Source organism: Hesperophylax consimilis, chromosome 18 (assembly GCF_061612785.1).
Source record: "Hesperophylax consimilis isolate HC1 chromosome 18, BYU_Hcon_1.0, whole genome shotgun sequence".
In the NCBI taxonomy this organism is placed as follows: domain Eukaryota; kingdom Metazoa; phylum Arthropoda; class Insecta; order Trichoptera; family Limnephilidae; genus Hesperophylax; species Hesperophylax consimilis.
The window spans coordinates 17,397,311-17,541,489 of record NC_142853.1 but is presented as its reverse complement, the minus strand read 5'-3'; the positions used below and the strand labels follow the sequence as shown (position 1 = coordinate 17,541,489).

At 32.5% G+C, this 144,179-nt stretch overlaps 1 protein-coding gene and 1 long non-coding RNA gene across 2 annotated transcripts; both read left to right on the top strand.

The window, feature by feature from the left end:
- The first annotated feature begins 32,128 nt into the window (after positions 1–32,128).
- Positions 32,129–143,808, top strand: fs(1)M3 (female sterile (1) M3). Its single transcript, XM_089642217.1, has 23 exons — positions 32,129–32,234; positions 35,259–35,424; positions 48,627–48,838; positions 51,515–51,750; positions 52,912–53,047; positions 54,617–54,791; positions 79,062–79,165; positions 82,649–82,859; positions 85,212–85,309; positions 87,975–88,202; positions 89,201–89,414; positions 97,162–97,334; positions 100,101–100,275; positions 101,212–101,433; positions 104,219–104,472; positions 105,211–105,443; positions 111,317–111,444; positions 112,062–112,232; positions 113,641–113,994; positions 126,045–126,352; positions 129,795–129,911; positions 142,455–142,646; positions 143,704–143,808. The coding sequence occupies exons 1-23, from the start codon at positions 32,184–32,186 to the stop codon at positions 143,806–143,808; spliced, it is 4,263 nt and encodes a 1,420-aa protein (XP_089498343.1). The 5' UTR covers positions 32,129–32,183.
- LOC149415453 (uncharacterized) lies at positions 94,514–96,127 on the top strand. The gene is made up of 3 exons (XR_016303783.1): positions 94,514–94,745; positions 95,606–95,675; positions 95,777–96,127. It is a non-coding gene; the product is annotated as an uncharacterized LOC149415453 (long non-coding RNA).
- Positions 143,809–144,179: the final 371 nt, after the last annotated feature.

Here is a 144,179-nt window from a genome sequence, read left to right as displayed (position 1 = left end):
TAATAACTGCATGGCCTCGATTTATACGTGACTGCTAAAAGAAATAGCCCAGATTAAAGCCAACAACCAATGTGTGAGGGCACCAAATAAATTTTTTTTTTAAATTTCTAATAGGGTGTTAAGGGACGTACCTGATTTAAGTCAGAAATGAGTGATACAATCAGGAATCAAGACTATATAATATTTTCCGTTTCAAAACTGAAAAAATGAGATAAAAAATATTTTCACTTTTCAAACATTTATTTTTATTTCTATTCTCATAAATACAATTTACAGATGATTACAGTTTAGATTAGGTAATAAGTTGCTTTAATAAAAAAAATGCTAATCATCAGTAAATGTATCTAAATATGTTAATATTAAAATTTTATTAGTCTTAAGTAAAAACATTGTATCCTTCTTGAGAATCTCAAGTAGAACGCTGTGGTTTCGCCAATGGCGGCATTATTGTATATTGGATTAGTAGCAGTTAAGTGTTATTCTGCCGTCTTAAGCAAAAACACCGTATCCGTCTTGAGACTCTCAAGTAGGACACTGTTTGTATTTTAAATTATTAGCAGTTAAGAACTTAAATATCATAATCTTATACAGCAAAATGTAGTACAGTGGAAAAGAAAAGATTATTTGTAACATTATATTTAAATTTAGACTTTCACAAATTTAAACCCAGGTTCTTCTACCTGGATTGCGTTTACGTGAAATTAATGTAGAAAAACCCGTCAAAAAAGCAGTTAAAATTGAGTCAATGGCTGCATATTCCTGCGTAAAATTATTCAAGTTCAATATAATTTTACTTTTCAAAATTTGAACGGATAAGTAATAAATAATAAAATCAGATAAGCGATAAATTAGGTACCAAAATTATGTTGGTAATTAACGTTTTTTATTTTATTTATAATGTGTATATTTTTTGTTTAAATGATTGAGAGATGTCGAAATTTTTCAAGTTTACTTCCATTCGAAAAATATATCTTATTTTTTTGAAGGGCAATGATCCTTAATCCCTTCACACATCATACGACAGTAATATTTCATGATTTTTCAAGGGTTTGCGCTAATCTATAATAAAAAATAAATTAATAATTACTTAAAGGAAGAAGAAAGAATATTCACAAACAAAATTTAAATAAAAAATATATTTTCATTGACACATGGATGTATATCACGCATTATTAGTACCTACGCCATTATATTTTAGAATCATTGCAAAGTTCCTTTGTTTCTGAAACTGATAGCCTCCATTCTGTTTCAATAAAATATAATTTCATATACTACCCCGTTGAAAAGTTTCCATAGCGTACGAAGCAGAGCGTACTAAAATAATTTACCAACACAAAAGCTGTAGGGGTAGCGACCCTTAACACAACGTAGCATTTTGCAACGAAACCTTAGTTGGCATTTTCAAACAACCTTGCAAAATGTTAAACCACAGGGAAATAAATTGAGATTTGATTTGAATAAATACATAATACATGCGAAATGATGTTTTCAAATTTAAGTTATTTTAGTAGGTGTCGGCCAGTCCGACAACATATTTCATATTTGATGGTGATTTATTTTTGCAGTATTATGCCGTGTTGCGCTACCTCCTTCTATAGCCAACGTTTCGGACAGCATTACAGTGTCGCCAACTTCAACACAGTATCACATCTGCATATACTTTCGGACAGCATTACAGTGTCGCCAACTTCAACACAGTATCACATCTGCATATACTTTCGGACAGCATTACAGTGTCGCCAACTTCAACACAGTATCACATCTGCATATACTTTCGGACAGCATTACAGTGTCGCCAACTTCAACACAGTATCACATCTGCATATACTTTCGGACAGCATTACAGTGTCGCCAACTTCAACACAGTATCACATCTGCATATACTTTCGGACAGCATTACAGTGTCGCCAACTTCAACACAGTATCACATCTGCATATACTTTCGGACAGCATTACAGTGTCGCCAACTTCAACACAGTATCACATCTGCATATACTTTCGGACAGCATTACAGTGTCGCCAACTTCAACACAGTATCACATCTGCATATACTTTCGGACAGCATTACAGTGTCGCCAACTTCAACACGGTATCACATCTGCATATACTTTCGGACAGCATTACAGCGTCGCCAACTTCAACACAGTATCACATCTGCATATACTTTCGGACAGCATTACAGTGTCGCCAACTTCAACACAGTATCACATCTGCATATACTTTCGGACAGCATTACAGTGTCGCCAACTTCAACACAGTATCACATCTGCATATACTTTCGGACAGCATTACAGTGTCGCCAACTTCAACACGGTATCACATCTGCATATACTTTCGGACAGCATTACAGCGTCGCCAACTTCAACACGGTATCACATCTGCATATACTTTCGGGCATCATTACAGCGTCGCCAACTCCAACACGGTATCACATCTGCATATACTTTCGGACAGCATTACAGTGTCGCCAACTTCAACACAGTATCACATCTGCATATACTTTCGGACAGCATTACAGTGTCGCCAACTTCAACACGGTATCACATCTGCATATACTTTCGGACAGCATTACAGCGTCGCCAACTTCAACACGGTATCACATCTGCATATACTTTCGGGCATCATTACAGCGTCGCCAACTCCAACACGGTATCACATCTGCATATACTTTCGGACAGCATTACAGTGTCGCCAACTTCAACACGGTATCACATCTGCATATACTTTCGGACAGCATTACAGCGTCGCCAACTTCAACACGGTATCACATCTGCATATACTTTCGGGCATCATTACAGCGTCGCCAACTCCAACACGGTATCACATCTGCATATACTTTCGGACAGCATTACAGTGTCGCCAACTTCAACACGGTATCACATCTGCATATACTTTCGGACAGCATTACAGCGTCGCCAACTTCAACACGGTATCACATCTGCATATACTTTCGGGCATCATTACAGCGTCGCCAACTCCAACACGGTATCACATCTGCATATACTTTCGGACAGCATTACAGTGTCGCCAACTTCAACACGGTATCACATCTGCATATACTTTCGGACAGCATTACAGCGTCGCCAACTTCAACACGGTATCACATCTGCATATACTTTCGGGCATCATTACAGCGTCGCCAACTCCAACACGGTATCACATCTGCATATACTTTCGGACAGCATTACAGCGTCGCCAACTTCAACACGGTATCACATCTGCATATACTTTCGGACAGCATTACAGCGTCGCCAACTTCAACACGGTATCACATCTGCATATACTTTCGGGCATCATTACAGCGTCGCCAACTCCAACACGGTATCACATCTGCATATACTTTCGGGCATCATTACAGCGTCGCCAACTCCAACACGGTATCACATCTGCATATACTTTCGGGCATCATTACAGCGTCGCCAACTCCAACACGGTATCACATCTGCATATACTTTCGGGCATCATTACAGCGTCGCCAACTCCAACACGGTATCACATCTGCATATACTTTCGGACAGCATTACAGTGTCGTCAACTCCAACACGGTATCACATCTGCATACACTTCACCACATTCTTTATACATCTGCATGCACTTCACCACATTCTTTACACATCTGCATACACTTCACCACATTCTTTATACATCTACATACACTTCACCACATTCTTTATACATCTGCATACACTTCACCACATTCTTTATACATCTGCATACACTTTACCACAATCTTTATACATCTGCCCTAATGATGGACACTTTAATACTGTCTGACACGTTTGCTAAAAAAGGAGGTAGCGCAAAACGCCATAACACCCCAAAAAGAAATCACTTCAATACTTTTAGCCGTGAAAATCTCAAATCATATAAGATCTGTTAAATGTTTTTACTGGAATAACTGTATTTAATTAATTTTGAAGGTTAGACCCATCAATATTATAGGTATATTATTAAAGAAAAATATAATACCAATAAATTTAAAGGAAACAGAACAAAATACAAAAAAATATAAAGGATACGGTGTCAAATGGGAATCAAACCCAGGATTTCCGTCTTACCGGAACAACGTCTAAACCAATTCGGTAATTGGACCTAATTATTTTACGTTATTTTAGTTGATCTAATATTTTGAATTTTATTTATGCTATTCCACAATGTACTCATTTAAAAAAATATATATATATTTAGTATATATAGAACGTTCCAGAGTATTACATATTATAGTATACTCTCAGTATCGTCATTCAGAATTGGAAAGTTGCTTAAAATGGCTTTAGCCATGTTTGGTGACGAGATGTGAATAGCCAGGCACTTTCCCACCTACCTCTTCCCATCTTCTTCCTCACTACTTCAGACTCACAACATACCCCAATTGTCTCACTGGCCAGACTGGAGCACTTGGAACTCTTGTACGGGTATTTGCATTAAAAAATGGTGGAAATAATATTATTTGAATACCTAATAATAAAATAATTTTCTTTTCAGAAAACTTAAAATATTTAAACGGGAATTGGAGTAGGTACGATTTTTTATATTCATTTCAACAATTAGGCAGGAACAATTATTATGATGGTGATACAAAAAATAACAAACTTTTCAGCAAAGAATTAAATTTCAATACAAATAAATTGGAGTAAAACCAGAATAATTTAATCACGGGTAGAGTAGCAACCTGTTTAATTAATGTAAAACACAAAACAGTTTGTGTCATTCCGACAGATGGCGCTGTTCTGTGTTCACGTTAAAACAACAAACAAAAAAACTCTCACAAACCGGTCTATGACGACGCTAATTCATTTATAACCTTATGTAAAAAATAATAAAGGATTTAAAGAAACAAAAATCAAAAAAGAAATTTCATTTGATTAATTTTAAAGTGCCTGTTTTCAGGAAAGATTTCGATTTCTTTAAATTATTAAAACTTTGAAGGTTTTTTTAAAGATGCTCAAATTAGAACAGTTTAAATGCGGCGTAAACTATTACTGATCATGTTTCATTCAAAGCTACTTCAATGTAGAAAACTAAGGACATTTTTGAAGATCAGCCAAGTGTAGTTATTTTAACGCTTTTTAGAGGCTTTAACATCCAAGGCATTGTCGGTAGGTATATGGTTAAGATACTACTGTCATGCATAGATCTATTTATTATTTTTGAACACAATTCCGTTATTTGGTCGCCTCACCATAAAATTAACATTGAAAATATTGAAAGACTTCAGCGAAGGTTTTACGATTTATTACACACGTAAATTAACCACACTTTTTTTTATTAAATATCTTAAAATTACATACACTTGACAATCGGCATAGAATAAGCGACCTATGATTCTTTTCAAAATTGTAAATTCTAAGCACGCTCTTGCGAACTTCTGAGTCTGGTTTTAGCATAGTGTCATCATTCACCAAAAAATATGTAGCAAACTTGCTGATTCCTCACCTACTTAACTTAAGCAAACGAATATACCAATGATATTGACATTTTGAATGTAACAAATTCGATGTTTAAAACATACTTATATAACTTTTACATCAAGATATCATTTCGGATAATTTCAGCTCATTACTATTTCTTTTTTAAAATTTTATCCACTCTAATTTTTCGTACGTAACTATAAATTTCGTACGTAAATGTACTCCACGATCACTGATCTCAGAAAAATTGACTGATTTGCCTTAGTCTGTAGGTAAATACATAAATATCAACTCTCTGTCCACACTTGTGATCTCCACAATCACTGAACTCAGAAAAAGGGTCTCATTTCCCTCAGTCTATAGGTACGTAACCACCGTTCAATACTAAAACCACAACTGCTGTGATCTCCACGATCAATAAACTCAGAAAAAGATCAGGTACTTAACTTCCTTTCAACTCTAGCCAAACTACTCAAGATATAAAAAATATCTCATTATTTAACATACAAATAACAAATAAAACCATTATATTAAAAACGTTTATATTACTAGGAACATAATACATAGTAGAAATGTACTTATAATGGACTTTATGACTGAATATTAGCGCTGTGGTATTTGATGAAAAGCAACCTTGCAATTATGGAATTATATTCCAGTTGGGCCATCAAATTAGCCAGCAAGCATTTATTGTTGTAAACAGAGCACTTCTTGCTATAAATATTGGGAGATTTATTGTTTTCCCAACTTCAAAAAGACAATAGCTAAAGGTCTTCAGAAAGTAGGTAGGTACATATATGGAACACAAGGTTGTTTCAGTGGGTGCAAACGTCACATATAATTGGCACAGAAACATAACGAAATAAACAAAACAAAAACAGTTTAATTCAGAATTGTGCAATAGAGGTAGAACATTGTGTTTATGAAATACGAGGCTAGTTTATTATATTAGAAATCAGATCTTATTTGTGCAAGTGTGAAAAACATAAGACTTTTATGCCAACCTTAAGAAAAGAAATGGTGAGAAAACATAAAAATTATGACTAAATGGTTTGGAATAGGTAATATCGCATAGGTACAGAAATTGAGAATTTTTTTTGCAACAATTTTTTATAACTCTAACTTTTATATATAAAATTATAAACATTTCAAGGTACCTAATGTTAAATCCCCGTGAGCGTACAAAAACAATAAATAAAAAACATAATATTTTTATGCCTTATAACATTCACGATTAAATTAACAAGTAATTTGAATTAATAAATTGTATTCCTGTACATCGTCTGCCAGTAACTTTGCAACTACAGAAAGCGCGATGTATGTCATGTGTACGCCTTACTAACGACCGATGTATCAAAAGATAAACATTATCGATTGAACCGCAAAATATTTTACACAACAACATAATATTATCTGAGTTAAGTGAAGCCCTAACTTTTTGAAAATGTTTTGAAAAGCTTTTCTGTCCGTATACCGTACACGTTTACCATGCAAATGAGATGACCCAACTCGTTGATTTATTCCCACTGTAAAGTGATCAACATTCGTAGGGCACGACTGATGCTGTATTTTTTGCAAATTACCCTCCAGGACCCGGAATGGTGAACGCTGTCGAAAATAAATGTTTTATTTCAATTTCCAGAGACAAATGCGCAAAAGTTCTCTTGTTTTAAGAGTTTTACAAGTGAATTTCTAACAAATTTCTTTCACGTTTTACGAATTACGTAAGCCGACTTTTTGTACGACAGACTGTGTCGGCTCAGGGTATATTCTTTTGTACGTAGAAAATTGTTCAGTACTTTGCAGTATTAGAGAATTGTTAAGCAACTTATCTCCTTACATTTTCACTAGCTACATTAAATTTCAATTTCAATCACATTAGTTCGATGATCACTTTTAGAAAGATTGTATGATGATAAATTGAATCTGCTTTTCTATGAATCCTACAGAAAATAATTAAATTTTTTAGTTTATGTTATGTTTACAGATAAATTGAATTTTTTACGATGTTAGGTACATTTTGAACATTTACACAAAGAGTTTTCGATTTGTAGGTAAAAATTCAGATAAAATAGACTGCATTACAACTTAACATAATAATTCAATACTAGAGACTAAGGACGGGTTGTTTCGGAGAACTTGAACAATTCTTAAAATTTCAAAGTTAATTTTCAAGTTCTGTGAAAGATATTTTTAAGTTCTGTTTTTATTTCAGTTCTATCAAGCAACTAGCCTATAATGATATAATAACAGAATTCGAATAGGACTTTTACAAAACCCGTAAATGAACGTTGAAATTTGATGAATTGTTCAAATTCTCCGAAACAACACGTCTTTAAATTACACGACTCACAACCTGTGACAGCTCGTGACTCTTGGGTGTGCTAGAGTTCTAAAATTAAAAATTCATTATTGATAATGTTGTAGCTGAAAACGATTTTGTTTTTTTTTTCGAAATTCGTATTTTTCTTTCAAGATTTTCAGGAAATCAGTGCAGCGAAACATCAATAATGCCATTTTTTGTTATATTGGCACTCTAGTTCACCCAAAAGACACGAGCCGTCACTGCTCACAACAAAATTATGCTTGTTTTTCCACAGCCTAATTTTTAAATTATGTAATTATTATGACGTAATGGCGTATTACGTCGCTTACTTGATTAGAGCGAATCAATCAAAAATACTATGTGTATTATCTTATAAGTACTGAGTACCGTATAACCTAAAATACAACACAAAAAACCTGTATTGGACCTAATTTCCACAGCAGTATTAATATGTTTCTTTTCACTTACAAAAACTTGAACTGAAAAAAATCCTTTATTCCATTATTTTGAATAAATAAAAAAGAAAGTATTACTGCCATCGTTAGTGAACTGAGCCGAACTTTTTTTGATTTTAACAACAACACGTTAAGTATGAAAGATTTTGGTAGATTTTCTTAACGTGTTCTGTATAAATATTTCGGCATTTAAATGGAGTATTTCTATTCATTTAGATAACTCAATTATACCGCAGTGTGAATAATTGCATTTCAATGCAAAATATATTGCAGAACTTTACTTAGAAACGTTCAAATTCCATACCCGAAACCACTCCGCTCTTAGCAATTTTCGTATTTTCAAATATTTGTAAAGCCTCCTTCGAGATGCGGTGAAATTCAGTAGAGCTGCTGAAGACGTCTTAAGTCTAGAGCCTTCTAGGAGCCCCCACAACCTCCATAGCCCGAGGACCTCTACACCCCGACCCGCCACCGCTGCGTTACTTCATTTAAAACCATGCGCTGAAAGCTCAACTGAAAACTTTGCTGAAAACTACTCTTGAATGTTGGTTTATGTGAGTATTCGGAGAACAATTTTATTTGAATAAGCTAAAAACTATTTCGTACGAAATTTTGCGTAATGAGTTTTGAGACAAAGGATGAATTTCTGAATTCATCGTAAAACAGTGAATAATATTTGATTTCAAAAAAATTCTAATAAAATATTTAAATAAAACACACGTATTATTGTTTTTTACTACAAAAAGTAGGCACTATGCAAAAAGGATTCATCGCGAATCCACAACAAGCTATTCAACAGTTATATTTTGTGCGCGAGTTAGAATAATACCATTGTTAAAGATTAAATAATTTTAAGAGACATTTTCATTGTTTTTAAATTTTTTGTCAAAGAGGAAATGATTAAATGAGAAATGATTATTTATACGATTTAAAATGATGAATTTATATCCAAACGGTTCTATGATATGTTTAAACAGTTATATAAAAAATACAAAATGTTTCATTTTAGTTTAGCGGAAAAAATGTTTTGTATCATAACTGGGAAATTACAAAAAAAACTAGAATAGAGGCCCAACGCGCGTAGTTTGTGTAGATACTAGGGATTTTTAAACTAAATGCATTGAGTAAAATGAAATTCATTCCATCATAATACATGAATTTGAGAAAAATGAAATTCATTCCACCAAAATGGTTATTGGATTTAAAAAAATTAAATTCATTCCACCGTAATTGTAATTGCATTTGAGAAAAATGAACTTCATACCACCATAATACATGCATTTGAGTAACATGAAATTTATTCCACCATAATGGTGATTGCATTTCAGAAAAATTAAATTCATTCCACCAAAATCGTTATTGCATTTAAAAAAATGAAATTCATTCCACCGTAATTGTAATTGCATTTGAGAAAAATGAACTTCATACCACCATAATACATGCATTTGAGTAAAATGAAATTCATTCCACCATAATGGTATGAATTGCCTTTGAGAAACATGAAATTCATTCCACCATAATGGTATGAATTGCATTTGAAAAAAATGAAATTCATTCCACCATAATGTTATGAATTGCATTTGAGAAAAATGAAATTATGTCCACCATAACGGTGTGAATTGCATTTGAGAAAAATGAAATTCATTCCACCATAATGGTGATTGCATTTAAAAAAATGAAATTCATTCCACCATAATGGTAATTGAATTTGAGAAAAATGAACTTTATACCACCATAATGGCAATTACATTTGAGAAAAATGAAATTCATACGACTATAACGACAAGGTGTAGATAATGAGCGAAAAATCAATTTATCTGTAAAAAAATGAATATGTAAACGCTCCTGTTATGTTACATGTCTACGTCGAGAATATAACATATACATTTGCCAATACATCTATTTGAATTTCAATTTTATTTTCGGTAATCAATGAACTCAAACCTTGGAAGAAGAAATTAACGCACTTTCCGACATCCGACCGAGTTGAGACTCGTTGTCGACGACAGTCAATTTTATCAACTTTTAGAGGTAATCATGTAAAACACACACGCGGAAATATACGCATTTCTCAGAAATCGGATGGCAATAATGCATTTAATATACGAAATATATGTCTGTCCTGCCCGATCGCCATTTGGCGAGGTTTGTAGAGTTTTTGACTCCATCACGTTATTGACTGTAGGAAGGTTCAGTCAAACCAAAAAAAATGTTATAATTTATTAAAAGACATATAATAATAAATGTATTATAATAAAATAAAATATTTTTTGTTTTAAAACCACGAGTATTTAATAATTTTTAGAACCGACCGGTTTCGCTTTACTCAAGCATCTTCAGGGTACAAATTATTACTGTAATAATTTGTACCCTGAAGATGCTTGAGTAAAACGAAACCGGTTGGTTCTAAAAATTATTAAAACTCGTAGTTTTAAAATAAAAACTATTTTATTTTATTAAATATGTCAAACAACAAAGGGTTTGCTTTCTACAATAGATGTATTTTATTTAAAAAAAAATTGATTGATTCTTTTTCGAACCATTTTTCAAATAGTTTTATCGGCGATTTTCTTAGATAAAAACATCTTAAAGGTACTCACCTTCTTTAATAAATATCTTACATTATTCATCATTCAAAATAATCTTTTTCCGAGACATTTTGTTCATCGAAATGTCGCCGTGTAAAGGCCTATACATTTCACGAGGCACGTCGAGCAAATTTATGTATCGAGTGATATATGTATTGTGTAAAGCCTGTGACAGACCACGCTATAAGCGCGCTATGTTCTCATGGCTTGGCTTATTTTAGCACATCGCTTAACATATATTGCAATTGGGATTGTATGGCAAGCGATATGCTGAAATAGGCCAAGCCATGACATGATGCGTATAGCGTAATCTGTCAGCCCCATTATGCGAAATGTCGTTGGTCCGGAGCCGAGGCGCGTTTCATTAGTCTCCGGTGATTAAATCGTGACCTCCACTGCCATCTGTCGGCGTTCTAATTAAACAATGGGTACGGCCGAGTTCATCATTAAATTATTCAACCGATCAATGACGTATGTGCACACTTAATATGCTAAATATTCAAAAATATTTTCACGTTGACCTGTAAGTTTTATTTGGAAGATTATAAATCATTACACCTTGTTCTTCTGATGGCCTTCATAGTGAAGAATGGTATTATATTATGATAAAAAAAGAGTAATGTTTGACCAGTCGATGAGGAATGTCTATCAACAGTCACATTACCTGTCCAGGAAATTATGTAAATTATGGTAATTAGGTAAATTATGTGCGCCTATGTCTGCAATACTTCAGGTATTGCGGTCTTCTGTCCAGGACTCTATGTTGTCAACAGAACAAGAAAACATACTGAAAATAATAATAGGCCAAAATAAATATTTGGCAAAAAAACATCAGATGCTTCTTTTCACGGTGATCATAATAAACAATCCAATCTATTTCGATGATCAGTATATACAATCCAATCTAATTCGGTGATCAGAATAAACAGTGTAATCTATTTCGGTAATCAGAATAAACAATCCAATCCAATTTGAACCAATCTCTGTGCATAAATACATTCTATATATGCTACATTGGTTTGCTTGTACTTGTGAGTAAATATCTATATGAATTTTTATTTTATTTCTAGTATTAAATTTCTTTTTCAAGAAATACGCAATTTTTAACATCGAAGATTTTTTTCCATTATTTTCGTTGAAAATTTTTGGAAATTTTTATTTTTCTTGTTCTGATGGTCGCACTAAAAAATTTAATTTTCATTAATAAATGTTTTAAAAATTATATTAAATAGCAAATCTGTAAGCGGTTTTATTTTGGCTATGTCGTAAGTAGCGCTACGGGCAGCTGGTCTCCGGGACCCGGGACTGCCCCTACAAACAATTTCCGGTGTGACGTCACGAACGCCCTTCACATGAACCTATCGTTTTGGCGGAAAATCAAAAAAAATGCACTATTGAAATCATAAAAATGAAATTTTTAAGGAAAATTTAAAAAAAAAATTACTTCGAAAAAATTTTAAAATACTCCATTTCACAAAAATGTTTCTCCGCCTTTGTACAATCTTCCAAGAAGATGGTATAACTTTCTTCTGTTATTGTTAAAGTTCGTCTGTTCCTCAAATTTACACCTCCAGTGTTGCCAAATCTCTCCGTCCGGTTGGAAATATTTAGGACGGCATAAATCCCTCGGCTTTTAATTACCTACCCACTGCCGACACGAAAAGGCTGTTTTATAGGCCAGTTTTCAAAGACATTACAGTCATTCACGCGGTGCGTTTCCTTGCCGGGATTTCCCCTTTGTTAATGGTGCAAGAGAAACAGTTCCGTACAAAATGTTGGAAGTTGTAGAAAGGATTTATTTCGACAGCGACTGAGGTTCGTAACGATTTTCTTGGGTTCTATTTATTTTTACAACAGATAATGCAAAATAAAAGCGAATTTCCATTATCTTTTATGATACTTTTTTGTTTCATAAAAAAATTATGTAAATCAAATTTAATAATGTTGTTTATTAAGTTCTACGAGTATTTTTAGTTTTTATTATTGTGACATCTGTTTCGGCTTTTAAGGCCATTTTTCAAATTGTCACAATAATAAAAACTAAAAATACTTGCAGAACTTAATAATAACCACAATATTAAATTCCATTAACATTATTTTTTTATAATAATTAAACGAATACGAATTAAACACAAAAATAATTATTATTTTTAATGATAAACTAATGTTTACGAGACAAGGGTTTTATACATTGCACAAAGGATAACATTATATTTTTAAACAATAATTATCAGCCTGAAACACGTAGGTATATGGCGGGTTTTGAATAATCCAACGTAACGCAATTAGTAGAGCACCTGACCGGAATCAGAAGGCTGAGGGTTCAATTCTCGTCAGCGGCATGTATTTTTTATCGGAAGATTTGTTCGACTTATTTAGGTATTACAGGCTAATAATTATTACTTAAAAATGACAAAAAACAATTTATTAATTAATTATGGTACCTGTTAAAGTGACTAGTGGTTAGCACTTCTTGCAGAGAGTGGTAGGTACTCCAAGCAACGCACGGATAAAATACCCTCATTTAGAATCAAAACGTTGCTTGAAATGACTTTAGACGAGTTTGGTGACCATATTTATTTTGAATAGCCAGATACTTTCCATCTTTCCTTTCCCTAACTCCTTCCCTTCCCAATCTCTTCAGCCTCACAACATAACAAAATGATTGTGTTTGTTGCAAGGTTATGTTGTGAATGATGTTGTTGGGTGTTGTGTATGTTTTTGTTTCACCAATTATTATTCTCACCCACTCCCGTTCTTCATATCCTTATCCTACTCCTGTATTCCCATCCATCCCCTCAAACATATTTTGTTTACTTATATTGTCACTTTCTATCGTTTATTATACATTGGAGAGTTTTTGGCCACATTTTTGCCAGTTGGCCATGATGTCTCGCATCTCTTAATGAATTATTTGTTATTGACATTCGGCGAACGGAAATAATTGTAATATTTTTTTCTTACAAATCATTGATTTGTGTTTAAATATTACAAAATTCATGTCTGTGATTATCAACTAGGCCATAGACAACGTACAGAAGTCATAATATTTAATGAAGCTCCAAATAGGTAATTAAAATTGCAATTAAAAAAGTAAATAATAAGCAGAGCTTACGCGTTTATTAATTTAACCACAAGCAATTTATATGTCTCGATATTAAAATTCGCAAAATTTTATTTTTTTAACAAAGGTGGGAAATTTCCAACCGAACGCTTAAAAATTTCCTACAGCTCTTAGCTGAAATTATTCCATCATAACGCTTCAGTGGCTCAGCAATAACTTTCATAAGTTTCTATTTTTATTATTATGCATACTCACTTAATAATTTAAAGATTTGCTGTTAATTTTCCTTAAAAAAATATAAAATCGCCACAGTCCAAATGGGTCCGGGCAATCGGGAAGTTGGAACTCTTATACGGAATTTGCCTAAAGACGTTTTGCGTTAGGGAGCACTAACAAAATATTCAGATAAACGTAAGAAGTAGGCACATTGTTTACGTTGCAATAAAAAATGAGTACGCACTTTATAGGACTTCTTTCCATATTTATATTCATTCCCGTGCCGCATTATAAGGATAGCATCAAAAATACGAACAGTCGTTGAAACCTGTTTATTTCCCATTGAAATCTTCGAACACATAAATAATTCATACAAATACTAAACATAACGACTGTTTTATTTAAAGTTTTTTTCGGATGGATGATTTAGAATCATGCGCTGCTTTAAATATTCCCTTTCCCAATACTTGAGATAAAGGAGCTTTACGCGGGTTATCCTGTCCCGAATCATTTTATCTGACTTTTATTTATAGCCAGGTACGAAAAGTGTCACGGGCATTCTCCTTTTATTGCCGTCATCACATTTACATTCCAATAGTGAACGAATACAAGAAATGTTATTCCCAGCCTAATGTGACAGACGTAATAAAATTATGATATAATTTAGTTATGTTGATAGCACTTTCCCCAGACCAAAGGAAATAAATTTTCTTTCTTTTATTCCTCATTTTAGTTATTTTTGTACATTGTTAAAAAATGAGGCCGTCTCGTAAATTGATCATGATTTTTTATATTTATTATTGTTTACTTTTAGGCTATTGGCACCAGATTCAAAATAAATAAAGCCAAACATTTCAAATTTTTTTATTATTTTTTTTAGTTGAGCCATGTTACGTTTCTTCCCCTTTTTGAGATAAAGATTCGCACAAATTAGCATTATCCATCATCAAGGCACTCTGACTTGATAATGATTGTGACATCCGAAACGTTAGCTCAGGTTGGAGAATGAAGCGCAATACGACACAACTCTCCAAAAGTCGAACAACGCAGTACCGTAAACCATGAAAATAAAAATTGAATTCTAGTACTTAATATCCTTAATAAGTTGACAATTGTGTATTTATTGCTTATTTATAACTGCTCACTTAAAATTATAAATATGTTAACATTAAACATCATAACAAAACATTAAAATGTTTTAAAAATTCTTAAAAGAAACAACTAAAAGTTTTAGAAAGATCTGTTCATATTTTCTTTTACGTCATCTTCAGACTTCTTAGACTGCTTCAGTTTCAGGAGAGTAGATGTATTAGACGATTGGCACATAGGAAGGCAAACTTCCCCCTTAGCATCCGGTCCAGTGGTCTCCGGCCATGGATCCTTCAGGCGTACCTGTATCTTTTGGAGACTGGATTATCACAAATACTGAAATCGAAATTAGACGGTTGATACTTTATCTTGGCCGAAAGCGTCATCGTTTCGGTACCTAATTGACAATATTTTAAGGTATATATATAGGTACAATACAATAAGAAATTATATTTTTGATTGGTTGATAACGTTCTGTTAAGCGATAGTAATTTCGCTTTATTATCGCATTAACATAACATTAACAGCGTGTAAAGTTTATTTTTGTGTTTAATATTCAAACAAATGTATGGGTAACCGGGTAACTCAGCACAGTGACAATTAAACAAACTTTTGAAAAGTGATAAAAAACTATTTTAATTTTTTTGTTAATTTAATTTAATAATATAATTATTAAGGACTGCAAGTTTTTTTGCAAGAATTATTTTAATTAAATACAAACAAATAAAAAAATGTAGTTCTACGAATTAGACACAAAAACAATAAATTAACTAGCTTAAATTTGTTATGTTTATAGGCCAGTTTTTCAAGTCGTCGTGGAACCAAACAATATTGAAAGTTATTTATTATTTAACTTAAAAATATGCCTTATAATACCCACTGTTTTATAATACAAAATATAGTGTTTTTTATTTGTTAAATCTTGTAATTTAATTTCAAATGTTTAGAATTTAAATCTTAAAAGAGTTGATGATTCAAAATGTCAAAACACTTTGACTTGTGTTAGTAAAGGTAATTCGCAACTCAGGACAGTTGAAATTCAACAAACACTCTTTTGAAGTGCGAAACGTGATATCACTTTATATCACATTTCAAGGGTGTGTTAAATTGCCACTGTTCTGAGTTGCCATGGGACCGTTGGTAATGCATGTATGTATACAACGATATTATGTTCGTGCACCTAGTTAAAAGTTACTTTCACAGTTTCCCGTATGGAAACATAAATCGTTTTGAATAAAAAATTTGACATTTTAAAGTTTAGTTCTGTAAAATATTATGTGAGTCTGATGTAATGTTATTGAATAGATAAGAGATTTGTTTGAAAGTTAAATTTACGGATGAGAGATAATTGCCATGCTGCTGCAGATGATGCCTGCAAAAGTTTTGTCATCCTCTCGGAAGCGCGATATCATTTTAGCAGTATTTTTTGCGTAAGCAAATTATTGAATCTATTATTACATTAATAAAAACCCATGGCAAAGGAGGATAAAAAAGATGTTCGGCCAGAACAATTTTTCACGAGAAAAAAAATTACGCTTTTTCTTTGAAGAAAGTTTCCTTATAAAGAGATTGCAAAATAAAGTATAGCTTGATTTATTGTACCTCCTGCCTCGGCGGTCCCCTCGGGAGAACCATTCCGTCTTTCTCTGTCTCCCCAAACGACCCATTTGAGCCCACTAACGAGCCTCGTCCAAATTGTGGTAGACTAGTTCTCTACCTGGCCTTTCTGCTGACCATCATTATCCTCTATTGACCTAGGGTCCACCTTCCTAGACTCTCTAATGGATACTGTCCTCTTCGTTATCTTAATGCCCAGTTGTATTTCAGTGGAGACTTCAGGCACGTTAAAAGCCGAGCTTAAAGTTTCTTGGATCGATTTAGCTATTAGCTGTGAGAGGTCTTTTCCCCTGCTCAAAAGACTTGGAATAATAGGCAAATCGGTATTCTACTATACATGTCTTGTAGTGTTTTGCGTTAGATATCTCTTGCTCGGTCGGCGATGAGACTGAAGATGAATGAGATCGTATATTTTCTTTCATAAGGCCCTCTTTTACGGATGATAATGGTGATACCCTAATATCCTCGTAAGTTGGACTATCGTTCGGTTTTAAATTGATGGTTCTTGCCGTAATGACATTATTCGGTTCGGCAGTGGTTGGTGAAATTTCATCAGGATTGTTGAAGCGGTTTTGTTTCGGGGTCGTATAACATTTAACGGCTCTGGACTCGAAGTTATTGATCGTTGCCTGGAACCTTGGATTCCTGGTGTTCATGTGCTTTTCGATCATAAGAATTCTAAAAATGTTAAAAAAAATACATTACAATATCAAATCACTGTTATTCAAGTTCTTTTTGATAGTAGCCGTTTTCAGAGATGTAAATAATTTAACGTCAGCTTCAATAAAGCTTGACGACTTTTACGTTAAATTCCTCGCTTATTTTCATATTCTTCACATCGTTGGCGTTGCTTGCCTTATAATCATAATTTTAAATTTAAAGTTCTGCTACCACAAAAAATTTCGGCCTGCGTAAATTTTGTTATAATTACATTATTTTAATAAAAGGGACAGTGACGCGAGGAAAATACCCTAGCTGGTTTTTTTTTATTGAAAAAAATATGTTTTCCCGTCTCGGTTGGAGTGTTAAAATTATCCTCACGCGCGTCTGAGCGTCAAAGGAGATTTCGATTTGGGACATGAAGCAATTTCCTAAAGAAAATTATCGAGTAGCCTCAAGCAAATTAGAAGCGAAGAAAGTATGTCTATACCAAACGTCACAATACACCTCGCAGGCACGGAATAAAAAGATTTACGTTCTTTATTCGGTAAAAATATGTTTTTTCAAGAATGTTATAATAAAACCAAAACCCCATGGTTTAGGTAAATTTCGTTTTTTATTGATAATAGTAATGCAATATTTAAATAGTTTTGCAACTGAGGTCTCCGTTGTTCTCTCGCTTTTGGTTGCATGTGTCGTATACGAGGAAACATTTTGGTTTCAACAGAAGTCGGCGGCAAGATTAATAATCAAATCACGAAATTATACCTACGTAATAGAAAAAACAAAAGATAAAACCAGGCAAAAGAGATAATTTCCGAGAGTATTCTATAACCACTGAGCTAACATGACTCACTTTCAGACCCGCCGCTCTTATTTCATTGATGCGGTAACCAGATAAATCATCACAATCATAATTCATCACATCTTTAAAAAGTTATATAAAGTCATTGAAAGTGATGAAACAAAAACTTTATTACCTGAGTTATGTAGGTTAGGTTAATCGTTTCTAATGACATCGTTTCTAATGACTTTATATCATTTTTTAAAAGTGTGTTGAATTGTCACTGTGTTGATTTATCATGGAACCCTTTAATACAAGTGTCTGTTGTAGCTAAATATTTACGTTATTTAATTCAATCTGCACATTACTAAATAAAATAAAATACAATTTGCGTTAGGAACGATATTATTTTTTTTTTATTAAAGCTATTTCTGAAATAAAAGTGATAGTATTTTTTTATTTTTAAGCTATTACTGAAATAAAAATTGATATTATGTTTTTATTATTCAAGCTATTTCAGAAATAAAAAGTGATATTATGTTTTTATTATTCAAGCTATTTCTGAAATAAAAAGTGAAAGAATTCTTTTATTATTCAAGCCATTTCTGAAATAACACCTATCTAACGCTGTTAACTTCTTCTTTCTCATAAACGCCGCTTGCAGTATAAAAACAGTATACAACGGGAACTATCAAGAGCAGATCTCTATTAAACACCCAAAGATATATATGTCAACCATTAAAATTAAGCTTTTTATTACTTACCAATAAATGAATTCATGAAATTTTTAAGCACATTTATTATTCATTTCTTCACCACAAAAAAAAAAGTTTCATCGGGAAAGAAGAAGGCGGACTTTGCCGGATTTGTGGGCAAACTGTCGCCACTTGTGGAAACATTGGTCCCAAGGGATAAATATATTTTTAAGTGACACGCAGAAGTCTACGTCATATATCCTAGGGATATAATTTAGAGGAACTTCTCGGTGAATTCAGGTGGGACTATAATTATTTTATTAAAATCACCTGAGAACTATCGGAAGCTAATATCTCACCAAGAAAAATAATATTGAACTGAAATCTTGAGAGATTTTTTCTTAACATGGGTATGTGGTAATAGTAGAGATATTTTATTTTATTTGCGGGAGAGCGTTTTGTTTTTCATTGTAGAGGCTTCAGTTTTGTTTTAATTGTAATTCTATCAATCTTCTCAGTTAGCTCAACTAAAGTTTCTTGTACTTTTTACTACTCTTTTACTCGTATAATATCTAACACACTTCCATAAACTGTACTGTACAATGTCTAAAGAGGCTTCCAAATTACAGTTTTGAGACGTAGAAAAATATATTGACTTATACAGGGCAACGCAAGTGATAAATATTAGTTGCAGTTAGTGGCGTTGGTTTCCGAAAATTATACTCTATTTTGTTAATACTTTGTATTCTTCAAAGGTTTTTTTATTGTTAATTTTAGTAAACAAGGGATATGTGAAAAAATGTGCAAAATTCCATGATTTTATGGCCAATATTATTAGAACAAAGGTAAACAGAAAATTATTTCTTGAAACTATTTAACACTGTATTTAAAATGGTAAAAAACTGGGTAAGCTTAAAGTGTATGAATACATGTTACTAATGTACTAAAATATTTTTAGTTCTAATTCGATTTTTTCACGATTTAACATTTCGACAATTTATAAAAAATTATTGACCTTGGAAATATCATAACTTTTTTTAATCACAAAAAACTCTTTAATTCTAACTTACATCGCTCAGTTTATACATAAATATGTTTTGATTTCTAGATTTAAAATATTAGAATTTTATTTGATATTGGCAAATAAAAAAAAAATAAAAATAAACTTCACCAAAAGTTTTCTTCGTAGATGTGTTCACGTCGTCACGCATTTATTTTTGAACTGTTATTAATTGAGAGGCGCGGGCGTCCTGTCACTATTGGAACTGGAACTGTTATTTTCGCAGCTTCGCTATGGCACTGTCACTCCCCTGGCCACCGGAGCCATCCTAGCCACTGGAACCAGTTTCGCCATTCTTTGCCGCGATGCTCTTTGCAGTTGCTATCTATTGTGTTTGTGGACTTTCAGTGGAGGAGAGCTTTTGAGAGGATATATATAATGTTCAAACGAGGTATTAGAATAACTACAAATCTCTTTTTATTAAATCTTCATATAATATTACCTAATTTATAGAGTGAGAGGTCAAGTTTACAAGAGGTTTTAATTTAATGTTTATTGTTAACTGGATTTTGTAAAAAAAATTGAATAACAAAAATAGTAAAATTGGTTTTTCTCTATGCAAATTTTTTTGAAATGAGCGATATAGCGTAATGTTTTAATGTACATGGGAAAATAATTATTTGTCTATTTTTTTATACATTAACTCCACATCGGAGGCCTCGGCGAAATAATTTGCCTAGGACCTATGTCATCTTGGGGTATATTATGTGGAGGGTCTTTTTAAGGGGGAGAAACAGCAAATATGGGTCTTGAAGAGACTCATGTTGAAGGTAGGAGGAAACACAGAGACCGTAAAACCGCTCCACAGCCGAGCTGTTGAACTCAAGCACGAGTGGTAGAAATGTTGGGCGTGCGTTTGCTTTTCCCGGCTACGTACCGATGCCGAAGCAATCAATAACGCCAGTTCCTCGGAGCATCTTCCATTAAAATACCACTAGGACAAGGATAGTACTTTCATCTGACGCCTGCACTCTAAAGATTGCTAGCAATTTATCAATAAATCTATATTATGAATATCTTGTTCTATTTACATCGAATTGTGAAATTGAAATATTATTAAAATTTTAGTAAAAAAATCGATTTTCTACTGTACGCTGAGTTGTTTGTATGAGGTATATTATTTATATTATGAACCATTCACACCCACCTCACTATATAAACTAAAGGACAACGCCGCGCCGGAGCCACTGCGCTGGGAATTTTTTACCCTGGCTTTTCATAGTTTTCTGGTATTTACTCCCAACAAGGCATGTCTTTGACATAGCGAGTAAAAAATTCCAGTAAACAAACTATATTATGAAAAGTATGAAACCAGAGTTAAATATAAAAATCAGCCTTACTAATGATAAAACCCCTCCCCTTCACAAAATCACTTGACAGCCGTTAAATGGTGTTATGTCGCACGCTGTACAATTCTAATTACTACTAATAAAAAATGTATGTGACTGGATGCGTAAGATCTGACAACCTTTGGCAGACTTTTAAACATGCTCATGTTTTTCACGGGAAAATGACAGTTGTGATTTGTTATGTTTGGTTTAAAACATGTTTTCGTAAATAATTTCTATTCTAATGACAATTCACTGTTGTGATTTGTAATGTGTGGTTTAAAACATGTTTTCGTAAATAATCTCTATTCTAATGACCAATTCACTGTTATATTAGAATAATTCAATATAAAAATTCTTGTGTGTGTTATTTCTTGTATTAGTTTTAATACATTGATAATGTCACAATATATCATGTACCCGGAAAAGAGAAGTGATTTCGTACATATTATTTTTTTAATTGACTTTTACTGCGTGCATTTAATAAAACTTTCATGACACCAATGTTTTTTTAAAAACATTCTTCAAATTTATGTAAAAATACAAATTCAAAAAAATCAACGTTTTTACTGTTGTCTGATTTTTCATCTTAAAAATGAAGAAAAATATAGAATATTTAAAATACCTTAAATAAATCCTAAATTATATGAGAAATTATTATTATTTCAAGTTTATACAACAAATAAGCAACCCCCTTTGACCGGATAAGCAATATATGTGTGTATAAAAGCATAAGCAATATATGCAAATAAGCAATATGTATCTTTCCAGAACTATTTTTTATCAGTTTCTATTTTACATTTCAATTAGTAAGGTTGTCACGTACACGGTCAGTCGTTTATCAAATAGATAAAATTTTAACAACGTTTTTTAGTAAGATCGATAACTTACTACTTTGGGAGTGGGTGAATAAATTAATTATAATAAAAACAAAATAAAGGACAAAAATATTATAAGCTTTTCAAAAAAACAAATAATGGAAAGCGAATGACTTTCTGTGACGAAATAAACAAATTAAAATTTAAAAAAAATGTTTTTATCAACCTGCTTACAATGAATTTGAAAAGGTAATATTTCTTTCTTTCTGCCCATTGATGTGGTATTGTACATCAATGTTTCTGCCCATAATTCTTTAATATTTGCGATAATTTACTTCCTATTGCATCTTTGTATATTACCGCATTACAACTATTTTTGTAAGAAAATATTTTTAACTGAATATTGAATAAACGCCGATACTATCGGCAGTTGAATTTTTTTTTTTCTTATAATATTATACACCAGATCTCGCCTACAGTAGTCCCAGAGATTGTACGTCATGTAATTGTTCTAGAATCTTCTATCTTTTTTGTTTTTGTATAAGACATATGAAAAGGAAGAGGACGATCGTTGATAACGTAAATACGATCTCTCTCTGGAACTACTACATACTTAAGCATTAGTGAAAATATAAAGACTCGATGGAGCTTGGGATGTTCATTGTTTATTTTAAACATTGCTACTCTGCACCTTCATAGGCATAAAAAGCATTCACATTTTTTCCGATAATTATAATAAAAAGAACATCACAATGTGATTTTTTTTTAGCTAGTTATCTATTCGCAAAGTTTTTGCTGCCTTTTAGCCAATTACTGCAGTATTATTTTCCCGATATAAACTCTAGAAAATACGGTGACATATTTATCATCGTGTGAATAATAAAAATATATTTTTTTTATTAAAAAATAAAAAGAAATAACTTTTTCCCATTGTACGGCGGGCTCTCAGTGGCATCTGAATCCGGATTGTGAATTCTAGAAAGAGTTGAAGGACTAAAGGACTTTTTCGTGGTGTTTGGATGGGTAGGCGTGCTTATCACTAGAATTAAATTCATTTTACATTCGACAATTTTTATAAAGTTACAAATTAATTAATAATTATTTTTTATGGAAACTTTTATGGATCATGTAAACAACTATGATATTATATATACTCCCTGCCTAAACAAAATTTAATCTTAATTAGGGAGGTATTATTTACCCGAATGCCACAAATATCATTTAGAATTTAGTCTTAAAACAATTTTGATAGGGCCTCCTCTTTCTAGATAAATCTCTAATATATAATGTTATTATTAAGGTGCTTTCCTTCTAAAAAAACGGAGTTTTCTCCAACAAAGAATAATTATTATTGTTGAAAGTAGCTGAAATAAATGATACGCATAAATCAAAATTTTGTGATTAAAAAACGAATAGTTTATTTTTCCTTTTCTAAAAATATACTTATATTATTAACCTATAAATTTTAATGGGTGGTTTAAATGTCAATTACCACCTACGTATTTCGATATAACATCATTACACAGATATCAATAACGTAGTTAAGTGTTATATTGACAAGCTCCACATGCAAGCGAGACTAAGTTGAGCACGTAGCACGGCTAATGGATGACCATTGGAATTCCAATCTCACCGGCGTTCTCGGTTAGGAAAAATAGACATCGTTCAAATGACATGAGCTGGGCTGAGGATCTAAAGTAATCTGCCGTCTTTTAATGAGAGACGAGAAGACCTAACAAGTGTCGGCAAACCGACCACAGAGAAGGAAAATGATGATATAAGAATACAATCTAATATTTTTTTCAGAAAACAACGAAATCGTAAGATTATGTTGGTTAGTGACTTTTGCCCGCTAACAATGAAACAGTATATTAAATATTTTTAATAAGACTTACAGGAATAAATTAACGATTAAAAATATTTATAACATAGTTTCTCTGATGGTCGCAATAGATGAGCAGTTTTTAGCAGTCCAAGTGTTTAAAAGTGAGAAATATTTGGATACACGAGAAAAATGAAATGATAATAATAATTAAGAAATATACCGACAGAAATATGTTGTGAGAGACGAATCTGTCAGTATGCCCGGCAGTATATACAGGCCCGAACTAAGCTTGTGAAAAAAAGCAATGCAAAATATTAAAATTATTTCTTATACATTTATATCTTATAGATATTCATTGACCTGTCCTTACATGGAATTAACCGAAATATATAATATTTCTTTCAAAGTAGTAAAGATTACAGTTCTAAGGGGAGTCTGTTCTAAAGGTTTTTCAATCATAAAATCAAAATACAAATTAATTCAGTTTACGTGTATAAGTAATTATGTAGTGCCGCTCCTTATCTAGAATATTCCTTGGTGGGAGATAGCATCTCTGTTTCTACCCGATTTCAGCTTCTCTTCTCCTCTTAGCTTTTTTACTGTTAAAATTTTGCGCCATTTGTCACGCGATTCGTCCCTCTGTGAAATCAACCACTGATTCCAAAAGCTAGGCGTATACGCATGCGATGATGCGATGCCGTTTTCCTCAATTGTAGTCTCACCAGACAGGAGATGTGGAATATTCTGGATAAGGAAGGCAAATAATAAGAGTTTTAATGGAAGGTAAAACTTCAATATGATGTAGTGCCGTTCCTTAACCAGAATGAGAATATTCCTTGGTGAGAATTGTCTGTTATCGTCTGGTGGCATTGTTGATGTCAATTGTGATCACCTTCGTTTAGAAGCGTTTCCTGGATGTCTGCCCTTACACTGATCGCTTCTCTTTCTGATTCCAAAAACGGAGAACCTTGGGGAGTATGCCACCCTCGCGCGGATGATAGGTCTGGCCAGGTTGTCAAGGATGACGTCCCCGGCTCCTAACTTACTTAAAAGTCATTCATTGAAAGGTTGACTCCCACGTCACCTCACGCACCTCGCATCATGAATTTTTCCCCTAACCGTTAGGTTACTGTCTTTCACTAAAACGATTTTTTTTAATACTTCGCTTTGTGAAAACTTTTGTTCCTAAAAAATGAAAATGTTTCTCTTTTGTCAAAAATTCACAATTTTCGACGAATTTTGAAATGATGGTGGCTTTTCACAAATTTATTGAGTTTTCTTATTGTCTGTCTGTCAGTTAGGACGGGTTGTTTCGGAGAATTTGAACAATTCATCAAATTTCAACGTTCATTTCCGGGTTTTGTGAAAGTCCTATTCAAGTTCTGTTATTATATCATTATAGGCTAGTTGCTGGACAAAACTAAAATTAAAACAGAACTTGAAAAAATCTCTCACAGAACTGGAAAATGAACGTTGAAATTTGATGAATTGTTCAAATTCTCCGAAACAACCCGTCCTTAATTAAACCTATATTTAAAGATTATCATCAAATATTGATATCAAGTGATTATTGAATTAAAACTGTCCCACGTAAAAAAAGGTTTTTATGGATATTTATTTTTTTGTGACAACACTCCTCAATTACGCTGCCGTATATCAAAATACGCCACTACTATGTGTAACAATAATACCCCCCATGTCATCAGTACAGAGCCCCTTCCAAGGAATTGATGGCACACATATGCTGCAACCACCCCCCCCCCCCCTCTCGCGTGGTAAGGGCGGGAGACGTTCTGCAAAGATTACATTTTATACCTATGTAGTTATTTCACTTTTATATAAATAACTAGCGTTACCCCATCACTCGTTGTTGTTGCTCAGTCTGTGCAGATAGAGGAACATAGCGCGTGTTGATTTTACGTCCAACAGATGGGCTGTTCAAAAAACATGTTTTTTACTATCACAGGTGACATCTATATAGGTATTTAAAAACACACGCGTAATCGGATGCAAAGTTACGTCAAAGTTTCAAAGCAATCAGTGAAAAACTTTCTTAGATTTAAGACTTTGAACAAACGAACATACATATACAATACATAAAGCAAGTAATCGTATTGATTTTTGAAAATCTAAAGTACACCTATAGAGAGAAGGAGAAATTAAAACAAAAGAAAAACAGATTGTGGCACACATTTCTTTGTGAAAACACTCAATTTCAGATTTACTCACTTAATAATACGTGTTTTGATGACGTGAACAATAGTTAATATAATTAATTTTAATTGGAAATTTTAAGAATATTCAGAATTACTAGACACGGTAAATATGCACATATTATTTTTTAAGCTCTTTGTATCATTGTAATAACTATGAGAAACAACGATTATCAGTCACCGGAAATGATCAAGAAAACTATTTTATTTTCATAACTTCAGACCATTTTAGAGAGCTAATAATGAACACCAATTTCATTTATTTTAACGTTTTTGAATGGCTACAGATCACACGCAACTTTTGAGACCTCGTGCGTTTAAACATAAGGCACTTTTTTATCTCTACGAAGAGTGACACACCCTAATGGAGGAGACGATATTATCACGAATACATCAAGCTGAAGTTTCATTATACTCGTAGGTTGTGAACCAATAACAAGAAACCATATTTCATTATGATCTTTTCTGGTATTCAGAATCATTATTATTATTGTTGCGTACCGAACAATTGGTACTGGACGAATAAACTGTAATTTTAACGAGGTAAAAATAATCAAACGATCGAGCTTATTTATCAAGGAAAATTAGGAGTGGAAAAGGGACGCATTTACTTTATGAATAATGTTCGCTTCTTTGGGAAGTTCTGGTGTTTTCAGTAGGTAATAATAGTTACATTTAAGTACTTCTAAGCACCGTTCCACAACACAAATTGTTTATTGATCACACACAGCATTTAATATTTAATTTATATTTACTTGGGGCTGAAAATTTGTACTGTTTTGCAAACTTTTCATGAGATTATTTATATTAATTACTTTGATTATGACATTTATATAATCAAAGATTAATTATTACGACCGGCAAAAATATGCAACTCCATGCGACGACGACGAAATTCCAACACAAACAAATGACACTTGCTGTCGGCTTCTTTTTTCAAAAATCTTCTACTCGTTTTCTTCGAAAGTAAGACCTTTGGGAAATGGAACAAAACAAGAGAAAATGGAATTTAGGTAGGAACTTAATATTAGGATAGTCATAAAAGTGTTTCAATACTAAACAATTATATTATATTATTACAATTATCACTCACAGATCTCAAAACTCAAACTTAGCAAACTCTTGAATACCACACACCACAAATATTACTCACCCAAATTAATATTTTTTCGAAAGAAATACACTCAGAACTCGTAAAAATAGCGTATTATTGCAACAAACAATAAAATATTGTGTTTTTGCAAAATATCATGGACCTAAAGAGCCCTGGACGGAACTTTTTGTGAAAATTTTGAAGCAGCGGATGAAGATGTATGAAACAAGCTAAAACATACATTTTTAATGGCATATCCCATTCCTTATCTCATCAAATATCCAAAAAATCATAAACCATTGTAATTGCATTAACAATACACAAATAAAAATGATAATGGTTTATTATATACCACTTTGCATACAAATCAATTCAAAGGGTTGTCATACAAAATGGCTGCCAGGCAATTTCCTCTCACCCTAGATTTGGCTTCAATGCTATTCGTACAAAATGCTCTGTTCAGGACTTTTTAGGTTCATACAAAACATTGACTATTTACCATAGACATTTTTAAATGACTGTAAACAAAACTAATTTTATGATTTCAGTTACATACGAGTAGAAAGCAGAAATACAAACAGAAATATTTACACATTCTGTGTACAAAACTTATTGTGCAGAATAATGCAGATATATATTTTTTTTATTTATCAATCTACATAAAGTTTTTTACATTTTTCACAGGGTTCACCTGTGTCGAGACAGACGTATTCAGATACTTGAAGAATATTTTTAATTTAAAGTATATTTTATAAATTTAATATACATACTATTTTAAAACTCCATTAAAAAAAAAAAAAGAAAAACAAACATTCCCGGGTTACGAATAACCTGACAATATTTGAAAATCTCCTACTACCACCACAGTAAGCTGAAAATGTTGCTTGTGTTGTGATGGAGGACTTAGCCAGCCGAGGAATTGAACACACTACGCCTGGGTGGGACCCAAACGCGGTGTCAACTCGGCCACCGACCATTGTCTTATTCCTTTTGATTTGACCTCAAATACTTGCATAAATTGTTGCATGCGTGTTAATTTTCGAGATATTTTTTGGTGTATTATTAATTAATGACTAAGCGTAGAGAAGTCCTGTTTCAACTCAACCAATTTGCGTTTCGTATGTTTGTAAATTTGTTTGTGTGTTCCGGGTCTGGTTAAGCATGTCAAGATGGTAGACATGTTACCTTTTTATTCCGCCAGAGCCCTCTCATTTGTTCCGGCGCACGAGCTGTAAAATTGGAATAATTAACCATACCCGAAGCCTAAATATTAGTTGTTAATAATAATGAATTATAAATAATGAATTATTATAAATAAAATTTAATATAATAAATAACACGTTTTATGTAATAATTCTTCTATGGTTTCTACTAGATCCTGCAGGATGAAGGGGTATACGGAGGCCTAAGCTAAGGTAGCTGGATGCTGTAATGGCATCGGGTAAAATAAACTAAGGTGAAAAAGCAAGATACCGACAACTTTGAAGGTTCTTCACTGAAGGTTGTAGCGCCGATGATGCATGAACAACTGTATTGTATTATGCTTAGCAAAAAACTAATTATAACAAACAACGGTTATTTCTACAGATTTAATCTACCAAATATTGGCATTTTTCAATACATCTAGATACCATTTATTCCTTTGACCATAAACCAAAATATTTTTGCTGTTCTGAAAATATAGGCCAGTGTTGGAGCAATTATACGGCCCTCTGCACATTTAGAATTTTTCAAACCGAACGAGAAACGGGTAATGGTATTTTTCCACTGGTGCTATTCGACGAACACGAAACGGTCGAATATAGTTTGGAAGATATATCATAGAACTATGATATATCTTCCAAACTATATACTATATTATCAATATGTATTATTATTAATATATCTGTGATTCTCAAGATGAGTACAAAATAGAAAAAAATCGAATTGGAATATTAATAACGCAAACGCTACGATTTTTGTAGAATTTGTATGGTATTCTATGTATGGTGTTACACTCAAAGTCCCCATAATAACAAGCACTTTAGAATATACAACAAATGTAAGTACAAGATTTTTATTTTAAATACACCCATATGACAGATTTACAGAAGAAAACATATGGTTCCTAAAACTAATTACAATAAAATGTTTTCTTTTTAACGTAACTACCCAATTCAATAGAGAAAAAAATGTTTCTCGTGTTTGAGTTGGGGAGTAGTGCCATTAGAGTATACATAAGGTAAAGAAAAGAAGGAAAGTTTTTATTTTTAAAGTAAGAAAAAAACAAATTTATATAGCATGAAAACAAAAGTATAGACAATAAAGCAGTTACTAAATTAGATGCACAGTAAATGTAAATAAATTATGAATATGGATGTAGTAAAATAAAAATAATATTATTAACTAACTAACTAACCATCACGCCGTTTCCCCGCAGGGGTAGGCAGAGAGGACGGACCGCCAAACAACTCGGTCTTGGCACACACTCCTTGCCGCATTCACATTCATACATCGTCTCATACATACTCTTATATTGTTCTGACTCTTGACATGGCCCGACTCAAATATCTGATTCACTTGGTCGTGCCATGTCTTCCTCGGGCGTCCCCGACTTCTGCTACCACATTATTACAATTAGATTAATGAGTAGACGGTAAGTGGTAAGTACATGGAGTTATATATATGTATCTATTCAGTTAGAATAAAGCAGAGCTGATAATATTGCAAGAGTAGGTACATAATAAATTGCCACAATAAGCTATTAGTTAGTTTGAATGATCATATAATATTTCAAGAGGATATTTAAAAAAAAGGAAAGTATTTTTTTTTGTTAGTTAATGATGAAATTAAACAATAAATTATATACTAAGTATGTAATATTAAAATTTGCATTTGATCAATTACTCTACTTACTCTAGATCTGTTTAAAACAAAACAAGTAAATTATACTTACATATCCAAAACACGCGGCTAAAAACCAATTAACTCTTACAAAATACCTAAAATAAATACTGTTTAATATTAAACACACTTAAATGATTATTCCAACAATCCGGTTACTACGTAAATTGCCCTCCCCCTTGTTTTTGTTCCATTACCTTCGAAAAAAGCAACCAAGAAGATTTGAAAAGTAGACGCCGAAAGCAAGTGTCATTTTGGTTTTTTTATTATTTTTATTATGTTAGTTTCGTTGTTGTTGCATATATTTGCATATTTGTCGCCGATGAGACAGGCGAAATAAAATTTAATGTGTTAACCTTATTTATACGAGTAAAGATGTATTTGCTATCAATTTTTTTAAAATTTTTCTGGCTTTCACCTTTCAAGGATTCAGAGGGATGCTATCAAGTTGATAAAACTTATTTTTATGCCGCATTTTCACTGTCAACTACTGAAAATCATGTAAATATAGAACAGGAAAAAACCTGTTGCAACTGGTTCATTTCTTCCCCTTTGTACAGCGGGAAAAAACGTTTAAATCAATGGACGTGAAATTTCACAGCTCGCTTTGAAAAATGATTTTCATAAAATGTGATCGTCAAAGGGATGGATTTTTTTAACGTTAATGTGTTGCGCACCACCAATCACAAAAAAATGCATTTGAAGTAAATTGTTTAAAAAACGCAAAGCGTCATTTTTTAAAATTATATTGCTGAATTTCTGTAAACATATTTTGTTAACAATAATTTGTTGTAAATTTTTTAAGGTTTAATAATTTTTATTTTTTTTTTCAAGTTACTGTATTTTTATTCTTCCTTAGTAAAATAATTTATTTAATTTCAATTTTCTTCTTAATTTTTTTCAGTGTACAGCTTTCATTCCAACGTTTATGAGCAGTCCCTTTCTAAACAAAAGTACTATCTTATATTTAAAACGTATTCATAAACATTGTGCAAAATTGTAAACTGCATAATCTGTTGATCGTGTAAAATTATGTTTTAAAAAATACTACCTGACAAAGAAAACAAAAAAGTTACAAATTGGATATCAAAATAATTGTACTAAAATTTCAAAGATCCATTAATCATTAAGGACGGGTTGTTTCGGAAAATTTGAACAATTCATCAAATTTCAACGTTAATTTGCGAGTTCTGTGAAAGATATTTTCCATATTTTTAATTCTGTTATTTTCTAGTTCTGTTGTTATTTCAGTTCTGTCAAGCAACTAGCCCATAATGATATAATATCAGAACTTGAATAGAACTTTCACAGAACTCGCAAATTAACGTTGAAATTTGATGAATTGTTCAAATTCTCCGAAACAACCGGTCCTTAGTATATAAAATAATGTGAGCTAAAAATAATTGCATTAAAATGTACATAAATCTCAAACCGAAAACAGTGCCAATTTCATTACGATGTTTAAAAAATTTCACAGATTTAGAGTTTGCATTGATTTGGTTTATTATTGATAATAGTAAGATATATGTGTAATAATCTTGTTTAAATATGTTAATATTCCTTTTTTTAAAGCTCTTCTTATTCCCTCCACTTCTCTTCTTGTCACTGAAGAAATAAACCTTTAAAAAAATGTTGTAAGTGGGTCTGTACGTCCGAAGTAAGGCAAAATAAAAAGGCAGGTTGGTAAAATTAATGAAAACAATTTGAAATAGCAAAATTCTCTCTTAAATTGATTAGGAATTTTACCGACTTGTCTGGAGCCTAGGAGTCGAAAGGTCAAAATATAAAGTTTCTTTAAAACCGATATAAATCATACTTCCGTTGATTTTCTGCTCAGTGTAAATCGACTGTGGTAATGTTTTCGTATTTAAAACTTATAATATTCCTACCGACCCAACGAGTGGGTGTGATATTGACCACATGTTATAACATGCATTTGGTTGTACGGTAGCAACAATAATACATTATTTGAAACAATGATTCAACATTTTAATAACGGTGGCGGTTGAGTCGACTTCTTATTATTTAATACCGTAATAATACATTAATTAATGTGAAATGTTTTCATTTGTAATTGTGTTGTGTTTTATCTTGAATCCGAAATCCTATGTGAGTATGAATAATTGTATAATCCACTTATTATTATAATATTTTGTACGTGATATTAAAATATTGAAATACTGTTTTCGTGAAGATAGTCTCTTTGTGGCAATACCTATTTTGAATAATTATTATATTTACTGGCTTTTTTAATCTAACTTTAAGTTATTCCCAAGCCTTGGAAACACCGGTAGAATATATTATGGATTCGCATGTTAATAGAAATAACCTCAGAGCCATCTTCTGGCAGGGATAAGCAGGGATTCTGTTTTTGATCACATCCTTCTACATCTGACGTAATTATTCATCTTGCTTCTTTCGCTTCCCTGGAATTGTTAAGGTTTAAATACACTCCTTCTACACGTTATTTTGCTCTGATGCGAAATAAATCCATTACCTAAGTAATAGAGATGGTGCGGCTCTACGTACCTACCTCTGTCTTGGGATATGTTTTTTGCATCATGCACGTTCGTAAATACATCATGCCGAGTTTTGTGCCTTACAAACTACCGTACATGTAAAATAATCGTCAATACAGCAATAAACGAGTCATTTTGTGATTTTTTTACATAACCTAACCTAATATTACAATAGAGCTTTGATCCGATAATTAATGACCTCGGCAATAAGAGGTATACGCACTTAACTTGTAGTCAAGAGATTACGAATTTGATTCCTTCTTAAGGCAATTATATATTTCAATCCAGTCTGTGAAAACTATGTCTATTTCCAGACTAAGATCCTGTTGAATTCGCTCAATCGTTCTGTAATGTTCACAACGCGAGGACGTCAACGACTTTTTCCTATATATTCTTGTATTAAATTTTCACTTTATTCTTTTGTATGTCATTATTTGTGATTCTAAAATATAATAGGAACTGATAAATCCAAACGAAACATGAAACAGAACAAGACACAGAAGTTAATAAATTAACGGTCGCAACTGGGGATCGAACCACGGATGTCTTTCTAACCGGGACAACGCTTTTAACGACTAAGCCTTTGAGATCTTAAGAGTTCTCAATAGAAATCATTTATCATATCGGTAAGACAGAGATTCTGAGTTCGATCCCAAGTGGCGACTGTTACCTTTTTTCTGTGCGTGTTTGTTTAGATTAATTAGAATTATCTATTTCTTCAATCTTAAATATACATTTGACCGCGTAGGTAGGAATCCAAATAATATGAATTATTATATGTGATAAAGTCTAATCTACTGTTTTGATATTTTAGTGAATCTTAAAAGGTACAAAACCACCAAGCCAATTCCTAACCAAATTACTAATATAAATGTAAATATTCCAAAACCTTCTGTTTAGGTTTGAGTTAATATCATGGAGGTCTACCCTTATTCTATTTTATCAATTTTATAAAGAATCTGTAATAACCTATTAAGTAGTATTACCTCTTCATAACAACTTTTGACCATTATTTGCATGAATCACACGTAAATATGAAATAACTTTGTCGCTTTTGGCAAGTGGCCGTTATCTTTTACAGCGCCATTTCGCCGTAAGTGTGGGTTATTTAAAACCATACTGTATTGATGAGATGCCTTCGATGCTTGGAGTTAAAATTGATGTAGCTAGTAGAAAGTTCCTAAACATCACATGAACATTTAAAACCTTAAGAACGTGACTTGAAACTTTTCAACAAAGTTCCTCGAATTAATATCGTCAACGCTTGCTAATTTAACTAAATAAGTCAAAAGGCACGAAGTATAAAACTCATTTCGTATTTTCAGTGTATTTTTTAAAGCGTGAAAACTATTTTCTTATTTTTTGCAAAGTAATTTCAAATTTCTTGTTTTGTACATTATTTAAAACAGTTGCTTGAATTTTGAGGATCATAAACAATTTCTAGTAAAATGTCACTTTGCTTACAAATGTAATTCCTTCATTTGAATAATGGATGCTTTTGCCTGATCTTCATAGCTTTGGTACGTTATGCCTTCATAGTGAATTTTCACCTTCAAATTTTACCTTTCGAACAATTTTCTGCGTAGCTCAGTTCGCCAAACAAAGGGGATAACGAAATGCCCTCGTAAATAATATAACGTGTTTTTTGGTAGATTTTAACGGTTAAATCTTATATGTTTATGAATTTCTTAGTAGCTCGACGAATTTCCTTTCAACGTTTCCCTCAAACGAATAAGAAATTATTATGTTGGATTTTCATCGTGGATTTTATTATTTTTTATGAGGTGTCAAAAAAAATTTTACTTACGATTATAAGGAATTTTATTATGCAATTCAAAACGACTTCTTTAAAATATTCAGTAACCGGCAAAACAGGTTTTTTAAAGGTACCTACGTACTTCTACAAAAAATGTTTAAATATATAATGCTGCCCACGAGTTTTAACTGAACGAGGTCAGCGAGACCATAATATCTTCGATTGGGGTGTGTTGTAAAAAGGAGATATGTAAGAAAATGGTTAGGTTAGGCTAAATCCTGGCTGTTCTGATTTGGTACAAGACAAATACAAATATGATAAAGCCATTTCAAGGAATATTTCGAATCTAAAATGTGGTCATAGCAGGGCGATACTTAGTTTAACACCATGGAACGTGCAACAAATATACCTAATTCCTGATCTATTTGGAGTAAAAAATTAAGTTGTCACTTTGCAATTATTTTTTTCGTCAAAAAACATGTTTTTCCATCTTATGTCGCCCCTGCGTACAGCCTAGCTGGTCATGTAATATGCAATCCATCTCGTTCCAGCTGCACTGTATAGACGATACAAAGTGCATATCACATGGTTTATTGCGAAGCCGACGTGTGGGAATGTGATCAGTGGCGAAGTGTGATAGAAAACATTTTTTAAGATATAAAATATCATCGGACAGCAAAATAACATCTAAATTTTTAACCACACATATCTGTGTCGAACTGACACATCCTGAATAAATCACTATCCGTCCTGCTGCTAGGCGAGAGTCCTGCATACAGGGTTATCAACCAACATATAATCGTAAAATCACATCACATCATCAGCACAGATATTTAATTTGTGATTTTTTTAATGCAGATCGAATGCCGAAGTTCTTCTTCGATTCAACCCGGTCTCTGGAAAACCTGGAGCGAAAACCCTTGGAATTGGGGATCATTTCTGGAAGAACACTACTATGATACTGTCAAGTACCTGGCGGAATTATCTGATGATGGATTTAGTCATAATCGACATAAAAGAGAAGGTACTTTTTATTTAAAGCATATGTAAGATATGTTATTCATATACAAGTTCTGTGTTATTCATATACAATTTATCTGATATTCATATACAAGTTCTATATTATTCATATATAAGATCTATGTCATTTATTTCCAAGTTCTGTGTTATATTTTATTTATATACAAGGCAAGGCTGAGTAATTTCACCATGTTTTTTTTATATTTATACATGGATAATTATTGTATGCAAGAATTGAAAGTGGTGGTATTGGGCGTGAATTTAAGTAATCTGAAAGTATTTTTGTTGTTTGTTTTTGGGGTGTTATGCCGTGTTGCGCTAACTGCTTCTTTAGCCGACGTTTTGGACAGCGTTGCAGTGTCCATCATCAAGGCAGATCCGGTAGATCCGAAGATATGGATCTACCGGATCTGCCCTGATGATGGACACTGCAACGCTGTCCGAAACGTCGGCTAAAGAAGGAGTTAGCGCAACACGGCATAACACCCCAAAAACAAACAACAAAAATGCTTTTGGCCGTGAGAATCTAAAAACTAATCTGAAAGTATGTTTCCTATTGATTGCTGATGATACGATGCTGATTGCTAACAATATGGAAAATCTACAGTCTCTGGTGTCTATTATGAACGAATTGTGTATGAGGAATCAGTTAATGATTAATGTAACCAAGTCTAAAGTAATGGTGTTTGAAAGACGAAAACAATGCGCAATATAGTTGAGAATGATGAATACTTAAAAGAGATTTATGAATTTGTGTATTTGGGAAGGACGTTTCCGAGATATGGGAAGGCTGACAAAGATATTGAAAGAAGTGTGAATGCAGCTAATTCCATTATTGAAGGGTTGGCGCCAACAAAAAACTGTCCAAAGAATCAAAACTAGCAGTCCACAATAGAGTGCTGGTACCTACACTGATGTACGGCAGTGAGGAATGAAACTGGCAGAGTAAGGATGAAAGTAGATTTGTAAGTAGTGCTGTAGAAATGAGATCCCTGAGACGTATATGTGGTAAAACCACGAAAAATCGTTTGAGAAATGTGAAATCCGCAAAAAATGGAATGGCTGATCTAAGCATAGTGAGTAAAGGTAAGAAAGAGACGCTTAGAAGGTTTAGACATGCAGAGCGAATGAACGAGGAAAGTAGTAAAAGGAGAATATATGACGCAAATGCGAATGATAGAAGATGTCGGGGACGCCCGAAGAAGACATGGCACGATCAAGTTAATCAGATACTTGAGTCGGGCCATGTCAAGAGTCAGAATAATATAAGAGTATGTATGAGACGATGTATGAATGTAAATGAGGCAAGGAGTGTGTGCCAATACCGAGTTGTTTAGCGGTCCGTCCTCTCTGCCTACCCCTGTGGGGAAACGGTGTGATGGTCAGTAAGTTAATTACAAGTTCTGTTGTGCAATTATAGTTATGCTTTTTTTTATTTCCGCCTTCTGAATGCATTAGCAAACTATTGCGATGTCGGATATTTAAGATTTTCACAGCCAAAATAATAATAATGATTTATCTTTGGAGAATTATGCCGTGTTTCTCTACCTCCTTCTGTCAATATTTCGGACAACATTACAGTGTCAATCATCAAGGCAGATGTGTGATGATGATGATCTGGACACTGTAATGCTGTCCAAAACGTTAGCTAACGAAGTTATACAATGCGTGTTTTTACAATTCCTTTTTAGGTGAGTAAATCAAATTGCTTTTATTTGTATACCTACGCCCTTATTGATTTCCGAATAAAATCCTCGTAACTTATTAATGGTTACTCACATCATTGAAAGTTTCCCCACTCATTGTATTGTTAAAATTTGACTAAAGGTCGTTAAACTATAGTATTCAAATTAATTTTTAATTATTTATAGTTTTACAACAATAAATAATTTGCCTTTTGTAAATTCGATGTTTAATTAAAATTGTTTCGTAGAGTTTTATAATTGATATATTTTAACTTGCCGAAAATTGCTTTAATTTTATGTTATTTATTTTCTGAAACTTGGCAATTATTACAACAATGTATACATTTCTGAAACTTCAGTCCTAAACACAAAACACGTGATCCATTTATACGGTTTAGTTTCCAATGATATCGTTGTGTGTTAGGGTATATTATGTAGTAAATACGCTACTTTTACATAAATATAGTTATTTCACCCATAATTCCGCACAATAATAATTCATTTCAATAATTAATTATTTGAATTATAATTTTGACATTATTTCTATTACGAATCTATTAGCCATTATTATATCTAGGTTTACCCGTGATTTCAAAATACATACGCTTTTCTTTCTATTTTTCTATCCCGACTACCCCTCTCAACCTTCCCTCCCAATTTACCCTTTATTTTTTTTTAATTTTTATCATTCCTTCCTAACTTTTCCTTACAGCATTCCCTTTACCACTTTCTATCCCAACAACACCCATTCCCTCCTAACCTTCCCTTCTAACTTGATTTAATGTTTGGTTTTTTTATTTTTTTTTTGTTATTAGATCAGCATACTTTTTTAAAACATTACTTGACACTATGGGCCTCATTGGTAGCTTTACTCGTGCTGATGACCCCCTTTCTCTGACAATTTTTCCTCCTAACTTATCCTCCTATCTATTCCTTCCCAACCATTGCTCTCAACATTACCCTCCTAACTTTCGCTTTAATCTTTCTAAGCCAAAATTTCAATTAACTAAATTGTTTTACTTCACACAAAAACGGAACACATAAATCTATATTTTCTAAATAATTAGAAGAAAGTACCTAGTTATGCCGCTTATTATAAGTAATAATAATAATGATATAATGTACCGCTTATTCGCTTATAAGTACAAAATTGTAAATTTAACTAAAGCTTATAACAGAAATTCAATTTTAACACTTTTTCCTTCTATAAAATAAAATGTTCTCTAATTAAACAATGTAATGTGAAATTATGATTTGAAATAAATTTTTCAATTTGACTGGCTTAAAACAGGATCCATTCCTAGTTGGCTAGTCAAAGTTTCCGTATATGTTTTATTGTATAATTTCACGTGAAATATATTATTATTATTATTATACCACTTTCCTACCAATTTTCTAGATTCGAAAATAATTAATGTTACCTATAAATGAATGTAAGCCACAACCCGTCAACTGCCGATTATTGAATAACCCATGATAACGGCTGTCAAGCGTTAGTGTTGTTACTGAAAGGGTTGCCCTTTGGCAACGTTAGCATATTGCCGAATTGTTGCCTTGGATAAATTTTCCCTTACAGGGTGAATAATTTAGAATGATAATTCGAGTCAGCTAACGGAGAATTTTGAATATCCCGAATGGAATTATTTCGTTTTTGGGGAACTTAAACGAAATGTATTTATTTTGTTTACTTTGCGTTATACCGAATTATTTAAGTGTCGGTTGCTGATCGTTAATCTGTAAATTGGATCTGTTTTGCGGTTAGCGAAGTTTAATGAGAATATAGTGCTGATAATTATTTTTTTAATAAAGAAAAACCAACATTCCCAGTTTACGAACAACCTGATAATATTTAAAAATCTTCTACTACCATCACAGAGAGCGGAAAATGTTACTTGCGTTGTGATGGAGGATTTGAACGCTATATTACCTATATAGATAGAGCTATTTGGTGACTAGGTACTTCACCTTAGAGGCACTACTAATCAATCAACGTACCCAACAATTTTTTTTTTACTCTTTCATCAATGTATAGATAGCACCAAACGTAGAAATGTATTAGTTAACATGGTTCTTTGGAGATTTTGCGTAGGTTGGTACTTGACCATTGTTAAGTTGTCCTCCACACTAGCGACTATTTTTTTCTCAATTTATTGCATAATCTAAGGTTCTTAGCTATAATAATCGCCAAAAATTCAAATTGCACCACTGCGTTTCTAACGTACATACATTTTTCTATAGACGTCCGTGAAATCATTTCTAATTTAAATTCGCCAAATTCCTTATACCTACTTAATTCCGCTATTTCACTAAAAGGCAACTTTATAGCGAATGTACTAGTTGTTCTGTGAATAGTGAAAAAAAAATGTTTCCAATTTTCTCTTATTTAATAAACCAAAACCAAAATTTCCTCTAAAATATTTGTAAGTTGGTAGGTACTACGTTAAGTCTACACAATTATAAAATAATAGACGTATTGTATTTAACTTGTTTTATTTCAAATAAGACTATAATTTCTCAACAAAACATCACTAATAACTAACGATTTTAACTGTGACATGTTACCATTGTTTATGGTATATTTATACCGTTGATATTAAATTAAATTAAACTAAGTCAAAGACCAATTTTTTAGAACTTTCTTCAGGCAGATAAGTCCTACAATATTAAAAAATGCGAATGAGAAAGTCCAAATTAACAAGACGATTTCACATAAAAAAATCTTTTATGAATTCCTCAACCGTTAAATTGGCCAACATCTTGAACCGGAAACGGAACGTACAAACAAAATTTAAAGAGACGAAATGCAAAACGATCGATTAAAACGAAACTTCGCTACGCTCAGTCAATAATGAAAAACAATAGACAAAATGTGTTTTCGTTAGGGTAACTCAAACTTCGTAGAAAATCGTATAACCTTTCAGCGAATGCACACAAAACAAATACAACGTTCTTATATTTCAAACTTGCAGAAAATCTTTACAATAACCTTTCAACAAATGAATAGAAAATAATGACAACGTTTTATATTTCAAACTTGCAGAAAATCGTAATAATAACCTTTCAGCGAATGCACATAAAATAATGACAACGTTCTTAAATTTCTAACTTGCAGAAAATCGTTATAATAACCTTTCAGCGAATGCACACAAAATAATGACAACGTTCTTATATTTCAAACTTGCAGAAAATCGTTATAATAACCTTTCAGCAAATGCACACAAAATGACAACGTTCTTATATTTCAATTTTTCAACGACACATTTTCCTGATTCAAATCAATGACGGCAGATTATACGCTATAAAATATGCTAATGGCACAAATGACAAAACTTCGCGGCGCAATATCGAACGTATTTCCTAGCGGGAGACTAGAAGTTTTCAAGCTGTGACTTGTACGGGAAAATTTCCAGGCCCAAATTCTCCATCATTTATTTCGCGAGAAATTATCACTTTTTTAACTCATAAGAGCGCCCTTTTCTGTACCGTGTAAAGACAGGGAAACTATATTCCGCCACCCGGTTGGTCAGTATTATGAAGAGGGGTAAGGTAGGGGCTGTAGGAAAGGATTTTCATGCGGGTTTTGAAAAGGTCCTGATCATGTAATGGAAGAAAGAAAGATGCCGGTAGTTCGTTTTACATAATAGTCGACTTACACAAAAACAAGTGGAAAAAATGGCATGGCTTCATTCTCATGAAGTCAACATCAACTGTGAACGGGTGTCCCGCCCGTGCCAGTCGAGTTTCAGGGCCTCGATTTTCAAGTCATTCCACAACGAGTGATTCGACCCACTCGTTGTTCGAGTGTAATGTGCAAGTATGTACCTTCGAAGAGGGTCAAGAATAAGATACCACAGAGTGCACAGAGGATCAATGCTGCTAGCTCTTCAGAGCAGGCTTTATTGAAACTAAATTGGCTCAATCTGTGAGGCGGGTTTGGGTACCACCGCCCGGGCAACCATTTATTGGATAACCAACACCTCCGCCATATGTCACCCCAAGTGGTTCGCTACGGCTTAAGGATTTAGCAGGGGGGCCTGGATTCGTTAATGTCATGCTAGGATTTTGTGAACGAACAAAGTATAATCAATATATTTTAAACACATGATTCTGTTTTTTTATTATTGAATTGCCAGCAACTTGCTGTATAAAGTCAAGAATTGTCCCTGGCTAACAAGATATTTTGTATGAAGCCACGGCACGCCAATGTATTGGGTCACACGACAAAATAGATTATTATCTTCTGCCGCTCGGCTAACGAAATGGTACTTGCTAAATTGCCATGTCTGTACTAGTACTCGTGCTGCTAGCAATACTACTCGACTGTGAGACAACAGAAGTTTCTGACAAGAATCGTGAAAAGCAATTTGATACCGTACGAGAGTAATCTGTTGTGATTATAAATGTCACCTCTTGCGCGCCGCCGATGTCGACAGGCAGAATCAAAAATATAATTTCTCTGAATTAAAGCAGCTATTCTGTGTAAACTACTTACGGTGGATTATCTGTGCCAATTATTTAATCGCTCAGGAATGTCGATTATTGTTTATAGATATCTTGGCGTTAAAAAGGCTGAATCAATCACTCGACTTCTAGGCCTCAATTTCACCAATTCATAGCACCTGCTGTAGATATTCACAGCATTCAAAGACAGGACGTTTAAGAAAACCTACAATACCTAAATCAAATTACCAAAACTGAGGCTAGGCACTTCTAGCATTTATGCCTAGTATTACTATTTTTATAAATATATAAACATATTATCGGGTAGGACGGTATAGTTAACAAAAACATTATTTTTAAAAAAATAAGTAGGGAAATAAGGTAGAATCAGATGGCGCACAGCGAAAAATTAACGTCGAGGCACGGTGAGGCCAAAAAGGCATTATCATTCCTACCTACTGCTGTGATAAATTATAGTATGGTTTTACAATATCTCTGAAGTTGACAGTATATAAAATTCATTTGAAATATTATTTATTTATTCAAATATGAACAATATTCACACATGTTTTAATACTTAGAGATTATCAGTTCTTCATACAAGTCCCTGATAGTGCTGACACGGTGACCGGATAAATCATCAAAATGATAATTCATCACATCTTTAAAAAGTTATATAAAGTCATGGAAAGTGATGAAACAAAAACTTTATTAACTGGGTTAAGTTGGTTAGGTTAGGTTTAATTTTTTTTTTCATCGTTTCTAATGACTTTATATCACTTTTTAAAAGTGTATTGAATTGTCATTGTGTTGAGTTATCATGTATTTACAAATCTCAATAAAATAGAAAAGGACTCGTTATTATAAAACCTTTATACCTTTACACAATTTTTTTGGAAATAGAATATAGACAGCGATCTTCCTCTTGTTTAAAAGGACAAGTGTGCAAAATTTCATCAGTGTCGGAATGAAACTTTAACTTTGAATACAAATCATATACACGCCTCCCGCCCTTCGGCCCGCCCGCTAGCCCGCCAACCGACCACAAACAGACACTCTCCTTTATATATTAGATTAGATTAAGACAAACCTGCCATCAATAAACGGGAAAATTAAAATTTTAACTGTAATCGTCTCATACTTAATAAATCAGTTTTAACCGAAAATATTAAAATAATAAATCATTTTAAACATCATCCAAATAAAAATAAGGCAGGGGTAAAGAAAGTCGTCTTAATGTGGCTTAGCAACAGTTTGATAATATTAATTAAAGAACGCCATCACAACAATGAAAAGTAAAATTAAAATTACTGAATAATAAAATAATTTCTTTATAAGATAATATTAACTAACTCAACAAAACTAAGAAAAAAATATTTTTCGGTATCTTTTATGTATTGTGATTAAATATTATTGTATTTTTCATTTGCTTTACATCGTTTAACCCTTGATAGGGCAATCTCTAAATGCGGGTACACATGACCACGACCCTTATATTGTGTTAAAACTTACCCTAGGAATGCGTGAACATCATAAACGTGACCAACGTGAGTGAAGTTGGAGCGGACAGCAGCGGAGTACGTTTTACAAGAAACATGTCTGTGTGGGTGGACGTTTATGCCATTTTCAGGTTAAGAGGAAAAGTCAAGCCAAAAATGTGTATATTCTTGGTATACCTTATATTTTAGGTAATAGGCATTTAAATCGTTTGACAAACGGAGTCAAATAATTTTATAAGTAAGCAAAAAAGTTTATCAACTGAAACTTTCACAGATAATCTTAGCTCTAATACTATATTTTTTAAAGTTGTTTCCTTTATGCGTTCATATTTCTATTTTAAAAAAATTTTAGAGAACATTCATATTTTGTATTGAGTAATTTATATTTTTATTTGTATTCTACTCAAGCGAAACGATAGGAAAACCTTCAATTTATCTAAAGCATATTTTTGGTATTCATAATGTACGTATTTATGTAGTGATTTGATATTAAGCTTCGCCTTAAGCATAATGACATTCGACTTTTCAGTGCGTGCCCTGTTATGTTAATTTATTCAAAAATCTATGAACAATCAAGTTATAAAAAATTATTCATTAAGTTATTATTTACATGCAATGTTTTTACCAGTATCTTTTTGACACAATTGTGAAACCAGCGGTCATTTCCACATAGAAAAATAAATGTCCCCATCTAAAAATATGAATTTTAAAAAAATATATAAGCCCTTTATGGGATTTCAAGCACCGGTTTAATTTTTCGAATTATTTTATGATTCAAAAATATGAACAATGTATTTACAACATGAAACAATAAGCCAAAGCAGCATTAAATATGGGCAAAAAAAAAATTACAATGGCAAACGCATACACCTACGTAATAAACACGACTATGCCCTTTCACAAGAATATAAACATAGTTTTTTTGCCATAATGTTGCATACTGCGACAACATTTCAAGCATACTTAAATGTAAGACGTTGTATTTGGTAAATGTTTTCAATTGTATTAACATTTTTCATCAGATTAGCAATACTTGCTGACCATAAAATTTTTTATTATTATTTCCCACGAACCGTAAATCATGTTTTACTAATAATTTATTTGGCTAGAAAACCGGTAGTAAAAGGGTCAACCACATATAAATAGAAATTGTTCAAAAGAAACAAAATATATTTCCATCAGTACTGTTATCAAATTTTATGGCAAGAATACGATTCAAACTAAAAGTAGGTAGTTTAAGTTGAGCGTTTGTCTCTCCATAACTTCTTCTTTATTCTAATTCGGTTCTATCACAAATATAACTTCCCTACCGATTTATTTGCATCGAACAGATCACCATAAATGACATCCATTCAAAAAAGGCCAAAATTGTTCCATAAATTTTCGTTATTTTTCATAATAAAAACTTCAAAGGCCATTCAGATTCTTATTATCTGGACCATATTTTTTTGCGACCGATCTGCTTTCATCTTTTCTTTTGTCACTTTGATCTGTTAAGACATAGGAAGATTTCCATAACGACTGTGAATGTTGAAGACATCTATAAAATCCAATAAAATAGATAAAACTGCATTTTTTAGAAGAAGAAGATGGGAGGAAAAATAAATAAAATTTTCTCCTTGATGTTTTTTCATTTTATATTTGTATTTTTTTTAATTATTATTTCAAAGACAGGGGTCAACACGTTACTTTTAAACACCTACCTTTAATACTAAGGAATACATTAGTTATTTTTTGTCCTTGTATTATTCAAAACATTCATATAAATTAAATTAAATCTTTTGAAAGTCTATTTGATTATAATTTTTAAAAGAATCCCTCTTGATACGTTAGTAACGAAAAAAAAATATTTCTCGCATTCGATTATTTTAATATTCTTTACTGACATTGGAAGATCATTCTCAACAATGTGTACTTTTTCGACAGCATTTTTGTTTGTTTTTTTACGTGAATACCGCACAAAAGTCCCAACCGCTCCTAACCGCACGGAATTAGTGAATCTATGGCATCCCCAATTAGTGTATTTTGTGAAGCCGTAGGTAGTGTAGAGTGAAAGGAGATGGAAAAATGGAAGATGGGTAAGTACCTGGCTATTCAGATCTAGTCACCAAACACGACTTAAGCCATTTCAAGCAAAATTTCACTTCTGAATGGTAGTCTTACACCAGACCGATACTGAGAGCATCTTCCACTCTGGAAGGTACCGCAAATATATCTATCTCATTTTATCTTAAATAATACATTTGTGAAAAAATACAAATCTATCAATAAAATTTACTTGAGCAATCCGACCGCCAGATTGCTAGTCTAACCTTACCCTCGACCATGGAGGCCGTCAAAAATACAATTTATTTGAGCAATCCGACCGCCAGATTGCTAGTCTAACCTTACCCTCGACCATGGAGGCCGTCAAAAATACAATTTACTTGAGCAATCCGACCGCCAGATTGCTAGTCTAACCTTACCCTCGACCATGGAGGCCGTCAAAAATACAATTTACTTGAGCAATACGACCGCCAGATTGCTAGTCTAGCCTTACCCTCGACCATGGAGGCCGTCAAAAATACAATTTTCTTGAGCAATCCGACCGCCAGATTGCTAGTCTAACCTTACCCTCGACCATGGAGGCCGTCAAAAATACAATTTTCTTGAGCAATCCGACCGCCAGATTGCTAGTCTAGCCTTACCCTCGACCATGGAGGCCGTCAAAAATACAAAAACACGGTGAAAACATCACAAAACATCATACCGATTCAATGTGATATACCTTCTAGCTGGTTGTAATTTTATTTAACGCCCAGAGGGCTTTTACATGGTTGGTAGTATAATTTTAATTTGACAGATACTTTGAAACATAAAAAATAAGAATAAAATTACATTTGATAAAAGCTATGCAACAAGTCATACAAACACAAGAAACAAAAACAGAAATTTACAGCTATTTGTAGGTTTACATGATGTGTTTAGGAGTATTGTTGAAATAAATGTTTTAAATGATCCACAAAACTTGCCAAGTTGGTATTGAATATGTCAACATGTAATATGTTATGTTGCTAAGGCGTTTTAAAAATAAAAAATCAGCATTAGGCGTTTTAAAAATGATTATTTAACAGAAAGTAGGTATTTTCAAATCATTTTAAGGAGGACACGTTTCAGCACACTGATAATTTTTTAGTAAGTTTCGAAAAATATTCGCATAGTTTGGAATATTCGCCCGCAGTCCCCCCCTTACCTGGCAAACGAAAAAAAGAAAGGCAAACATTTCCGGGTTACGAATAACCCGATAATATTTAAAAATCTCCAACTACCATCACAGTAAGCGGAAAATATTACTTGTGTTGTGATGGAAGACTTAGCCAGCCGAGGAATTAAACACACTACGCAGCTTTTACGGTCTTTGCAATGCATAATAAAAGTATTCAAACCAATTTTCTCCCTTATTGTATTTAATTTATACAAAACATTTAATTTCGTAAATGTGAAAGTGGCGGCAGATATTTTTTGCGTAATGCCAGCGAGAAACACTTGGAATCAACTATGCAAATATTATTTGAGAGAGTCAAGTTTAGCGATTCCCAGCTAGAGACTTGAGAAATACCACACATACTACGCGGCCGGATCGGGATACACTTGTTGAAGGAGGCTCATTGGCCTCTCCAACAGGACTCTATCGACCCTTCGTCTTGCACCGCAGTGGGAAAAATGAATCCATACGTCCGTCACTCCTGGACACACTGACCCCCCATATTCTTACCCTCCCCTCACACCTGTTTCCTGCCCAGAATTTTTTCTCACCTTTATTTCCTTAAAAAGACCTTCTACACAGCATCCCGAAAGATCACACATGCCATTATTTTCTTTAGGGCCTCCTGTGTGGTGCTTATGTAAAAAAATGCGTTCCCCAACATGGAACTAAGGGAACTAACTTCTCGAGGGAAGTAAATGATGTAACATGTGTCAAGCCAAAGGCAAAACATGTTAACATACTAGTTCTTCCCATCCAAACACAGCCTACTTACGTGATTACAACAAATTCTAAGAAAAAATATTTTATGGCGTGAGTTTCATTCTGGTATTTTTTAATCAGGGAATATTTGAGATTTTCTGGAGGTTTTTGAGGTTCTTATTAAATACCTTAGGTTGGCATTTGAATGCTTTTTATACGACCCAGAATGCTCAAAGACAATATAAATTTGGAAAGAATGCCTCTTATCATTCTTTATCACTTCGCTAATTTGAATATTTGTTTGATAAATCAAAGTTATATTTTCAGCGCGTAAAAAAAATATTCACTTCAATTTCGAGATAATAATTCTTTGACAATTTGTAGCTTTTACTTTTTTCCTGAAAATATATTATCTTACAAATTTTTTTATTGGAAATAATCAAGAAAGCTGCCTTGCGGCATAGTATTCATTTTATCAGAAAAATAACGTAGATAAATGTTTATGTCACTGTGCGTAATCGTACGTTCATATTAGTAGTTCAATATAATAGAGAAAAAAACGTTTTTATGTAATTGTAGGCTTTAAATGCTTACTTGTATGTGTGGGTTGTGTCTTGCGTCTTTCAGTAGAAGAGTGGTTACGGACTCAAATCCAGATGAAAAATAAAATAAAATATACATAAATATATTCAGGGTTGGTTATCTGTTGTGTAGGGTTTGAAGCACGTTTATTAGTAAGGCCCAAAATCTTACATTATATTCTTTACCCTTTATACAAAATAACGATGTATTGGTAACAAAAGAAACAGGCAGTCAATGTATCAATGTCTTGTAAATTTCAATTAAATACCACGTATTTTAAAATAATTGAAATAAAAAATTTGCCGTGAGTGATGATATTATTTATTTTAGATAGATTCTGACGATATATCAAAAAATCGTTTTTTGGGTATTCATTGGATTAGACAATAACTTCACTTACAATCGAGAATCACACCAAGGTCGTGCTTATCAGAGCTGGTTAAAAGTGTTGTTTTCATTACAGATACAGATGTACCGCCACATCTTGTGAATATGACATGTGTCACTTTGAAACATTTGAAAATAATTGGTTATTCTGACAATTAATATAGCTAGTAGTTACGCTATTGAAGTCATTCTGTAATTTGATGCAATAATTTAGGTTATTTATAGGTTATTTATGGGATTATGTTGGTTAAAAGTATTTTATTGCTATAGTATTATCATCTGCAAGCAGTATTAATAATTAATACTTCTTTTTTTTTAAATAAACATTTTTGTCTATTCTATACTTTGTACTTTTTTGCACTTTATACTTGTAACTTTATGTATATGTTAATGGGACATGTTATACCTACCGTTTGCATTAAAATAAAAAAAAATACAAGTAAATTTACCATAAGTCCCAAAAACGTCACTAAAATTATTTGATTTATGCTGCACTTTGCTAGTTCTTAAAAACACACAACATCTGTTTGACTAGTGGGTATACACCAAAACATACAAGCTAGTCAACGTAATTCATTATTCACCCACATCGATTTAATTATCGACTCAAAAATATGAAAGTTTAAATTTAATATAATTTTATCGTTTTATTTTTTTTGTCTTACAGATAGAGAACAAACAAGCATAGCAGTAAATTCCGTATACGGAGAAGTGATATCTGAAGAGGCTGTAAGTCTTCCTTGCATCTTCGAAGTTTCGGGAGAAAAAGAATTTGTGGTTGAAGACAATGTCTTTCTTCTCCACAAACACGAAAAAGGAAAACTGTACTTTGAGCTCATCCACATTCTGGATATTGTGGATCCTGTTATATTTGTCGAGGTAGGTGATAACTTACTTCCCTACTAGTCAAGTGTGTAAACAAAGTGAGTTAGGAATATGAAAATTTGAATACATTGCTTTATTTATATAATTAGAGGTTGATAGATGTTTTATTTTGTGTTAAAATCTAGTAACCACTACGTAAATAGAGCTGTTAATTTTCTTATAGCCACATATCTCAAATTTGTTGGGATATGAGATGAATTAAATTCCCGATATTAATTTATGTGTTAACCCTTTTAGTATTAAGTAAATATATCTCTTATTTTATTACTATTATTGTTTTAGTAAGTTTGGCAATCAAACATTAGCTCTTTAGTTTATAATCTATTTTAATTTTTTCTTTCCTTTTCTTTCTTTTCTTTTCTTTATATTATATAAAATATGTATGTTGTTTTTTTTTTAAATTGTCCCTGTTCTAAAACGGAATTTTCTCGTAGTTAGACAGACAAAACATTTTTCAAATGTATATAGTAACTAAACTACTCGCAAATAAAAAAAAATCAGATGATCAATTTTCAACCCTGTGTAAGAATTATTGAATAATTTTGTAAAACAATTTTTTTTCCATGAAAGGTATTGTGGATTTTCAACTGATTATTATTATTACAACAATTTGAAAGCAAATACTTTACGTACCCGTTTGATATCAAAGCAACATAAGTAATATAAAGCTAATGTTTTGTGGAAATCTAACTATATACTAGAATTTATAGAATCTGAAATTTATTTGCTCGTTTTAAATGGTCTTGGTACTTAACGGTTTATAAACAATAAGCAATTTGATTGGTACTATGTTCATATAAACATCATTTCCCAATCAGACTAAACGAATATCTGCACAACATTTCAATCAGTTTGTGAGTGTTTTAAGGTCGACAGGAACCACATTAATATCATAAAGGATTCCGAAACTCCCGAAGCTTTGGGTAGTATTATTGCAAATGGCAAGGCCCGCTGACATGAATAAATTAGGTGTTTTGGTAAACAAGTGAATATTACAATTTGATGCAAATCAATTTATATTGGAAATCCTCTGAATAATACTGAATTTAATGTAATGTATTATGTTTTTAACGCGAATCACTTGTCACCACAGAAGAAATATACGCATTTTTGAAGATTCTAAACTATGCTGTTAGCAGTCTGCTTTCTGAACTGAGTACCTACATAATTTACTCAATATCATATAAAAACTATTTCTTCTTTTTGGCAATACGGGGGAAATGAATATGGCGCCAAAGTAATTGTTGTCATGTGTTCCAGTTGTATTAAAACTTGTTTGAACTTTTACTGAACTCAAATTTTGTAAATAATTATAATTATTATTTTTGTGTAGTGTCATGATTATATTTCTTCGAAAATTTTGTTAGTTTTTCGTAGATTTTGATTCAAAATTTGCTTTCCAGTATTGTTACAGTCCCATAAGTTATTCTGGAGAACTACGAAATATATTAATTAGTGTTGTTGTTTGAATAATTAAATATATTTATTTTTAGTAAGGTGGCTTTAGGTATTAAGATGTATTTTTTTATATAATGTTGTGATCGTAAATTGGGAAAATCGACAGACATGAATAGATTTGATGTCGTTGATCCCCCCACCACCTCCCCCCGTCTTACTCACTCTCTCTCTCTCTCTCTCTCTCTCTCTCTCTTATCCTTTCCTTCAAAGTTGATCTTACCGTATTATTATGTTTCCGTACTTAATTTACAGAAAATTAAGTGAGGCATTTTATTTTATTTACTTTATTTACTGTGATTCAAATTAGGAATACTCTTTAATTTACTGTCATTCAAGTTTTATTTAATTTACTCTAATTCAAATTAGGTATTTTACACAATTTTCCGTACCTAATTCAAATTAGATACGTTACTTAATTTACTGTAATTCAAGTAAGGAATACTATTTAATTTTCTGTAATTCTAGGTAGGTATTTAAATTAATGTACTATAATTCAAGTTAGGTATTTAATTTCATTTACTGTAATTCAAGTTGGGAATGTTATTTAACGTACTGTAATTCAAGTGATGTATTGATTTTAGTCTGTATATATATATATATATACAGCCCTGGGGAATGTTCAGGATAAAATGTAAATATATATTTTATATTCTCATTAAAATGGTGTTCAAACAAAGCTTTTTTATCGTTAGATAAATAAGTTGACTATTTCAATCGTTTTATAATGGAGTAAAAGAGAATGTATCTACTACAGTAAAGTTGAGGTTATGTTACTGAGCAAACAATGAAAAAAAATGTATAAAAATGTTATTCATTTGCCCTGGAGTCAGTATTGAACACCTAACGTTTTTACTTGGCTTCGATGTTTAAAACACGTTTAAAAAAAATGATGATAAATGTTACTTATACCAATATATTTAGAATAAACAATCTACGTGGAACGATCTCGAAAGGACGATGATATTATAATAAACAGAAAAAAATACGAGGTGTGTTGAAAATATAAATACTAGAACGTATGTAATATACATTTACTGTAGCAACACCGACTGACATGAATAAATTAGAATTTGTGCAAAAAATTGTTATGTAAACAAAAACCATTATTTGGTTCGGTAGAAAATCCCTATTCCCGCATATGGTTTGGATTTTTTTTATTGTTTAGGTTATTTTGTAATATTGTGACTAAGGTGTGATTCCTTTTATTTCCAGAGCACCACATACATGAATGAAACTTTAGTCTTATTAGCTCATCGCGAGTATGGGCAACTCTTTTCTCTGCCACTGGATTACTCTGACGCAAGTACAAGGTGGAAAAATTCACGTAGAAGACAAAAGATCTCCAGCGATGGGAACAAGCTGGTAAAAGCAGAGTTTCTCCACCACAGGAATGATCTGTACCTTGTTGTATTGTACCGTCGCAAAAAGGGATTGACGGTTAATTCAATGTAAGATCACACAAGTTGAAGTTTCTGTTTCAAATATTTCATATTTTTCTCTCGCTTTCACATTAACCCAGGAAGCCTTTAAGAAGAGAATGCCGTAGGTCACCCAAGTGGTTCGCTACGTTTGGTGACTACAACAAAGGTGTCCGGGTTCATGGAGTTAGGTTTGTCTAGGTCTTGGTGGCGGATGCGTTTGACCACCCATTTCATGGCAGGCTGGATCGGGATAGAATGGTAAAGGGATACTTTTTAACTTCTCCAGCCAAACTCTCGACCCATCGTCTTGCACTGCAGTGGGAGGGATGGATTCATTCGTCCGTCTCTCCCGGACACATTGACCCCCAGACTCCTACCCTCCCGTTAAACCTTTTTCCTTCCCAGAACTTTCTTTCTTTCCTTTCCCTATAAATAGTCTCTACACAGGATCTCCGAAGATGACAAAGACCCTGAGATAAATTGTTTTTCTCATGGCCTCCTGTGTGGACATGGTGTAAAAAAAATCTCTCAGTTCCTATGTAATCTTTGGTGATGATGTGTGTAGGGTATTTTTAAGAAAGGAAGGAAAGGAAGTTCTGGGAAAAAAGGGTATGAGGGGTGGGTAGGAACCCGAGAGTCAATGTGTTCAGGAGTGATGGATATATGAGTCATCCCTTTCACTGCGTTGCAAAAGACTTTGGATGGAGAGGTCAAAGAATCACTCAACCGGCTTCTCCCGATCCGACCCGCTACGCAGTTGATGGGTTGATACATCCGCAAGGATGTCTTGTCAGAGGTATTGGGTATCCAATGAATGGTTCCCGGGGCTGCGGTAGCCACACCCGTCTCCCAAATTAAAAATCGGTGATTTCCCCATTTATTGGATAATGATAGTACTAGGTTGTTCTTTATAAATTTTAATGAATTACATACCGTGGACCACATCTGTTAGTATCCACGTGAATTTACAAGTTAATATTTCGTGATATTAATACTTGTAAAGAAATTATTGTATTTGAATAAAAAAAAATTAATAATATGTAAAAATGCGTTTCACGTAATAATATTGATTCAATACATCATGAACAACCACACCGCAATGTTGGTGATTAGACAACATTACAGTTTTTTTAAATTTAATTTCCCCACAATATTATTAACTTAATTCGTATATTTATTTATTTTCAGAGTTTATCAATGGAAACAAAAATATTTCGATGAAAAATATTCACTGAAGACAAACGGGGCTGTTGGTTTATCTGTCATCAAAGAAGAGGGATATTTTATTATGAATATCATACAGAACCCATTTGGAAAAAAACAGGTGAGACAGTTGTTATGACATAAATTAATAGATTGTATTGAATTGATAAGAGGAATAAGCATACAGTTTTATTAAAAAAATGTTCTCTTATCTCAAGTTTATTTAAAACCACGTACCATTTGACATTTGCAATAGGTTTTATTGAGAAGCCTGTTTAAGCTGTTATTTATTACTCGTAGCTAAGCGTGGTGTAAGAAAATTTCATTTATTTAATTTACTACTGTAAAGCATCATGCAGTTATTTGATATTTAATTGTTCCTACAGTTAGAATTTATAATATATCTGCTTTTTCGACAGTCTAGGAATGCATCGTTTTGTTTGTCTACAGTTTTAAATTTAATAAACGAAGCGAGATATTTCAAAATCATTACTATTAACTATTTTGTATAGAAATATTTTTACAAACCCATTTAACGAATACCCCTTTTTACTTCGATCACATCATAAGGTGAGTATATTTGCAGAAAAAAGACAACAATCTTCACTTGATTTACATGTTGAGGACTATCTGTTTCTTACATACATACTCCCAGTAATTCTAAGATTCAAAGTCTTGTCAAAATCTTGTATTACTTTGATTTTTTCGTTGGATAATGTAGATAAAAGTAATACCGTAGATTATAACAATGCCAACCATTCAAAGTTTATCAGAATGGTGAGTTTTTTATAGTTAACCAATTATTAAACTAGATAACATATTATTAAAATAAAAATTCAGAACTATGTAAAAAACATATTTCTTTATACTATTTAAAAATAAGTTCTAATAAAGCGGAAGTAATTATCAATAGTTAATCAATTGACCATTCACAAATCGACCGAAAAATTAATAATAGACAAATCGTTCATGAAATTGTGTTTAATTCGTAGAACTCAGTTTATTGCTTACTTACTTCCCTTATTGTTAAACTTATTTAATAACCTAAACATTACCTTGAATATTTGTTTTGACTTACTTAGTTTTAGACACTTTAGGTTTTAAAAGTCCTAGTAAAAAAATTTTTTTTTTTTTTCGTTTAGAATCTCAACTCGTATGTGATTGAATTATTGGCATAGGTAATAAAAGAATTTATTTGGTTTCGTAATAAAATACTATTCGGAAAAAATATATATATAGTCTGTATGTAGCTTCACCACAGTTTGATAATTCGTACAGACCAAATAATTCTTAGAAGAATTTCTTTTTATGAGTTTAAAAATAAAAATTTTGGATACATAAAAGAAAAACTTGGTAAATATAAATTTTTTAAACTCTACGTATCGCGGGCTTAATGTCAAACAACCTTACGTACAAAAGATATGCAAAGAATTTTAATCAAATATCTATATATAGACGTTATCTATAAAAAATATACCAAAAAATCGAAGACTCAAATTCAAACTACGCTATCGACAAAAAGACTAATCAATAATTATTACTATTGGCACGTTTTTCTTTAGATATCGTTGTTTGACTTTAAGCCCTCGATTATTTTGTTGTTGTAGATAAATTTTTTTGACATTTAACTCTCGATCGTTTAAAAAATAAGTTTTATACTGTTGTGCATAGTTACGTTATGTTTTTTCAGCAGGAATCGCTAGTTTACAAGTTGGAGCCCGGCACGGAACCACAAAAGCTTCACAGCCTACGTACTTTCGGAGCTAAGCTGGTGTTTAATTACAGGGGAGTTGCTCCCGCGCATGACTCTCACGTTTTAATCATCAACGGAAAAGGACACAGCGATATATACAGAATGAAAAAAGGTAGGCTTTATGGGCTTTGACTATAAAAATAATTACTTCTTTCTAAAAATACATTTATTAAACGTAGATGGAAAGAAACTGCCTACAAAGAGAAGTCCTCTGTTTTTAATCACAAATTCAAATAAGTACAAAAAAACATTATTGTTTAATAACTTTTGAAGGTTGTACCCATCAATGTAGATATATATACCTACATTGATATATTTAGGAAGATAAAACTAATAAATCCAAACGAAACATGAATAAGAATATTGATCAGTAACCGAGTTGGTTTCGCGTCTAGATCTCACCCAAGGCGTCGTGAGTTTAATTCTTCAGCTGGCAAAGTCCTCCATCACGACACAAGCAGTATTTTCCGCTTACTGAAGAACAAGGAGATTTTATAATATGTTCATGTTATTCATAACCCGGTAAGGTTTGTCTTCGTTTAAACAGAAGAAAAGAACAAGAAACAATAAAAAGGTAACGATTTGTTCCCGTTTCATGTTCTATTTCATGTTTTGCTTGGATTTATTGGTATTATCTTCTTCTTCGATGATGATTTATTTTAATTTGTTATATTTATAACTCGGATATCTTTTAAAATACTTTAATAGGCTTTGAAAAAAAACTATAAATTTTTACGAGTTCCTACTAATTTTCATAACGCAATTTGTGTATTAAATCACGCGGAGGGCAATAATTTTTTTTAAACATAACTTGAAACTCAAATTAACTATATGAAAATATATTTATAAGTTTTATTTTATTTTTTTATGGAGTTCTACAAATTAAACTTAATAACAATAAATAAATTCTGTGTATTATTTCCCCCGCCATGCTAGGGAAGTCCCTTTGTTATGGCGGGTGAAGTCATATTATAATTAATGAAACGTTGAAAATACGGAAACTGGGACATTGTTTACAGATTTCGAGGGCTTTTAAAGGATTAAGATTCGTATTCTAAATTTAAAAGATTAAGATTCTTAAATTTAAAAGACAAAAGATATCAAGTCTACAATAGCACCTACTTATAAACAGACTTTCTTGAAATAAATCTTTTATGGACACAATTTACTAAAAACATGATTTTCGATATAGACTCTAAATTCTGTTAATCCAAATCAATTATTCAGATTCCTGTTAAAAACGGGACTTTAGGCCTTTAACGAATTAATGAATAGATTTCCTAACAAAGTATCAGTAAAACGCGAGAAGTGTTATGAGGAAAAATACTGATATTGTCGCATTTCTTCATTATATTTATCAGGAAAAGAATACCTGCATGAAAACATTTTACGATATATTCGGAATGCATTAATATTTTATCAGGAAATAAATTGACATCATGTTTTTAAAGAATTTCAATAAATGAGCCATACCTACTCATTTTTCTCTGTGAAACTTAAAAACGAAAATACCAAGGTGATGCAATACGTAGTAATGCAAAATCATGTGTTCTTAGTTTGAAAATTTTGTCGTCTAGAAATGTTTCAGATGCTTTAATTAAATACTGCGAGTAGAATACATTCTGGCCTTGAGAATAATCGAGTATTTTTTAGATAAGTTTTTTTATAAGCCCAGAAAAAAATAATGTATAAAGCCTATGAAAACTGCTTTAAAGTCAATATCTCCTACTTACAAACCCATTTTCGGTTATGGTTTTATTGTATAATGTGGCAAATTAAGTTATTTATCGAAAAACATTTAAATATTTGTGCCTGAACATCCAAAAAAAAAATAAAATGCACTTTTTGGCCATGTTTTTTTCTTGCATAAATCAAAACAGGTGTGTTATTGATAGCGTCTGGATTCAAAATATTACACGACGTAGTGCATCGCCTTACATAAAATAACTTAGGGCTTAATACGTTGACTTTAAAAAATACCTTATTACTTATAAATTGAACTATCATTGGTTCCGCCCACAACTCGCTACTCTGTGAGAGTTATCAAGTAAGTTTTAAAATTATTAAACTTTGATGGGAAGCACGTACACTTTATTTTGCCCTTTTGCCAGTTGGTAGCGGCTCAGCAAGTTGTGTTGACTTCGTTTGGACGGAACCATTCAAATCTTGGAGTGAAGAATGTTATATGATTCTTTTAAGGGTACTCAGTAAGCGTTCAAAAAGAAGACGAAGATTACTGAAGATGGTTCGAAGGGAGTAGTTCTGGAAGTATGAATGTTAGAGGGAGCGCGCTAATATAAAAAACCCATTTTAATTAAAAGACGTAAAAGCTAGACATATTAAAATTGATCAATTAGAACAAAGTGGCATTTAAAGAAACACTGTGATTGTTTTCATACGTGTAACATCTTAAATAATTTTTGTAGTTTTATAATAATGGAGTACAGTAGATTTCATTTAATTACTTTGTTAACTCGGCTAATAAATAAAATAATGTAAAAAAAGCATATATTTGTTAAGAGCTTATACAGATAAAGTGTCCAAGAGAAGTATATTATTATATGTCGGGTAGAAATTCAAAATGCACGGTCTTAAGCAATACATTTTGAGTAGTTAATTCTTAATATTTGATAAATCATAAAAATGTATGCTTTTTAGTTAGAATTTAGGTTACATTGAATACGGACCTATCGATGATTATTACTTAACTGATAAGAAGAAACCATCAATTATCTAAGGCACATAATATATTCATCAATGAGTAATCCCTTCACGTAAAAATATATATCATCATTTATACTCAAGTTTTCCAAAATTCTTACCGTCCTAAGCCGCATACTCATCTGAACCGAACCGCGAAATGTCTGCAACGGTTACGTGGTTGAAAGTCTTACATTGCTATGCATCGGTTCAGCGTTGGTATAGTTAAACCAGCCTTACTACCAGCTTAATATTTACACTGTGGTTAAAAGTAAGATAGTTAATCTTTCTTCAGGTGATAATGAACACTTCATGACACTATAAAACGCTGACTCAAGAAGTTTACGACTCACGGGATTACTGATACTTCAATCAACACATCAACTCTGGAGTAATCAAGCAACTGTTTTGATGTTAAATACTCCATGGCATTTCCAAATATTGACATAACGATGAGGAAAAGCAACACGGCTCAACAACAACAAAAAACAACAAACACCTTTATTATTGCTAAACAACACCTCCAAAGTCAACTGAATTAATATTTGGTTTATTCACGAATAAAGTGGGAGTTTCGGGTATGGGAATTACGGGCAATATAGGCATTCCTGAAACGTGGGTTACATCAGTCGCTCCTCCGAAATACCTTTCAATGTCAGGGTACCAAGAATCAACGAAAGCTGGAAAATTCTCGGATTCCGCCCGTTTCATACTAAAATACTGGGAAGGTCTGAAACCTATCGAATAACCCACTTAATTATAGAGGTAATTGAAATTTATTACCAGCCAATTTGCATTAACAGACACGACGCGACGGACTAATATTCAGCGCGACCTCTGCCAATAGGTCGCGGGTTCATAACCTAATGAAATTCGAATAAAAATTTATCGTTTGTAAATGCGTAATATTTGCGCTCCGTTCTAAAGCGGTAGTTACCTTTTAGAACGCCCGGTGGAAAATCACCATTCAGAATTGAAAAGTGTTTTTTTTTAATGGTATGAGATATGCAAAGCCAGATAGATACAAAAATAATCAGATACAAAAAATTCCCCTTTCCCACGCCTTTCCACATTTCTATCTACAAATACTCCCCTGTCGATAGTGTTATAGTCCCGCTGGCTCTGAATAATTGATTTCTCTAGTTTTTTCATAATAATATACAATAATCTTTGATTTGAAAGCAGTCGATAGCCCGGTGGGCAGGACGCACAGTGAAATCAAATGAATCATCAACATAAAAAAGCTTTTTTTTCAACTTTGATGATTTAAAAAAAAAAATTCAAGTTGCGCCACAATACGAAGTATGTCAAAAAAAATACAAATAAATAGTAGTATATCTGTGCGTAAGGATAGAATGGCCAACCTTATGATTCCAGAGATAGCCTCATTTTTAATGTCAGTGCCATACAATTTTTTCTTAAAAAAATGATAACTCCTTCATTTGTACACGCAATTGCTTCATACGAAATTTTATAGCATAGTAATGATCAGCAGAATCCATTTCTAGCCAAAAAAAAATACCCTTGAAAATTCAAGTCTCTATGTCTATGAAAGGCGATTTTCAGCCCACTGTGGGACGTTCCGCTAGCCGTTAGACTGATCGAGTTCCATACTCAGAGCAAATACCAACATTTTCCTTTTCCAGAAAAAGTTGTTTTTCATAAAAACGTATTTTATTTACCTATTATGTAAGATCTTTACATTTCTGGATGGAATTGTCAAGACGCGACCGGTCTCATCACTTCAATACAAGAATTGATGATTACACGGTATTACTGATACTTCTACCAACACATAACTCTGGAGTAATAATAAAGCAACTGCTTTGATTTTATATACTCCATGGCTTTTAGAAATATTGACATAATGACGAGGAAAAGCAATACGACTCAACAACAACAAAAACACTTTGTTATTGCCAAACAAAAGTGGTAGTTACCTATTCCAATTATGTTTAATGTAGCTACTATGCTTTAAATAAAGTATTTCTTTGAAGCTAAATTACTGGTATAATGTGTAATTAGAAATAGCATAGGCAAGAGTGCCTATAATAATTATAATTCTCTGTTTAATCGTCTTTAGGTATATGATGAATTAAGTGTTTGGCAGCCTTAAAGAGAATGACATAACGTCGATTCATCATCCCAAACTGACGTTCTAATGCCAGAAACAATATTTAGTTTGGCTCTCTCGTTGACAGCCATGGTAACAACACGCATTTCAGGCACGCGAAGCGTAAGAGAATTTGATGTATTTTGTGAAGTGAAATGTGGTTCTTTCAAAAGACTACATTAATTACTATGTTATTAATATATTAAGAACGGGTTGTATCAAAATTTTTTAAAATTTGAACAATTCATTAAATTTGAGAGTAGAAATTAAAGTTCCGTGAAAGATATATTCAAGTTCTGTTCTATAATCTTAAGTGGAAATATCACATCGAAAACTCAATAAGGGTACGAAAATTGATACACATATTCTTATTAAAAAATATAATTAAACTACAAGATCTAAGAAAAATATATTTCGGATTGTGCAAACCCCATCTTAACGTATGGTTGCATTGGTTAAGGAGCGTCAGGTAGAACAATTTTAGATTTTGAGTAAACCCTAAAAGTACTCTAGCGATCAGCTCTACATAAAATTTAATGTTCTTGATGTTCGTCAAATTGCATAAAAAAGGTTATTATTCAGGTGCACAAAAATCTAGAAAATCTTGATAAAATAGATAATAAATGTATTACAAGAAGTCACACACAAAAGGATCTCGTGGTCCAAGGGAACAACACGAAGTATTAAAAGTCGTGTACATATCTGGGACCGAAATTATATAATAAAATCCCCCAAGAATTAAATATTAAAACATGCAAAATGGCCTTCATCGGTTCAATAATAACTAAATGGTTGATTGGATTGGGGAGGGTGGAGTCTGAAAAACTAATAAATATGTCACTTAAAATTTTACATGGTTACCTATTAATGGCTCATTTATTAAATACCTAATTTTCAATTTTGATAAAAAAAACTTTAAAAAACAAACAAAAAAAAACAAAATTAATTTTACAGAATAAATTTTTAGCAATTTTAACAGCATTAGGTTCCTTAGAACGGACAATCTGCCTAGCTAGAAAATAATATCGACCTACAATTTATAACAATACTTCTACATATTTTTAATATATTTTTTATGTTTATAACAGAACTTGAATAGAACTCTAACAGAACAATATGAATTGTTCAAAGTCTGTGAAAAAACCCTTCTTTATATTAGCTGTCGGTTGAGTAGTAAATACATTTTTAGTAAGATTGTTTTACAAAGGGGTGAGGGAATACCAGCCTACATGTCTTTCTCTGTTGATGCCTTGGTTAGTATAAAAATGAATCCCAAAGTCTGTTCCCGTACATTTATATTGTAATAAAAGTGTTTGCTGTTCGAAATTGAAATATCCTAGATAATAAAAAATCTCGTCTTCAACAATATTGCACGAATTATTCGACGTTATTTTCTTATTCGGGAAGACATTCCAATCCAATATGGTTTTATTAAGTAATACTTTTTAAACAGACAACAGATAAATTCTCAGAAATTTCACCACGTCGTGATATTTTTTTTTATTACGGACCCTCATAACAGGGTACGGACACAGGGTATTGATTGCAAAAAAATTTAAAATGCACATCGGTTAACCTAACATGAATGCATTTATCTACCAGTTTCCGTTTTTAATTTTTTATTTGTATTCCTTAAATATCACTCAACGACACAAAATCCTTAAATTTAGTCGGAATCTTAATTACTTAGGTAAGTGAAGAAAGCGTGTACAAAAATATGCGACAAATATGGCTACCGTGGCCTACTAGGCCTAGAAAATTGATCTTTCGGCTGGATTTATTAATTTAATTTAATAATTCAATATAATTTAAATAAATTAATTATAAATATATAATTTAATTCAATTAATCATTAATATATATTTAAATTTAATTATTTATTAATATTTAATTCAATAATTTATTAACATTTAATTTAATAATTTATTAATATTTAATTTAATTAATAAATAATATTTAATTTAATGAATTATTAATATTTAATTTAATTCATTATTAATATTTAATTTTTTCATTATATTTTTTAATTATATGTCAAGTACTGTTTTTATTAATTTTAAATATAAATTACTAACACGTATGTACCGTATATATCGGTCTGATATTAGGCTATTATAGTTATAAAATGTGAGCCTCGTGCAAACCCCCGTTATTACAGTTGTATGTCGCCTTTACTTATAGCCGTGAAATGTTCACGTTCAATAAATATTTAGTGAATGTAATATTTAGATAATAAAACAATGAAATTAATAGAAAAATTTATTCAAGTTAAGATAGCCGAGATATGATTTCGATTTGTTGGCGATTGATAACTTTTTAGACCTTCGATTAAATCTGAGAGATTATGGTATGATTTATGATTTTCACGGCCAAAAGTATTATAGTACATCTGCCCTGATGATGGACACTGCAATGCTGTCCAAAACGTTGGCTAAAGAACGAGGTAGCGCAACACGGCATAATACCCCAAAAACAAATCACTATAATCTGAGAGATCATTTCACGTTTACATAAATTAGGTCGCTAATGAGAAGGCCGCTAAAACTGAGAACAATGAAGATTAGTACCTAGAAAGCGCGTGTTTTTTTTTTCTTTTCAAAGTGTGTTTATGAACATTTTATAAATACAAAAAAAAAATATATATATAAGCATGTTTAACAGATTACACTGTTTTTCAAAAAAGCATGTTTTTACCTGTTACAGGTGATATCTATTTAAACACATACGTTTATTCGAATGTACCGTAAAGAACTTTCGGAGATTTAATATTTTGAACAAACGAACATTTTTATTAAATATTGAAGACAATATTAGTGATTTCTAAACGAAAATCTGAAACAGAAAAATCAGAAAAGGAAACGGTCACATCTGGGACACGAACCCAGGACCCTTGTCTTTCCGGGACAGTGCTCTACCAACTGCGCTAATGGGACCCTATTCCCCTCGGTCACTTTTAACTGTATCATACTTCGAATAAAAACTACTAACATTGTCTTCATATTTTTTTTTTCCACCGCACATTTTTATTGGCAACTATCTTTATGTATGATCGCAAGATTCAACCCGAACTAAATGCAATCCAGACAGCGTCTTTTAGATAAACCTATCTTATTTTTTTATTTTAAATTGCGATTTCTGTAGACTTTTCTGCAAGTCTAGAATGAATATTTATTTTTCGGAATAACTTTATTGAGTAAAACCTCAAATTGTACCAGATGTGACCGTTTCCTTTTCTGATTTTTCTGTTTCAGATTTTCGTTTGGAAATCACTAATATTGTCTTCAATATTTAAATATTACAATTTGAGGTTTTACTCAATAAAGTTATTCCGAAAAAAAAAAATAAAAATAAAGAACATTTTTATTTTCATAGAAGGTTTGCATTTAAGTTGAAGTTCGCCGGTTGGTCTACTGAATAAAGCCACGTTAAGGCGAAGTAGGTATATATATAAAGCCTCATTCCACTTGAGTAATCCTCATTTAGTAGATTGCAAGCAATCTAGTAAATGCTTTCACGTGTCAACACGTGCATACAACGTTAAGATGATTCCGTATCACGTAGTATAATCCACACCCTTGGAATTCTCTAGTGTTTGTTAATACATTAGGAGCAGTTCCTCTTTGCCTAATTACGTACTTCTCTGAAGGAAGTACCTACCCAGGTACTCCAGGGTAATTTCAGGCCGGCAATCAGACATTAGAATTTAATTGTGTTTGAACTGATCCAAAATAATTACTCATTTAATTACGGTTAGTAGAAAAAAATGGGTCTTTAATGTTACTTTTGTATTATTAATTGGGCAGAATTCAGAATGGATGCCAATTAGAATTGCCGGTACTTTATTTTAGAGAACAAATAGATTATTTAATAAAATGTTACATTAAATTCATGTCGGCCGGCATAGTCCAGTGGTAACGCATTGGACTGCCATTCCGAAGGTCGCGGGTTCGAACCCGGCGTGCGCAAATAAATTTTATTTGATTAATTTGTGTTATTTCACAATTAATTAATTAAAATAATATATAGTATATTTGCGGCACGTTCCAGAGTGGAAGATACTACCAGTATCGCCCTGGTGTAAGACCACCATTCAGAATTGAAACGTTGCTCCAAATGGCTTTAGCCGTGTTTAGTGACTAGATCTGAATAGCCAGGTACTTCCCCACCTTCCTCTTTCCCTTCCCCACTTACCTTCAGCATCACAACATCCCCCAATTGGGGATGCCATAGTCTCACTGGCTCCAGACGGGAGCAGTTGGGACTCTTGTGAGGTATTCACTATAAAAAAAAAATAATAAAAAAAAATGTCACAAAGTATAGAAAAATATCAAACAAGTATTTTTCGTCATCATTAATTTCTTTATCTATTGCAGTGGGTGGGTAACTAATATACCTAATAATTAATTCATCAACTTATATACCCAATAATTATTTCGTCAACTTATATACCTATTAATTAATTCATCAACTTATACACCTAATAATTAATTCTTCAACTTATATACCTAATAATTAGAATAAAATTGCATTTCTCATATGATCGTTATAAGTAGAAACAAAAGTCGAAATTATGATGAAACCGAAAAAACCAAAATGTACTTCATAATGTCGATGTGGAGATACATTTCTTGAGTACTCACTCTTTTAACCAAATGCTACTAAGTAAGTTAAGAATATTTATAATGCTGCGAAATACGCGAAATTACATATCTGCTGGTTCTGGTACATCCACAAAAAGTGCTTGAAGTAATTTGAAAAAAAAATACATATATTAGTATGGCAAAGTTGTTAATTTATTATTCGTCATATATTTTTTCAATTTCACACTGTACAAAAAATATGACGTGTGGGATTGCACTAACCTCCCCACATCCTGGAATAAAAATTATTATTATAAATATTTTAAATTATTATTTTTATATTTAGCATCAGATATGTTTTTATTCAAATTGCTACAAAATAGTTTTTTCTTGACATCTACAGATTTCCGAAAAATTCTCGATTTAAAAATTTTAAGTAACAAATTTTTCTTAAGTTCTTAAAAACAACAAAATATTATGATAGGAACAATTATTATAGCCTTGTTATCTTCTTGGTAAAAACATTATTCTAAAGGTAAGTTATTAATCAGACGGTACAATTTTTTTTTATTTAGAATTATATTTTTTTTACGACATTTCATTATGAATTAATAATTGAGAGACTATATATGATTCACAGAATATCTTAGTGAGGACTAAAAATATATTCTGATATTTTTATTTCATGTATCTTAAAATATCATATGTAAACCTTCAATTCAGCCACCTTTAATAGTGCCAATCGTTCATTTTTACGATCAAATAATATTTTTTGTTTAGACAAAGTTTGCGGGGGTAAAGTGCACTATCTTCTGGAGATTATTCAATATGATAGTACAGGTAGATAAATCAACCCGTAAAGAACAAAGTTTTTTCTACTGTAATAAATCTATTTTCAAATGTAATACATCTATTTTAACTGTAATACATCTATTTTAACTGTAATACATCTATTTTTAAATGTTTTTTAAAACTTAAAAAAAAAGTTGACTTAGATTCAAGCTTCCTACCCAGAAAATGCAGTTAACAACTCCACCAACTGAACCAAATCCCGATTGAATAAGACCGACATTTACATCGTATATTAACTGCCCTAAAGTCATCCGATTTCAGAAAAATGTATATATGTCCACGTGTGTGTGCTTGGTTGTTAGAATACGTTATTATCGATGACGAGACTCTCTGCTGAGGTTCAGCTCGATTTACTTACATTCATTCACAAAAACATAATGTGAAATTCAAATAAATTAATTTAAAAAAGACGTACAACTTTTTTCTAAATTTCAACGTTAGTGTAGTTTTTACATAAAATAATTGAATTGTACGTATGGAAAATTCTTCTATGAAAAAAAAAATTCTGTAAAATACATCCTGTAGAATACGGGCGTATACTAAAACCAACTCAGGCGTAGATAAATTGAAACCCAAATTCGAAATACTAGAGTCTATGTACCTCTCGGTACCTTTTAACATATTCCATAATTACTTATAGAATTACAGCTAAGGGTTAAAGGGAAACATCCCTTGTTAATTGCACTTCCACCAATGTCCCGATACACCCCGCACCCACACTCCCACACACACGCAGTAGGCACCGAGATCAACCCTTAAGATAAGAGGTCCTGGCATACACGATTGTTTCAAGTTATCACTTGACAATGGGGGGTCATGTTAATTAATATCTGATGGAAATGAAGCTTTATCAAAATTCTATGCAAATTGTGTATTATTCATATTCACTTTGGGATGAATAAATTTAAACCTTCTGGAGACGAAAACTATACGGCACAAGCATAATATATTGCAAGTCGAGTGGTTTCTTTGAATTATCTTCTGGAGATGAAAACTATACCACACCAGCAATAATATATAATGCAAGTCGAGTGGTTTCTTTGAATTATCTTCTAGAGTTGAGTACTATACCACACAAGCATAGTATAATGCAAGTTGGGTGGTTTCTTTGAATTATCTTCTAGAGATGAGTACTATACCACACAAGCATAATATATTGCAAGTCGAGTGGTTTCTTTGAATTATCTTCTCGAGATGAAAACTATACCACACCAGCAATAATATATTGCAAGTCGAGTGGTTTCTTTGAATTATCTTCTAGAGATGAGTACTATACCACACAAGCATAGTATAATGCAAGTCGAGTGGTTTCTTTGAATTATCTTCTGGAAATGAAAACTATACCGCACAATCAATAATATATTGCAAGTCGAGTGGTTTCATTAAATAATCTTCTAGAGATGAGTACTATACCACACAAGCATAATATATTGCAAGTCGAGTGATTTCTTTGGATTATCTTCTGAAGATAAAAATATACCGCACAAGCATAATATATTGCAAGTAGAGTGGTATTTTTGAAATGTTTATTGATAAATTCTTTCTACCGGTAAATCGAATCATTTAAAGATTGTAAATTTAGCACACCATTAGCAATACTTAATACTAAAACGACACTCTTACCTACATTAAATAATTTCTCATTCATCCCACGCAGGAATCTCTTAGGAAAATTATTTTGCTCAGTGTCATAGGTATGTCATCATGAGGGTATTTTAAAGAAAGGAAGGAGAGTAAGATCTGAAAATTAAAAGGTTACGAGGTGTGGGTGGGTTCATCACTCCCACTGCGGTGCAAGGAGATGATGGGTCAAGAGAGTCCTGCTGGAGAGGTAAAAAGGTTTCCCTCAAACAGTCTCTCCAAATCCAGCCCACCACACAGTAGGTGGGTAGACGCACCCGTCACCAAGACCTAGACAATCCTCACCCCACGAACCCGGGTACCCCTGATAAGTCACCAAACGTAGTGAACCGCTCGGGTTGATCTATGGCAGATGTGTTGTTTATCCAATTAATGGTTTTCGGGGTGGTGGTACCCAAACCCTATGGGTATGGGAACCCTTTCATTCATCCCTTTCTTATATTACTTCTCTAACCCACCTCATAAAGTAGCCCAATTGAATGCCGATATGGTTATCTTGGATAACGCAGAACAGTCAGTCTTTTTGTGAAATAAACGTTTTTAAAATGTTTTTTACATCAACCCTACACAGGAGGCCCTGAGAAAAATAATTTCCCTCAGTGCCTTGTGTTATGTCATCTTTGGTGATGCTGTGTGGATGGGTCTTTTAAGAAAATTAACGCGAGGAAGTTAATAATAAGAAGTGAATCTAAGAGTCAGTGTACCCCGAAGTGACGTATAAATATATCCCTCCCACTACGTCGCAAGGCAACGTGTCGAGAGACCAGTGAGAGAGGACAAAGGGTCTCCCCAAACCAACCTCCTTCGATCTGGTACGCCACGCAGCTTGTGAGCAGGCGTATTCTGACCAGAGATGTGCTTTATTTCAAATAAATCCATTTCAAATGGAAATGCAAAATGCAAAATGGATATTTTCCATTTTGCATTTTAAATGCTTTTCTAAAAACCTTTTTGCATTTTGCATTTTAAATGTTTTTTTCAATGCATTTTCCATTTGAAATGCTTTTTTGCAATATTCTTCCTATTATCTCCACTCATCTTTTTTTCATAAGCCCCAAATATCAGTCGGTCCTCAACCTCGCTATGAGAGATAATTTACATTTGTTAAGTTGCTCCCTGGTGGAGGAGCCCTGACAATTGAGTGATACCATTACAAAAAATACTGAACATGGGGCCATGACGCTGTAATATTAAATGTTAGATGGCAGTTTCTATGTTTTTACGTTGGCAACATTAGTCCTGCGCAATTTTTTTGTGGTTTCATAATCCGTAGTCGTGGTGTTTTTGGATTTACCATCATGTAATATGTTTGTTCTACATTGATGTCCATTATTAAATGACAAAATTGTTTAAAAATTCTATAATTATTTTGATTGTTTAACCTGAGAAACCATTTTGCATTTTTAAATAGGTATTTTGCATTTTGCATTTGAAATGCTTTTCTAAAAACCATTTTGCATTTCCAAATGGAAAAGTTTTGATCCATTTCCATTTTGCATTTCAAATGGTTTTGGGTACCCATTTTGCACATCTCTGATTCTGACACACTTCACCCGATGAACCCGGTCACTCCTACTAAATCATCAAAGTGCTACATGGCGGCGGTCCCCAAACCACCTCCCAAATTGTAAATGTAATTTCATCATTCGATCAAATATTATTAGAACAAATTTTGTCTTGCCAATCAGGATCAATAAAGATTTGCAAGGTTTTCATTATTTATGATCAAAATTTACACTTAGATATTTTTCAGTTAAACCTTCGTCTAGATTTAATCCTCATCAAACGGGTTGATACTGTATTATCTTTGTAACAAGGTTAATTTAAAATCATGATATTTGACTTTTGTTACAAAACTCCTTTAATAATTATTCTGGATTTAATTATGATTTTAGACGCCGGAAATGAAGAAGAAGAGTAAGGAGAAGGGTGGTTTGAAACTTTGTGGAAACCCTTATTAAATATTTATTGTTTTGTATTATTCCTAAGGAAAACTTGTTACAAACAATAATTGGTTTGTAATTTATAATTCTTAGACGCCTACAGGTTGATTACGGGTCCCGGTGGGTAGGATATGAAATTTGAGCCTTTTACAACTTTAATTTAATATAATTTCGTAATGATTCCTTAATAAATTGTGTGAACCAGGTCCAAATATGAAGTAAAAACGATATGATAAGATAAAATTTTTATATACCACCCTTTAGAGAAAAAATTACATTTATAACTAGCAACTGATCTAACGTTACTGCGAAAAGTTTTCGTTTGAAAAATATAATCTTACTAAAAACATTACAAAAACTGATGTAAAAATAATAACTTTACTTCTTAATCAGCCAGTCTTGTTTTATTTCTTATTACGCGAATAAAATACATTGTCAAAAAAATTTCGCAACTTCACTTATTTTTAATCCTATGGAAAATTAAAAGCTTTTATCTCAAAAAGAAGCAACAAATCAATATATTGTTGTTTCAGATAACACACAAACATATTGCTACTTTATAATTAAGATTATAAGTTTCAATAAAGTATTCAAATAACATTTACATTTAAATGCCAGTCGTGACTGCTGCTTCATACAATCAGATTTTTGATTTTTAGTGGATTATTTAAGTATTTAAGCAATTTAAGACCGATCATTAAAAGCTCCGAAAAGTAGTTAGTAAGCAATACACGTGACCAGGAGTACATGAACAAACAGGGTAAGGCAACCGGGCCAGCCAGTTAAGTAAAGTTTGGGTTAAACACCAATACAGGGCCTCTTAGTTAAGCGACTGAACCGTAAACCTTGTATCAACGTAGGCCATGTTGACTTAGGTTCAACAATCGTTATGACGTATCAACTTACGTTTATGGCAAACAGCGAGACGACTGAGTTACTTGACTACGGTAACTAGAAAAATTTCACCCGTCATTATACAAGCTTGAATACAAAGGAATTAATAATGTCTCATAGGGCGTTTTAGAAATGTGAAAGAGAATTTTTTTTTTTTTTATCTTATAAATTTTAAGATATTTCAATTTTTGTGATTTTCTCAACTATCATACTAGGCTCATGCTCGTATTATGGTGGTCGTACATGATTTATTCAAGAATAACAAAATGATATCTTGAATAAAAAATAACAAATCATAAGTTAAAAGGGACAATAAACATAAAATAAAATTTAAAAAATAAATATTATTATAGAAATCATATTAGAAATAAAAATACAGATCAAACTGATGGGATAAAGAGATATTTTAAAAAATTATAAAAAGTAAGACATGCAAAATTGTACCAAATTATTTTATCTTTATTTTTTTCTTTAACACAAGTTAATCGTGGTATCTTATCTAGAAATGTAACTATTTACGGTCACATTTAAATTATGCAACTTTTTTTTAAACAGTGTTAGGAACTCATTTAAAGAAAACTCGTCCCCTTTCCAATAGCCAATTTTGAACACGGATAGTAAAAAGGGATATAGAATTATTTGACTTTATATCATCTTCATTAGTGGCTAAATAATAATTTCTGCCCTAGTCGCTACCCCAAAGCAACAGTGAGATATCTATTAAAAAATAGCTTTTGAGTATGTTCGATGTAAAATAATTAACTTCTACATAGTGCATCACACATTGCATTTCAATTAAAATTTAAATAAAATTCCATTGCTTTGATAGATAGAATTTGCTATTGATAATATATTATCTAAGAAAGGTATTTTTTAAGATATACCCTATTGCTTAGAGGTAGCAATGCGCAAACTTTTTTTTGGTCAGGTACAAATTTGTAAATATATTAAGGGGTATTGTTGCACATACTAACATAATATTACGGATATTCATCATTATTTTTTCTTTCGATGATAATTTGTTTTACTGAGTTAGGCAGATTTTTGTTCTTAAAAAAAAGTAGGTAAAGCTATTGTGGTTAGGGTAGGTTTAAAGGTTATATTAGGTTAAAAGGTAAGGTTGGGTTTAAAGGTTAGATTAAGTTTAAAGGTTAGGCTAGGTTTAAATGTTAGGTTAGCTTAAAAGGTTAGGTTAGGTTAAAAGGCTATTTTAGGTTTTATGGTTAATTTAGGTTTAAAAGTTAAGTGCTTGTGTTATTTTTTGCGATTATTTTTAGTGACAATAATCTAACCTACATAAAAGATTTATTTTATACTCAATAATGTGCGTGATAAGAACAACAAAAACTTATTTTTTTAATATTTAAAATATAAAATTCACTTAATGTTGAAAAATATTTACTTGGACTATTTCTAAATATTATTTTTTTTATTGCATTCTTCTCTAAAACAGCATTTTGACTTTTATCGTGAAAATCTTTACGTACAATTGATTTCAAAGTAAATATAAATAATTTCACGAATCTCCAAGATGCTTTTTATAATCTTAATAGTTCATAATTAAATTTGAAAGGAAAAGTTGTATTTTATTGTTAAACTTTCAGCATTGTTTTAATCTCCGTCTCAAAGGAAGGCTTACCATTTAAAGAAAAGTGCTTAACCTTTCGCCGAAGCTTTTTACTTTAAAATTAATGTTCTTTTTGACTTTCGGAGACACGGAAGAAATAAATTTGGAAATAAGGCACATCAAGAGACAGGAGTTTATTAATTTTCGTAGCTACACCACTTTCGCAATAAATCAAATGTGATGGAAAAATTCATTCTGTATATTTAAAGTTTGCTTTTCCAGGAGTGGTATTTATTTGAAAGCTTTGCATTGTTTCATGATTTTTTTTTTTCAATTTGTAATTTGGGAGCCGGGAACCGCCTCCCCGGGAACTCATTCACTTGATAATCATCACCTTTGCCATAGCTCACCCCGAGTAGTTCACGTTTGGTGACTTATCAGATGGATTTATGGGGTAAGGATTGTCCAGGTCTTATTTGCGGATGCGTCTGCCGGGTCGGATCAAGATAAGTATCTTCCACTTAAGAACGTTCAACAAATATATTCCTGTATTATTTTTTATGAACTAATTGCGAAACAACATAAATTGATTAATAAAAGTTACTTGCGCACGCCGGGATTTAAACCCGTGACATCCGGATTCGTAATCGAGAGCTTTACCCCAAATTACATTAAAAATATTAAATAGTTACACTATGATCATAATTTATGAATATTGTCTAATCCACATACTAATATACAAATTTCACGCTTAATAATGATGCGAATCAATCAAAAAGAGGCATTTTGTAAAAATTTGTACTCGCTTTACAAATAAAACTTCTTAGGGGAAAAATACGACTGCAGGCCCTCCCGTTGAAGATAATTATTATATAAATGCTTTGATTTCCTTAAATGGAATTTTACCACATTAATTCTTCTTCTTTCATTTGGTGGAGGGGTCAGAGGGGAACGTGTAGATCTGTGAGCCCGTCTAGGGCCTCAGGCGTCGCCCTGTGGACCAATCCCGATGGGGATTGAATGCAGCGGACATTCTTTGGCCACATATTCGGTGCTCTGCATTGCACCACATTCACACATCGCTGACTCTTTAAGGCCCCACCTGTACTTCATGTGGACACAGCACAGAATTATAACAGCACGATAATACACATTCATAGTCGACTTTTTGATGACACGACAGTATGTGCTCGTAGATAGAAGAGGTAGGAAATTCTATTAAGCCAACGAGATTAGGGTAAGAGCATGTATGACCTGAAAAACTCTGTGAAATATAGTTTATTCAAAGATTTTTTTATTTAAAAAATTTATTCAAAGATTTTTTTATTTGAAAAATTTATTCAATTTTTTTTTTAACAGTATTATCACCTTACTGATACATAATTAATCTTCTGATTATTACTATGGTTTATTTTTATTTTTTTTTTTTTTATTTATGCTTTAATATATTTGTTAAACAATGGTATAGTATATTGTCCTCCACGCTAGGAGTTCACCTGTGTTGTGGAGGACTTAAGCATCGGTTAAATAGTACCGCACGAGATTTTTTTATTTCGTAATCACACTGGTTACAAACATTTGGCATCGAAACGTAGGTTGCTTGAAAGTGACTTGAGCCTTGTTTAGTGGACAAATATGATATGTTATGCATTATATCGAAATATGCATTTCCTTTTTACCCACATATTCCGTCAATTTTCCATACACGATTCTGTAACATACATCACTTCGTCATCCATCACCTGTCCCTTTCTGACAATGCGCCGGAACTAAGCTGACCTTGTAAAAAGTGTTCGAGTCAATCGCTTTAACCAAGACTTGTAGCGTGCAGCCAATAAATTAAGGTTGGTAAGATTTCTTCTAAATTCCTTTTTTTACCACGCCATTCCATAGTCATGTCAACTTAAACCATTTCGATTACAGTTCACCATACTCGTAAGTTTAAAAAAAAAAATAATACGAAGACAAATATGTTACGATTTCATGCTCAGTCAGATAGATACTTCCCGACCTTAGACTTTTCCAACTCTCTGTCTATCCTCTCCTCACTCTTTTCAGCCCCAAAACAAACCACAGTCCCACCAGGTCTGGATTGCAGGAATCAGTTGGGGCTCCTGAAACTGCATCTAATAGGTACTGCAGTATATCGACGAAAATTTCTCCGCTTTGTAAAATAACCTAGTGATAATATGAAAAACAAAAAGTTTCATGTTTTGAACCGGTAAACTCGTGACCTTGAGACACTCCTTTGTGTATCTCTAAAATATTATATATTATCATATAAATAGAGAAATTCTTGGTATAACATAAAACGAGGACGTGACATTTGAATGTGTGTTATAGGTACAAATGTTTTGGACACTTCCAAACCCTTTTGTAAGATAATAACGGTTTTATCTCTTGCTTTAAATAATACATAATAATATGATATTATTTATCTTGATTCTAGGAATATGTTATTCGTGCTTACCTGTTCGTGTACCTATCTGAACCATTCTCCTAATATCAATTTTCATAATTAATTCTCTTTGGATCGGCTTTGAAATCTTATACAAACATTATTACAACGTATTCATATTGTGTACCAATTATTATTAACATATGAGGTAGGTATTATCCAAAGACTGAGTTCTTCTATCTTCTGGAATCAGAGGTATTAAACCTTAGGAAGCACGCGGCTCATTACGCTCTATGTACCTTAAATAAAAAGGTATCGCCATTAACTCCTAAAGCCTCTAATATTTTGCAATGTGTTTTTCCTAAGCGAACTGTCAACATGCTGTTTGCGCGGGAAATATTTTCGCATTAGATTCGATTCCAGAAAAATATGCTATTTTGAATGTAGGCTTAAAGAAATATTTATTTTTATGACACTTTAAGATTTTATCAGATACCGACATTTGCAGACAAAAATATTCAAATTTTGAACTCTACCAAGTCGGTTTATCGATTTACATCGTGTAAACCGTAATTATCACTTTACACAAAACGAATAAGTCAAACGCAATATAAAAGTAGTTATTATCACGTAGCTTGTTTCGATTTACACTAAAAAATATATTTATTTAAAAATTTGCAAAACTTGACGAATATTTTTTAAATACTAAATGTTATTTCATAAAATTATTTCAATTTTTTCGGGAGCGTCCGTTGTAAACTTTTGTATGTAAACTGGAAGCTTTGTGTTCTCTCTTTCTAACATAATAAAACCATATATCTAACCGTAACAAAAAATGAGATGGCTTTGCATTTTATGAGTCCGTATTAGGTTAGGAGAAATATCTCGCAAAAAGACACTAGGGATGTTCGACGTCTGAGATTTTTCCCAGATTTTATCACTCAAAATTGCTCTATGGTTATCAAATTTTTGTAGTTATGTGCCAACCATATACGTTTTAGAAAAAAATTTGAAAAATAGCAAAAATGAATTGAGTTCTTGATTTGGATTACCAAACCGTAATCTATTAAGATGTCTATACTGAAATATCAACGGTTGCCAAACGTGTCATTTGTTTGAAACTTTAAGCAGGTTAGGGTAAGTTTGTTAATTCTTTCAATACCAGAGTTCAGTAACAGCAAGAAAAAAAAATCCTTATTTAGTAGTTCCGTATTTTGCGTATCGTTTGTGAAGGATTGAAATGTTAGCATAAATTTAATAATAGATCCCATTTCGACAGTTTTGTTTGGACCGGGATCCATTATTGTTTTTATATGTTTTAATGTTATCATTATATCTACGCGTGTTACACTAAAAATCATTTTTTTAAACTATACAGTTGTTCGTGTGATAGGTTTTTTCCCCTTGCTAATATAAAATAACCCTCTCAGGCCTAAAAATATTTTTTTTTTAAATCTAATTTGGCAAACAAAAAAAATATATACTATCGAAGAAATCAAACACTTTGTGGCTTGACATTTATTAAATGAAAAAAAAATATTTTAGTTTGTTTTAAACCACTTTATTCAGTTATACAGGTCGACCGGTTTTGGTGGAACTCAACCTTCTTCAGGATAATGAAAAAGTAAAGTTAATTAAATACAGAGGACAATTACGAGTAAAACAAAAGGAAAATACAAAGTATGTGCAGAAGGAGAGAGCATCAAAGACTAGCTGGTGGAGGGGTAGGTAGAGGGGTAGGGGAAGGGTGGGGGTTTCGTAGGGTCAAAGGGGATAACTTTGAAATTGGACTGTCGGCTAATTCTAACTGTTTATATAAAAGTGGGCAATTATTTTTTTTATTATTCGATTTGGATATTTCTAATGCTTCTAAATTATTAAGACATATTCCTTTTTTTATTATGAATTATTTGAACTCCCGTATTTTAATTACATGTATGGTTAGTATCTATTAAGCGTTCAGCAAAAAAAAAACCGTACTTGAACACCTGATGTATTCTTTTATTCGAATATTTACGTTACGCGTTATATTACCTGTATTGATTGATAGCGTTTTACAGTACCAAAATTTATACCAAAGATATTTTTAATCTCGCCATTGGTGTTGTCGTTGTTATGTGATAATTTTTATTATAATAATACATAGTGCAGAACTATATATATTTAAAAAAAAACTTTATTTGGTACTTTTTCAAATAGTTAATTTTGCACTAGACCACCAAATTGTAAATGCATTTAAGTTTCTAAAAAGATATTATTGAGATTCGCACTGTTTTATGTAGAGCCTTCAATGTGTTTACCACAGTTTAAAATCGTGACCTCAGAGACGTTCATAAGACAAAAGTTAATATAAGGCATGGAAGTATAGAAATATTTTGTTTAGTATTGAAACTGTTTTGGATAATATCTACAATTTTTCCCATCATAAACCTACTATCCATTTTTATCCTTAAAAACAGCCTTACCCACACTTGAAAAAAAGAAGATGATTTGTTGCCTTGTAAATTGTCGCAAGTACAACATTCGAATTCGTGTCGTGTAGCAAGAAGGTTCAATCGTAGTGTCCTCGTTGTATTATTCACATGTTTTGTGCTCTGTTTGCAAATATCAAAATCATATTAAAGATTATCTCGTTTTGGAGGAAATTTCACCCCGTGAACAGCGCAAGTTCGTCGAGAGCCTTATTGCCGGGATTCTGGGGAATTTAAGGTAGGCCGGGTTCCCACTACGCCGGACCGGCAGATCTGCCGGAAACCGGACACCGGACTAGAGTGTTCACATTACACCGGAGCCGGAGAGATAATGGGAGGACATCACTTCAGGATTCGAAAGAAAAGCCAACTTTCCTCACTGTGTTGGAGCAGTAGATGGCAAACATATTAAAAATTTTAAACCAGCCGAGAGTGGTTCTATGTTCTTTAATTACAAGGAATATTATTCTTTTGTATTAATGGAAGTTGTTGATTCAGAGTACCGATTTATTTTTATTAGTGTGGGATCATATGGAAAGGAATGCGATTCTACTATATTAAAGGATAGTAAATTTTGGCAAAAGATCAATGATGGTACTTTAAATGTACCAAAGCCTAGACCGCTTCATGAAAACTTGCACGTGGAATTACCGTTTATACTAGTTGGCGATGAAGGCTTTGCTTTAACACCTAATCTCCTACGTCCGTATGGAGGTACACATTTGAATACTGATAAAAAGATTTAAACGAGCAGGGCGAACACGTCTACTTTCTTCAAAAAATGCGAATCGATGACGAGAGGGGAGCCCGGAGCACGGGCGCGGCGAGCGGGGACAGCCGGATACCGGCACAAACTCGTTCACATTACTCCGGTCCGGTGGTTCTACCGGCACTTTCGCAGTGACAAAACGCTCGGTAAAAATGCCGGACCCGGGATAGTGTGAATAGCTACATATAAATTGTACAGCCACTAGCCCTTCCGGCAGTTTTACCGGCCCGGCAGATCTGCCGGTCTGGCATAGTGGGAACCAGGCCGTAGGCTGTTCCTTCAATCCATTTTTTTCCGTGATTTATTCAAAACCAATTGAATGAGCTCTTTACTGTCGTATTTTGAAGAAAAACCATTTTTTCTGAGAAACCATTTTGCATTTTCAATGCATTTTGAAAATAGGTATTTTGCATTTTGCATTTGAAATGCTTTTCTAAAAACCATTTTGCATTTTCAAATGGAAAAGTTTGGACCCATTTCCATTTTGAATTTCAAATGGTTTTGGGTACCCATTTTGCACATCTCTGCCTAATACGCCGCTGTAGCGATAGTATAGCTATACGCTGAGGAGGACCGTATATTGCTTAGGTTAAAATATTTACTAATCATGCAAGATTTTTTAGACTGGCACCACTTTGTTACAATCCTCAAAAATTTGATCATTTAACTTCACGTTTGTTCATATGACATTTGCGATGATAATAATCAAAACCGACGTTTCCATATCTTCTGAAATCACAAGATCTACATGTTGGTATTTAAATACCTACCTACTTATTTACTAACATAAATAAAATATTTTATGTAACTTTTTTTTTATTTCAAACAAGACATTATAAAATTTGTCCAATGAAACGTCACTGTCTCAATGACATTTTTTTTTTTTTGGGTAGGTGTCCTAATATTGAAAACCTCAGTCAAAGTTAGCTCCTAGTCAAAGATAGCCACCTATTCAAAGTTCGCCATCTAGTCAATGCAATGATTGCTTGAATAGGTGACCGGATAAATCATCAAAATGATAATTCATCACATCTTTAAAAAGTTATATAAAGTGATGAAACAAAAACTTTATTAACTGGGTTAAGTAAATTAGGTTTAGTTAGGTTAGGTTAGGTTAAAAGAAATAATTTGTCGTTTTTAATGACTTTATATCACTTTTTAAAAGTGTGTTGAATAGTCACTGTGTTGAGTTAGCATGGAACCCTTGAATAATACAATGGATGCAGCAGATTTTATTTACATACTATTGCTTACATTTTTTCTCAAAATAACGTCAGGAATCCCTGATTTAGAGTATGTCAATTACGTCCCTGTGTACAGTGGTGTTAAAAAATTTAAATTAATAATTTGAGAGTCATTTGTGTAGATGTATGCGATGTTGGGGAATGTTTGATCATGTTCATGCTGAGAAGATAGGAATATGAATAATTTTAGAAAGCGGATCACACTATACCTGCATTGCTTTTGAAGTAAACAATTATTCTGCATTAAGGGTGATGCATAACATTTGGAATCAGGTTGCTAACAATAATACTCCTTATGTAGATGACAATAAGATTTATATTCCCGCTTAACATCAACCACCTGTTTGGATTCAGGCGAGAAAAAATATCGCCAAAAGTGTGTTTTGTTTCATTTTGCGAAGTTCAGGCACAAATGTTCAAATTTTTTACCTTTATGCATAATGATTTTTTTAAAGTTATATAAACACAAGTTAGCAAGATTGCAACGGGATTTTACTACGAAATACCATGCCACACCTCAATTTGGAAAATAGGTATAATATTCATTACTAAAGTGCTCCATGTTAAGCTTTTTCCTATCAGCAATAATTCTTCTTCACTTAAAATAATTAATTGCACTATTGCATGTTGTCAGCAAAAGTCAAAATCAACTGTCACCAACCGTATACGAAATCTAAAATATAAGAAGCTTAGATATAAATCATTATACCAGTTTTAAATAAAGCTGATGTAGCCATTTCACACGAAGCCTATTGACTTATAGTCTCCAGACAGGCCAACGTAAATGATTACCTGTCTATAAAAGAATTTAAACATTTGAAAAATTATTAATAATTCGACCTTACTTCGAGCTCACAGACATGTCACACTTCCGTCGATTTATATCTTCAGTGATTATTGTGAATTTCAGAATATTAACTAATATTTTTTTTAATAATTTAAAATGAGTTTCAAATTTATTACCATTTGAAATCCTTCTAAAGCCTAAATTATTGGATGGGTTGTTTCGCAGAATTTAAATAACTCATCAAATTTTAAAGTTGATTTTCAAGATCTGGGAAGGTTCTATTCAAGTTCGTTATTGGCCAGTCGTTTCACGAAACTGAAATGATGAAAGAACTTGAATAGAACCTTCACAGAACTTTAAAATTTGATGAATTGTTCAAATTCTGTGAAACTACCCGTCCTTAAATTTGAATTTATTTTTCAGGTGGTGAATTAGTTCCAGCCAATCGGAAGTTTGATTTTATGAACGTCACCAGCGGGACTGTGGCCGATATAGATGGAGAAGATTTTTTGTTTCTTGGAACAACGGTAGGGGAAATAATAATCTATTTATACACATTACGTATCATTTAATTTAATTGGCAGTTTGAAAGCCAAATGGTAGATTTGGTAATTAAAACATACTCGTAAATTTATCAAATAAATATTTGAAAACAGTTGTTTTGATTAGTGTAAATAAAGAATGGTTTAAAAGGTTTTATATTTCCTCTTAAGGGAGAATTGAAGTGATTTAATAATTTTTATTTCTTTATTATACCTACCTAGAGTTAGCCAGTGAACTATGGATTATTTGTGAATATCTATCTACAGTTAGTCAATGAACTATGGATTATTTGTTAATATCTATTTACAATTAGCCAGTGAACTATGGATTCGACTTAAAATCAATATTTAACGTAGAAATAACAATGGGCAAATCCTTTTGACCGATTTTAACCGATGATTAAACATAATGTACTACGTGTAATGTGTAATTGCGCGGGCAAGTGAAAAATCACATATTAATTGGATATTACAATTGTAGAGTTAATAATTTTAGTTAATATTTGCTAAAAAGCGCAAACCGTTAAAAATCACTAAATCTGACTTTACTTCCAAGATTATCCCTAAGAAATTAAAACAAAAGAAATGCTTATTTAAAGTGTCTAAACAATATAATTGAAATAATTTTCTAATTGATAATTAAAATTTATAATTGAAATAATTTTCTGGTAAAAGCTCAAACTACTTAAAAATTAGAGTGAATAAATTTATAGAATAGAAATCTTGTTAAATAATATAATATTTTAGTTATGTGGGTACTTTATCGATTTATTGTTTTATTACGTTCTGTTACAATTTGGAAAATGACCACTTAATTTCAAAGTCCATCCGACTTCTAAGGTTCGTTGAAGCAAAATCACAGACAGACACGCAACTGAAATCGGTTATATATTTTTTATTTTAACGGATAATATCAGGACTTACCCCCACAGACTTTATAACCAGATTCCCGAGCTTATTTGCAGTAATGTGAATGAAAACATGTCACTGGAGACCACAATGCCATCTACCTTTTAGAAATCGCTGTTAAAGTTTGTCAGGTACACTGGCTGAAACGTAATGTATAATCAGTGTAAATTTCAGTTAAAACAAATGCCTATTTTAAGTATTTTTTATATATATAATTGAAACGATTTCACTCTTTAAGATTCACTACACTAGTAGTTGTGTGAAAGTATACCCCACGTTCAAAAAAGGATATTTTTAATTTTCTCCTAATTAATACATCAAAACCAAAATTTCTTCTGAAATCGTAATTTTTTTAAGTAGGTACTTATTTAATAATAGGTATTTATAGTAGACTAGCAGTTAAAAACCCGCTCCGCGGGTTTTTGCTGCTAGGCCCTGCGGGCGGCACTTCTTGCACGGCACTGATATTAACTGTTATGGTACCTAATATAATTTGCTCATAGGAGACTTGCAGTGCTTAAATATGTGTTACAACCGTCAATGTCTATAAGTTGAATCAATATCGTATAGTTTGTCACAACAATTAAAGATAGTTATAACAAAGTTGACTGAAATAATAGATTATTACGTATTGATTAATTGTACCCGTGTTTATGGATAAAAGGAGGGTAATTGTGCGATGAGATTAACAGTCGGTTTAATTAAAGGGTGTAAATTTTACTCCAACTGGTGGTAATTCTTTACCTAAAACTGTTACTGTATCTAATAAAGTTTAAAGTTAGAATATATATACACCTTCATCAGGAGAGTAAAAATCTATATATAAAGGTAGATTATTACAATATAGCGCCCCTGAGGTGATATCTCACAAAAGCGGCGCTATGCAAATTGTCCAATTAATAAATAAATATAATGTTTACATTTTATTATGTACGTATGCATTGATATACAATGGAAATAGATAAAATAATGTTATCCTATTAAACTTTATCTTATTAAAAAACAAATAACTTTTTTAACATCACTTTATTATATACAAACAATACATGTTTCATGAACGAAGTATACACCGAAGTCAAAAATTAAATATAGATTACAATTGGAAAAAAGAAGTGGAAGGAGGGGGGAGGGGTAAGAGTAGGCTGGGTTTATAAGAATTAGGAATTACAATATGAAAGACCAGTTAAGCGGGAAAATATTTAAAAGAGAGTTTATAAAAAAAAATCTTGTTAATTATATCTACTTTTATAAACATGTTCTCTTATTTCTAAAATTTCGAAATTATTTATTTGTGATGCTTTATATCCTGTGTGAAGTATTTTAAGACCTGAACAAAAAAATTGCATAAAACCATAAAACAATATATTCATAGGACAAATAACATTTAATAACGGTTATTCTAATAAATTGAAAGTTGAAATACTAAGTAAAAAAATTAAACATATTCTCTTCAAACGCTATTTTTACCCTATTTCTTAAGATATAAATAAACAATCAGGATTAAAGCATCGCAAATAAATAATTTTTAAATTTTATAAATTATAAAACATGTCAATATAAAATCAGATATAATTAATAAGCAAAAAAAATTACAAATAATAATGAAAAATGCCATTGCAAAGTTTAAATAAACTTCCAGAAGAAATCTTCTTATGAAACGCTTAATGGTCAAGTAATTTTGCATATTTAAATATTCGCGCCAGTTATTTGGTTAGTTTTTACACCGCCAGAGGTGCGCTCTGTGTCGGCCAGCTATTGCCGGCCATATTGAATGAACGCGTGCTTTTTTCGTCAAACGTCAAACGTAATCACGTAATTGTGGATAATTTTCACTGTAATTTAATTAATCCAATGGATTATAAACTTTCTAAAACATATTTTCTTCGATATTATCCAAAAATTATATGAGGAGAAACGATATTTTTGAAGAAATATCGTATTACATGAGGCGATTCTTTTTCAGTATGAAATCGTGTCTTAATTTTTAATGTCTTATTTTTTTTGTATCCAGTCGCCTGCAAACCGAAATGAACCTTACGGTTGCTTAAAATTGAGGGGCAGATTGATATTTTTTGCCTGCAGACCCCCAATGCAGAATTTATCCGAATCACATAATATGAATTTGACCAATCAGAGGGCCTACATCGTCCAGACGCTAGGACAATAATACTATCAGATATTTACCTACCCACTTAATTATAAACCACATATTTTTCGTAACATTTTTAATTTTTTTATTCCATCTAAGGAATTAAACAATTTGTTCAAAGATACGTCACTATATCAATGACGATTTGGTTTCAAACTTTCTTCAGGTAGTTAGGTACCTACCATTGTATCGAAAAATTGCGAACAAGAAAGTCGAGATAAACACAAAGATTTCACATTTGAAAAAAGGAAGTTTACAGTAACATTGAAACGGCCACCATCTTGAAACGGAAACGGAACGTACAAACAAATTTATAGACAGACAAAATGCAAAACGGTTATGTTAAAATAATCATACTAGGTATTTCTTAACTTATATAATGTTCTGTTAACTTGTGTTTTTTTTTACAGAGTGACGTGTTCATCTATAAACCAATGAAGGATGATTTACAGTCGCTAAACAGTTTCAAACTGCCTGATAAAAAAATAATTAGTATTGATTACTTAAAATTGCCAGAAGCTATTGAAGACGAGAAACATAATCTCATTATCATTACACGGAACGAGTTTGACCAAGTCGAATTAAATATTTTAAAGTTTTTTCTTGAAAGGGACGCCATTGGTAAGAATTCAATCATTGTAAAATTTTTTCGTTCACACCCTCGTAAAACTCAGTTAAATAGTTACTTGCCACAATTGGATTGAATTAAACCAACAGTGTGTAGCAACTGTATATATTTAAACTGTACTATTTAAATATTTTTCGCCAACTGTGTTAGAAGCAATTATTCTATGTCTGTACGTTTTGTTTTTTTAAATACGTTATATAATTTGTAAACTAAACGTCTTATAATGGCGTTCATACAAGGCAAATTAAAGGAGTTTCGGAGGGTGACCGGATAAATCATCACAATGATAATTCATCACATCTTTAAAAAGTTATATAAAGTCATGGAAAGTGATGAAACAAAAACTTTATTAACTAGGTTTTTTATTTTTATTTAAAGAAAGCAAGACAAAAATATATATTACAGTAAATAATAAAATAAGATACAGAAAAAAACAGAAAATTTCCAATAAACTACTTTTCAGTAGTTTGTCGATGGCAACTTTTCACATAAAAAATATTAGAAAAGATAAAACTTATTTTACTTAATGACAACAGTGATAACAATAAAAAATAACAATTTGTTTTCAAAATATAAAAACATATACACAACAGTGATAGTATCTACCTATAGTTTGTATTAGACTCTAATACAAACTATTTCTTTCAGCGAGCCAATTTTTCAACATAATATTTGTTTTTACATTTGTACATTTTTTTTTATTTCAGCAGGTAACATATTTAAGCAACTAGGTATCAAGTAGTCCAGTGTTCTTTGTCCATATTTGTTTCAATGCTTAGGTACAATTAGTCCTACATTTAACGTAGAACGAGTTTTGTAAGTGTGGTCCAGTCTATTTATGTATATAGGGCTATTCATCTGCTAAAATATAATTTTATACCACAGAATTGATCTTACTGAGAAAATTTTAAGATTCTGATAAAGGTATGGAACATTATGCCTTTGTTCGTATAAACTTTTACGAGCTAATAATTTAACTAGTGATTTTTGAACTGATTGAACATGGTTTATATTTGTTTTACATGAAAGTCCCCAAGCTGTGATTCCATACCTTTTAATAGATTCAGCTAGTGATAAATAAATTATTCTTAGTGTACGTATTGGAACATAGAATTTTAATTGATATAATCTATTAACAATAGATCTCATACGTTCACAGACTTTATGTATTTGTAAGTCCCATTTGAAAAAACAATCAATAATAATACCTAAATATACATACTCTGTGACCAGTTCAATATTTTCACATGTACATATTGCAGGAATACCGACATGTAAACAATTTGAAGTGTGTGTCTTTATTTCAGGTGTAATAATATTTGCCTTAGCACTGGGTGATCTAATATGTATCAATTTAGTTTTTTTTGGCATTTATAATTAAACGTTAAGTAAACGTTACGTAAAAGTTAAGTAGGTTAGGTTAGGTTAAAATTATTTTTTTCATCGTTTCCAATGATTTTATATCACTTTTTAAAAGTGTGTTGAATTGTCACTGTGTTGAGTAATCATGGAACCGTTTCGGAGGGTCCTAACTCTTCTGTTTCCAAGAATTTTAACAATTCATCAAATTTTCGTACTCCTAAATTTTGTGAAATGTTCGAATTCCGGGAAACAGAGGTTCGCCGGGTCTCCGCTGAGTCGGCAAGTCAGTTAGGAGGTTCGGAGCACGGTCAACTTATTCTATTTCACGTCTTATATCAAACTTATCAAACAAAATCGTATCTCAAGAACATGCCTGTGGTTAATATCTATTTTGAATTAAAAGATATTGACACTAATGTCAAAATCCAGAAAATAAATCGGGGGAACACGTTCGCACGGGCAAAACGCCGACCGTGTTTCCTCATACCGATTACTTATGACGGGTTGTTTGGGAGAATCTGAACAATTCATCAAATTTCAACGTTCATTTTCAAGTTCTGTGAAAGATTTTTTCATGTTCTGTTTTTATTTCAGTTTTGTCAAGCAACTAACCTACAATGATATAAAAACAGAACTTGAACAAGTCTTTCACAGAACCCGAAAATGAACTTTGAAATTTGATGTTTTGTTCAGATTCTCCGAAACAACCCGTCCTAAAGTTTTATATAACATTTTTCTGTATTTTCAGTTCGTCGTGATGAAAGATGCGGCGGACAGTTTTAAGAATCTTATTTGCTAAAAGAAAATCTTTGTTTTATTTAAAATTAATACATTTTTATCTTCTTAGAGAACTGCATATCAGAGCGGTAAAAAGTTTTACTTTTATATAGTGGAAACTACATTATAACATGCACCCCGGTTTGCCTTTTCATAGATTATATTTATTTTGAGTAACAAGTTAAAGATTTTTTTTGAAATTTTAGTATCATCTCAAGAGATCGATCCAGTTGTACAGTGTCTATCAGAAGTGGAGTCTCTGTTAAATACCAGACAATTAGAAATTAACAGGATAGCGGAAATGGTAATTAAATTTATTTATTTATTTATTGCATCTCACTATACATTAAACACTTTTTATCACTGTATCGAGGTTAACAATTTACATTTGAGTGAAACAAACATAAGAGTAATCACAAACATAACTACATACAATCACAAAATATTTCAAAATTAAAGAAAAAATAAGTATTAAATGTGTTACCAGATGGGTAATTTGACAGTATATTGTTTCACATTATTCCGAAACAGCTGTTACAATAAAGAGATCTGATAAGATTTAGAATTTTCATGGCTAAAAGTATCATCTCGATTTATTTTTTTATAACATAACCTTATTACCTTTCCTCCTTCTTTGGCCAACTTTTCTGGCTGCATTAAAGTATCAATCATCAGGACAAATGTGTAGATTGAGGATTTACATACATATGAATTTAACTCATAAACAATTTGAATAGAGACAAAACGGTTAAGCTAAATAGTTATTAGTATCGTGTATTCGACGGCTGCATCAAAATTAATGGGAAAACTATAATAAGATGATTAAGCCCCCGCATACTAAGTTTCTACCGATTTTTAAAAAGTTTCTCGTTAACTTTTTAAGTTTAAAAAAAATGTTATTTCAAAAGATAATATCCATACATTTGTTATGCCGAAGCGTTAATTATATGAAATACACTCGATGGAAAAAAGTCGCAAATTAAGCATGAAAATTATTAAAAACACGTTTTGTGCCGTTATTTAATACGTTATAGATAAGAAAAAGATCACAATGTATCTTTAAATGCAACTAAAACACTTGTCAAGAGATTTTTGCTCTATTTCAAACGAGTCGTGTTTTATTAAATATTATCAACATTTTCGATTAATTATTATCGTTTTTAATACTAGCGCGCTCCCTCTAACATTCGTATTTACATTTCAAACCATCTTTGAACGTTTACTAAGGGGCCAAGCTTTCAAGACCGTATCGCTGCTAAATACACACTTCACCACAATCTATACATCTGTCCTGATGATAAACATACTGTTACGCTGTCCAAAACATGACTAAAGGAAGTAAGTGCAGCACTTCATAATCGGTCGATTGATTCTAAACGTCATGTTCCCACCCAACGATCTTCTATCTAAAGCTTGGTATCGTGCGACAAAATGTTTGATCAAACATGAAATACATCGAGGCACGGCACAGAAATATATGTAAAAATAGTTTTCCGTCAGCCTTGAAAAGCGATTGTTTTCATTTTTGCAGAAACATATTCAACGTTTTGAAAACATATTGTCGAAACATTTTGTACAAACATTGTACAAAACGTTTAGGTTAAATCGAAAAATTTATGTATGCATACACAAAAATGTGTGTGTATTTTTGTCGGTTTTATTGTATTTTTCTTCAGTTCTCCATCATTCATTGCATAAGAACCTCTTCTGCTTTGAAAAATGAACGGAGAAAAATGAGCATTGCTAATTTATTAAAAATTTCTTCAAATTAATAATAATCCGGTTAAAAATGGGATTGCAGGCATTTAAAGAATAAATTAACAGGCTTCCTGACAACTTTTAGTACATTACGAATACACTATCACGATATCGGAACACGTGCTTGGACAGTTTGTGAGAGTTGGGAGTTATTCGTAAGGAAGATATGATAAATGGCTCGCAATAATTGTGTGCTTAAAAAGTAAATTAAATGGCCATAATTTATGGCCAATTGGACGAATATAATATGCAAAACAAATTGTTTCATGTCAGAAAGACCAACAAACTCCGTTTAAACTACATTACACAGTGGCGTGACGTGACCCTTTTCAGATTTTCCAGATAAAATGGTTTCGTTTATAAAGTTTGTACTAACGGTAAAACTTTTGTTTACCAATCAAACTTTTTTATTTGGAAAAAAAAACTGAAAAAAGTAATCACCGAACTGGAAAAGGTTGGTATGTACAAAAAGTTGGAATAATTGTAAAAACAAATATTTTGAATGATGAAATGAAGTGTGAGAAAAGACCAAGTTTTTTGGCAGTTCATCCTCTCTTCCCACCCCTGCTGAAATTGGAGTGTTAGCATAGAATAAAGAAGAAAACTGTACCTTTCATGTAACATTTGAATGGAAACAAATTTTCCACTAACGTAGTACCTTTTAGTTCAAGATATTTTAGCTTATATTTGGATTACGAAACACGCCCATAAGGCACTTTTTGCGTTATTCTTCGTGTTAGTTTTTTTAGTCAGTTAGTTAAAAGACAACCCTTAACTATTTTTTTTAACTATTTGTCTATCACGCCCCTGTGCTAATGATTTTACTTGAAACATTTTTTTCTGCCTACGCGCCCAAATACATGCAAATTTTTTGCGCAATATTTGATTTTGTTGAAGATTTAAGCCATAAATCTTAGTTTAAAAAAATCTCTCGGTTTCCATGTTTTAATTATTTTATGAAACATGCAGATACTACTCAAATTTATGAAAGGGGAGCAGAACTGCGTATTGAAATTGTTTGGCGAATTACCTTTACGTTTACAGTATTTGTTGAACCATATGCCAATTTTGCGCAAAATTTTTATTTGAATTTGTTTGTTTGTTTGGATGGCCGTAATTATTAATTAATTGTTACAAATTTTCCACAAATTATTGAGGTTGTGAATCTTGAACTTGAACAGAGTGAACTTCATTATAAATTTTATTTCCAGACCAGGAAAGCCACAACAATGGAAAGCTCTTCGGTTGTCGACGTTCTGAAAGTTTCTAGAGAGGTAAGACTGGAAAACTCAAAAAATCATGACTTCCAGCTTCACAACGCAGAGCCATTGCATGCAGACTTCTCCGATATAGTTGGCGCTGCCAAAAGTACGGAGGACAAAATTAAGTTCATCGAAGATGCAATTTCTCACGCGCATTTCAAAGATGAGAAGTTAACGGTAAGTGCCTTTTTTGACTAAACGTAGGGAAGTACTTTTTAACTTCACCGTTTTGCTTTTCATCTTTCTGTTAATATGTTTGTACATTCCACTTAGATTTCAAGATGGTAACCATTTTAAGGGTTCATCAAGATTATATCGACTAGTTTGTTTGGTTTTTCATATTCGCATTTTTTCCAATATACCTATACCTATACCTATGACGGCCGGCATAGTCCAGTGGTAACGCATTGGACTGCCATTCCGAAGGTCACGGGTTCGAACCCGGCGTGCGCAAATAAATTTTATTTGATTAATTTGTGTTATTTCACAATTAATTAATTAAAATAATATATAGTATATTTGCGGCACGTTCCAGAGTGGAAGATACTACCAGTATCGCCCTGGTGTAAGACCACCATTCAGAATTGAAACGTTGCTCCAAATAGCTTTAGCCGTGTTTAGTGACTAGATCTGAATAGCCAGGTACTTCCCCACTTTCCTCTTTCCCTTCCCCACTTACCTTCAGCCTCACAACATCCCCCAATTGGTGATGCCATAGTCTCACTGGCTCCAGACGGGAGCAGTTGGGACTCTTGTGAGGTATTCACTATAAAAAAAAAAAAAAAAATCTGCCCGAAAAAAGTTTGAAAAAAAAGTCATTGAGATGGTGACATCTCTTTGGACAAATTGTATAGTTCCTTATTTGAAATTAAATAAATATGGTTAGTAATTAAGTAGGTAGGTACTTTAATAAGTACCGACTAACAAATCATATAATATCAGAGGAAATGTTTGTAATTAGAAACATATTACTTTAGGATGTCTACTATTCACAGAACTACTAATTATAACATTGGGCAATTGGAAAGCGCGGGTCCTGAAATCTGTTTCCTTATATGTCTCCTTATAATCTGTTTTGTCCGTTTTTTATAGTCCATTCGGAAAATTGGGAGTAATTTGGACTCTCGTGGGCTGTTCACAATTAAAAGAATAATATTTGAAATATTTTTTTTCAGTTCACGAACAGGATAGTTGTTTCCGGTGATTTGGTTGTGGAAAAGGCAATTGCCACCCATCTCAATTTAGCCAGCATCAATGGAAACCCCTTTGATTCCCGTAGTTTTATATCAAACTCCGATATGCAGTACCTGCCAGACGGAATTGCAGAGGGTAGGAATATTACAGCAAGACGTCTAACTGCACCGCATTACAATAAATTTATTCAAAGTGGTGAGTCATTACTTATTGGAATTTAAAAAAAATAATATTGCGAATGATTAAATGTTTAGCTACAGTTATCAAGAATGAAATAATATTTTTTGTATTTATCATTGATTTTCTTTACAATTTCCGCTGCTTATTTGACCTACCCATAGTATCAAATTAATTCTATGATAGCATATGAGATTAAACATTAAACATAAGTTACAGAGTGGATATTCTCCATTCATCTTCTATCAATAAATTAAGATCAACATTAAAAATCGTAGCGTTGCAGCAAGTATTTCAAATGGCTTATTATACTTATTATACTGTCTTCATCCGAATATATCACAATCTCCGTCTTCCCTCTTTCTTATCTATAGTATTATATCAGCCTGAAAATAATGTTTTTAAAAATAAAATAAAATAAAAAGGCCAATTCCTGTATTTTTTCCCTTGGGTTTGGCAAGGAATTCGAGACCTCATTTATAAAGTTGTCCACAACGGAAGATAGATAGATACATAAAAAAGTCGTTTTTTTAATATTCAATGCGTAATTATTATTCATTACCATTTGGTCATAGAACAATGCAACGCACTTTTTGTGTGTTGTGTGATACCTATTAGATCACAAAATTAATAATATCGAAGGTTTTAAAATTTTACTGCTCGAGATTTCTAAAAACATAAAAAGCTCTACAAGGCTGAGGTCAAACGAGCGTAATTTGAGTTGCATTTTTTGAGTCGCGTAATAACACGAGTGAGTCGGCAGAAAACTCATTTTACGTCGCCCATGTGGCATAAACCGGACTTTAATATGAAACTGAAACCAGCGTAAATTACACGACTCACAACTTGCAAAATTACGCTGTTTTGGCCTTAGCCTTAAGAAAAGAAAAACGGACGAATGTGGTACAACAAGTGGATCAACAAGTGGAATAAAATCGGTCAAGAAAGAAGTAGTGCAAGGCTGAATAAGGGAAGAATGTAGGAGATTTTCGTGGCTTAAAACAATCTGGAATCTGGATATTATATAAATGAGATGAGCTCTTTCGCTTGACTAGGAATGAGGATAAGATTATATATAAAATAGAAATAGATATAATATAATCTAATCAAATACAGCTAATATAAGCCCCACCAGGTCGAATGATTAATTCATTAATGGGACGTATCTGTAAAACACTGTAGAGATCAATTTACAGAGAATAATAATGTATGTTAATTATGATAATCCATCAAAATAGTTTTCACCGCTTTTGTTTTTTTTTTCAATGTTACTCTTCTAAACTCCTCGTAGCCGAGTTAACATCGCGCTTGGGTCCCACTCATGTGTAGTGTGTTCAATTCCTCGTCTAGCTAAGTCCTCCATCACAATACAAGCAACATTTTCAGCTTACTGTGGTGGTAGTAGGAGATTTTCAAATAGTTTTAGGTTATTCGTAACCCGGGAATGTTCGTCTTTCTTCTTTAAAAAAAAAAAAAAAAAAACTGGTGCTTTTAAAAATAAAAAAATATTATAAATAAAACATTAAATATATTTATAAATCTTATAGATATAAAATCAAACTAGCTGAATCTGTTGATGCAAAAATTTGTGATGCTTTGTTTTAATATTTTTTCTGTTCTTATTGTTGATTTGTTGTATTATTTATTTCGAATTTACTTTTAATTTGCATTGTAATATATTAAACATCGACCAAATATCGATAGGTCTTTTATGGATTTAGATTTAGGAACTTAGTTGGTTTATCATGTATATCTATGATTCATAAATAAAATTTAAAAATTATAATAATAATAGCATAGCCTCGGAGCCTCGGTAGAAGATGAGTAGAACTGTAGTAGAATTTCGGAGGATTATTTGGGGCTATATTCAATAAGACGATAATTAGTTTACTACTAAAGTGTATTAAATGGTACAAAGAGTAAGGTATTATTTCAAGTGCGCGCAGTATTACCTTTGAAACAAGGTTCATGAATTCATTAAAACAGTTCTTATACACAGAATCATTGTCTGACATTGAAATTTTATAAATGCGAAATAAACGCCAGACAAAAAAGGATCAGTTCCTCGAAAGTACTTAATCATTAATAACAATGAAAAGGACGTTTCGAAACGTGATGAATAATTATTGCTATATATAGTAAATTGCACATGAATAAACCATGAGCTTAGTTCAATATTCAGTTCAGTGCGTGGAAAAATTTCGAACAAAAGCACCGAACTCGATATAATCTTGCTTTTCGATCAATTTTATTCGAAATTTAGATTATGTACTGTAAAAAATTGAACTGTCAGACAGATAATGATATCAGTACGAACCACAGAAGATATGAACCGACAACGCTTAGAGCCCTAAGTAAGGATAATTTCATCTTTCTTCGGGTGAAATTGATAGAAGATTTTCATTTTTCAAAATACTTTCTCGAACAGAAGACCTGTTTTTGTTCCTAAAAATCATCGGTATACGTAAATCATAATTCTTGGAATTTACCTCTTCAGCGGAAAATAATTTATAAAATTTATGGGTACAAATGATAATAAACCTATTTTGTAATAAAACTTCACTTCCCTACCGACAAGGAATCTTTCAAGTGTTGGTTATTTTGCAAAGACAAATAAACAGAAACGATTAAATCTCTTCCCATTAAATTGGATAAAAATCTCTAGGGTAGGTTTATTAAAATTATAAAACAACCGATGAACTATTGGTATCTGCATTATTTTTATTTCATTAGTTTTAGGGCTAACAAAATGATTAAATTAATAAAAAATGCTTTCCGCAAATATTAAAGAGAGTTTTTCTCAAAAAACAATTTATTCACAAGTGCCCTTTAGCTTTCCTGGAGACCAAATAAAAGCTCGGTTTTGTGCCTGAAATTTTCTCCGTGGGCACATTTGACAGAATACATTGAAGTCAAAATGTAATTCATATTAAATTTACGTCCCTTTGCTAAACCGTTATACTATACGTTTACTAAAACAAAACATAGGCGATATGAAATGATAGTCAACTTTCACCATTATTAGCGTAGATGAAATAAAAAATTCATCCTATAAACGAAAACATAATTTTAACTAGTGATTATTACTCGGCTTCTTCCGATATTCAACACCATTTTTTGTCGTATTGAAAATTTGATGTCTTATTTTTTCAGTTCTAAAAAACAGTTCAACTAACTAAGTTGTTCAACTAAATGTAGTATGACTGGAATGACGTTTGGAGATACAAAAAATAATTAAAGGCTGCATAAATTCAGCCCGAGCATCGTTCGAGAGTTTTTGATGATTTTTAAATTAGATTTCTATTTCATGTTTAATGGTTAAGATTTCTGTTCCATCCAAAAACGTGACAGTACATGTGTATAAAATATTACAGAGAGAGTAACATTATGTTCATAAAGACAAGCTCAGATTGTCAGAAAATGTCTTCTCTACCACAACGAATCAAAGAGGGGAATACTGTTATAGATATAATCTTGTTGTTATCACCAATTATTATTTCGTCCTTTGTTTTGTTTCTGTGTTTTTTAACATTAAGCGGGAGAAACGTTTATATTAATGCTTTCCTATTTACGTACCAACCACATGTAACTACTGTAAACAGCAGTATTAACCTCTCTTGTGCCTCTTGTTAGATAATTTATTTTTAGGATCACTCATCTGAAGGCTTTTTATATAATTATGTATCTGTTTGAATTAATATTAATTAAAATAAGACAGTTTAAGTAGAACTTATAGAGCGTAAAACCAAATAAGAATGGTGTACCTATTTGAATTTAAGTGAAGAGTGAAGCGCAAAGGGCACTCGAGGTTAAGTACTTATTTCAAAATTGTTGATAGGTACTTGGATATTATTATTATTATCATAACTTTATTTTTTCTTTATTTACTTTTTTTATCTCCATGGGGCTTTTATATCCATACATCCGAGCTATTCAAAAATTTGAGCGAAAGTGTTGATGATCTCTTGCACCGCTACCCTTCAGCCGTGTTTATTGTTCTAGGGGACTTTAATGTTCCTAACGAACCATGGATGAAGTTTTCAGGATCAACGACTCCACTGTACGACAGGCAAAAACCTTTGCCCTTTGCCACGGATTGGAACAAATGTTTCAGGAGCCTACAAGGGTTCCCGATGTCCAAACTCACCTATTTTTAACCATTTTGCCTCACGGATACAGGATCGAGGTCACAGCACCTTTGGGATCGTCCGACCACCGCCATCAATTGCCGTTAACTTCAGGCCAGACACGTTAACACCAAACGAGAGACTGAAGAAAAAAGTGTGCCACTGCAGATCAGAATATTGGTTCGGTCGGCGGTCAGCTGACTGTTTTCAGACTTCGGATACTTCCAGATGTGCCCAGAAAATTGGTGAAGTCATCACATCCGCGATGGACAGTTTCATACAATCCTCTGTTAAAGAAACCACTTTAATTCAGTCGACAATGCTCCAAAGCAGTACGCCGAAAAAACGTAGCTTACCGAGCCTACAACACATCTCGAATGCCGGAAAAAAGATCAGCATATAACAAAATGGCAAAGGAAAGCAAGAGAATGAAAAATAGATTCAAATTCGAGCACGACCTGCAGATCAGCAAAAAGCTAGCTACCTGTCCGCATGGCAGCAAAGCGTTCTGGCCTCTTGTGGGCTCAATAGGTGGCAATTTCTGTAAATCCAGTTTACCACTTCTTATCAGACTTAACCTCACCTCACTAGCAAACACCGCCACCGAGATGGCTACTGCCAAGTTTGGTGACCATATCTGAATAAATATGTAATTCCCCACCATCCTCGTTCGCATCTCCATATCAATACCTTTAGCCTCACAACATACGAAAGCTTTGGAACAATTACAAAAAAAACATATTAATTGGTAATATGTATTTGAGAAATCAATAAATCCATTCATTTTATAAACTAGCCTCTGACCTTTCCCGAACTTCACAAAGAGTTTTTCTACATTACATGTAGACAGTAATTTTCATCTTATTTTGACCGTCAAGTGTGTCAAATTTCATCAAGAAGTATCAAAACTCTGCTTTCAACCTCTCGACTGTGAGTCGGACGCCGGCATCCGAGAAATATTTTTGCTTGGTTTTTTTTTTTAAGTGCTATTTTAACCCTTATCTATAGAGAAACTGTATGAAGAACAAGGTCAAAATCGCTTGCGCTAATATCAGTCTAGAAGATACCTTTTATTTTATTAGTGTAGCCTCTTTGGTAGCTTTCAAATTGACTTCTCTATGAAAAGCCGTTGTCATCTTTTTTGTGCATCTTTTTCAACGTTCGCTGGTGGACGGACTGCTACAGTAAAGACTGTATTATACGACGAATTTCCCAAAGAAACGTAAGTAAACATGATTTTATGCATAGTTCATTGAACAAGTCATGTGTTTTTCATAAATATAATTCATTTTTGCAAAAGACAAATACGTAAAATTCCTGTCAAAAACTGGAAGTGTTTTCGCTCTGAAAATTTATTGTGTTTGAATCAAGTTATTTATGTCATATATTACATTATTTGGAATGATTTACATGTTATTGTGTAGAAAAACCATTTGAGAGAATATATAAAAGCTTTTGTTTTGTCAATATTTAGTGTTTATTTTATGAAAAATGAATTACTGGCCGAAAATGTCAAAAAAAACTTGCTTATAAAAAGTTCGTTTTTGTTTATCATTATTGACATCGTAATATTATATTATTTGTAGAGATTCATATGTCATTATGTAGGTAAAACTATTGGCATTGTGTTTCAAAATCATTGTTTAGTCAATATTTAGTTAAAATATTATAAAAAAATAAGTTTTGCATCTCAGCAATTGACACCAATACAATCAAGATTTCCAATTTGTTTGAATGTATGTGTTTACGGAATTTTACGAAAGCTTTGAAAAATGACTAGTGTCGCCACCTGTAGTGATATGTGAATATTGCAATCTCCATACAAAAGAATCCACCACAGCAGGGTGTACTAGAAAATGTAAAACTAATGTTTTATTTACGGAAATATTTTTTTTGTTATTTATTGTTTTATGAAAAATCGTAATAAATATCACAAAATTAGATCAGGTGTACAGGATGTGCTAAAAAAAATTATAAGATTTTTTTTTATATATGATAAAAAAAACAGTATGCAATTATAAATATCTTTTTAAAAATTATATAAATACAAGTATATGTCTGATTGCTTCTATCGCTTTGCAGAATGGAGACCACAATACAACATGATGCAGGGGGCAGAACCACCAAAGACACCGCATCGATCGCCATGACGGTATGTTTTGTATTAGTAGTAGTTATATTAGGTTGATTGTACGCTTCATCTTTTCCAGAATTGAAAGACATTAGTGTAACAATAAATTTTTACTGTTTCAGGTTTCAAATCGGCCACATAAGAGGAACATAAGAGAACATAACATAAGAGGAACTGAAATAAATACGATGAAAAAAAACTTTTTTTACTAAACATTTTTTTATTGAACCCCACAGCACTTGAATAAAAAAATGTATTTCATGTAATATAAAATTGAAATAAATATGATGAAACATAAATCTCCGACTTTTATTTTTATTGAACCACCCAGTTACTTGAAATTGAAAAAATGCATTTTATGTTATATAAAATTGAAATAAATATTATGAAAAAAAATATCACTAAAATTTATTTTTATTCTCATTGAATCATGATTCTTTGCACCACTCTGTATTTCGATAAATATCTGTATACAAAAATGGCGGCCATTTTGGATATCGATGTATTGAAGTTGGTCAACTGCCTGAGGTAAATATTGTATATATTAGCATTGTTTTGGATATAAATTCATTATCGAAATAATAGGTGTGAGGTTCCATTAGAAAGGTAATTCTATCTAGTTTATTTTGATGTAATTTTTATAATATTTCGCAATATAATTGTGTCAAAAACCAGGTTAGTAAAGTGACAGCGAAAATTTACATCATAGTGCATAAATATATTTTTAGCATTATTTATTTACAGGTTTCTAGTATAAAAAAATATTATTAGTAACAACAATAGTATGAACTACCAAAAACTGAAAGAATTGCTTTCATAACTTTATACAATACGACACAAAAAAATTCTAAAGTGCACGCTTGGCTTGACATTTTTTTTTGAAAAGCCTAAAATATTTTACATTTTCAAAACAACGTAAATGCCATTATTTCTTTGAAAACACTTTTGGTTTGTTTTTTTTTCATATAGGCTATTTATTCAGGTTTGTGTAGAAATAATAAAATCCGTTTATATTCATATACATAATTTTTTTGACAATTGTTTCCCGAACGCGGGAATTTTTTATTAATTTTTCAGATAAAGTTAGCTATTCTGGGAAAACGTCTTACGATATAATCATGAACTATATATGAATAATTAGCTACATTATCTGGTAAACAGAAAACAATCGAAAAAAAAGCAAATACTTAGTTTTCATTAAGATATTTGAGCAGAACACATCGAGGTAATTTTCGCGCCGTTTCCGAAATTTCGTCCCACATTCAACAGGTCAAAGGAGTGAACAGGAGGTGGGAGGTGGGGTGTTTTTTTGAAATCTGGTGTAGACACTTGACTTCCTCGTGTTTTTAAGGTCGAGTGTGCAAGATTACATCAACCTCGAAAAAAAACTTACCGACCACTCCGTAACATACCGACACTCGTCTTTGTAATATATTAGAAGAAGGAGATATAGATACTACTGGTAAATGATATTAACCAATTCTTTTATTTTTAATTTCATTTTCAGCTCCTGTTTTCGCATCCCTCTCAACCGGAAGCCTGTACCTATCAGCGGGTAAAACCGTAAACGGCATAAACCCCGACAGCATTGTGACGAGAGGCTTTCCGGAAACCATCTTGGGAACCAAAACCTTTGACAGACTCGCTACTGTAAACCTCGTTACTGACAGATTAGGCAAGGTAAAAGTGATTTTCTAGATAATTTCACCGTGCGTAAATTGTGATATAAGACTTGTGTTACCTGTTTACTAATATGCACATTTTATAAGGCTTTCTTACAATTACATTGCCATCCCTTTCTTGTCTCACACCTTCTTAATAACATATTAAAATAAATCATTATTTATGAAAACAAACCCAAAAATTTAATTGTTTTCTTAGTTCTTCTCACTAGAAAACCTTTTTCTGAGGCGAACTAAATTTTGGATAGAGGGTTTTCAGCGACTTCTATAGTTCAACGTCATGTTTTGGGTAGGTTTTTTTCAGTAACTTCTATGACGATGACGAAATAATATTCAATTATTTTTCTTATAATTCCTTGAGCAAAGATCTAATGGATCTGATGTAGTTTTTTGTTTGTTTTAATTTGTTTGATACTGAGTGTGAGTTAGTTATATATCTTGCATTTGATTTGATCTGGCAGACAGGGTATTTGCTGCTTCAGAAACAATCAAACACATTTATTATTTTTAATATATTGAATCAAAATCATTTTGTTGTGAAATGACTATGTTTATGAAAAAAACAAAATTCAACATTTCGAACAACACAAGAAGTGCCTTGAGGGAGTGTTTCGCAATCTAAATATAACCCCTATATGGGCGTGTATTTCCATAGAAAACTGTGTTTCACCATGATTACAAAATTTAAATGGTATGGCGGTATATAATTTAAATAATAATATATTTGGATGATTTGTAAAGCGCCATTTTCGTGCAAAATCACTTCAAGGGCGCTATACAAATATATAGTACATTTCTACAAAAATCTATGTTATTACTAACTATATATGGAGATATATAAATTACAATACTTACCTGGTAGGTCACTTGAGATTAAAATTTAATTAACATTAACTGATTGTTTATTAGCGAAATTTAGAAACAGGATTTAGAACATAATTGGAAAACTGTGACAGAATTGAGTTGTCTTTGGTGAAAAAAGCCGGTGCTTACAGTCCACGTTAAAGCAAGTGTAATAAAGACACACCGCATGCTAACTGGTCTAGAACCAAAAGGTAACAAGTCAGTGGCACATTTGTTTCCATTCAATTTTATATGGAAAGCACTTCTAGTGTTCTTCTTAATTCTATGTTTAAATAGTATAAAGCACTTTTTTGAAGTACCAAAGCCATACAGAAAATATTATTGATAAACAAATATACGCAAATGATAAATTCATTGCTGAACTGTTCTAAAATCTGGGAGTCTAAACTTAAATGCCCTGTTTGTTGAAATGTTTGTCCATTTGTCCCACCCCCGCCCTGCTCGGGGCGGCGGGGCGGCGGGGCGGTAGGGCGGTAAGTGCCGCTCAAATCGTATTGTTCCAAACTTTAAACAAAGACGTAAAAGTGACAATGCCGCCGCAGCTAAACGAATCAGCCTTCCGATTGAACGAATTGACACAATACAGCTATCCAACAGATTAATTCTATCGGATTTGATAATTTATTGCGATTTTACCTGTCTGGAAGAGAACGAAATTTTCACCATAAAATGTAATTATTTTTAAGTCTTGAATTTCTTTTTAGTTTGTATTGATATGAAACAAGAAAACATTCGCCCTGCGCCAGCAGATCTATGCTTTGGTACTAAACTTCTGTTGGAATTTACAAACATATCTTTAAAAAAACATGAATAATGTTCAAACATGTTTATGTCAAACTATCAATGGTAAAAATCACTTTAATTATCTGATGAAACACCATCCAATAAAAATGAGTTACTTAAATTGGCAGAAAATTAATATTTATATGAGTAGTCAGGGTCATTAGGCTCAATAGTGTACATTCAAATTACACTTGGGAATGTCTCATGCTCGATAAATGGAAATTGAAAAATGCACGCATTCTGCGTAAATCAGTTATCAATTGGTTTCTGAACTTAGGGAGAGTCGAGAGCGAACATATTTATTTATTTAATATCAACGGTATAAATATACCATAAACAATGATAACATGTCACAGTTAAAATCTTAGAAATATTTTTAAAAAAGAATTACAAATATATGTGGAATTTGATTGTGAAATGACATTAGAGAGTAAGTAAGTAAGTAAACAAGAGATACAAGTACATAAGTTTCTATAGTGCAAATAATGTAGAATTAGATTAAATTAATATTGAATGAAAAGATTTGATAGCATAGCCCTCTTGTACCTACCTTGCGATGTAATATGCTAACTTACAGATAGTCAACAAATATTAACAAACTCCAGACCTAAAATTCCCAACAGACTTCACAAACTCCAATAATATTGGCTATAAACACGTCTTAAATCAGTTAAAATAATAATTCTTACAAATAATTAGAATGCTTACTTAATTTATCTCTCTTATTGTAAATATGGAAGTAATTTCCACGATGTTATGAATTTAATGTTATGTAAAAACTAATTTCTCCAATAATATGAATTTATTGTTTCTACACCATGTGAACTAAACCTATCAATTTGATTGTCCTGAAACGGAAAACCTTCACAGTTGGACAATCAAAGATTGATTATTTTGTAAATTAATTTTTGATTATCTAATATATTAATAAATAAAATAAATATTGTAAAACGATAAACATTCGTATCAAAAACTTAATAAGCAGATAAAATATATTATTTTCTAGTCTGTTTCATAAAATGTTCATATTCGTAGAGAAAACAGGAAGCAGTTTGGTCACAATATGAATACTACACCTTTTATACCATTGTTATTTGACCTTGGGTTTTATTTTTAGGAAAAACTCACCCCGTGGATAGAACGAGCAATAAATTTTGAAACTCCAACAAAGAATCTAAAAGCCATAAGTAATGTTACCATTGTAAATCTCACTGCGAAGAAAATCAATGGATTCGATGTTGCTGAATTAATGGATTCCACGTTCCAACGAGGAATCCATTCCGAAGTTAAAGGTAATAATAGTAGTTATAACCGGACAATACATTTAAATTGATCGAGCCGAATAAATTTTCTAAAGTACCGATGGTACCAGCGTGCCAATATTATAGATACTAAGCATCAAAATTTCTCAACGACAATGAAAAGGGTAATTGCTTCAATAAATGGGATTGACTGTTTATGGTAGGAGAAAGATAGTTATTCAGGTAGATTGGTTTGAATGTAAATACAATATAAACCGGTGAATGGAATTTGGATAGATTGGGTTGCCCGCAAAACAAGGTTAATAAAGATTTGGGATTGCTTTGTATGGCCTTTACAGGTCTCAAGATTAATGTGGTTAGATCGTGAAACTTAATTTTTTTGATTTATTTTTTTAATTTTGTTCTGACGCTGACAAAATTTTTCAAAAACCAATCGAGGAATTCAATAAATCAGTGGTTCACGAAAAATATTATTATAGGAATGTGTTTTTTTATATATTTAAAAACATATCTTTATTCAAAAAGTGGATATTATAATGAATGATATTCAGGCCCCGTGTTAATATTAGCGTAAAACATATAATTGGTATCAAATAAATCCATCGATATCTATTCTTCCAGACTTATTTTAACATGTTTATTCGTGAAATGATTAATTTTGTCTTATCTTTTATTGGGCGTGTGAGTATTCACGTTCATGACTAAAAATATTGTATTGGTCAAACTATCAGTGACCGATTTAAGAATGAGGAGATTGGAAGGGAATCCAAAAATCTGTAATATTTATCACGCAAGTGAATTAGATAAAATGTGAAGACTTCCCTCTAAGATGAAAAATTGAAAAAGTATGTGCAAATGGGGATGTAAGTAGCAAGAAGTATGTGACCGGACAGGGTTGTACTTTTTTACCAAATCCCTAATGGCGTTTTGGTTCATTAGTTCGCACAAACTTATTTTTTGTTTCAGGAAATCTCCGTTTCTTATCTGATCTCGACGTCGATAGTCTGAAGGCAGAGTCTCTGCAGGGGAAGGCAGTAGATAGGTACCTGACTAAGACTACGGAACAGATTGTTTCCTCCGATCTGATTTTCAAAAATATTCTCGTTGGGGAGCTAGATGCTGATAAAGTTAATGGAATAGATTTCGGGAAGGATGTTGCACTGGTCGGGAAGCATAATGCCATTAAAAGTAAGTTAACTTTCAGAATAATATGCAATTATACAGAAATATTCTCGTTGGGGAACAAGATAACGTCAATGGAATAGATCTCGGGAAGGATGATGCACTGGTTGGTAAGCATAATGCCATTAAAAGTAAGTTAACTTTCAGAATAATATGCAATTATACAGAAATATTCTCGTTGGGGAACAAGATTACGTCAATGGAATAGATCTCGGGAAGGATGTTGCACTGGTTGGGAAGCATAATGCCATTAAAAGTAAGTTAACTTTCAGAATAATATGCAATTATACAGAAATATTCTCGTTGGGGAACAAGATAACGTCAATGGAATAGATCTCGGGAAGGATGTTGCACTAGTTGGGAAGCATAATGCCATTAAAAGTAAGTTAACTTTCAGAATAATATGCAATTATACAGAAATATTCTCGTTGGGGAACATGATAAAGTCAATGGAATAGATCTCGGGAAGGATGTTGCACTTGTTGGGAAGCATAATGCCATTAAAAGTGAGTTAACTTTCAGAATAATATGCAATTATACAAAAATATTCTCGTTGGGGAACGAGATTAAGTCAATGGAATAGATCTCAGAAATGTTGTAGCACTGGTCGGTAAGCATTATGCCATTAAAAGGAAGTTTACTTTCTATATTATGTACAAATATAACACATTAAAAAATTGACATTGAAACAGACTTGTCTGTTGGTGGTTATTTTCACGGCCAGTTTGCTTACAGCTCATTTATAAAAGGATATTTCAAGTATGTTTTCTTTCTTTCTTTCCATCTTAATCAGATGTGGACATGTGTAATTACCAACTTTAAATTGTTTTTATTGTTTGTTTTTGGGGTGTTATGCCGTGTTGCGCTAACTCCTTCTTTAGCCGACGTTTCGGACAGCGTTGCAGTGTCCATCATCAGGGCAGATCCGGTAGATCCGAAGAGTTAAAGAAGGAGTTAGCGCAACACGGCATAACACCCCAAAAACAAACAATAAAAATGCAATTTGGCCGTGAGAATCTAAAAACTTAACTTTAAATTGTTTAATCGATGTAGTTAGTTTTGTATTAGACTAAGTAATTAATCTACAACCATAACGACAGCTTTTTTGTACATTGTATCTACAGTGAGACAAATTTCCTATTTTCAGAAATAAAAGCCAATTTATATAAAAGTGGCGAAAGACAATATTTTCTATGGACTATCTTTGAAATAAGGATTTAAATTACTATATTCGAATGTGACCTTGAGAGTATTAAAAATCTGAGTATAAAATATGGATATTATTTTTATGATAAACTAATGATTGTAAGATAAGGTTTTTTATGCTTGGCACAAAGGATAAAAAATTATTATGAGCAATAATTACTCAAATTGAAAATATTAGCAGAATAAATGTCGCCGACGGGAATTGAACCCAGAGCATGTTTGCTGAATAAATAATTATTTGAATGAAATACAAGTATATATTGAATTATTTTGAGAGTTGGGAATAAACCGACATAGCTTAGTGGTTCAGAGCACCTGCCCGGCAAATCAGAAAGTGCGGGTTCAATTCCCGTCGGCAACATTTATTTTTACTCCGGAGATATTTTTAATTTGTATGGATATTTCAGGCGAGTAATTATTGCTTTTATTAATTTGTTATAAAAAATGAGATTCCGAGAAATGTGTGTTTAATTATATAATAGATAATTAAACGTTGCAAACTGAATATTGTGGTATTCTTCTGACGTACATTGTACTTTGTAAATTCACCCATCAAAGCTCCAGTAACAAATAAACTCTTGGTGCTTGGGAGCTTTCATCCCATTTAGCGGATGAAGTAAGTAGTAATTATCCTCTTTCATCTTGGTACGTTTCAAATGCACTATCATTAAGTCCCGTCGATAATGATTGTAAGACAAAGCACTAGATAGAGTTATATTTGTGTGGATACCTATTATGTTAAGTTGTACCCAAAGCATGTTCTCGGGTTTGTGCTTGAGGTCGGTTTAGATTTTAAAAATTATATTATTTATTTGTAACGATCAGTCATATTATGCGTAGTGACTTGCAGATGTTAAAATACGTTTAAGGGTTTCTTTAAAATGATTTCTTTGCAGATTTTTTTAAGGGCTGACGATTTCAAGAGAAATACAGAGTTTAGATGATTGAGAACCGCCAATGGTCAAAGTTGAATGCATCAGGCACATAAAAAAGAATGAAATTCGTCCCGTAAATAACTTCTTTTTTTACTATAATAAATCTATTTTCAATTTAGACCTAGTTGTTTGGGCCATAATTGGGTCTTGAGCCATAATTTCAAAGAATTTTTTTTTACTGAGGATTCAACCTTCCTCCCCAGGGACTGGCTCTTAAACGGCTGTGAACTTTTTAAATGTCTTTTTAAACTCTTTTTTTTTGGTTTGACTGAGGATTAAACCTTTCTCGACAGGGTCTGTACTCAACACTGCTAACACCTAATCCAAACCCTAATTAGAAAGTGCCGACTTTTTTTCGTGTATTAACAGCTGTTTTTTATGTATTAAATATAGTGTCATCTAATTTCGGAAAAATGCACGCGTTTCCGCGTGCGTGTGCTGAATGCCACCATGATGATAAAATACATTGTCATCAACAACGAGTCTATCTGTCGAGATTAAGCTCGATCGGATTTCGGAAAATAGGATAATTTCAACTTCGAAGATTTCATTTCATTCATACATCCATATTCAATTAGATGTATTTATTTGCACAGAAGTATAATACCAAAAAAAAACCTGAAGTGGGGAGTTGTCTTTAAATGTTTCAGCGCCAACTACAATATTTAACCTGGACGTCAGTAACGACTTGTTGCTGAACTGTGGCTCGGATAACCAAAGTTTCTGCAACATAGTGGCCACGCGTGCTGAGGACTTGTTGCAGATCTACAACGGGCCCGTGACCATCCAAGGTTCGGTCTCCGTGCCCGACCTCAAATTTGGACGCAACGCTAAACTGAGTGTCGGTGGGGAAGAGTTTCATACTGAGGTTCAGAGGTTGTTCTGGATGAATGAAAAAAGTCAGGTGAGAATTCAAAATAATTGAATAATTTCACATGTAATTATTGTAAGTGAAAAATTATAAATTTTCGATAATTACCATGGCGGTTCCTTATTTCAACTCAAAGACAATCCGAGCCTTGGCATTGTTGCCTGTTATCTATTTCCGAATATTCGTTTAAAAACGCCACGCCGCTCAAGATAATGTGTTCCCCTTAGACTCCAAGTATCATAGCTATCTTTCTGATAATCTAATAAACTGGACCTATATAATAGCCTATAATATAAATTATTGGTATTTAGTTGTTGTAATTAATCTAGCATGTCGTTTTTATTGGCTGCTCCAATTTAATAGGGATGAGTAATGAGTAAAGATTAAAGGTTACTTTAAGAACAATATTTAATCTTAGTACACATTGTACATAAATCATAAGTTTACAAGATACGAATTACTCTTTCTTAGAATTTTCATTTATAGGTATAAAATTATTCTTTTTCAGATTGTGGGTGGGGGGTCAGAGCGGTATATCTAGGTCTACGAGTTAGTATAGGGTCTTAGGAGCTGCACTGCGGAACTCATCAGTTCTGCAGGGAAATGTTAGGTGGTCTGCACTGACTGCAGTCTGCACTGACTGCAGTGTACACTGGCTGCTGTCTGCAGTCCACTCCCCGCATTCATACATCACTGACGCTTAAAGTTCCCAGCCTATGTATCGCATGGGCGCAAAGGCTGTGGGTATTACATATTATTTTTCACTTTTAGGTTATTCCGCAAGATGTTGTCTTTACCAAAGGAGTCTCCGCTCCTCAGGTAACTGCCCAGAGGCTCAACGGCCTTCCAGTAGATGCAATCCTCTCCTCAACATCTAGGACTAACGGAAACGTTTCCCTACATTTGATGGATGCTATATTTCAAAGACATGTGAATATCTCCGGAGGAGGTGACTGCATCATGATAGGAGAGATGGACAGATCAGCTGTTAAGAAGACAGGAAGGTAACTACGAAATATATCATAAGAGATAAGATAAGATACAATCATCAGGTTAAAGGAGTTCATTTAGGATAAAAATATGTTCAGTCATTTGTGTCGGTAATTGAACGTTAACCTGAAAAGTAGCGCAAGAAAACTCTCTCATGAGTCTATGCTTCTTCTATATGCATTCAATGTCTACTACATACTCTACTGTTTATTACTATTGACATACCCTGACTGAAATACGTAGGTTAAGCAAGTATCAAAGTTTACATACTCAATATAATATTAAAAAAAGAAAATTACACAACATCGTTAAAATGGGTACCTAAAATATTTTTGATGCTCTTTTAAAATTCCGTGAAAATTATCATTTCGAAGCTAAATTTAACATCTTCTTAAAGTCATTGTAATAAAAATAATATATTTTGAGTAGTCATTATTTTCTAAAACAACTTCGATTTTGGAAATTTCCTTCATCATCATTCAACTCAAAAATTATGTTATTTCAAGGGCGTGATATGTTATCCTGACACTAATACATATTAATAGTTCTGCCAGTTCTCTGTATCATTGGTCACTGCCACATATATTATTACAAAAATGTCCGGTAGAACTAAATTCTGAATCACGACACATTTTCTTTGATAGCTTTTTAGTTATTCGTTTTGAACCTTGGAAGTTAAAATATGAGACTTTTTTCCATCATAGCTATTTGAAAATAAAACTCTTTATTTTAAGCGTTCGTGAATTAAAATGGCCATGAATTTTTCGCTTTTTTAATTGACTTCCTGTGGTGTTTTTCCGCCACAAGTACATTGGACGTGACAGCTACTTTCGTTCCCAAACCTGTTTTACATAATTATAACGACAATTTTCAAAGACGTGTTTTCCTCAAATGTTACATTATAATCCTAATTATATTAATTTTTAATAATGCTGAGTTTTTTTCAATCTTCTGCCATAAAACAGAGAATCGGTTGTTTTGTATGTCACCTTAAATACTAGTAGTTTCGCGTCCTTTTTTTTATTTTTGTACATTCAAAATTAACTAACAACCACGTCGTTTCCACATACGCACTGAGGATAGACTGCTTAACAACTTAGTCTGTCTTGGCACATATTTCTTGTTTCATTCACATTCACACATTGTCTCGTACTTACTACTCTCTTGACACGACCCGACTGAATATTTGATTTACTTGTTCACCCCACGTATTGCCTGGGCGTCCCAACATCCTAGTAATCATATTTACATCATGTAATATTATTTATCCTCATTAGATTACTTCAAGTTCTAAGAATAAGCTACTATTTTCGTCTATTATTGTTATTTAATAAAAATAAAATTATGCATTTAATAGATTATCTATAATATCCACTTAATTTTCAATTTTAATAAGACCTTATTTTTGTTCCAAATGCATATGTTTCTTAAAATCAATCCGATAATCGATTGCCGAAATGTTTGAAAAGGGCGCTTTGTGGCAATAAAATATATAAACAAACAGAATTTCATCCTAAAAATTGATCTCGGTCAAGCTTTTAATACTTTTTTGACCTTTCACTTGATTTAAATAAACAAATTTAACCCCGCATACTGCTTTCGGAATCTAGACTTAATATTCAATTCACGTTTTATCATTAAATTTGTAATATTGTCAAGATTTTTTGCAATTCGAACTGCGAAACCTAAATATTGACTATTTCCATGTTCTGTACCCTTTGTGGAGTGTGGGCTGAATAAATAAATACTATTAATGTTCCAAACAGGTGGTAACACTGGGAAATATATATAATATTTTCTAACTCAATAACTTCTTCAAAACAAATACAATAGTTGAGTAGCTAATGATCAATAGTTGATGTTACAAAATGACTTAGGATTCATATAAAATCCACGATGATTTTTTAAAATATTTTTCTTGATGCAAAATTAATGTCCAATTCACCTTTCGTGCCAATGTCCCGCCCTGTTGGAAACAATGCTCAGATACCTGGGAAGACACATTGTAGAACCAGAAGACATAGCCACATATCCAATGATAACCCTGGTGAACTTTATAAAAAGGACCGGATTACTGTTAAAGGAATGAGGAAAAGTGGGAGATAGCTCAATAAGCATATGGCCTAAGTTTTAAAATGTAAATTTACGTTAACAAAAAATCTAGACTTGTATAAATCGCCCTAATGCTGATTCTGTAAAATGTGCACAATATATTCGCAGAAATGTCAAATAGAAGTAACGCGTACATACTATCAGTATGTACGCGTGAAATTAGGATACTTTTAAATTAAATTAGAAGGAATTTTAAAAGTTTACAGTTAAGAACCTGTCACTCGGGAGGAAGGTTCAATCCTTAGACGATTATAAATATATGTATATATATTAATAAAAAAGAATAAGATGTTTGTGTGTATTCGGAAAGAATACCATAGAACTTAACTTCTAAAAGTAACATTTAAATAATATTTTAAAGTTACATGATTTCCTCAGCTATCAGACCAAGGTTCATCCCTTCCTCTGTGAAATACATGTTTCTGAATGTAAATTTAAATTTCCCAATACATTCACGAGAAAACAAATTTTGTCGGGAACCCAAATTAATCTCTATTTTAAAGGATTTAAGATTGTTAATGAGCTACCGACAGATGCTAAGGAAGCAAAAAGCCTTGCTGCTTTTTGTGGGTTATGCCTAAAGACTATAAAAATAAGTTTTAGATGTATTGTAAAATGTCCTAGATGTCATAATAATAAGTTTTTAAAAGGTTTATAATAGATATAAAAATGTAATTTTTTACAACCTTCAGCACATCATCACTAAAATACCAGTTCATAACGTTTCCACGTATAAAATTTACACATAACACAATGAAAAATACATTTATATAACCCGATTCTTTCCTTAAATATAATATATGTTTCTTAGTGTTCCACCCTCTAAAACCTCATATTTCGTCCGGAGCGTTTTTGCTAGTCAATGAAACATTTATCAAACATCCGGATTCCGCTTCTATTACGATTTTATTACGTTTTTTTCGTACAAAAACTCCGTCACCATTCACATCTTTCTGAAGGCTAGATAAATAAGACGATATTTTGGTCGTCATATCACGTAAATGATTTGAAAAATCGATTTTATTTTTGTGTTGGTGGTTTTGTGCGAATAGGTCCTCTACATAGTAATACGTCCTGAATATATTTAGTTCATAATATTAAATGACACCACAAACCAAGTTTTTCGTTCATTGTGTGATAGAAGCCTTTGCATGTGACAAAACAAATAAAACAAGAAAAGTTAAGAAAAGTGAAACAACATACCTAACCTACTTTGACTTACCATTACCCACATCGTGTTCTATTTTGTCACTGTACTGTATTTTTCTGCGACTATAAGGAACTGTTTACGTACACTAAATGAATCAAATTTTGAAAAACACAGTTGTATCAAGATAATTAATTATAAGATCGATTGTGCGATTTGTAAGAGATATATTTTATGATTAGATTCAATTTTATTTGTGTAATATATTGTACTTTTTTTATACTATACATTATATTATATTGTATTGTATACGTATATTTAATGCATAAATGTAACCCACGTTATAATAATTTTTTTTTTTTTTTTTTTTTTTTTTTTTTATTTGGAAAACCAACAATTATAATTATTACAAGGTATGGTGTATTAAGTGTTAATTATTTAACCAATAATAGGTTTTCACTTAGGTATTATCTTATAGTATTGCATTTATGCTGTCCCCTACTAAAGTTCTCACTTAAGAGATTGTGAATAGATCGTGAATCGTGTATAATTAATCTCTTAATTGAGAACTTTAGTAAGGGACAATATGATTTTCAAATGATTTTCTGTATATATATTTATATTTATACAGAAAATCATTTATCTCTTATGTGAGAACTTAAGTGAGGGACAATATAAATGTAAAACTATGAGATAATAAACAATTATAATTTGCTTGAATTAAGAGTTTGCATCGACTATGTAATATATATATTTTAATAACAAAAAGATACACGAATTACAAATAAATATAATACAGTTATTAACTACAAAATATATGTATTTGATTTACCCCCATAAATAAGCAGGGCTTGTGTGTATGGGGTATGTAATACATACCCCATACATACATACATATACATACGTATATGGCTTGTATGTATATTTATATATATATATTTTTTTGTCTTTTCTTGAAACATAAAAAATAAGTGGTTATTCTGCCAACAAATAGATAGCTACGCTACTTAATTCACCTGTAATTTTATAATAACGGATATTTATGGGTTTGTACAGATTAGCATCAATGGAAAATAATTTATTATATTTCATTAATACGTCATTATAACTTTTTTTCTCCTACCTTTTGTATTTTTATATTTTCTTTCACTTTATACTTTGTTTGTACTTGTAACTTTATACCTCTGTTAATTGCACATATTGTGCCTTATGTTTTTATAAATAAATAAACTTATCAAAGGCAGAATGGTGGGTAGTGGGTAACTATATAATCTCTGTATCACCTTAGTGAAAACCACCTTTCAGAATCAAAAGGTTTGCTTGAAATGACTTCGTAATCAAATGATCTTAATTAAAAATATCGTTTGCAAAAGATCACATATAAATTATCTTATAATGATCGTAATTACATTTTAATTGAATTTTAGTTTAAAAATATCTTAAGTGAGAAATTGACCGCTAAAACTCAAATCAAACTGTTAAGTTTAGGAGCAGACAGGTGCATAAATAAGGAGTTTAGTTAGAATTTTGCTTCACTGAACTAGTAAGGCAACATAGCGTATTTACACAATATAAAGGGAAACGGGAGGCACATTATTTTTGTCACCACTTTAACTTACTCATCACGGAGTTACAATTAGTGCTTCGTCAAAAAGGAAAACAGAAGCTTGCTTATGATGGACAAATATATAACAAAGACTATCATTTGCTCATTATCTGTTAATTGACCAAACCTAAAAACTCTAGACACTTCTTACTTAACCTTTCTCGATCCATTTTTCTATCTCTTTCCCACTTAATAATTAATATTATTTATATTACCCAAACAGAATTTAAGTTCCATAGTTCTCCTGGCTCCGGGCATTTGGAACTTAGAACTTTGAACTTAGAACTTTGGCATTAGAAAAACGGAACAAACCAGAACGTTGTTTTGCTTCGTGGAATCAATCAGGCTTGCCATCCGTTTCCGTGAAATAATATTTAATTAACACAGCCTCACAACGCGCCTTCTGAAAGTTCAAAAGCGAATTTGGAATGATGTTTTAAACATTCAGGTACACCTACTTAAAAGCTGCAGGTAACTGCGAAAGAATGCTGTCTAACCATAAGAAGCCTCTCAAATAGAATAAATTCAATTTGTGAGGCGGGTACAAGTTCCGCCGCCCCGTGAACCATTTATTGGATAACCAACACCTTCGCCATACATAGGTCACCCCAAGTGGTTCGTTACGTTTGGTGAGCAGGGATGCCCGGGTTCAAGTGGTGAGGATTGTCTATATCTTTGCGGCGAATGCGTCCGACAAACATACAATGTACAGGTCAGATTTAGATAAGCTGGTATAGGGACATTTTTGTATCTCTCGGAGGGATGAGTTCAAACGTCCGTCACCCATAGACACACTGACCCCCAGATTTCTACCCACACATAATACCTTTTTCCTTCTCAGATTTTTCTCTCCTTCCTTTCCTAAAAAACCCTCCACACATCATCCTCGAATTTGACATAGGCCCTAAGAGAAACTATCTTCTCTTCAGTGTGGAGCTAATAAAAAAAATCGGTATATCTGTTTAAAGATAGAATCATCAAGAACTGATTCATTCAACTACTTACTGTAATTATTATTTCAGCTTTCGAGTCAAAGGAAAGAAAACATTCTCAGATCAATTAATAGTTCGATCACTTAGAACTGATGTTGTGAACGACGTCGATATGCGAGACGTTGTTTTGAAACAAAACGAAGCAATGCATTTCACAGGTAAATAATGATTTATCTATAATAATAACACGTCATAAATGGCACAAAAAATACATACCGTGACTTGCGACAAGTAGCAAAATCAGAAAAAGATAAAAAAATACATGGAAAATCAACATACATTAGGTACATTAAATATTACAATATCAACTTTTCAACCGTCGTTATTTTAAGAATAAAAAGTCATACCATTTTAAGAATAACACTGTTGCCTAATTTAATCTACTATTGAATTTGAATATAATATTATAGACATCTATAAAAAACACATCTCCATAATATTCTATCTCTCGCATATTTTCATTGCAAATAGTCATCTACTAACTTTTCATGGAACAGTGGTTTTATTAGAAATATTGTATATTACTTTTTTATTCTCTTTCTATATCTTGTACTTTTTATGGTTTGTATTTTATTTTTCTAATTATATTTTGTTTGACATCTCGCACTTCCAAATGCTAATTTTATAAATATTAATCATGTTAACAAACTGTAAAGGTTCCAAACAATAAATGATTGAAATTTGCAATTATATTTTAATGCTGAAAATTATCAAGTTGGTACTGTTAGCATTAAGCCACCTACCGAGTTTGTTTAATTGTTTATTTACTTTCCAGGAGAAATGAGACTCGAAAAGGTCAGACTCACAGGTGACCTTCAATCTTTCTGTGATGTGAATGCTGAGGTCATTAATGATGTGGACTGGAAGGATTTCGTTAACAACGATGCTGCCAAAGTCAACCTACCCACAATACTGCAATCTGTTACTTTTCACAATCCTGTATATGGTAGAAATATTTTTTTAATGAGGAACAAAAAAGCACTAGAAATATTATCTGTTATTTCACCATCCTTTTAAAAGAGTATTTATAAGAATTGAGAAATGTTTAAATTCCCGATTTTTACTATTCCTAGACATTATATGAGTTTAAGAAGTATTTTTCTGCTTGTATCGACTGTGAAAACACCCGAGGGATTAACCTTCGGTTTTTGCCATGGTAACATATTGAGAAGAAAAACACGAAAAATAAGTTTTTTTTTTACTTTTCAACTGCTTAGTTTGAGATCATTTTCATTTGGTATTTCACAGCCGATATACATAATGAAATTATCTTCTAGCAAAAATCCTTAGCTCTAGAAATGAATTTAGAAATCAACACTAAAGTAATTCAATTTGTTCCTCACTTGATAGAGCACTAATCATTTTTTTGCGACATTTATACCACTAAGGAAGGTACCCACGATTTGGTGTTCCAGTTGCGTCGGTTTTTTGGGGAGTTTGAACTAATTTGCGTACAGTGATTATAGTTTGCCTTTTGCATGGCCCAGGCTCTTGTTTTGTGCCTTTTTCAAAGTTTCAAGCAAAATGTGACCTCGTTGAGGAACATTTGATAACTATGCGTACTCTTTCTCGAGCAGGTTCATGAAACATACATGAACAATCATTTCAACAGTTCAAAATGTATTTCAGGAAAGGTTTTGACATACCATTTCTGTATAATTGTACTATTTTTCATCACAATCAGCTAATATGAAATAAACTTTCTGACCATCGTGCATTTTTATCTTGCAGGTGTAAGTAACTAGGTTGAAATTCCACACAGAAAACATTTGTTATAGCCCTCAAACCTCTTTACTTAAATATTCCTTTCTTCCATCCACTTGTGCGGCTAACTTTTTGGTGGCACTATTTTCTATATCGATCTGCTGTTTCTTTGAAACCATAAATGTATACATAACTTCGAGTCCAGAATAAGAGCCCTCAAAATCCTTTCTGTTTTGAATGTCTACTTTGGATCATCTGCAACTACATCTTCCAATATCGTCAAATATTTACCTGGCAATCTTTTTATTTGATGAGCATGCGCAAACCATTTTGAGTTCAGTTTATGAGACTCCCACCCTTTAAACTTATTGGAAACTAAAACTAGACCGTCTGATCTTCTGGTACACGGCAAGCAGGATTCGGTTTTCTCTGATAATAGTGATTTGGATATTATGTCCCATGTGTTGTATCTCCCGTTTTATTCTATTTGCGGTTGCAATAGTATTTATTGACCCTGCACTATCGACGCAACTGTATGCAATCTATGGATAACCTCTGAAACTACTCTCTAGGATGTCACTCCATGTATCTTAAGCAGATCTTTTCCCATGAACAATATTCAAAATTACTAATTTATTTCATTTTTTTAGCTAACACCGTCACCGTTGAAAGTGGTCCGCTCTCCAACATGAGTACAGTCATAAACAATTCTCCCAAAAACATTGATGTAACTGTCAGTGGTTCAACATCATTGCAAGATATCTCAGAGGTCCACTTAGTAAATGACATCGACTTCCAATCTTATGCTGACCTTGTTGTCAGGAAATCAAATCCTGGCTATGTCAGAGGGCACAAGACCTTTAAAGGACAAGTCAAGGTCAACAAGGACTTCGATGGAAGAATACTGAATAATTTTCCGCTAAAGAGATTTATGAACGAGGCATTGACTAAGTCCGAAGATCAAATTGTTAGTGGAAGGCATATTTTTGGCGATTTATTCACAGGTAAGTTTTTTTCAGTAAATCTGTATCAAGCAACAATCGCTGTCGTGAGTGCGCGCCATTACACCAGCACATAAATTCTATGATGAGTATTGCCCTGGTAAAAGACCACAATTCAGAATCAATACGTTGCTTGAAACGGCTTTAGTCGACTAGGTAATTTCTAATCTTCCTATTCTCTATCTCATTCCCCTCCCCACTGCCTCAGCTCACAATATTCCCCTATTCGAGAGGCCATAATCACACTAGTTCCAGACGTTAGGAGCAGTTTGGACTCATGTGCGGTATTTACATAACATGAGAGGGGTTGAAGACTGATTGAAAATCAAGTTTAATTTTAGTATCGTAAAAAAAGGTTTACGTGATTGGTTTGTTTTTAAATTTGAGACCGCTATTGATTCAAATTCAACAATGCACAAACAAACTTATTGGTAAACCTATCTACTTATAACAGTTAATATGGTTTTGAAAGCTTCTGGCTATCTTCTTAAAGCATAGCGTACTATATAATAATGTACAAACTATAATTTACCCCCGCATCAACGTAATTTATTAGGCGATATAAATACGGTAAATCAAAAAGAAACGATAATCTTAGGATTTAGAAAAATAAATTCTAAATAATGGTTTAAATTCCATAGCATAAGCTTGGTGACAAATAATACGATATCTCAACGGCTTTAAATTCTATAGCTTAGGTTTTTCAATGGGAAAGTATTTTTTATGGGAATATCCTCGATTATTCGATCTCAAACTGGTTCCGTTTTTCGAAAATCGTTTGCATTCATGATATAAAATTCTTTAAAAAACTACGAGGAAACCTTACTTCGATTCGAAAGTGTCATTTCACCAGTGAAAAAACTGAAACTACCTTCCACTAAGGGACTTGCCACAAATCCGCAATGTATTATTTTATTTTTGTGATGTATAATATTACATATAGTTACACACTTGGTTAAAAAATACGCGTGTTTGCGCAGGCTGGGTTTCGAACTTACAACCTCTGAATCCGGAGCCAAAAATCATAACTTCTTGGCTACAGAGGTTGTGCAGGTTGGGTGTCATACTAACAACCTCTGAACCCAGTGCCAAAGATCTTAACTACAGATGTTATGAAGGTTGGGTGTCAAACTAACAACCTCTGAACCCAGAGCCAAAGATCTTAACTACATGGCTACAGAGGTTGTGAAGGCTGGGTGTCAAACTAACAACCTCTGAACCCAGAGCCAAAGATCTTAACTACATGGCTACAGAGGTTGTGCAGGTTAGGTGTCAAACTAACAACCTCTGAACCAACCTCTCAACCTCTGATTACAGGAAGAACTAAAAGAATTAATGACAAAATCCAAGCATTGAACACTGTGAAAAAACATTTTAAAGACAAACTTACAAAAAAAAATCTTTCGACGTAAATTGCTCTTAAAAATAACCTAAATAACCCATTTCTATATAAAATATATGACGTACCTACTTTAACTACATACATTTATCACATCTACCAAACATATCATATTACTATTGTTTACTTTCTCACTGCATACGTAATACCTATCATATTATTAATTACTTATAAATAACTACAATAATGTACTCTGCACTCCTCTTCCAAACACAAGCTAACGCTTCTATGGAAGAGTAGTATTCAAATCTCTTAATATGTAAAAACCCAATGTAAACAAGATTTTAAATGAAATTACTATATTTCTTTAATAAAATAAATAAAAATTAGCAAAACCAAATTCTGAGAAGAATCAAAAAGGCTTTACTCTTAAGAAAACCTCTTTGTCTTTGCGTCAAGTTTTGCATTTCTTTACACACATAATGAGTTCCACAATGTCCAAGTCCACCACATGTTCCTCAACATTCAATGTATTGTCAGTTTTAATGAACAAAACAAGACAACTGCATCCATTCTTTTAAGATTCCTATTATTTAAATCTAAGGATTGGAATAAGGTATATAACATAGCGAATCTAGGAATCACGCAAGTGAAAAAATGGTTGGACTCAAATACACTTTCACTAAACATATCGAAAACAAAATTCACAACGTAGAGCATAACTAACACAGGACAACCAAAAAACAATACAAACACCATAAAAATACACGAATACAGTTTGGACTCATGTGCGGTATTTACATAACATGAGAGGGGTTGAAGACTGATTGAAAATCAAGTTTAATTTTAGTATCGTAAAAAAAGGTTTACGTGATTGGTTTGTTTTTAAATTTGAGACCGCTATTGATTCAAATTCAACAATGCACAAACAAACTTATTGGTAAACCTATCTACTTATAACAGTTAATATGGTTTTGAAAGCTTCTGGCTATCTTCTTAAAGCATAGCGTACTATATAATAATGTACAAACTATAATTTACCCCCGCATCAACGTAATTTATTAGGCGATATAAATACGGTAAATCAAAAAGAAACGATAATCTTAGGATTTAGAAAAATAAATTCTAAATAATGGTTTAAATTCCATAGCATAAGCTTGGTGACAAATAATACGATATCTCAACGGCTTTAAATTCTATAGCTTAGGTTTTTCAATGGGAAAGTATTTTTTATGGGAATATCCTCGATTATTCGATCTCAAACTGGTTCCGTTTTTCGAAAATCGTTTGCATTCATGATATAAAATTCTTTAAAAAACTACGAGGAAACCTTACTTCGATTCGAAAGTGTCATTTCACCAGTGAAAAAACTGAAACTACCTTCCACTAAGGGACTTGCCACAAATCCGCAATGTATTATTTTATTTTTGTGATGTATAATATTACATATAGTTACACACTTGGTTAAAAAATACGCGTGTTTGCGCAGGCTGGGTTTCGAACTTACAACCTCTGAATCCGGAGCCAAAAATCATAACTTCTTGGCTACAGAGGTTGTGCAGGTTGGGTGTCATACTAACAACCTCTGAACCCAGTGCCAAAGATCTTAACTACAGATGTTATGAAGGTTGGGTGTCAAACTAACAACCTCTGAACCCAGAGCCAAAGATCTTAACTACATGGCTACAGAGGTTGTGAAGGCTGGGTGTCAAACTAACAACCTCTGAACCCAGAGCCAAAGATCTTAACTACATGGCTACAGAGGTTGTGCAGGTTAGGTGTCAAACTAACAACCTCTGAACCAACCTCTCAACCTCTGATTACAGGAAGAACTAAAAGAATTAATGACAAAATCCAAGCATTGAACACTGTGAAAAAACATTTTAAAGACAAACTTACAAAAAAAAATCTTTCGACGTAAATTGCTCTTAAAAATAACCTAAATAACCCATTTCTATATAAAATATATGACGTACCTACTTTAACTACATACATTTATCACATCTACCAAACATATCATATTACTATTGTTTACTTTCTCACTGCATACGTAATACCTATCATATTATTAATTACTTATAAATAACTACAATAATGTACTCTGCACTCCTCTTCCAAACACAAGCTAACGCTTCTATGGAAGAGTAGTATTCAAATCTCTTAATATGTAAAAACCCAATGTAAACAAGATTTTAAATGAAATTACTATATTTCTTTAATAAAATAAATAAAAATTAGCAAAACCAAATTCTGAGAAGAATCAAAAAGGCTTTACTCTTAAGAAAACCTCTTTGTCTTTGCGTCAAGTTTTGCATTTCTTTACACACATAATGAGTTCCACAATGTCCAAGTCCACCACATGTTCCTCAACATTCAATGTATTGTCAGTTTTAATGAACAAAACAAGACAACTGCATCCATTCTTTTAAGATTCCTATTATTTAAATCTAAGGATTGGAATAAGGTATATAACATAGCGAATCTAGGAATCACGCAAGTGAAAAAATGGTTGGACTCAAATACACTTTCACTAAACATATCGAAAACAAAATTCACAACGTAGAGCATAACTAACACAGGACAACCAAAAAACAATACAAACACCATAAAAATACACGAATGCATAAACACCAACATCTGCGATTGCCCCCCTCTAGAAAAAACAGAACAAATAAAGTATCTAGGAATCGTAATTGACCATAATCTTAGATGGACACATCACATCAAACAAATCACAAATAGACTCCTCAGAACAATACACATTTTCCTAAATATAAGAAACATATATAAAATAAAACAATTGAAAACAATATATTTTGCACTATGCCAATCAATAATAGAATATGGAATAATTGCTTGGGGAGGAGCAACAAACGCAGCTATCGCTCAAATAGAAATCGCACAGAAAACGATATTAAAGGTAATACTCAAAAAACATAAACTAACCGACACAGACCAAATATTTAAAAGCTGTGACGTACTTGATATACGCCAATTATATGTTAAAACACTACTAAACTACATTTTCGACCAAAAAAACAAACCCCAACAAACACAAAATATCACTAATAGACCGGTCAGACAAACGTACAAAGAAAACATAAAAACTCCCACGGTAAACACTACCATTCGACAAAGACACCATAAATACCACGCTATTAAAGCATTCAACAGTCTTCCACTTGAAACAAAAATTGAGGAAAATATAAATAAATTCAAACACAAAATAAAAATGTTGTTGTATGTATAATATCTTATATTATAAAATGGGGGCCTGAGCACGACTAAACAACCCAGTGAGGCCAACATTACTGAATTAGAATATGAAATATTGTAAAATAATGTATCAACAATAAAAAAATTAAAAAAAAAAAAAAGTCGATTACCTTGAAAACTAGGATACAAAGTAGCTCCTAACCTCGAAAGGGTTGAGAACCCTTGACTAAGTTCAGTTTGACTTCCTAGGTAAGGCTTTCGTCTAGCGGTTCGGATATCGCGGGTTCAAATCCCGGCGTGTTAAAATAAGCTCAAAATACCATGTCTTTAGGTACTTGTCTCTAACGATAAAAACTTGTCTATGATAAGAAATTAAAAATCTTCTGTTCTTGTTAACCTTTGTTGTTTCATTCAGAACCTAACTAATATCATATTATTAACACAAGTAAATTTGATTTGATTTATTGTGTTATTTCAAAATATATTAATTAAAAATAATGTAATAGGTATATTTGCGACACGTTCCAGATTGGAAGATACTCTAAGTATCACCCTGGTGTAAGACCACCATTCAAAATTGATACCTTGCTTGAAAAATCTTTTGCCGTATTTTGGAAAAAGATCTGAATATCCAACTACTTCTCCACCTTCGTCTTCCCCACATGCTCCCCTCCCCACTATCTTCAGCCTCAATTAGGCATTTAATTCAATTTAATTTTTTTATTAATTTTAAAAACATTACGAAATTTTTCATTTTAATACGTTTTTAAATACATTTGTTATGGAATACTCTTACATAAATATAGACAGTGGGTGTATAAACTATACTAGTAAAAACAGATCTTGCCTTTTAAAGGCAGCTTCATTAATGCTAAAAATGTCGATTTCCGAATTTATTCTGTTCAACAGCAAGATTGCTCTCCGGGAGATAGAACTGTCTATGTTATCGGTGACGTAGACTTCTGGAACATAGAAATTAATGCTTTCCACTATGACCGAGTTTTCAAAGCATTCACGAATTAATCTGAACAAATGTGTAGCAATGTGCAGATCAATTCTAAACCGTAGATGGTTAGTTCCGAGCATACCCAAAGGAAGTCGGTAGGATAGAGCCACGGTTAGTAGATAAATCTCAAGAATTTCTTCTTAACTCTCTCCAACAAAACCCAGCATTCTCAATGAACTGCTACAAGCCTTCTCAATATGAGCATGAAATGTCAGCCTACTATCAAACATGATTCCAAGATCCTTCATTGTCGAGAAACGTTTTAAACTTCGGGCGTCCGTTATATACCTACCGTTAATACTAGGTATGATTCGCTCTAATGAATTGCAAAATTAAACATTTATAAATATTAAACTCTTTTTTATTTTAATCCATTCAACAATTATATTAATATCTTACTGGAGTTGATTTCAGTCTTCTTAAGTTGGTATTTAAAAGGAAGAAAACTAAAGTCAGAATTACTTCTGAAATGCCAAAGTCTCACTGGCTCCAGATGTTTGGGAGCAGTGGGATTCTCGTTCGATATTCAAATAAAAAAATAATAAGGACGGGTTGTTTCGGAGAATTTGAACAATTCATCAAATTTCAACGTTCATTTTCGGGTTCTGTGAAAGACTTATTCAAATTCTGTTTTTATATTATTGTAGGCTAGTTGCTTGCCAAAACTGAAATAAAAACAGAACTTGAAAAAATCTTTCACAGAACTTGAAAATGAACGTTGAAATTTGATGAATTGTTCAGATTCTCCGAAACAACCTCTCCTAAATGTGTTGCATTAGTGGACTGAAAAACAATCAAATACCTATCTACGATCCCTTTGAGTATGAAACACGATTTTTTTTAATAACAGCGCCATCGGACGTAAAAGCAACGTGCGCTTTTGTTTATTTATCTGCACAGACAGACTTGAGCCACAGCAACGCATGGTGAGGTACAGCTAGTTTACAATAAAGCAATAAATAAAAATATAATAAATAACCAAGTTTTAATTTATTTTGTTTGGTTTGACTTAAGTTTGAACCTTCCTCCCAAGGGTCTGGTTCATAACTATAACAAATAAATAAGAACGATAACAAAATTTTAAAATTAAAATTAAAAAATGGCTGAATAAGTGAACATTTAAACCAAATTGTAACTGGATGGTACCAAGATTTATTTTATATTTTAACACACTTCCGGCGGTAAGGGTAGGAGATATTTTTTAATAAATATTTTTATATTAATCTCTTTGTTAAACCCTTAAATGTAATAATAAAATAAACTATAACCTTGAGGTGATTGTATCACTAAACGTAGATAAAGTGATTTTTTATAGTATAGTATAATTATAAGTAATTTTATATTTCCATTTTATTTTGAGAGATTTTATATGAAAGCTGGACGAAAATAGAAAAAGAGAACATTAATATCCATGACCTTCATTCTGTTACCAACCAGCTTAAAAAAAACTCTTACAATATCATGAATTTTTGGAATTTGTGTTGGAAGAAGTCAGAATTCAGTCGTCAATATCCTCGAGAAAGCTGTACAGTACTTATTCCAATTCAAAGCTCCCTACAATAATGGCTTTTTAACTCCTTTTTGACATGACTAAATAAGGAGTATGATATCTTTTAAAAATGAACTCAACTTTTTGTGGAACGCATTTTCAAGGATTTAGAAATAATGATTTCTTGGAACCGAAGTACATTCTCGGAATTCTACTCAAAGGTATATTTTTATTGTTTGCACATCTTTTGCTGATTACGTGACTACCGTTACCTCGCTTTATCTAAATTGTAAGCTCCTTAAAGCTTGGCAAACTAACACGTACCTGATAATAAATATCTTTTTACTACTTTGACATAATTTTGTAAAACATTACAATTTCTTTTCTTAATATTAACTCCACACTGGAGTATATCTACGCATGCTTTGAGGGGATCTTTTTGTGGGAAGAAAGGAGTAATCCAGGGTCCTAAATATATCCATTGAGGGATGAGTAGATGAATAAACACGGAGGAAGGCAAATCATTCCACAACCGAGTTGTTGAGTACGAGAACGAGTCGTAAAAGTGACCCGTTCTCGTGGTAAATGGTTTAGTGTGTTTCCCAACTGTGCACCGGTGCTGAAGGTTTCAAAGGTTTTTTTTTAATTTAATTATTTACTGTTATCCGATTTAACTCCATTAATATATATAAATTTTTTAAATTAAAACTTTAATTATAGCTGATGATGTTTATGTTTATTTTTATTATAACTGTTACAAGTTTTCAAACTGTGGCTAGGCCACACGCACTGTTAGAATAATAAAAACTAACTTTAAGACCAACGTGACCAATGGAATATAGTTATGTGAGGTATAGTGTGAACATATGAACTAAATATATAAAAGTGTTGAAAATACGAAGGATATCAATCGAAAAATTATAACGAAAATAGAAAACAGAAAAACTAAAATAAAAAAAAGTAAAGAAGAATAAGACATGCTATTATAAAATAGAAAACAGAAAAACGAGAAAAAAAAGGTATATAAAAAAGAATAAAGATATTTATTTATTTATTTAACGCCCAGAGGGCTTTTACATGGTTGGTAGTATAATTTTAATTTGACAAATACTTTCAAACATAAAAAATAAGAATAAAATTACATTTGATAAAAGCTATGTAACAAGTTATACAAACACAAGAAACAAAAACAGAAAATTACAGCTATTTGTTGGTTTACATGATGTGTTTAGGAGTATTGTTGAAATAAATGTTTTAAATGATCCACAAAACTTGCCAAGTTGGTATTGAATATGTCAACATCACCCAAGTAATGATTTCCCATGGTGTGAATTCGTTGTATCGGAGAGTGGGCAATGTAGTTACGCTTATGTGTGCTGCTGTAGAATATTGTATTTTGTCGTGTTGTTACTGTGGGTGTATGTATGTTTATAAGTTGCAGGAGTTCACAACAGTCGAATTTAGAGTTAAGTATTTTGAATAAGAACGTTAAATCGTTTATTTTACGTCTATCTTCTAATGTATGTATTTTTAGAGTATTTAATAAGAAATTGTATTTTAAGTCTTCGACAGGGATATTTAATTTAAAATTTATAAAACGTAGAAATTTTTTTTGTATTCGCTCAATGTTGTTAATGTGAATTGTATAAGATGGAGACCAAACTACTGAGTTATATTCAATTAGACTTCTTACTAGAGATACGTATAATAGTTTAATGGCTTGCAAAGAATTAAAGATGAACAGTACATGCTATTGTGCAGGATTGGATCATATACACAATTCTTTTTTTCTAATTGTGTATGTGTGCATGCATGCATAATCGCGTAAATACACGTATACATACATACATCAACACACACACATTTTCATATACACTGACGCATACATATTCATACGCATATATATGCATATACATAAACACGTCAACGTCGCCGTCAATGGGTTAGGAAGGGTTCAATTTCCACCATTTCCATTAGGTAGGAGAAGTTATTGATAATTCATAGATTTGCCTTTAAATAACCCACATTTCCAGACGGATTAATTTTTAATACTAAAATTTATTTCAAATTATTCGTTTTCCGATTAAATACTGACCAGCAGGCCTGTTATCAATAAATTGACAGGTTTCCTAATAAACTAGTAAAACTCGAAAGTGATATGGAGATGTCGAAACACGTGTTCATGAAAATTTTAATATTTTGGCATTTCTTCAATGTCAGGACAAATGAAGGTGCGTGAACACGTGTTCCGATATATTATGCATGTACAAAAGGTTTATGAGGAAACGGTATGCTGTCCTGTTTTTAACAAAAATTTAATAAATAAACTATATTCATCTTTCTGCGTGTGCCAAACTGCTACCTGCTACTAACAAATGGATTCAAATAACACAATGAACATATAACGTATAATCGATGGCGTAAAGGTATACCCTTGAACCACAGAAAAGGTAAACCGATAGAATTGTGTTGTCGGCGTGTCTGTGTGCCTCAAGTAAAGTCAATTTTACCATACTTACATGTCTGGGGCGTTGGGTCGAAGAGTCTCTAGAAAATTGGGAATATAATTTTTTTGTTTTCATTTCGTAACACTTGTAGGGTTTTCTGTTCGGTGTCTTGAACCCGCTATTCCAATCATTTCCGAATGTCGTAAAGTATTCCCGATTTACAGCCTGCCTATCCGGTCAGCGGCAAGAAAGGTAAAATATGGCGGGACGATGCCCAAAATGGAGGCGAATAATTCGCGATCCACCGGAACGATAATCGTAATGACGGTGGCGTTTCGTGGAATTAACGTTTCAAAGGGTATCCATTAACAGTATGGCGTTCTCTACTTATAAAATAAATAAATATAAAACGATGCATTTTTTTAAAATATGAATACCGCACGAGAGTCCTAACTGCTCCCAACCTAACCTAACTTAACTCCTCAGAACCTAACATATCCTAACTGCTCCCAACAGTCTGGAACCAGTGAAAAAATTTGTATTGCTTGTTGTTACTGTTTCCTGATAAACTTTTATAAAATTCGTAATAATATCGGAACACGTGTTTGTGCACCTGCGTTTTTTTTTATAGTAAATAATAACGAAATGCGAAAATGTTAGGATTTTTAAGAACACTTGTTCCGACATCATAACAATACATTGGTATTTTGCTGAAGGTTTATCAGGAAACCAATTAAATTCATCGATAAGGGCCTACAATCCCGTTTTTAACAGGATTACGAATAATTTGAAGAGATTCTTAATAAATTAGCAAAGTTTTTTAATCAGTAATTTTTAAAAACAAAAATTGAGATTATGAATTCATTGTCAGCGCAGTATAAACGATTATTTTCTATGATTTATATTTACCATCACACCCATAAAATATTTATGTATTTTAAACACATTGTTTTGATTTTTTTATTAATTTCACGCGGTACCAAACAATACAACGTTGCCAGTTCTTTCGGAGCCCAGTTAATTTTTTTTATTAGTACCGTGGTAAGTAGGCACTTCAATCTATTATCCAGTATCGAGTATATTGGTAAAGTCTTCTTTGTGAAAGGTCGCGCGATCTGCAAAATTTTCTGATTCCGAAAAATTTATGAAAATTGAATACCTTTACCATTTTTACAGCATATTTAACTCAGTAACAATGAACATCATGCTATTGTGTTGCAGTTACAGTTGCAGATATCCACAATTTTAGTTTTAATATTCTTGTTTTGTCCTGTCCTACTGTTATTGTTATTCTAAGGTTTATCATCACTTTGTATAAACAGTATAATTAGTGTTATAATATTAGATCTGTATTGGGTAAGGCATACTGTAGGAATAATTTTAAGAAGACGACCACTATTACTGAATTACCATTTTTAAGTTTGTTATAGTTAAGGCGATGCACTACATAGTAATGCAAAATTATCTGTTTTTGGTTTGAAAATTTGGTCGCCTAGAGCCTAGAAATGTTTCAGATGTTTTAATTAAATAATGCAAGTAGAATACATTCTGGCCTTTGAAATAATCGAGTATTTTTTAGATAAGGACGGGTTGTTTCGGAGAATTTGAACAATTCATCAAATTTCAACGTTCATTTCCGGGTTCTGTGAAAGTCATATTCAAGTTCTGTTATTTTATCATTATAGGCTAGTTGCTTGACAAAACTGAAATTAAAACAGAACTTGAAAAAATTTCTCACACAACTGGAAAATGAACGTTGAAATTTGATGAATTGTTCAAATTTTCCGAAACAACCCGTCCTAAGTCTTTTTATAAGCCCAGAAAAAAATAATGTATAAGGCCTATGAAAACTGCTTGTGAACAAGCCAATTTCCAAGCCTCGTGTTCATTAAAAAATTATTACTTTTATTAAATTTTAAATATTATCATGATTACGGTAACGAGAGTGTGATTGAGGTATTTTGTGAGAGCTATCAATGTAGTTATTAAGAGCGTTCAAGGTTGTCCAGAATGTCCAGTGTCCCTTCATCCCCTGTCATCCGAGATACATTGGGTTAGATACAGTCTATTGACTGTTATTCCGCCATCCCAAAATCACAATAAAATCTTAAATGTAAAAGCCACTATGTAAAAGACGTTAAAATGTTATGATTTTTGTGTTCAAATTTACAATGACAACGTATTAGCTAACACAATTTTTTTGGCAAAAAATTGGTTGGCAGTAATTTCCGGACATTTTTACGATCTTACGATAAAAGTCATTACAAAAAGGTTCTACAACGTAATAATTTGGGCTTACGAAAAAATTATTCTTACACTTATTTTTACAATAGATTTAATTTCCGGGAATTTTTACATACGAAGTTGCTACACTTAAATTATTTCATTTATATATTGACACCAACCCCAGACAAATTAAATGTGTTTTTCTGGTAGCCTTTTCTATTCTATCTATTTAGTGTAAATACGGTTAATCAACACAACATCCTTGAATCCTTGATTGGATTTTATATGCTGACAGCTTTGTTTGATTACGTTTTTCTATTAACTTTTCAGGTCATCTGGAGGCCGACACAATAAACGGTATTCACGTAAAAGAATTCATCGACGTTAGTGATTCTGAGGTCTTCATTAACTCTAATCTTTCCTTCCAAAATCTGTCTCTGGAGAGTGACATTGGATTGTATATTGATTCTCCTTGTGACCTGATGAAAGCTGTGGAGGGATTTCGACTTATTCCAGCAAAAAGTTGGAGCCAGATTCATGTGGAAGGTCTAGTTTTCTGGTCAAAATCAGATGAAAGACTCGGAAGGCTTTTTGAAAAGGCGGTTCTACGTGGAAATGATGCTCATATTGATTCAGAGGTGAGAAAGAATACCTACTCGTAAATATTAATAATATTTTCAGTGTTTTTTTTTTCTTGAAAAATATTACGATAATTAAGATTATTTTATATTTATGTTGACGAATAAATTTTCTAAAAAAGTTTTAAAAGTGCCTTTTTTGATTTGCCACCAAAACATGTTCGTTTTTATTCGTGACTTCGGCGGCTTTGACATGGTGACAGCCGTCTTACCAGATTTAGTTGTAACCGTATCGGTGCCGTTATTCATTACCGTTTTCGGTATATGCGATTTTAGAGTATTTTTAAATCAACATTTATGAACAAAAATGTTAAAATTACACATTTTTAGTACAACTATCAGAATCAAAAAAAAAAAAAAAAAATCTTCCACACGTTTTTAACGGTATTCATAGTTTATGAAAATACCCCATTTCTAGGAAAATAATATATTTGGGTGAATTTTAATGCCTCCGCTATTTTATGTGAATACCGCACAAGTGTTTCAACTGCTCCCAACCATCTGGATCCGGTGAAGGGATTGGGAAGAGACAAGTAGTAAAATACCTGGCTATTCAGATTTTGCAATGATTCGATTCTAAATGGGGGTCTTTCACTAGGGCTATACTGAAAGTATTTACCACTCTGGAACGTGCTGCAAATATACTAACTTAATAATTACTTATAATTACATTTACATATAAATTTAGTAAAATTTACTTGAGCACGCCGCGATTTGAATCCGCGACCTCCGAATTCGTAGCCGAGGATAGTACCCACTCAGCCACGAAAGCTCTCATTTAGTTTAGTATCCATCTCTTACTAGGATGATATTTAGAGCTTATAAGTAACTACCACTCTGGAATGAGGTTAGAGATCATCATTTTAAGGATTTATTTCTACATGGTTGGAATGTTGAAATCAGAATATTTTTGTTTCATTCCGTTCGGTTTCAATAACTTGACCTCTTGTCTTGAGCCAAGGATCTGATCGCTCCTCGAAGGAGTTCTTTAATATATCATATAAAAATAATACTCTTCCCATCCCAATTTAAGGGTGGTGTCATCATGTCACCAAGGGTAGTTAGATAACAGCAGATAAAAACATATTTCATGGATAGGTTTTTTCTTTCTTTTTAATGTCAGGAAAATCTATCGATCTTCTTTTCAGTCTAGCAACTTTATTATAAAAGGGCATATTTAGTGTGATGAACATAGAAATCTAGAACATAAGAACTTAATATAATATTGTAACTAGTCCCAGAGAGAAGTAGTACGTGACATCATTGTTCTAGAATCTTCTGTCTTTTTCGTTTTCATGCAAGACGCGTGAGAAGGAAGAGGACGATCGTCGATGACGTAAGTACGACCTATCTCTGGGATTACTATACAATGTGTTAATTTTATATTACTTTCCTATTATAATTAAATGTTTGTAAAACTGAAGAATTCAGACAAGAGATAAAGTCCTACATTCATAGAATAAAATATTTTTTTACCGAAAAATTAATTTCTTTCTGAAATGTGTATTTCTTTTGTTTGAATTCCGTATGGTTAAATCTTTACAAGTAAAAACCGTTTTCAAGAAAGCGTTATTTACTAACATACTGGATTTACTATCGAAATATCCCGTGACTTTTCACTTTTTCCATTTCCATTCATGTTTTTATCCTCCAATGTTCGCCTTGTAAAACACCACTGTATTGACGTTTCCATACATTCACTGGCTCTAGGCATTTCGGACCATTGCATTGTGTGAACTTCACGTTAAAACAATTTCACTCCCTCCTCTAACCGTAACTCCATTTCTTACAAAAATAATCCATCATATGCCATACCAACCCCAATGCATTGGTTTATTATTCTTATAAAATGGAACATATTTAAATCTTGAAGAAAGTATTTTAAAAAGGAACCAACCCTTATTTTGCTTCATTAAATGTTCGTATTAAAATACATTGATAATGAGTCCTCTTGTTTCACCCCTAGCTGGGTTATGCCTCCCCATATTTGTAATTTTGGGACAAAGCCACTACCAACCTTGCCTTTGGTATATTTTTTAGTTGCGACTTCATCTCTACTGTTTTTTGTATGCTACCGCTAAATAGTCCCAACACTCCCAACCATCTAGAGACAGTGAGACTACCCTAATTGTGGTATTTTGTGAGGTTGATGCAAGGGAGGGGAACAAGATCGTGAAGAGGAATTAAGCATAGGGGAAGCTATTCATATATAGTCACCAAACGATCAAACACGGCTTAGGTCATTAAAAAAAGTGATTCTTGATTATGGTGTTCACGATACTGAGAGTTCTTCCACTGCTAGTGATTTTTTTTCTTCAGATCGACAGTTAAGCATGGTATTGTACCAACAATGGCGTCCGTGGTTGAGTGGTTACAATCCTCGGCGACAAATACGTAAGTCACCGGTTCAAATACTGGCACGCACAAGTAAATTTCATTTGATTCATTTGGGCACTCTCACAATTTTTTAACCCTTAAATGCATACTGTTGCAAAACTGCAACATACCGTTCAAACCACCTTTAACTCTTTGGTGTATACTTAATGCATGCCGTTTTAGAATTATCAAGTTCACGGTAATATATTTTATCGAGTGGCTTCACCTTTTTTTTCTTTCGCGAATGTCAAATGTCACTTTTTCTTCAACAAAGTGAAGATTCTCGAAAATTGGTTGGAGGTTAGAATTACAGTTTTGTTTTGCTGTTATTATTTTGATTTTCTTAGGTAAGTAGATACAATAATACAATACTTATATGTAATAACTCGTATTTTTCCGGTACACTTATTAGTTTTGAGAATTTTTTTAGGTTTTTTATTTTTTTTTCATACGTAAATTGTTCATATTATTTTTTATTAAATACATGGTGTTGTAAATTTGCAACAATTTTTTTTAATCAAATATCATTAAAAAATTACAAATAAAATAAATTCTTTATATTTCCTTGCATATGCATGTAAATATCTACAAAATATATTTTTTTCCAGAAAAATTAATAAATCATGCATTTAAGGGTTAATTCAAAATAGTATATCGTATATTTGCGGCACACGTTTTTTTAAATGGCTTTAGCCGTATTTGATGACTAAACCTGAATAGCCATTTGTTTCCCCACCCTCCTCTTACCGATCTCCTTCCCCTCCCTACTACCTTCAGCCTCACAACGCACCCCAAATGGGAATATCATCGTCCCACTCTCCAGACCGAAGCAGTTGGGACTTGGGACTCTCGTACGGTACTTAAAAAAACGTACCTAAATAGTACGCTTGTTCTTTTTTTAAATGTGCTATTATTTTTGCAGTACCTACTTACGTGCCTGTTTCTCGTGCCATGGTCTTATTATATCTAAAAACAATTTAGCTGGATAAATTACAGCAAATTTATAAATGTAATCATGTTATAAAGGTTCTATTCAACGTTTATAATTTTGCATATGTTTTTTCAGGTGTTCTTCGAAGGGGGCGTTACTACCAACGAAATTGAAACCGTAACCTATCTAAACAACGTGAATATTCATAACGTTAATGAAGATTCCGTGAAAAGATACTTCTCCGCTCCACAGGTAAAATGAATACTCAATCTGCATAATAAAAACAGCGGCAATACATTAAACTCGGAATTATTTCATGAATAAAATGATGAAATTCTGTATTTTTTATCTATATGAAATTAAATAAATGCTATCCAGATAAATTATTACAGAATGCTTTCGCTCAGAAATAAGTTGATATAACATTGCGTTGGAACTTTTTTTATACTAAGGTACCTCTATGGAATCATTTTTAAAACACTTTGAATAAAAGTGTTTTGCAAAGTTTTCACTCCAAACCTGGTTGAGGTTAGATTGGGTTAATTTAGGGTATGTCGGTTGGATTAGGTTATATTTGCTTGTGTTGGATTATTTTAAATTAGGGTATATAGGTTGGATTGGTAAATATTGGTTTGTGTTAGGTGAGATTTGTTTATGTTGGGGAATGAAGGATTGTGTTATATTGGCTTTTGTTAAGTTAGATTCGGTTGTGTTACAAACTCAAATCCTAATAACATTTTGTAATTTATTTATTGTATTCCTTATAACGTGTAAAAAATGCAATACGAAAATTGTAATCAATGTAAATATATAAATAATAGTAAAAGTCGTAAAAATGCAATGAATCAGTAATTATTGAAATATAATAATACTAACAAAATATTTTTGTGTAGTTTTCAATAAGCTGAAACAGAAGAAAAGATTTGCGCAAACCTCTAGGTACGAGCGTCAAGTGGCGAGCGCAGTTCGTTTGTTTATCTTGTATAACGCAAACAAGTCAAAACACGCGAGCAGTGTTTGGGTTGTCGCGTCGATACACGCGCCGTCCGCGAACACCGCTCGTTCATAAGCATTGTGGTTTTGAACCAATCTTTCTATCATGATATATGCAAGTAAGTTAGTAGGTGCCTAAGGATTCAGAATATATTATTGTTTTACTGTAAATTTAATTTAGATTAAATTTGATAATATTATTATTAAGTTCTGCAAGTGTTTTAGTTTTTTATTATTGTGACAGCTGTTTCGGCTTACAAGGCCATTTTCAAACTGTCTGTTTGAAAATGGCCTTGTAAGCCGAAACAGCTGTCACAATAATAAAAAACTAAAACACTTGCAGAACTTAATAATAATATTATCAAATTTAATCTAAATTAAATTTATAAAAAAATTAAATGGAGTTCTACGAATTAAACACAAAAACAATAAATAAAAAAAAAAATTGTTTTACTGATTTCAATAATCAACAGCATTATTGTTTTTTACGTGTCTTGCAATATATTTTTCCATTAGTTGTGAAAACGTTTCATCAAAACTGAAAAACATAGACGCTCTTGTATACTAAAAAAACTGTCGTATATTTCTTAAGTTGAACTTGAAAACACTTTAAAACTTTGGTTATTTTCATAACGAGAACTTCCTTCCACATATTTTTGAGCTTTCATATTTTCATTAATGAAGAAATATAAACTTTTCCCGAAAATATTTTGGTAACTTTCTTTGGTTCTATGAAATTTCAGGCTAGTTTGGTATTATTCATCGAAAAAAGTGTCCCTCATTCATTATACATACATAACTAGAACTACCTTCTAAAAGTCAAAAGAAAACTTTTTAATTATAATTTAAATTTAAATATTTCAATTCTTCTTTGTTATACGCCTGAGAAGGTGGTCTTGAGTTGTTTTTAACACTTTGACAGTAGTTAGACATGCTGAGTAATGTACCTAAAATATACGGTACATTTCTGTTATTTGTTTTTGGGGTGTCATGCCGTGTTGCGCTAACTCCTTCTTTGGCCAACGTTTCGGACAGCATTGCAGTGTCCATCATCAGGGCAGATGTGTTATTTTTTAAGGAATTTGAAGGATTATTTTAGAAGGAGTTAGCGCCACACGACTTAATACCCCAAAAACAAATAACGAAAATACTTATGGCCGTGAAAATCTTAAATCATATTTGGTACTCAGCATGTCTAACTACTGAGTAACGTATATTTTAGGTACGTTACTCAACGTACCTAATTACTTTACGTACCTCAATTACGTACCTCAATTAACGTACCTAAAATATACGGTACAGGGAGAAATTTTATTGGTATGAATACTATTGAAATTTATTAAAAATCTGGTAAAATTATTCGTATTAAAAATAAGGCCTATAACGAATGAATTGGAAAAAAACTTATCATAGTATCAGTCAAAAGCAATTTTTTGTGAGGAACATACTTATATTGTCATGATGTCTATTAGGAAAAGAACACGCGTTCTCCTTATATTCTTAATGACTCATATCTTATCAGGAAGTTGGCATGCTTTTTTTAACAAGATCATTTTCCGTGCAACCGGTCGAAGCAGATCAGTGAAAAATCAGAACACTTGTGAAAAGTGTTGTAGTACTTGGTCATGAAACTGTTTTTCTTTTTTAAATTTCGGTTAACCAGGGTAGATTAAGTTAGGATTTTAACCAATTATACAGATCATTGACTGAGGAACGCCTAATTGAAGTTTGATACAATCTAATAAAATCTCAATTCTTTCAAAAAAGACATATGAATACAACATTGAATAATATACCATACGGACTAAACTATATTGCATATTTACGAGCGCAAACAAATAATTCCTCTTAAAATGCATAACTTGCAAAAGGCGTATTTTGATCAAATAATTCAACGATCATCGAGGTTCCCAAAGTGGTCTATATGGACCCTCAGGGGTCGATATCGGCTTGTTGGGGGTCTATGTCAGCGAGAAAAAAATTTGGGGATCCACGAAATTCAAATGGGGGTACATACGAGCGGACCCCCATTTACCTCAAGTCAATATTTAGGAGTTCCGTAAATGACACAATAGACCTAACACAAATATAATAGACCGAGAAATTACTTAAATTACTAAGAACAGATATTTGTATTTTTTTATGAGAAGCAAGGAGTGTGTGCCAAGACCGAGTTGTTTGGCGGTTCATCATCTCTGTCTTCCCCTGTGATGAAATGGCGTGATGGTTAGTTAGTAGCCATTTTGATATTTATTGATAGTATTATAATAACTACTTACGGCAACTTATTTTTGTAAAGCAATTCAATACATTAAAGCGATGCAGTACGTCATGTAATATTTCAAATTGAGCCGCTATCAATAACAACCCTTACGTAGATGGCGATAAGGTTTAAATTCCCGCTTAACACCATCCGCCTTTTTTGATTCATGCAAGAAAAAAACATAGCCAAAAAGTGCCTTTTATTTTATTTTGTGGATGTTCAGGAATAAATATTTAATTTATTTTCGATCATTTTATAAATAACTTAATTTGCCACATTGTGCAATAAAATCATATTTATATCATATCATATTGACCGCGTTATTCACTCAATTCTTTTAAATAAACTTACTCGTCTTGGAATACACGGTGACTTTTTTAGATGGATTAAGTCATACATTAGTAATCGTAGTCAAGTTATCTCAATAAATGGTGTCTTATCCAAAATAATCAACGCAACCTCGGGCGTTCCTCAGGGTTCTCACCTTGGCCCGCTTTTCTTTAACATATACTTAAACGACATAGGCTCATGTTTCCAACACTCAAAATTTTTAATGTTTGCAGATGATATGAAAATTTATAAAACGGTCATCTCTCTATCGGACTGTAGAGAGCTACAAAGTGACTTAGACAGGCTCTGCAACTATTGCACAGCTAATTATTTGGACCTCAATGTTTCAAAATGCCACACCATGTCCTTCACCAGAAACAAGCATATAACTAACTTTCCCTATTCACTCCGCGATGAACCCGTGATCTCAAAAAGCGAATGTAAGGACCTTGGAGTCTACGTAGACAGTAAACTTATATTTAATACGCACATTTCTTCAATCGCTACCAGATCTTACAAAATGTTAGGTTTCGTACTGCGTCTGAGTAAATTATTTAAAAATTCATGTACGCTAGTAATGCTTTATTCCTCACTAGTCAGAAGTACACTGGAATATGAATCGCCTGTCTGGAATCCCAAATACACTTACTATGTCAATAATATAGAGCACTTACAAAATAAATTCATTAAGTACCTAGGTTATAAATACAACAATAATTATATCTGCACTCTCCAATCCCTGAAATCCAGGCGAACGGTAACTGACATGACATTTCTCCATAAAATAATACACAACGAAATAGACTGCTCAGAACTTCTATCCCAAATAAATTTTAACACCCCATCTAAAAGAACTCGACACACCAACCTTTTTTACACAACTAGTAATAATACAAACGCTGCAGCCAATTCCCCTATTTCTCGCATCCTTCAAACATTCAACTCAATTCAAACAAGCACAAATACCGATATATTTTTTGATTCTCTCCCTCTATTTAAGAAAAACTTTTTTAGCACACTGAATTCGCCCACATAACACATACAACCACACACAAACACACATGCACACGTACACACACACACACACACAAACACTCACACACACCTCTCTCCTTCCCCAGCACACTAATTTAACTTAACTTAAAAATGTAACTTAACCGTAAAATGTATAATATACCTCATATGCATATATGTCAGCGACATGTCATTGGTACCAATTATTGTACTTACTTTTATAATTTTGTAACTATTGTCATCTATGTAATTATGTACTGTTTGTTTCTGCAATAAACAAAAATAAAAAATAAAATAAAATAACCGAAAATGGGTTCGTAAGTAGGAGATTTTGAACTTTAAAGCAGTTTTCATAGGCCTTATACATAATTTTTTTCTGGGCTTACAAAAGACTTACCTATCTAAAAAATACTCGATTATTTCAAAAGCCAAGATGTATTCTACTTGCAGTATTTAATTAAAGCATCTGAAACATTTCTAGGCGACCAAATTTTCAAACCAAAAACACATTATTTTGCATTTCTACGTATATGGCATCGCCTTAAACCACATTCATGGGACAAAACCATAAGAAAAAACGCAAAAACGGGTAAAGTCAGGTAGTAAAGCTAGTGATTTGTAAAAAATTAAACCGGTTTATTATGTACTAAAGGACCCATAATAAATCTTAAGTGCCTTAAGCCTCGCCCAAACGTAGTCAAGTGTTTACACCGCATCATTTCGTTGGTTCGAAAATAAAAATACAAAAAGACTCAATAATTGTTAATACTGTAAACCTAATGGTCGTCAGTTCCGGCAAAAGGTACCATATTTTTGAAGTGAAACTTCTTTACGCGCGTCATGCAATTTCGAGGACCGGAGTAAAACCGACTCATGACCGAAACGAAAATGCGGGTACCCCCACCACCGATTAAAGTTCATTTGATCTAGTCAAAGTTTTGAAGTAACATATAAATGCTTCTTAGCTCATCTCGACAACTGGCGTTGGTGGTGTAATGGTCAGCATAGTTGCCTTCCAAGCAGTTGATCCGAGTTCGATTCTCGGCCATCGCACATTATTTTTTTGTTTTTAACGCCTTTTTCATTCAATATCTTATTTTTTAGTAGGTCAGAACATTTTTTAAAAGAAAATAATATTGCAAAATAATAAAAACACTTATCTCACTGTGATAAAACATTACTCCGCTAGAGCGCGCTTTGCGTTATTGTGTTGGATTAAAATTATTATCTAATCCGTATATTATGATAATTGTATTACATTTATTTAATTAATTTATTTATTTTGATAATATGTAATAATTTACAGAAAAAAAAATTAAAACTATCTCCCTCTGATAAAATATCCGTTCGCTAGAGCGCACTACGCGATCTTGTGTGGGATTCTATTTCTGTACATTGTACATTATTTTTAAAAATATATTATATTTTGGGTGTGATGTAGGTAACATTATAAAACATAACAAGCTCTCATATTTTCAGAACCTACATAATATAATCAATTTATGCGGCTTTGCTTACAGTTGGTGCTCAGCGTGGTTGGCTTTCAATCAGTTAAGCGAGGTTCGATTCTCGGCTGTGGCATTTTTGAAGTGAAACCTTGTTGAGGTGGGGGAGCCGCTCACGAACGTTCTCTCTCTTCTCTTCTTTCCTCTCTCTCAGACACCAGCGAACTGCGCCACGCCAAGCATCAGCTGAAACTAGAAGTTTCACTTCTGTCTTGCGTAGGCTTGACACACCCACTTTTTTAATATTTATGAATTGGATATTATATCATAATAATGATATTTGGATTATTTGTATAGGGCCGTAATATACAAAAACATATACCTATAATACATTTCTACAATGATCTATGTTATTACTAACTATATATGGAGATAATTTACAGTACAATACTTACCTGGTAGGTCACTTGAGATTAACACTTAATTAACATTAACTAATTGTTTATTAGCGAAATTTAGATACAGGATTTAGGACATAATTGGAAAATTGGATATAACTGGACTTTCTCTCGGAAATGGTAGGTATATTTAATTTAAGAGTATGACAGCTTAAAAAGGTAGATTTTAGTTTAGACCTGAATTCTGTTGGAATTGTTATGGATCTTAGTTCCGGAGGGAGTTTATTCCAAGCCTTCGGCACAGATACTCCCAAAGCGCGATCACAAAACTTAGTATTTTGCTTGCGCTTAGGTTCCATCAGTCTGCCTATAGCTGCACATACTATGCGTACTATCTACTTCTTTTATAAAAACGTCTTTCTTTTTTCTGACTCTTACAGCATTTTATGTTGACGGTATAATCTGTGTCGACTCCCATTGGTCCATTGCTGCATCATTATCTTGCAAACTCTTGAATGGGTCGCTTATAATTGGTGGGCAGGAACCGTTAAGGGCCCTGACCAATGATCAACATCTGGCCCCTTCTTCGGCGGTCGGTTTAAATTACACAGCAAAAAATACAAATGGAAAAAATGAGCATGACAAAACTAACGCAGAGAAATAGTTACACATGACTGAATTACACAAAAAAATTACATACACTGTGAGAAATTACAAACATTTAAACTTCAAAATATGCTTGGGTGGTAAACACAATTTTATGCTCATTCGTTCACGATGTTTAGGCAATAATAATAAAAATAATAATGTTTGCATGATTTGTATAGCACTTTTATTGTTAAAAATCACTTCAAGGGCGCTGTAAAATTTTATAATTTATTTCTACAATGATCTATCTTACAACTAACTATAGACTAGACAAACTATTATCAACAGATTGCCTCCACCTGTTCGTCGATCACCAATATAAAACTATATGTACAATGCATTTGACAAACGAACGTGATGCTGCTAATGGACATATATTACCTACAATTTATTAACATTTTGTACAGGCAGATAATAGAGACATTGGACCATACTTACCTGGGAGGTCACTTGAGATTATCATTGTTCATTGTCTATTAGAGAAATTTATATACAGTTCACACGCAGAAGACATAATTGGAACAAGTGTAATTGGAAATGCTATTACGAATTCTAGTATTTATTTTATTAATACATATTTGTATTCTTCAATGAGTGTGTTTAGGAGAGGAAAAGCAATTATTATATTGGGCGGTAAAAAATTACAATGATTTGATTTGGATTTATCTTCCCAAATGTGTTTCGTCCCTTGGTATGTGACAGATTGATATATTGTAGGCAATACAAGAATGCTATTCTTATGAGAGCCTAGAGATAGGCAGAAAGGTACGAATTGACATGAATCGTACGAATGCGCAGTCTGCCCGCGATGGCTTACCATGGAAGATTGCTCATTATACTAAGCTCGGGGTATTTCAAACATTCATTACATTTATAATTGAACCTATACACTTATTCGGAGAATTTGAAGAATTCATCAAATTTCAACGTTAATTTGCGAGCTCTGTGAAAGATATTTTCTAGTTCTGTTATTATTTCAGTTCTGTCAAGCAACTAGCCTATAATGATATAATATCAGAACTTGGATAGGACTTTCACAGAACTCGCAAATTAACGTTGAAATTTGATGAATTGTTCAAATTCTCCGAAACAACCGGTCCTTAGTATTATCATACCTATGCTCACTCTTTCCTAAGGGTCTTCGAGCATCTTCCCTCTCTTTCCCACTACAGTTCTTCGGGTCTTGTTTGCGGTCTGGCAAACTGCCGAGTGCATTCTCAATGGGAGTGCCCAATGAAAGCGATTTTGCTGTCTTCGATACGCGATGATGCCGAAGTTCATAACCGTGTATACTTACATATTTGATTTTGAATCTTTTTTTTGTTTCTTACATTATCTCTTTTTACTCTTTAATTTTAAGCTAAATATGTAATATTAAGCTAAATATGTAAGTACTTGCGTACTTGCTAACCCCTTATGCAGGGACTTTGGATGTAGTTTCGTTGAGGCGAAGCTGAATGCTAAATCACTATTTTGACTAATCTTTATAACGAATTGGTGTACATTATGAATACCAAAAAATATAAATTGAAGGTTTTACTATCGTTTGGTTTGAGTAGAATACAAATAAAAATATAAATTACTCAATAAAAAATATAAATGTAAACTACTAAAAAAAAATTTTTTCAATAGAAATGTATGAACGCGTAAAGGAAACAACTTTTAAAAAATATAGTATTATGGCTAAGATTATCTGTGACAGTTTCACTTGATTAACTTTTTTGCTTTCTTGTAAAATTATTTACAAAATTTATAAAAACCAGTTTTGTGTTTGAAATCGAACGCTTCTAGACTCCGTTTGTCAAGCGATTTTAATGCCTATTACCTACCTACAATATAAGATATACCAAGAATATACACATTTTTGGCATGTAGCTTCCTCTTAAATAAATAAAAATAGACGGTTGACGTGTGCCGAGAAGGAGGAAACCAAATGTTTCCTTATAACGCTGTGTGAAAGTGGTGGGGTCCCCTACAATCATCATACCCGTCACCAAACACAAAGATTTGTTCGCCACAATGGGCGTAAGCGGAGATGTTAAGTGGTCCATAAGTCGAGAAAGAAGCAACCATGTGACCTGTTGTCATCCTGCTTTAACTCATGCCAACAACGCGATCCCTACATATCATAAATTTAGTCTTCGCTGGTGTTGTTAGCTCGCTGGTGTTGTCTGCCCACATGAAAGGTAGAATATCAAGCTACAATTATTTGAGGCGGCTTCAACCCGTGGCCCGTCCCATGTGCATTCAATAATGCACGGAGAAAAACGAGTATTGCTCATTTATTAAGAATCTCTTCAAATTATTGTTAGTCCTGTTGAAATGGGATTGCAGGCCTTTAACGAATGAATTAACAGTTGCCCTATAAACTTTTAGTAAATTTCGAATATATTATCACAATGCCGGAAAACGTGTTCGAACGCATATTCGCAGTTTTAAAGTTTTTCAAGAAACCTTTTAATTAATTTCCTGTTTTTAACCGGAATACCAATTATTTAAAGAGGCTCTTAATAAATTTACAAAACTTATTTTTGTCCGTGTGACAACCATTTCACCGCAATCTCGGAAACGCAACAGACTTTGCAGCTGTAATAAAATATTCCCATTTAGATACAGAAGTTTACTTGTTAACGAAGTTAAGAAAAGCTTACTTCATGTCTTATAGATTTATATAAAACGTTGCATATCCGCTTTTGCGTTCTGCTGTAAGCGTTCAAAGAACGAAATGCTGGAACAATAGTAGGTACTTATAACTATGCATATAATATATATAAATAGAGAAATCGATATATTAATCAATGTCGGGATAATAATGTCCTACGATGATAACATTGACAAAAGTCGTTAACAAGTGTCATACATTACTATCGAAACTTCGATCCCTCAAGTTCAAAACTGTTGAACAAAAAGCAGTCGTGCAAGTTCATTTTTGTACTAAATTTGTGCAGTTATGTTAATTCATTTAATATGCAGACACGTTGATCTCCGAAACAAGCGAGCTCAGTATACCTTTTTGCGATATTTTGAACGAGACAAATGTCAAACGTAAATATTGACTAATAACCAATATTGTTGATTGACGACTTACGGTTAGGTTAAGTTTTCACGTTAGTGCCAATAAATCTACATCCAATGTGAGAGGGAAACAGACAAAGGATAAGTTTAATATATATTCCAAAAATAATAGCGAGGACCTTCATGTTAATTTATACAAATAATCCCATAAAACTAATATCTACCTATCATTAACCGATTTAGTGAGATGCGAGAATTACATGTGAAGAAAGCAAATTCTTTTCGAATTTGAGTTGTCATCCATAGTAACCGGATTAAATAAAAAATGATAAAATAGATCATGATAATAATAGCTTAGGTTACATAAGGTTAGTTTAGATTAAGTGTTTTTTTTATTTTTTAATTTATCGTTTTTATCACTCTTCTTAATGTTATGTTTTGTCATCCATAGCTTATACGGAACACTAATCTGCAATATCCTGGAGTTAGTTCATGGCATGGGCCCTCTCGGATCGCTAAACCTTTTCGTTCGGATGATCGATTCCAGAAAAGGTTTCGATGTTGGCTTTGCACGCGAGAATAATATACCTTTTGTCCATGTTAACACTCATCCTTGTCCTTAGAGGAACAAACAAAAAAAATCTATCTAAAGATATATTTTTAGCGACTCGGCTTTTAATTCCCTAAAATTTGCTTAAAATCAACGATTTCACCTTTCCACCAAACCACAGATAAGTTTTATTTTATATTTATAATGCCATTAAATATATACACATTTTTATATACTGGACAAATACATCAATGACATGCTTTTTAAATGGCGAAATAATTGTAAAAAACGTGATTTGTTGACGTGCATTGTGTAGTTGAATCTCACGCTTAATAGGTACGCTCGATCTTATAAAAAGTCAATACACGACATGAAATAAATGTGTTTTCGAAATGTTTCGTATTTTTTGTATTCTTCAAAGCTGTCACGCTTTTGCACGATGGTCTGTGAAATCCTGTGAGATGAGAGGAGGCAGATTTGAATGGGGTTGAACGGAAGACGGAAAGGGGGAGGTTTACGAATGAAAATGTGTTTTCCTGTATTGCCTTTTTACGGGCTGAATGGTATATCCAGGTGTAAGATAACAAGGAAACATAAGTACGGGAAAATGAGTCGTCATGGCAATGTGATGGGTATTCTCTGGAAGAGTGAATAACGGGTGGTGTTTTTGCACAAAAATTATGAAAATTTTATTATATTTCGTTTGCTGAATTTTTTTCTGGGTGTTGACACATTTGTTGTGTATTTATTAGGACACGTTTTTGCGGACCATTGGGTTAAAGTTCCATTTTATTTACTAAAAAAACATTACAAACCTGACTAATAAAACGAAAGATTTGTAAAACACATATTTTCACCATGCATAAATCCTGATTAAAAGAAAGCTAATTTCTTAACTAATCGTAATCAGCATTGAGCAGTAGCATATTTTTAACTTTAAATTTATTATGTGAAACTTTTGATGATTCGAAGTGGGGCATGGCAAAATAAAGGTTGAGAAACACTGGTCTGTAGTATTCAAAACTGTGAAATGTTATGATTATTTTTGGAGTAGTAGAAAGGAGATGGGGAAGAAGGGGTTGGGAAGTAGTTACCTACCTTTTATTTTAAGCCATTTCTGATGTTTACTGTTAGTCTCTCACAAGAGCGATAATATTGACAATATCTACAAATCTCTGAGTATTTCGAGTCTTAAGCATTGTTGACATGTGCATAAAATTATGCACATGCTAGTTATAATCCACGACCCGTTCCAAATTAAGCTCTCTATTGTAATTTAGAGGGGCCGTTAGATATCCACTTTAGCGCACACTCAGCCTTCATGACATGTTGGAACCCTTATGATAGTGTGGGTACTTACTTACCTACTTAAGAATATATATGTGTGTACCTACAGTTGTATAAATATTTAAAAAATATAACATTTAAAAAATTTGGGTACCTACCTACTTACCAATTTAATACCATTATCTATGTTGGTGTGAACAGGTACCCACTCATGAATTTGACGTTTTATTCTCACTTCCTCAATTTCTTATCTACCTGAATGTCAATTGAAATGAAAACTTCCTTCTTCAGTATTCTTTTTTTTATATTAATATTATGAAATTATTGAAGAAAATATTAGCGATTCTCGGAATAAAATTTAAAACAGAAAAGTCTGAAAAAAATACGGGCGCATCTGGAACTTGAACACGTTCAATGGGTCGACCCATTCAATCCAAGCGTCCGTTTTTTTTTTTAGATTTCTCCGTTTCAAATTTTTTTTTTAGAATCGCTAATATTTTCTTCAATAATTAAATATTACCATTTTAAAATTGAAATTAACAAATTAAGTTATTCCAAAAAAATAAATACGATTATGACCCCATTAAAACTATATTGTGAATTGAGATTATTATTATTATAAGTCAGATGAAAAAAAGATAATGAAGGAGAAGAGTAGTTGATATTGGTAATTATTTATTTGTGACAAATCTATTTTAGCACGGCAATCAAAATTACGGCAAATACATAAAAGAAAAAGGGAGAGAGAGAGAGATAGAGAAACAATAACAGGGAGAAAGAAAGATAAAGATAAAATTAAATTGTATAAAGAAACATTAAATGGCTACCGATAATATTTCTTATGTTTTGCAGATTGTTTCCGGCGTCAAAAACATCAAGAACAGCCTCCGGGTAAATGACGCAGGCGTCAATAATTTACTTTCGAGCAACGTCAACGGTATTGACGTTTTGCTACTAAACGCCACTCTTGTGAGGAATTACGGAGATGCGGAAATCTTTGGCGAGAAAACTGTCATGTCACCAATAACCTCTGCAAAGTTGGAGGTAATTTTTATACATTTTCTTTTTTCTTTACATGATTTACATCGGTTTTATTTTAATAATTATTTACAAAATAGATTAGTATCTACCCACCAGCGCAGTAAAATCACGAGATGCCTGAATTTTTGACACATCAGTTCCAATTTTAAAAATGTTACTTAATTTCAAACCAAATCTAATTTCATTAAACAGAGTTACAATCACTCACAGAATAACAGTATACGACAGTATATGACGGCCGGCGTGGTCTAGTGGTATACGCTTTTGACTACAGATCCGACGGTCGCGGGTTCGAACCCGGCGTGCGCAAATAAATTTTATTTGATTAATTTGTGTTATTTCACAATTAATTAATTTAAAATAATATATAGTATATTTGCGGCACGTTCCAGAGTGGAAGATACTCTCAGTATCGCCCTGGTGTAAGACCACCATTCAGAATTGAAACGTTGCTTGAAATGGCTTTAGCCGTGTTTGGTGACCAGATCTGAATAGCCAGGTACTTCCCCACCTTCCTCTTCCCCATCTCCCTCCCCTCCCCAATACCCTCAGCCTCACAACATACCCCAATTGGGGATGCCATAGTCTCACTGGCTCCAGACGGGAGCAGTTGGGACTCTTGTGCGGTAATACTGTAAAAAAAAAAAAAAAAAAAATACGAAATAAGTATGTTTTTATTGTTGTTATTCTTATAACAAACTTGATCAGAAAGGTAGGTACTAATCTAACCTAAGCAACGATGACGAAACATCACACCACTATCACTCAGCGCACGCAGCCTTGCTTCCCATCAACATGCAAATTAACTTTCCAAAATGAAGTAATCATTCAATTCACTTAATTGTGTATCATATCTATTACTGGAAAATCACACATTATCCTGGAACTCTCACTTCACGTGGTTCAGTCTCCCGGAAAACTTTGTAAGCAACTGTAGTAATTTTCTAAAGCAGCTGCAATGAAAAGCTTCCTAAATTATGTCCTGTTTAACTGAATATTGAGTTCCCAAGTGTTTAACGGAAGCTTTGTTTTGCTGCTAACATTGTTAGAACCTGGTTAGTGCGCGATTACAGATGATGCCGTGAAAACGACCTTCGGTCACGCGCTGAAGCTTGCTTGTTCGACGCTCATAGAAAAAAGCGGCCGGATAGAGAAAGAAAAATAAATAGATAGAGCAACTGAATATTTAATAAGAATATAAAGACACATTCTAGGAGAGATTAGAAAAGTAACGATAGTGCAAGATCGTAACTTTTTTTAAATGTGAATACCGCACGAGAGTCCCAGCTGGACCATGGAGGCTGTCGTAACTGGCATAATTCTTGAACAAGTCACAAAAGCGAATGGCAATATGCAGGACGCAGGACGGTCATCGGATTAGTAAACCTCGTTACCCGGTGACGCCCAGTGGGAACCAAAATGCCCTGAAACCCGCGGGAACGTCGAGATAATTAAGTTAGGCGAATACACATGGCAGCGCCCAGCGTGAAACCGAGGAGATGGAAACAGCTTGGTTAGATCTGCACACAGCACTGA